Genomic DNA, 142,210 nt, shown 5'->3' on the forward strand with positions numbered 1-142,210 from the left:
GACACCTCTTGAACACAGTTTTATCTGTTGCTTAGAGCACTCTCATCTCCCTCCAGTGACTAATTCAACACTCATTAATTACCTTTTTTTTTTTTTTTTTTTTAAGTAAGGACAATGCTAATATAGTCAAACAATCCACCCTTTTTCAGCAGCACTTTTAAGAGGCACTATATGTGGAAAATGTTTGTTCCTTTCTTCCCTATCCAATCTAGGTTTACATGTAAACATTTCCCTGGAATAGCCTACAGCTGAGTAATTACACTGAAGAACAAGATTTTCCATCCAAGTTTCATTAAAAACGAGAGCAGTAGATAATACAGGTGTTTTTAATACATGTGAACAGTCTGTATAGGCTGAACACATCACTGTCTACAATCACAAATTTTAACAGAATAGCATTGCTTTGTGGCAAAACAAAAATAAGAGCAGAGTTGCCTTTCCTGCTGCAGGGTGTTAGTTCTGTCTGAGTGACTGAAGAGCCTTTTTTTCCTGAAAATTTGACAGCGTGGCACTGGAAGGCGTAATACATTTTCTGTCCACTTTTCCTTTAGGAAAAAGGGTTTCAGAAATTTGGTTTTGATGATACCTGCTTTGTTAGAAGCATGCCATGCACATTTGGAAAGTTTTCCTGCTTGCTGGACAGGTTATCCTCTGCTTGAAAGGAATTCTATCAGAGCAGAGGTTTTGGGTTTTGATATTTTGTCTTTCCAAAAAAATAATGCTAAAATCAACTTTTCTAGAAGAAAAAAATGTTCAAGTGAACAGTATATTCATCAACAGAAGTGTTGTATTTGCAAGCCTTTCTTTTTGGCTGACTTCATCCAGAACCAATACAAGCACGTGGGCTCCACAAGGCTGCTGTGGAAGAGACAGCTGGGACGAAGGTGGGAGCAGACTGCAGAAGGACATAAAATCTAAGTGCAACTTAGAAGTTATAAGGTAGGTTGTGGTGAAAACAACAGCAGAACCAGAGCTGCTGAATCTGTCTCTCCTGTGCATTAATGATTGATCCTCCCAGGCATGATTCATCACTGGCAAGTGCATCTATCTACATCTGTATCTTAATCTACATCCCTACTCACCATGTTAATTGTTGTACAGGAGAGAAAATGACTGAGTCTGACTCCTCTTTTAAGTTGTTTCCAACAGCTTGATCAGTTTCCAGTCTTTCACACAGCACTAGCTACTTTTTACACAGTTCTAAGTGCTGTCAGTCAGAGCAGTACTGCTATTTTAGTTTTTTTGTGAGACTCTAGGACAGAAGTAGGTTACCCTTTTATGGCTAGACAAACATTCCACAAAACCTTTGGTATCACATGCATCTCTTTCCAAATATCATTTTGATGAAACAATGTCTCTGATAGAATCATAGAATCATAGAACTGCTCAGGTTGGAAAAGACCTTCAAGATCATCAAGTCCAACCTCAACCAAACCATACTACCCTAATTCTGCCAACCCAGCACTAAATCATGTCCCTGAGCACCACATCAAAACAGTTTTTAAACATGTCCAGGGATGGTAACTCAACCACCTCCCTGGGGAGCCTATTCCAGTGCCTGATCACTCTCTGAGAGAAAAAGTTTTTCCTCATGTATAACCTAAACCTCCTCTGATACAACTTGCAGCCATTTCCCTGGGTCCTGCTCGTTGCCTGGGAGAAGAGGCCAAACCCCTCTTCACCACAACCTCCCTTCAGGCAGTTGTAGAGTGCAATTTGGTCTCCCCTGAGCCTCCTCTTCTAAACAATCCCAGCTCCCTCAGCCGCTCCTCATAGGACTTGTTCTCCAGACCCCTCACCAGTTTCGTTGCCCTTCTCTGGACACGCTCCAGGGCCTCAATGTCTTTCCTGTAGTGAGGGGCCCAAAACTGAACACAGTACTCGAGGTGCTGAGTATAGGGGGATGATCACCTCCCTGCTCCTGCTGGCCACACTATTTCTAATGCAGGCCAGGATGCCGTTGGCCCTCTTGGCCACCTGGGCACACTGTGAGCTCGTGCTCAGCTGAGCATCATCCAACACCCCCAGGTCTCCTTCCTCTTCACAATCATCCAGCTGCTCGTCCCCAGGCCTATAGCGCTGCATGGGGTTGAACATAGAACTGTGGCAATTACTCGGGCTGAAGAGGCTTTCCCCCAAAAATATGTTTCTGAAAGATATTTTTAAGTTAGTTTTTTTCTCTATTTGAAGAGAATGATAATTCTTGATAATTTATGTCAGAACATTTAAGATTTATTTTATTTTCTAAACTACTGCCATTCCCATGAGTCTCAAATCACATAATAAATATTTCTGTATTTCAGGGCTTTCTCTTTGAAAGAAAATAAAATACTTAAAATTTAATCCTTGATTCAGAGAGACATTCTGGAGAGAAAATCCTGAAGTTTTTGAAGAACAAGGAAACACTGTGAGTCTCATTGCCCAGGTCTAACCTACTGTCTTTTCTGTATCTTATTTAATAAATTCATGTTTTCTTCTTTCCTATTGTAGCCCCCACCTTAGTGAGCACAGATCTGCCTCTCATCAGTGCTCTACAAGTGGTGCTGGTGGTGGCTGCAATTGGAAAGGCAAGTCCTCTCCTTGCTTTCTCCTGTACTGCTTTTCTCAGCACTCTAATAAAACAATACACAGGGTTTCTTCTAAGCAGAGTATAGTTTTTTTTTCCCAGCTTTCTTGAATTTTGTCATCCTGAGATGAAGTGTTGAAGACGGAATACAGGAGAACTCGCTGGTGTCATGGTCCTTATGCAGTTATTCAGTTGTTTGCTTTTTCCCATGTCTTTTGTTTGCTTTTGCCTCATTTTCTGTCAGTGAGCACTGTGGTTTCAAAGAAGTCTTTTCCCTTACAGATTATCTGATGTCTTTGCATGAAAGAAAGAGTTTAGTATCACACATCCTTTATTTTACATTTAAGGTGTTTTTCTGTCGAACCAGAAAGACTAAAGGCTGCATTTCTAAGCAGCCAGTCAACCTAGAGACAGATGACAATGAGCTTAATCTTAAGTGTGCTTTATGGCAACTTTTACACTCATAGCAATTTGCCAATTAATGACACAAAAAAAGAGAAGCCTTAAAGAACCAGGGAAACTGATGTGAAGCTAATCTGAGTAGGATAGAGGGCAGGTGTTCAGCTTTAATTTTCTAAAGAACTAGGCAAAAATGTATACTTCTTTTCACAAAACAAGAAGCAGGTAGAGGGAGAGAAGGCAAAATCTTTAAAAAAAGAAGTCAACATCTAGTCAGTATAACAAGTAACTTTAACAGACCTCACACTACTTTTCTTTTAGTAGGCCTCAGTAAAGCTGTAGATGACTCATATGCATGCAGAAAACTTAGTTCAGTGCCTCACTTAAAGAACAATAAGAAAATAATATCAAATGGTGCAGCAAACTTCATTATTTGTCAGTTACCTAACAGGGAAGCAGCCCAGGGAAGGTGAGTGAAGGTATAAATATCTATGATATACAGCTTTTGCTGGTAGTAAAATGTATTCATCTCAGTACTGTTTGAACATCGTCTTGAAGTCGACAATTTAAAATATAGCTTAAATTCCATTTAAAGCCAGATTATCACTGAATTTTAATTGAGCCTTTTCTTAAAATTTACTGAATGTATTCTACAGTACTAGCATACTCAGATGTTCGTCAGTTTTCCTCACCATACATTGATGACTGTATAATGGAAGATAATGGAGTTGTAAATCAAAATATAGTAGCATTGCACATTATCACTTGTCTTGTGGCTCACACCTTTACACATGGTATAATTCTGCCAGCACCTATGAAGCACACAAAAGCTTCCCCTGATAAATGGCACCAACCTATGGAGCCACTGACTTTAGGCTGAATGTTTACTGGATGGCAATTCCAAAATATTAAGATGTAACAAACCAGCCAGATATTAGCTCTGTTTCTGTCTTTCAAAGTATATGTCGCAGTGAGCTACCATTTCTCCTTTTCTTTTGTTGCTTTGTTGTTTTGTTTTGTTCCCACAAATTGATTAGGAATATGCACAGGTAAGACTCAAGTTACATTCTCATCCATTCAGTTACTAAAATTACCTGAAACAGAATAGGTTCCTGTAGTTGCAAATTTGCTGGAATAAGAATGCAGAAGTAGTTTGTGTCAACACAGGAGACAAACGTTAAGAACAGGAACAATACATAGAAGCAATTGATGCAGCTGTGCTTCTGCAGGTATCTGTAGGTAAAACCCTCCATACAAGGACGTCTACTGGCTGAGGAAATGGTGTGTACCTTGAACACAGATGGGTGCAGCACCAATAACCAACTGCCCACTATGGCTCCAGAGGGTTTCTGTTCATAGCACTGCAACAAGAAATGAGCTGTGTTTCAGCCAGTGGGCCAAAGCTTTTAAGGCGAATTGGCCAGGACAATCTACCTTTGTACAAGTGCCTTGATGCACTTAGTTAGTACATTATCTGCCTGTGTTTTCTGTGGTCATAACCCAAATGTCTGAAGATGCATTCCCCTCGAGCACTCAGACTTCAGTGGTTTCTTAGTAATCTGGCACAAATATTTTTGAAGCTTGTGAAGTTGCCTGAGCACTAGGATGAAACTTGATAAAATAAATGTGATCCACAATTGTTTCTGAAAGTAAAATACTGATGAACTATTCCTCAAATTAATGGACTGTCTTGAAATGAGTAATAAATGGGCATTTAAAAATTTTCTTCTTTGGAATAAAATAATAATGAAATTTAATCTAGAAATTGAGAAAGGAAATAGTCTGCATTTATAACATCAGTAACTATACCAGTAAGGCAGAGAAAATTGATAAAGGGTACGTGCCTGCCCGAGATATCCCTAAAATAAATGTTTATCTTGTAAAAGAGCTCAAAATCCTTTCTGCAGTAGGTGATAATTACATATGGTGTTAAGCAAGACAAGATGAAACAAAAGAAATGGCAAACTATGCTGGTAGGGTTACGAAGACATGTACATACTCAGACTCCCCAAATGACTACTTTGCCTATATGATATCCTGCTTGTTTTGATCTGATTCTGAAATCCTATATATATACGTGCATCTCATACAACAGCATTCTCATAGCACATGAAATACTTCAACACAAATACAAATAAATGCTAATAAAATTTGGGTCCAAAACTCTTTCTAAAGATTGATTATCTCTTCTCCACTTGAGCAAATGTATCTTTTAAGATGGCGTATATTTTTTATCATTTGCACTAACTTTAGAGAATCATTCATGCAGGAGAGGGTGTACATGTGTATGTGTACATATTTACCAGTTATATATGGTGATACATAAGATATATAAAGATAAGGAACAGGTTTGGAACACTACATTAAATATCATACTTAAATACATCCAGAATGCATTGGGAGAGCACAGAGATATGGTTGGTATTACAGTGTCTACATATTCACATTTTCCAGAAATCTCACATACCTCTCATTTAAGTTAAGAAACAGATTGAGTGAATGTAATGGATTCTGCACATTTTATTCTATTATTTCTGGAACTTTGATTCATGCTAACATGAGTATGCATGTACAAATACATAAGAAAAGTTATAACAATATAACATAACAAGAAAATAACCTCCATAGTTTAATACAAAAGCATATTCATGTTGGAAGGGACTGGAGGAGGTCACTCACATCTATGTAGAGTTACAGATGCATTTGAATATATTCATTAAAATAGCTTTCTGTGGTACTTCTGAGCTTTACTATGTATAATACTACATATTACATATGTGAACCAACTGACTGGGGAGTAGAAGATAAACAAGAAGAAAAAATAATTTTTCTTAAGAGTCTTAAAATGAGCCAAGGTAGAGCTTTCGGTATATTAATTTGAATTTACAGTGAAGCTCAAAGCTCAAATTTGCATGTAACTATAAAAGTTGAGAAAACAAGTCTATGTTCAGTTGTGTGCAGGCAATTCACAGTCCTCATTCAGTCATTGTCTCTTTGATGATCTTTCTATCTGTATATTTATTTATGCAGCATCTTTTTACAAATGTCTTTCTCACTAGGATTACCTACAAAAACATGCTTTTTTTTGTGATGCAGATTGGCAGAAAAATGTGCAAATACTGAACTTCAGTAACCTGATACTCCCATTCCTCACTAACAAGATCAAATACATAGAAACATAAATGGAACACCTTGAAATACATATACATATATAAGTTAGACCAAATCTAAAAATGTTCAGTGCAACACTGTTGATGTAACACCCATCATCTGAAACCCTCCTTGGTTGATCCTCCCTAAAGCAGCAATGAACTTGCTGATAAAATATAAAAATAAATAAAAAGCAAAAACCCAATAAGCCCTACATATGTAATTTAATTACCTTCTACAGATGCATTAGGTGCAATGTAAGTGGGAAAATTACCCTGCATGCATTGACTTGAATTTCTAATGATGCATTGTATGTGCTCTACGTTCATTGCACTAAGCTGATATCATGCTGTGATCACATTTGCAGCTTCCAATATCCATCATGTTTTGACTCTTTGCAAGGTTTTAAGTCTTACACAGGTCATTTGTTTTTTAGCTATTCCTTTATTTGTGTGCTTATATACATCATTAAGCAAACTTTTTTTTCTCCAAGTGCATGCAAATTATGTATGTGAATTGCTAAATCAGCTTAGGGAGGGGCCAGGGACATTAATGCAAACTGCAGGTGGTTTCCTGCTGGGTTATCCTAATGTGAGCTAAAATCAGCTTAAAATATACATCTGGCATTTACACTAAGTGCAATTTCACAGGAGTCAATGTATTTACATAGTTTAAATCATGAAGAGTATAACCCTTTAAGTTTTCCTACTGATAATCACAAATGAAAACAATATTTCTTATAGCAGGGAAAAGCATTTATTCTTTTTTTTATGCAACAGGCTATTGAATCCTTTCTGAATCTTTTTCTGAATCTTTAAGTTCTGACTTCAAACACAATGGTGAATCTTTGGCTGGCAATGATAAAAAAATAAGTTTGGGAATCAGATCTGCAGTGTGTATTCAATGCAGAGTCCATGGCTAATGAAAGTGTCATAGAATCACAGAATGGTTTGGGATGGAAGGGACCTCAAAACCCACTCAATCCTAACCTCCTACCGCGGGTTGACTGCAGCCCACCAGATGAGGCTGCGCATGGCCCCATCCAACCTGGCCTGGAGAACCTCCAGGGATGGGGCACCCACATCTCACTGGGAAGCTGTGCAGGGCCTCACTGCTCTCTGAATAGAGAATTTCCTCCTAATATCTAATCAAAGTCTCCCCTCTATTAGGTTAAAACCATTCTGCCTTGTCCTATCAGTATAAATCATGTAAAAAGTCGGCCTTCCTCCTGTTAATAACCTCCCTTTAAGTACCAGAAGGCCATAATGCTGTCTCCTTGGAGCCTTCTCTTCAGGCTGAACAAGGCCAGCTCTCTCAATCTTTGTAGGCGAGGTGCACCAGACCTCGAGGCAATCAAATGCCTCTTCCAATCTACTGATGTCTGCCTGCCTCACACAATGAAGGTTTTCACACTGAGCTCTCACTGAGCTGCTCCAAAGAAAGTATTGCCTTACCCTTTCTTTTTTTTTCCATACTTACTTTTGAAGGTGTGAGCTCTGTCTGCTGTTCCAGATGAAAATCTTGGGTCTCACTGCACTGGGTGACAGAAAGAGGCCTCTGAATATGGTGGAGTTATAGCCATGCTACTGAGCGATGCTGCTGTCGCTGTCGTATCTATATGTTCTCTATTTCCCTTTCTACACTTCAAAATATCCAGCATTCACTATTCATCTTCAAATACAATAATATTGATTGCAAAATGAGATTTCTGAACAGCACCTAATGCCTACAGAGCTCACCCCACCCACTGCCAAGACCTAGCTTTTTCATGGGAAACAAAACCTCAGAAATGAGTAATGGGAGCAACATGAGAGCTGTGCCCTGGGATCAGGATGATGCAGCATGAGAACAGCATGAGGTGGGGAAAGGGATAATAGAGTTTATTGGCACATCAGAACCACAGAAATATAAGGCACTGGTGGACACCAGTGCCCAGTGCACTCTGATGCCCTCGAGTCATGAAGGGACAGAATCAGTCCATATTGCTGGAGTGACTGAGGGCTCTCAAGAATTGACTGTGTTGGAGGCCGAGATGGTAAAGCCTCAGTGGTAAAGACTGGCAAAAACATCCTATTGTGAATGGCCAAGGGGCTCCACGTACGCTTGGTATCAATTACCTCAGAAGGGATCCTGAAGGGTATTGATGGGCCTTTGGAATAGCTGCTGTAGACACAGACAACATTAAGCAGCTGTCTGTTTTGCCTGATTCGTCTGTTGTGGGGTTGCTACGAGTAGAAGAGCAGCAGGTACTAATTGCCCACAAAAACGGTGCACAGACGACAGTACCGCACGAATAGGGATTCCTTGCTCCCCATTCGTAAGTTAATTCGTCAACTAGAGAGTCAGGGAGTGATCAGCAAAACTCACTTGCCTTTTGACAACCCCAGTAGGGGGTTAAAAAATATGGCCAGTGCGTAAAGCCAGTGGAGAATGGAGGCTGACAGTGGACTACCGTGGCCTGAATGAAGTCACACCCCCACTGAATGCTGCTGTGCCGGACATGTGAGAACTCCAGTATGAACTGGAGTCAAAAGCAGCCAAATGGTATGCCATCACTGACATTGCTAGCACCTTCTTTTCCATTCCTTTGGCCACAGAATGTAGGCCACAGTTTGCTTTCACCTGGAGGGGCGTTCAGAATACTTGGAACCGTCTGTCCCAAGGGTGGAAACACAGCCCAACCATTTGCCATGGGCTGATCTCCACGCCTTCCCCTGACGTGGCCCAGCTTCGCTGCTGAGGGCAGCCTTGCAGGGTTGTCTTTGACACTTAAATTCCCTAGGGAAGGCACGTGAAAGCATGCAGGACAGCTCTGAGAATAGAATGGGCAGCAGAGCCTGGGGCCCTCGGGCGTGAACTGCCTCCACCGGGAGAGGTGGCCCGCAAGGCCTGGGGAGCAGCACTGGAGGTTGCAGGGCTCCTCCTCTCCTGTAAAGCACAGACTGAGACCATGCAGGGAGCAGAGCGGCCATCCTAGTGGGCAGCAGGTGGCAGCAATCTGTATTTGGCAGGTCTGTTACTGGACCTGGGTGGTATTAAGAAGCAGGTGTTCTTTCTTAACGGCACGAGACGCGTGGGGGATTGCTGCACCTCATGTGCATCTCCAGGAAGTAAAGGACACAGATTACGTGTATTCAACGTGTGTGAATGTCCACAGAATTTCCGGAAAGGGCCCACCTGCTTTGAGAACTGCTATACGTATTAAAATCTCATCCTTGCTTGAACGGAAAGAACCCAATATGGGGGTCTTGCAGGGGCTCTTTGGTGGCCGTGGGGTTCCACTGGGACCTGCTGTCCGGCCAAAAGTTTGTGTGCTAAGTAGGTCAGGTTCAGAACATTTGAACAAAACATTGTCAGCTGACTAGCTGAGACTCTGAAGTAACTGCTGAAGCAAGGCAATTTGCGCGCACAAAGCAATCATGGATGGCAGACACTACAGAAGATGGAAATTTCTGTTTATTTGCTTGAAGATGGTAAGTTATTTTTGGAAAAACAGCTCTCCCCCAACTCTCCCCTACAAAGATGGCAGTGTGCAGCGGTGGGAGGTTCTGCCTGAGCGCGCCTGGGTGCAGTTGCTGGCGCCAGAAGCAGCGTTTTGGTGTAGGCCGTGATGGCTACGGCCGCTGCAGCTGGAAGCCGCCTGGCGGCTTCCTGACAGGGTTGGCAGGCCCTGGGCCTTCCCACGGCGGTCCAAGAGCCTCGTCTTCTCTCCTTTCCTGTGGGAACCAAGAAGAAAGACACTCAGCTCTGGGCTGGGGAAGGAGGGACAGAAACGCTGCAGGGCTTCTCTCGGGCCTGCAGTCTGGGGATGTGCTGCCCAGGACACACCCCGCTCTGTGTGATGCCCAGGGGCCCTCGTGCCCAGGCCCATCTGCACCGAGAGTGCCCACCAGCCGGGGGAAAGGTGGGCAGGAGGAGGCCCAGCCCCGCAGCGCAGGGAAGCCCGCACAACAGGTGTGGGGCTCAGGGCCTGCTGACGCTGCTCCTCCCGGGCCTCTGCAGGAGCCGGCACACACTTACTGTTCCCGTGATGTCCCCGGGAGCTGTGGCTTGTTCTGCCACCCCTCTGGTGCTGTCTGCCCTGCAGGGCTTTGGCACCTGTCCTTCCCCTTCAGCCTCTCTCCCAGCTGCCGGTCGTACTCCCGTCTCACGATGTAGGCAGGACGAGGGTCACCCTCCAGCAGGCGGTGGAAGGGGTTCTGCAAAGGCAAAAGAGATTGTCCTAAACAACAGTTGCAAGGAGCTAGGGCTGCCCTTCAGGATGTGGTCGTGCAGGAAATGGCACTGAGGAGCAGAGGGCTCTCTCTGCAACACAGACTGTGCCCTCACTCCCTGAAGCCAAGGGCTGGCACCGGCTTCTCTACCCGGAGGTGTTTGCGCGGGCCCCAGTGCCTCAGCTGAGGCAGGTGCCTCACGCAGGCTTGGTTTAGTCTTCACATGCCCATGCCCAGCCAGCTGCTGCCTTTGCCCTGTGCTCTTTGCTGCAGCTCCACTCGCACGGCAATTTGCAGGGCAGTGGGCAGACAGAAGATGCTTCCTTGCCAGGTGGCCACAGCAACGCTGCCATGTCCAGGAGCCCTGAGCTGCTCCCCTCCCGAGGAGAGGAGCAGGGGGAACTGTCCTTTCCCTGAGGGCGGTCAGTGCACACTGTACCTGGCTCCTCTCTGTGCTCTGCCTCTGCGTGCACTGCTCGTACTCGCTGCGGAATTCAGCTTCCACCTCCTTGCGCTTGGAGGCCATCAGCACCTGAAGCCGTCTTGCCTCAGTCTGAGCGTGCTTCAAGCGTGCTGCCTGCAGGCCAGGGAAACACAACCATTGGCAGCGTCAGACTCCTGGGGCTTGGGCAGGGATCCCTGGGAGGCCAGCTGCTGCTGCCATGCCTGCCCTCCTCTGGAGCCCCAGGAGGATTCAAGGGTGGCGGATCAACGCCTCTGGCGTACCACTCTGGAGGTGTGCTGGGCATCGGCAGCGGGCTTTGCCTGAGTTGCAGCCTTCTTTAGCACTTCAGCATATGTCTGTTCAAGTTCTGCCAGGAACCTAAAGAGAGACAGCCGGCTGAGCTGGTGGGAGCACAGGCTGAAGCAGTTTCTCACCGCTGGGCTCGCAGCCCACAGCTCTGCTCCAGGAGCACAAGCGACTGTGGCTGTAGTCACCTTGCCATTTCCAGGGCCTTTTGGCAAGGGCACCACGGCTGAGGAAAACACCTCCCTGACACAACAAGCCAGAGCATGGTGTGTCCCCCACCGCCTGCCACTGCTCTTCTCCAGGAGGCTCACCTGAACTTAACCCTTCGCTGTTTCTCCTCCTGCTCCTTGCGTTTTTTCTCTGACATCACAACTTGTGATGCCCTGCGCCGAGCCAGCATCACCGGATCATACACGCTCACTGCACGTGGGAAGCAAGAGAACATCACATCATCGTCTTTGTGACCGTGCAGGAAAGCAGCAGTGGCAGAGCTGCTTGGCCCCGCTCATCCACACTCATTGCCATCCCAGGAACAGAGCCACTATTTCAGGGGCTCTTTGCCCCTGCTGGACACTGGACTCAGCCCAGATCTGCATTCCTCCTGAGCCCATCCTGCTCTCTCTCACCCCTCTCCCAGCAGCAGGGACACACAGGGAGGTGCTCAGAAACTCCAGGGCTTACTGGCTGGGGGTAAGTTCCCCAGCAGAGAAGAGGTTTCCTCATCCACTTCAGGCACATTCACATACCTGTTCGGGCACCCTTGCCCCATGGCTGCGACTGTCTCCGGGGCTTGACCAAAGTCGTATCTTGGCGTGTCTTCGAGCCCTCAACTTCAATTCTGGAAACAAGAAGACACCAGTGGGCTAAAAGGGCACCAAGCTTCCTCAGTGCCTGACACAGAGAACCTGCTGGCAGGGCTCTTTGGGAGCCAGTGCCGAGCCCTTGGAGGACTCTCTGTGGGAGCTGAGGGGCCCTCCAGTCTCCAGCAACTTCTGTCCCCGAGCTTCTGTCGCCTTCGGGCCAGCCCTGAACAGGGGGACCCTCCTCGCTGTCCCCACACCCTCCTCCCACCTCTCTCACTCAGGGCCCGCGGCCCACGCACTGGCCCATTGGACTGCTCTGTCCCGGTGGACCGAGCCACGGGCCGGACGGGAACTCTCCAGAGAAGGGCTGCTCCTGCCTAACAACCTGGCCAGGAGAGAGGCCTCAGCAAGAAGCTGCCCCAAAGCGTGAGCTGAGCAGCTGCTCCCCTGGCCGGCTGGCTGCTGCAGGAGTGCTTGCGCTCACCTAGGCAGTACGAAGCAGCCGTCCTCACTGCATCGAGTAAAGTTGTTTTTGCCTCTAAACGCAATCATATTCAGCATCTCAGAGTCCTGCGTCGGGATAGACACAAGTGAGCAGAGGCCACAGACACGTGTCTGTTGCTCCCAAGAGTGGCAAACCTCACTTGAGAGCGCTGCAGGGAGCCCCGGAGGCGTGCAAGCTCACCCCAAGAAGAGCAGGCAGCATGTTGCCTGTCGCATCCACCTGCAGTACGCAGTCATCAAAGAAATTCATGATGACCTCCTGCCCTCTCAGAGAGAGAATGCCAAGTCTGTTGAAGAAGAAGTCAACTTCCTTCTTTCCTCGGAGGGCCTCAGCAAAGAAGAGCAGGGTCTCATGGATGCACTGCTGTACGATTGGCACGCGGAAGTAAATGCTTTCAGCAATCTCCTGGAAGTCCAACGGATACTCGAATATCTCAGCTGCAAAACAAACACAGACCAACCACGTCACTCCCTGCAGGAAAGGCAGGTGAGCTTTGCCACCAGCTCCCAGCATGCAGCTATGAGCTGGGGAGAGCTGGGCAGATCGGGCTGATGCCCGGGGCAGGGGCAGGGTGCTGGGACTCTCCGTGTGCACCCTCCGCCTGCACTCTCCAGGTTGCAAGAGACTTTGCTCTTGCCAGGTCGTCACAGGGATTTCAGCACAGCAAAATGCTGAGGCTGTGCAAAGCAAAGCAAAATTCTTCTTACGAGGAATTTTGGTCTTTGGCTCCTTGAGATTGTAAAATTTCTGGATGTGGTGGTTCAGCTGGAAGACGGGTCTGTCCACATCCAGAACCCCATCCTCTCCGGCAGTGGCATGAGCTGGCACAACTGCAAAGCTCCCAATTCCAATATCCACCGCCTGAAAGGTCAAACAAGAAGAGGGAGACATGGCAGCGCTGGGCAGAGGTGGGAAAGGTGCTGGATGACCTGCTGGCCCTGCGCATGGTGTTGTGTGGCCTGCCCGCTGCTCAGGTGCAAAGGGCAAGCTGGGCTCCGAGCAGGAGGTAAGGCTCACCCTCTTCTCCAGCAGCTCTTCCCGAATGTACTTGGATGTGGCCCACCACACTTTGCAGATCTCTGGAAAGCAAAAGAAGGACCCATCACTCTCGGAGGTGGCAACGCCCAACCATTCTGAAACCCCTTCCCCCAGCAGAGGAGAGAGCGGGATGCGACCAAGCTCTCCCTTGCCCTCAACGAGCACTCGTGCTGCTGTAGCTTCCAGCACAGCTCTTGACCGTGCCCAGCGAGCGGGAAGCGCGCACTGCGCCTGGGGCCGGTCTGGAGAGGGAAGGGATGCGCTCTGGGGAAGGGGGTCCTGGCACCGGCAGCGGGCCTGGGCTGCCAAAGCAATCCCTGAGCCGGCGGGCACCACCCGGCAGGGCTCTCCTCGCAGACACCAGGCCTCCAGCTGCCCAGCCCTCAGCTTTCCACACCTCGTCTCCCCTCCGTCTTCGTGAGCACAGCGCTGCCTCAATGGCCCCCAAGCCTTACCCGAGGTGGTGAGGTCCTTCAGTAAGTTAAGCTCCTTGGGATCCAAGGGTTCGAAGAGCAGGTAAGAGAACACGTCAGCCGCCATGCTGTGCAGCAGTTGGAGAAGCGGCGCTCACTCCCTTGCTCCTGCTCCTTGCCCCCTGGCAAGCAGCGTCTCACTCTCTCTCACAGGTTCCCCTGGCCTTCTCCTGCCGGCAGAGCAGCTCCAGCGGAGCAGAGCAGCGCTGGCAAGAACAGCCCTGGCACCTCCCAGGCCTCGCTGGGAAATGTGGCCGGGGGACGCTGGGGACAGGGACTCAGAGCTGAGCCCCATTGTGACGCCGTGACGTGTCACAGAGGGCTGGGGGACCCGCCCACCTCACAGGCCCCCCGCCTCCTGGCCCAGCATGGACGGGGGAGCCCAGCGAGGCCCCCGAGGGTGCTGCGCTGGCGCTTCCGCCCTGCACAGTGTTCTCCTGCTCTTCGCATCTGCTGCGTGCGTGGAAATAAATAGGAGGTGTTACTTTTGGAGCAACCTACGTGATTTTTCTGTGTGTAACTTGCTAAACTTTGTTAGCAGCTGCTAGGGATTTTGTCTGTCAGGAAAACACTATCTGCTGGCCGTAAACAGAACAATCACTGCAGTCTATTACTGAGCTAGAAACAAGGAACTTCATTGCTACTGCACGTTCATGTGAAAGGGGAGAATGTGTCACAGATGCAGTCTCTTGCCATCTTTCTGTATGCCTTTCAGTTGAAGGATGTGAAGCCTTGTTATTGCACGCAGAAACGACTGCCATCTAGCCCAGAGTAGCTGGCTTCCTATGGTTTATCTCCTCTCACAGAATCACAGAATCACCAAGGTTGGAAAAGACCTACAAGATCATCCAGTCCAATCATCCACCTATCACCAATTGTTCTCACTAAACCGTATCCCTCAACACAAAATCCAAACGTTCCTTGAACACCTCCAGGGTCAGTGACTCCACCACCTCCCTAGGCAGCCCATTCCAATGCCTGACCACTCCTTCAGAAAAGTAGTATTTCCTAATGTCCAGCCTAAATCTCCCCTGGCTCAGCTTGAAGCCATTCCCTCTAGTTCTATCACCAGTTACATGAGAGAAGAGGCCGACCCCCAGCTCACCACAACCTCCTTTAGGTGGTTATGGAGAGCTGTAAGGTCTCCTCTGAGCCTCCTCTTCTCCAGACTGAACAATCCCAGCTCCTTCAGCCACACTTCGTAAGGCCTGTGCTCCAGACCTCTCACCAGCTTTGTTGCCCTTCCCTGAACCTGCTCCAGGGCCTCAGTATCTTTCTTGCAGTGAGGGCCTAAAACTGGACACAGTACTCCAGGTGCAGCATGCAGGGCACAAGGATATTCTGTGTCCTGGCACACTGTGTAACACCAAATTGAGTAAAATGCAAAGAGCATCTAGAAGTGGAGAGTGCTTCACTTTCTGCCAGTTGACCCCGATTTTATGTTCTTAAAAATATCCAATCCCAATCCGGTGGTGGTGACGAATTCAGAGCGTGTTCAGTATGACTTAAAACACAGAAAGCAGTTTCTGCTACGTCGGTGAACGAGCCCAGTATCTCCCCACCTCTAGTTGGAGTGAGGGTGGCTGTGAAGGTGTCATGGTTTTGTGATTTGTGGTTTTCAGTATTCCACATCATAACACCATGTAGTGCACTGGGAGTCAAAGTGTTAATGCTCCAGTTCCGGGTGCCTGTCACTGTACGGCATGGAAGTCACGGGATCTGGCCCTTCCTGGTTGGGCAGTCTCTTACTGCCTTGCAGTGGGTGCTGGAGGGTGCCTTCCCAGCTGTTCCAAGCTTTTCAAGTTTGACTCGGTCTCAGGAATCCTCTGTCTCTCCTATTTTATTTGATTTATTCGTCTCAGTTTCAATTAGGTTGTATTACATTGTGTTATCTTGCATTCCAATATCATAGTTAGTAAAATAAGTTTACCTCCATAGATTGTTGCTGCTGTTTTTTTTGCTTCCTTGAGCCCAGCTCCCATCTCCCATCTCCCTATCCCTTTTCCCTTTTCCCTTTTCCTTCCCATTGTGTGGAGCCAGGGCCGGGGGGGAGAGGGTGGGAGAGAGGGGGCAGAGCCCTGCTGCCCCCCTGTCATGGCCATAGATTGATCTAGTTAACTCTGTGACAGTTTTTGGTGGAGAACGAGGGCATTAGCTGCTTTTTAGCTTTTAGAACGAATCTGTCTCTCCGCTCTCGGAGAGCTTCGTTAGGGAACTTTTATCAGCAGTTCAGGTTTCTGTGCTGAAAAACTTGACCTTGAAAGCCCAGGTGGACTGCCAGTATTCTGGGATATTTGTCAACTTTGAGCACTGCTTAGTCTGGGCGGTGCTTTTTCATTTTTTTTTCCTCCTCTCATCAGCCTCCATTCATTAACCCCTTTCTAGTAGCTACCAGTGATGAACCCGCTCTTTATCGAGGGGGCGCTGTCTAAGGGATTAAAAACCAGTACGTTCCTCACAACTTATTGGCCAATTATCAATGTCATGATTTCTTGTTGTGGAATTGTGTTCATATATAACCAAATAAGGGCACTGATGGAGATACTTGCATGGTACTTGTATGCAATGTGGTATGATTTGGATTTTGACACTTACATTCCAAATGGAATACCTACAAACAACTACATCCCAGATGGAATAGCTAATTTTACAGACAACACAATGTTCAGACCGGTTTCCAGGCTTTCTTCTCCGTTTGTCACACGTTTTTCCAATGCTGAGTTAATGCTCATTTTTGTGGGCATACTCGTGTGCATGTTATCAATCTCCCTGAATATATTACTATCCATTCGTGTTATGTGGAAGGAGACTCCTCCAAAACCAGAGAATGCTGACTGGCAGGGAATATGGAGAGGTTTAGGAAAAATCTTAGAAGCATGGGGAGCCGCAATGTCATGGGATTTCACTCTTGAACACCTGTGGGATCCCAAGAAACCAAGCCCAGTGTTTGAGCCAGGGACGTGCGGCTTCTGTAGATCTAGGAAGGTACAACTTATCTGGGGCCTGGCTTGTGCTTACCATGCCCTATGTAATACTATTCTGGAGAGAGAGAGTTTCCGAGCTGAGGTTCAAGCCAAAGGGGAAGATGTCCAAGTCAAATCTGATCAATCACAGGAGACACCAGTAACAATGTCAGTTGCCCCTATGGAAGGCAAGAAATGGAAACGAGCGTCCTCGCATCTAGAGCGGAAAAAAGAAGAAGCGGAGGAGGAGGTAGAGGAAGATCCAGGCGAGGGGCCCTCCTCAGAACCACCATCACCACGGTAGGCAAAAGAAAAAATTAAGAGAGATGGAGAAGAGAATGATGAAGAGAAAGTCTCTATTACTACTCGTCGACCTTTGAAGATGACTGAAATCCAAGGCTCAGGAAAGGAGTTTACACAGTGCCCAAACAAAACTCTCCTGGCTTCCTGGTTGCTTTGCTATTGGGACAGCGGGGCCAGTAGCTTGTCTCTAGATGGTAATGAAGCTTGCCAAAACTAGGAAGCATTGCCAGAGATCCAACTACTGAGAGAGGGATCAGTAGATGTTTGGATGGGGATGCTGCCCTCTGGGAACGAGTGTTAGTAGCTTTGAAGGAAAGGCTTGAAGCGTGTGATGAAAAAGTGGGATACAGTTGAAAATCCAGGTATCCAGTATTTGAGGGAAACAGCCGTGGTGGAAATGTTGTATGACCCTAATTTTGTTCCTAACCATCCACGCCAAGACCACGACCCTGAGAGTGAGGATGACGCCTGATATATGGTGGAAACTCACAACAACAGCACCAGAAAGATACGCCGGTACACTAGCAGCAACGTTTGACAGAAACGAGGACAGCAGAAAAGACCCTTAGTTTTTGAGTGGATTCTTACGCTCCAAAACTATGAACAACAGCTACCCCCAACTCACGCTTCCATTTCCGTCATCTCACAAGTAACAGACCAACTGAATGAAGCACGAGAGCAAATGTCTCTATTGATTAATCATGGCAAACCTGTAGTAGCATCAGAAACTCTTGATGAAGATCAGGATAATCAAAAGAGGCTAGCGAAGGAGCTGATCAAACTCATGAGAATCCAACTAATTAAAGATGATGAATCCTCCTTCTCATGTGCACCATAAAAATCTCAGCGATTAAAGGCAAACGCTTTCCGGCTCCAGTAAGGAATTCTACATCACGAATGGCCTTGTGGTGTTACCTACGTGACCATGGAGAAGACATGAGGAAGTGGCATGACCAAGCTACTCCTGTACTACGAGCACGGGTGAGAGAATTACAGAACAGATCCATCACCAGTTGCTCCAGTTACCACGGGTAATGAATAGAGGGGCCCTGCCCTCAGTCAGAGGTGGGGAAAGGGATAATAGAGTTTATTGGCACATCAGAACCACAGAAATATAAGGCACTGGTGGACACCAGTGCCCAGTGCACTCTGATGCCCTCGAGTCATGAAGGGACAGAATCAGTCCATATTGCTGGAGTGACTGAGGGCTCTCAAGAATTGACTGTGTTGGAGGCCGAGATGGTAAAGCCTCAGTGGTAAAGACTGGCAAAAACATCCTATTGTGAATGGCCAAGGGGCTCCACGTACGCTTGGTATCAATTACCTCAGAAGGGATCCTGAAGGGTATTGATGGGCCTTTGGAATAGCTGCTGTAGACACAGACAACATTAAGCAGCTGTCTGTTTTGCCTGATTCGTCTGTTGTGGGGTTGCTACGAGTAGAAGAGCAGCAGGTACTAATTGCCCACAAAAACGGTGCACAGACAACAGTACCGCACGAATAGGGATTCCTTGCTCCCCATTCGTAAGTTAATTCGTCAACTAGAGAGTCAGGGAGTGATCAGCAAAACTCACTTGCCTTTTGACAACCCCAGTAGGGGGTTAAAAAATATGGCCAGTGCGTAAAGCCAGTGGAGAATGGAGGCTGACTACCGTGGCCTGAATGAAGTCACACCCCCACTGAATGCTGCTGTGCCGGACATGTGAGAACTCCAGTATGAACTGGAGTCAAAAGCAGCCAAATGGTATGCCATCACTGACATTGCTAGCACCTTCTTTTCCATTCCTTTGGCCACAGAATGTAGGCCACAGTTTGCTTTCACCTGGAGGGGCGTTCAGAATACTTGGAACCGTCTGTCCCAAGGGTGGAAACACAGCCCAACCATTTGCCATGGGCTGATCTCCACGCCTTCCCCTGACGTGGCCCAGCTTCGCTGCTGAGGGCAGCCTTGCAGGGTTGTCTTTGACACTTAAATTCCCTAGGGAAGGCACGTGAAAGCATGCAGGACAGCTCTGAGAATAGAATGGGCAGCAGAGCCTGGGGCCCTCGGGCGTGAACTGCCTCCGCCGGGAGAGGTGGCTCGCAAGGCCTGGGGAGCAGCACTGGAGGTTGCAGGGCTCCTCCTCTCCTGTAAAGCACAGACTGAGACCATGCAGGGAGCAGAGCGGCCATCCTAGTGGGCAGCAGGTGGCAGCAATCTGTATTTGGCAGGTCTGTTACTGGACCTGGGTGGTATTAAGAAGCAGGTGTTCTTTCTTAACGGCACGAGACGCGTGGGGGATTGCTGCACCTCATGTGCATCTCCAGGAAGTAAAGGACACAGATTACGTGTATTCAACGTGTGTGAATGTCCACAGAATTTCCGGAAAGGGCCCACCTGCTTTGAGAACTGCTATACGTATTAAAATCTCATCCTTGCTTGAACGGAAAGAACCCAATATGGGGGTCTTGCAGGGGCTCTTTGGTGGCCGTGGGGTTCCACTGGGACCTGCTGTCCGGCCAAAAGTTTGTGTGCTAAGTAGGTCAGGTTCAGAACATTTGAACAAAACATTGTCAGCTGACTAGTTCCTAGTGATCACTTGTTACAGGGCCTCCATTATCAAGCCTAGCAGGGTTCAGTGTAAGTCCCACAGCCTGTGCAATGTTGAGGCTCTGCTTTTAGGCTTCAGATGTCCCGCTTATCTGGGAATAGCAACCTTCCCCGGGCAGAATGCCGCTCTGCTGAGACTCTGAAGTAACTGCTGAAGCAAGGCAATTTGCGCGCACAAAGCAATCATGGATGGCAGACACTACAGAAGATGGAAATTTCTGTTTATTTGCTTGAAGATGGTAAGTTATTTTTGGAAAAACAGCTCTCCCCCAACTCTCCCCTACAAAGATGGCAGTGTGCAGCGGTGGGAGGTTCTGCCTGAGCGCGCCTGGGTGCAGTTGCTGGCGCCAGAAGCAGCGTTTTGGTGTAGGCCGTGATGGCTACGGCCGCTGCAGCTGGAAGCCGCCTGGCGGCTTCCTGACAGGGTTGGCAGGCCCTGGGCCTTCCCACGGCGGTCCAAGAGCCTCGTCTTCTCTCCTTTCCTGTGGGAACCAAGAAGAAAGACGTTCAGCTCTGGGCTGGGGAAGGAGGGACAGAAACGCTGCAGGGCTTCTCTCGGGCCTGCAGTCTGGGGATGTGCTGCCCAGGACACACCCCGCTCTGTGTGATGCCCAGGGGCCCTCGTGCCCAGGCCCATCTGCACCGAGAGTGCCCACCAGCCCGGGGAAAGGTGGGCAGGAGGAGGCCCAGCCCCGCAGCGCAGGGAAGCCCGCACAACAGGTGTGGGGCTCAGGGCCTGCTGACGCTGCTCCTCCCGGGCCTCTGCAGGAGCCGGCACACACTTACTGTTCCCGTGATGTCCCCGGGAGCTGTGGCTTGTTCTGCCACCCCTCTGGTGCTGTCTGCCCTGCAGGGCTTTGGCACCTGTCCTTCCCCTTCAGCCTCTCTCCCAGCTGCCGGTCGTACTCCCGTCTCACGATGTAGGCAGGACGAGGGTCACCCTCCAGCAGGCGGTGGAAGGGGTTCTGCAAAGGCAAAAGAGATTGTCCTAAACAACAGTTGCAAGGAGCTAGGGCTGCCCTTCAGGATGTGGTCGTGCAGGAAATGGCACTGAGGAGCAGAGGGCTCTCTCTGCAACACAGACTGTGCCCTCACTCCCTGAAGCCAAGGGCTGGCACCGGCTTCTCTACCCGGAGGTGTTTGCGCGGGCCCCAGTGCCTCAGCTGAGGCAGGTGCCTCACGCAGGCTTGGTTTAGTCTTCACATGCCCATGCCCAGCCAGCTGCTGCCTTTGCCCTGTGCTCTTTGCTGCAGCTCCACTCGCACGGCAATTTGCAGGGCAGTGGGCAGACAGAAGATGCTTCCTTGCCAGGTGGCCACAGCAACGCTGCCATGTCCAGGAGCCCTGAGCTGCTCCCCTCCCGAGGAGAGGAGCAGGGGGAACTGTCCTTTCCCTGAGGGCGGTCAGTGCACACTGTACCTGGCTCCTCTCTGTGCTCTGCCTCTGCGTGCACTGCTCGTACTCGCTGCGGAATTCAGCTTCCACCTCCTTGCGCTTGGAGGCCATCAGCACCTGAAGCCGTCTTGCCTCAGTCTGAGCGTGCTTCAAGCGTGCTGCCTGCAGGCCAGGGAAACACAACCATTGGCAGCGTCAGACTCCTGGGGCTTGGGCAGGGATCCCTGGGAGGCCAGCTGCTGCTGCCATGCCTGCCCTCCTCTGGAGCCCCAGGAGGATTCAAGGGTGGCGGATCAACGCCTCTGGCGTACCACTCTGGAGGTGTGCTGGGCATCGGCAGCGGGCTTTGCCTGAGTTGCAGCCTTCTTTAGCACTTCAGCATATGTCTGTTCAAGTTCTGCCAGGAACCTAAAGAGAGACAGCCGGCTGAGCTGGTGGGAGCACAGGCTGAAGCAGTTTCTCACCGCTGGGCTCGCAGCCCACAGCTCTGCTCCAGGAGCACAAGCGACTGTGGCTGTAGTCACCTTGCCATTTCCAGGGCCTTTTGGCAAGGGCACCACGGCTGAGGAAAACACCTCCCTGACACAACAAGCCAGAGCATGGTGTGTCCCCCACCGCCTGCCACTGCTCTTCTCCAGGAGGCTCACCTGAACTTAACCCTTCGCTGTTTCTCCTCCTGCTCCTTGCGTTTTTTCTCTGACATCACAACTTGTGATGCCCTGCGCCGAGCCAGCATCACCGGATCATACACGCTCACTGCACGTGGGAAGCAAGAGAACATCACATCATCGTCTTTGTGACCGTGCAGGAAAGCAGCAGTGGCAGAGCTGCTTGGCCCCGCTCATCCACACTCATTGCCATCCCAGGAACAGAGCCACTATTTCAGGGGCTCTTTGCCCCTGCTGGACACTGGACTCAGCCCAGATCTGCATTCCTCCTGAGCCCATCCTGCTCTCTCTCACCCCTCTCCCAGCAGCAGGGACACACAGGGAGGTGCTCAGAAACTCCAGGGCTTACTGGCTGGGGGCAAGTTCCCCAGCAGAGAAGAGGTTTCCTCATCCACTTCAGGCACATTCACATACCTGTTCGGGCACCCTTGCCCCATGGCTGCGACTGTCTCCGGGGCTTGACCAAAGTCGTATCTTGGCGTGTCTTCGAGCCCTCAACTTCAATTCTGGAAACAAGAAGACACCAGTGGGCTAAAAGGGCACCAAGCTTCCTCAGTGCCTGACACAGAGAACCTGCTGGCAGGGCTCTTTGGGAGCCAGTGCCGAGCCCTTGGAGGACTCTCTGTGGGAGCTGAGGGGCCCTCCAGTCTCCAGCAACTTCTGTCCCCGAGCTTCTGTCGCCTTCGGGCCAGCCCTGAACAGGGGGACCCTCCTCGCTGTCCCCACACCCTCCTCCCACCTCTCTCACTCAGGGCCCGCGGCCCACGCACTGGCCCATTGGACTGCCCTGTCCCGGTGGACCGAGCCACGGGCCGGACGGGAACTCTCCAGAGAAGGGCTGCTCCTGCCTAACAACCTGGCCAGGAGAGAGGCCTCAGCAAGAAGCTGCCCCAAAGCGTGAGCTGAGCAGCTGCTCCCTTGGCCGGCTGGCTGCTGCAGGAGTGCTTGCGCTCACCTAGGCAGTACGAAGCAGCCGTCCTCACTGCATCGAGTAAAGTTGTTTTTGCCTCTAAACGCAATCATATTCAGCATCTCAGAGTCCTGCGTCGGGATAGACACAAGTGAGCAGAGGCCACAGACACGTGTCTGTTGCTCCCAAGAGTGGCAAACCTCACTTGAGAGCGCTGCAGGGAGCCCCGGAGGCGTGCAAGCTCACCCCAAGAAGAGCAGGCAGCATGTTGCCCGTCGCATCCACCTGCAGTACGCAGTCATCAAAGAAATTCATGATGACCTCCTGCCCTCTCAGAGAGAGAATGCCAAGTCTGTTGAAGAAGAAGTCAACTTCCTTCTTTCCTCGGAGGGCCTCAGCAAAGAAGAGCAGGGTCTCATGGATGCACTGCTGTACGATTGGCACGCGGAAGTAAATGCTTTCAGCAATCTCCTGGAAGTCCAACGGATACTCGAATATCTCAGCTGCAAAACAAACACAGACCAACCACGTCACTCCCTGCAGGAAAGGCAGGTGAGCTTTGCCACCAGCTCCCAGCATGCAGCTATGAGCTGGGGAGAGCTGGGCAGATCAGGCTGATGCCCGGGGCAGGGGCAGGGTGCTGGGACTCTCCGTGTGCACCCTCCGCCTGCACTCTCCAGGTTGCAAGAGACTTTGCTCTTGCCAGGTCGTCACAGGGATTTCAGCACAGCAAAATGCTGAGGCTGTGCAAAGCAAAGCAAAATTCTTCTTACGAGGAATTTTGGTCTTTGGCTCCTTGAGATTGTAAAATTTCTGGATGTGGTGGTTCAGCTGGAAGACGGGTCTGTCCACATCCAGAACCCCATCCTCTCCGGCAGTGGCATGAGCTGGCACAACTGCAAAGCTCCCAATTCCAATATCCACCGCCTGAAAGGTCAAACAAGAAGAGGGAGACATGGCAGCGCTGGGCAGAGGTGGGAAAGGTGCTGGATGACCTGCTGGCCCTGCGCATGGTGTTGTGTGGCCTGCCCGCTGCTCAGGTGCAAAGGGCAAGGTGGGCTCCGAGCAGGAGGTAAGGCTCACCCTCTTCTCCAGCAGCTCTTCCCGAATGTACTTGGATGTGGCCCACCACACTTTGCAGATCTCTGGAAAGCAAAAGAAGGACCCATCACTCTCGGAGGTGGCAACGCCCAACCATTCTGAAACCCCTTCCCCCAGCAGAGGAGAGAGCGGGATGCGACCAAGCTCTCCCTTGCCCTCAACGAGCACTCGTGCTGCTGTAGCTTCCAGCACAGCTCTTGACCGTGCCCAGCGAGCGGGAAGCGCGCACTGCGCCTGGGGCCGGTCTGGAGAGGGAAGGGATGCGCTCTGGGGAAGGGGGTCCTGGCACCGGCAGCGGGCCTGGGCTGCCAAAGCAATCCCTGAGCCGGCGGGCACCACCCGGCAGGGCTCTCCTCGCAGACACCAGGCCTCCAGCTGCCCAGCCCTCAGCTTTCCACACCTCGTCTCCCCTCCGTCTTCGTGAGCACAGCGCTGCCTCAATGGCCCCCAAGCCTTACCCGAGGTGGTGAGGTCCTTCAGTAAGTTAAGCTCCTTGGGATCCAAGGGTTCGAAGAGCAGGTAAGAGAACACGTCAGCCGCCATGCTGTGCAGCAGTTGGAGAAGCGGCGCTCACTCCCTTGCTCCTGCTCCTTGCCCCCTGGCAAGCAGCGTCTCACTCTCTCTCACAGGTTCCCCTGGCCTTCTCCTGCCGGCAGAGCAGCTCCAGCGGAGCAGAGCAGCGCTGGCAAGAACAGCCCTGGCACCTCCCAGGCCTCGCTGGGAAATGTGGCCGGGGGACGCTGGGGACAGGGACTCAGAGCTGAGCCCCATTGTGACGCCGTGACGTGTCACAGAGGGCTGGGGGACCCGCCCACCTCACAGGCCCCCCGCCTCTTGGCCCAGCATGGACGGGGGAGCCCAGCGAGGCCCCCGAGGGTGCTGCGCTGGCGCTTCCGCCCTGCACAGTGTTCTCCTGCTCTTCGCATCTGCTGCGTGCGTGGAAATAAATAGGAGGTGTTACTTTTGGAGCAACCTACGTGATTTTTCTGTGTGTAACTTGCTAAACTTTGTTAGCAGCTGCTAGGGATTTTGTCTGTCAGGAAAACACTATCTGCTGGCCGTAAACAGAACAATCACTGCAGTCTATTACTGAGCTAGAAACAAGGAACTTCATTGCTACTGCACGTTCATGTGAAAGGGGAGAATGTGTCACAGATGCAGTCTCTTGCCATCTTTCTGTATGCCTTTCAGTTGAAGGATGTGAAGCCTTGTTATTGCACGCAGAAACGACTGCCATCTAGCCCAGAGTAGCTGGCTTCCTATGGTTTATCTCCTCTCACAGAATCACAGAATCACCAAGGTTGGAAAAGACCTACAAGATCATCCAGTCCAATCATCCACCTATCACCAATTGTTCTCACTAAACCGTATCCCTCAACACAAAATCCAAACGTTCCTTGAACACCTCCAGGGTCAGTGACTCCACCACCTCCCTAGGCAGCCCATTCCAATGCCTGACCACTCCTTCAGAAAAGTAGTATTTCCTAATGTCCAGCCTAAATCTCCCCTGGCTCAGCTTGAAGCCATTCCCTCTAGTTCTATCACCAGTTACATGAGAGAAGAGGCCGACCCGCAGCTCACCACAACCTCCTTTAGGTGGTTATGGAGAGCTGTAAGGTCTCCTCTGAGCCTCCTCTTCTCCAGACTGAACAATCCCAGCTCCTTCAGCCACACTTCGTAAGGCCTGTGCTCCAGACCTCTCACCAGCTTTGTTGCCCTTCCCTGAACCTGCTCCAGGGCCTCAGTATCTTTCTTGCAGTGAGGGCCTAAAACTGGACACAGTACTCCAGGTGCAGCATGCAGGGCACAAGGATATTCTGTGTCCTGGCACACTGTGTAACACCAAATTGAGTAAAATGCAAAGAGCATCTAGAAGTGGAGAGTGCTTCACTTTCTGCCAGTTGACCCCGATTTTATGTTCTTAAAAATATCCAATCCCAATCCGGTGGTGGTGACGAATTCAGAGCGTGTTCAGTATGACTTAAAACACAGAAAGCAGTTTCTGCTACGTCGGTGAACGAGCCCAGTATCTCCCCACCTCTAGTTGGAGTGAGGGTGGCTGTGAAGGTGTCATGGTTTTGTGATTTGTGGTTTTCAGTATTCCACATCATAACACCATGTAGTGCACTGGGAGTCAAAGTGTTAATGCTCCAGTTCCGGGTGCCTGTCACTGTACGGCATGGAAGTCACGGGATCTGGCCCTTCCTGGTTGGGCAGTCTCTTACTGCCTTGCAGTGGGTGCTGGAGGGTGCCTTCCCAGCTGTTCCAAGCTTTTCAAGTTTGACTCGGTCTCAGGAATCCTCTGTCTCTCCTATTTTATTTGATTTATTCGTCTCAGTTTCAATTAGGTTTTATTACATTGTGTTATCTTGCATTCCAATATCATAGTTAGTAAAATAAGTTTACCTCCATAGATTGTTGCTGCTGTTTTTTTTGCTTCCTTGAGCCCAGCTCCCATCTCCCATCTCCCTATCCCTTTTCCCTTTTCCCTTTTCCTTCCCATTGTGTGGAGCCAGGGCCGGGGGGGAGAGGGTGGGAGAGAGGGGGCAGAGCCCTGCTGCCCCCCTGTCATGGCCATAGATTGATCTAGTTAACTCTGTGACAGTTTTTGGTGGAGAACGAGGGCATTAGCTGCTTTTTAGCTTTTAGAACGAATCTGTCTCTCCGCTCTCGGAGAGCTTCGTTAGGGAACTTTTATCAGCAGTTCAGGTTTCTGTGCTGAAAAACTTGACCTTGAAAGCCCAGGTGGACTGCCAGTATTCTGGGATATTTGTCAACTTTGAGCACTGCTTAGTCTGGGCGGTGCTTTTTCATTTTTTTTTCCTCCTCTCATCAGCCTCCATTCATTAACCCCTTTCTAGTAGCTACCAGTGATGAACCCGCTCTTTATCGAGGGGGCGCTGTCTAAGGGATTAAAAACCAGTACGTTCCTCACAACTTATTGGCCAATTATCAATGTCATGATTTCTTGTTGTGGAATTGTGTTCATATATAACCAAATAAGGGCACTGATGGAGATACTTGCATGGTACTTGTATGCAATGTGGTATGATTTGGATTTTGACACTTACATTCCAAATGGAATACCTACAAACAACTACATCCCAGATGGAATAGCTAATTTTACAGACAACACAATGTTCAGACCGGTTTCCAGGCTTTCTTCTCCGTTTGTCACACGTTTTTCAAATGCTGAGTTAATGCTCATTTTTGTGGGCATACTCGTGTGCATGTTATCAATCTCCCTGAATATATTACTATCCATTCGTGTTATGTGGAAGGAGACTCCTCCAAAACCAGAGAATGCTGACTGGCAGGGAATATGGAGAGGTTTAGGAAAAATCTTAGAAGCATGGGGAGCCGCAATGTCATGGGATTTCACTCTTGAACACCTGTGGGATCCCAAGAAACCAAGCCCAGTGTTTGAGCCAGGGACGTGCGGCTTCTGTAGATCTAGGAAGGTACAACTTATCTGGGGCCTGGCTTGTGCTTACCATGCCCTATGTAATACTATTCTGGAGAGAGAGAGTTTCCGAGCTGAGGTTCAAGCCAAAGGGGAAGATGTCCAAGTCAAATCTGATCAATCACAGGAGACACCAGTAACAATGTCAGTTGCCCCTATGGAAGGCAAGAAATGGAAACGAGCGTCCTCGCATCTAGAGCGGAAAAAAGAAGAAGCGGAGGAGGAGGTAGAGGAAGATCCAGGCGAGGGGCCCTCCTCAGAACCACCATCACCACGGTAGGCAAAAGAAAAAATTAAGAGAGATGGAGAAGAGAATGATGAAGAGAAAGTCTCTATTACTACTCGTCGACCTTTGAAGATGACTGAAATCCAAGGCTCAGGAAAGGAGTTTACACAGTGCCCAAACAAAACTCTCCTGGCTTCCTGGTTGCTTTGCTATTGGGACAGCGGGGCCAGTAGCTTGTCTCTAGATGGTAATGAAGCTTGCCAAAACTAGGAAGCATTGCCAGAGATCCAACTACTGAGAGAGGGATCAGTAGATGTTTGGATGGGGATGCTGCCCTCTGGGAACGAGTGTTAGTAGCTTTGAAGGAAAGGCTTGAAGCGTGTGATGAAAAAGTGGGATACAGTTGAAAATCCAGGTATCCAGTATTTGAGGGAAACAGCCGTGGTGGAAATGTTGTATGACCCTCATTTTGTTCCTAACCATCCATGCCAAGACCACGACCCTGAGAGTGAGGATGACGCCTGATATATGGTGGAAACTCACAACAACAGCACCAGAAAGATACGCCGGTACACTAGCAGCAACGTTTGACAGAAACGAGGACAGCAGAAAAGACCCTTAGTTTTTGAGTGGATTCTTACGCTCCAAAACTATGAACAACAGCTACCCCCAACTCACGCTTCCATTTCCGTCATCTCACAAGTAACAGACCAACTGAATGAAGCACGAGAGCAAATGTCTCTATTGATTAATCATGGCAAACCTGTAGTAGCATCAGAAACTCTTGATGAAGATCAGGATAATCAAAAGAGGCTAGCGAAGGAGCTGATCAAACTCATGAGAATCCAACTAATTAAAGATGATGAATCCTCCTTCTCATGTGCACCATAAAAATCTCAGCGATTAAAGGCAAACGCTTTCCGGCTCCAGTAAGGAATTCTACATCACGAATGGCCTTGTGGTGTTACCTACGTGACCATGGAGAAGACATGAGGAAGTGGCATGACCAAGCTACTCCTGTACTACGAGCACGGGTGAGAGAATTACAGAACAGATCCATCACCAGTTGCTCCAGTTACCACGGGTAATGAATAGAGGGGCCCTGCCCTCAGTCAGAGGTGGGGAAAGGGATAATAGAGTTTATTGGCACATCAGAACCACAGAAATATAAGGCACTGGTGGACACCAGTGCCCAGTGCACTCTGATGCCCTCGAGTCATGAAGGGACAGAATCAGTCCATATTGCTGGAGTGACTGAGGGCTCTCAAGAATTGACTGTGTTGGAGGCCGAGATGGTAAAGCCTCAGTGGTAAAGACTGGCAAAAACATCCTATTGTGAATGGCCAAGGGGCTCCACGTACGCTTGGTATCAATTACCTCAGAAGGGATCCTGAAGGGTATTGATGGGCCTTTGGAATAGCTGCTGTAGACACAGACAACATTAAGCAGCTGTCTGTTTTGCCTGATTCGTCTGTTGTGGGGTTGCTACGAGTAGAAGAGCAGCAGGTACTAATTGCCCACAAAAACGGTGCACAGACGACAGTACCGCACGAATAGGGATTCCTTGCTCCCCATTCGTAAGTTAATTCGTCAACTAGAGAGTCAGGGAGTGATCAGCAAAACTCACTTGCCTTTTGACAACCCCAGTAGGGGGTTAAAAAATATGGCCAGTGCGTAAAGCCAGTGGAGAATGGAGGCTGACAGTGGACTACCGTGGCCTGAATGAAGTCACACCCCCACTGAATGCTGCTGTGCCGGACATGTGAGAACTCCAGTATGAACTGGAGTCAAAAGCAGCCAAATGGTATGCCATCACTGACATTGCTAGCACCTTCTTTTCCATTCCTTTGGCCACAGAATGTAGGCCACAGTTTGCTTTCACCTGGAGGGGCGTTCAGAATACTTGGAACCGTCTGTCCCAAGGGTGGAAACACAGCCCAACCATTTGCCATGGGCTGATCTCCACGCCTTCCCCTGACGTGGCCCAGCTTCGCTGCTGAGGGCAGCCTTGCAGGGTTGTCTTTGACACTTAAATTCCCTAGGGAAGGCACGTGAAAGCATGCAGGACAGCTCTGAGAATAGAATGGGCAGCAGAGCCTGGGGCCCTCGGGCGTGAACTGCCTCCACCGGGAGAGGTGGCCCGCAAGGCCTGGGGAGCAGCACTGGAGGTTGCAGGGCTCCTCCTCTCCTGTAAAGCACAGACTGAGACCATGCAGGGAGCAGAGCGGCCATCCTAGTGGGCAGCAGGTGGCAGCAATCTGTATTTGGCAGGTCTGTTACTGGACCTGGGTGGTATTAAGAAGCAGGTGTTCTTTCTTAACGGCACGAGACGCGTGGGGGATTGCTGCACCTCATGTGCATCTCCAGGAAGTAAAGGACACAGATTACGTGTATTCAACGTGTGTGAATGTCCACAGAATTTCCGGAAAGGGCCCACCTGCTTTGAGAACTGCTATACGTATTAAAATCTCATCCTTGCTTGAACGGAAAGAACCCAATATGGGGGTCTTGCAGGGGCTCTTTGGTGGCCGTGGGGTTCCACTGGGACCTGCTGTCCGGCCAAAAGTTTGTGTGCTAAGTAGGTCAGGTTCAGAACATTTGAACAAAACATTGTCAGCTGACTAGTTCCTAGTGATCACTTGTTACAGGGCCTCCATTATCAAGCCTAGCAGGGTTCAGTGTAAGTCCCACAGCCTGTGCAATGTTGAGGCTCTGCTTTTAGGCTTCAGATGTCCCGCTTATCTGGGAATAGCAACCTTCCCCGGGCAGAATGCCGCTCTGCTGAGACTCTGAAGTAACTGCTGAAGCAAGGCAATTTGCGCGCACAAAGCAATCATGGATGGCAGACACTACAGAAGATGGAAATTTCTGTTTATTTGCTTGAAGATGGTAAGTTATTTTTGGAAAAACAGCTCTCCCCCAACTCTCCCCTACAAAGATGGCAGTGTGCAGCGGTGGGAGGTTCTGCCTGAGCGCGCCTGGGTGCAGTTGCTGGCGCCAGAAGCAGCGTTTTGGTGTAGGCCGTGATGGCTACGGCCGCTGCAGCTGGAAGCCGCCTGTCGGCTTCCTGACAGGGTTGGCAGGCCCTGGGCCTTCCCACGGCGGTCCAAGAGCCTCGTCTTCTCTCCTTTCCTGTGGGAACCAAGAAGAAAGACACTCAGCTCTGGGCTGGGGAAGGAGGGACAGAAACGCTGCAGGGCTTCTCTCGGGCCTGCAGTCTGGGGATGTGCTGCCCAGGACACACCCCGCTCTGTGTGATGCCCAGGGGCCCTCGTGCCCAGGCCCATCTGCACCGAGAGTGCCCACCAGCCCGGGGAAAGGTGGGCAGGAGGAGGCCCAGCCCCGCAGCGCAGGGAAGCCCGCACAACAGGTGTGGGGCTCAGGGCCTGCTGACGCTGCTCCTCCCGGGCCTCTGCAGGAGCCGGCACACACTTACTGTTCCCGTGATGTCCCCGGGAGCTGTGGCTTGTTCTGCCACCCCTCTGGTGCTGTCTGCCCTGCAGGGCTTTGGCACCTGTCCTTCCCCTTCAGCCTCTCTCCCAGCTGCCGGTCGTACTCCCGTCTCACGATGTAGGCAGGACGAGGGTCACCCTCCAGCAGGCGGTGGAAGGGGTTCTGCAAAGGCAAAAGAGATTGTCCTAAACAACAGTTGCAAGGAGCTAGGGCTGCCCTTCAGGATGTGGTCGTGCAGGAAATGGCACTGAGGAGCAGAGGGCTCTCTCTGCAACACAGACTGTGCCCTCACTCCCTGAAGCCAAGGGCTGGCACCGGCTTCTCTACCCGGAGGTGTTTGCGCGGGCCCCAGTGCCTCAGCTGAGGCAGGTGCCTCACGCAGGCTTGGTTTAGTCTTCACATGCCCATGCCCAGCCAGCTGCTGCCTTTGCCCTGTGCTCTTTGCTGCAGCTCCACTCGCACGGCAATTTGCAGGGCAGTGGGCAGACAGAAGATGCTTCCTTGCCAGGTGGCCACAGCAACGCTGCCATGTCCAGGAGCCCTGAGCTGCTCCCCTCCCGAGGAGAGGAGCAGGGGGAACTGTCCTTTCCCTGAGGGCGGTCAGTGCACACTGTACCTGGCTCCTCTCTGTGCTCTGCCTCTGCGTGCACTGCTCGTACTCGCTGCGGAATTCAGCTTCCACCTCCTTGCGCTTGGAGGCCATCAGCACCTGGAGCCGTCTTGCCTCAGTCTGAGCGTGCTTCAAGCGTGCTGCCTGCAGGCCAGGGAAACACAACCATTGGCAGCGTCAGACTCCTGGGGCTTGGGCAGGGATCCCTGGGAGGCCAGCTGCTGCTGCCATGCCTGCCCTCCTCTGGAGCCCCAGGAGGATTCAAGGGTGGCGGACCAACGCCTCTGGCGTACCACTCTGGAGGTGTGCTGGGCATCGGCAGCGGGCTTTGCCTGAGTTGCAGCCTTCTTTAGCACTTCAGCATATGTCCGTTCAAGTTCTGCCAGGAACCTAAAGAGAGACAGCCGGCTGAGCTGGTGGGAGCACAGGCTGAAGCAGTTTCTCACCGCTGGGCTCGCAGCCCACAGCTCTGCTCCAGGAGCACAAGCGACTGTGGCTGTAGTCACCTTGCCATTTCCAGGGCCTTTTGGCAAGGGCACCACGGCTGAGGAAAACACCTCCCTGACACAACAAGCCAGAGCATGGTGTGTCCCCCACCGCCTGCCACTGCTCTTCTCCAGGAGGCTCACCTGAACTTAACCCTTCGCTGTTTCTCCTCCTGCTCCTTGCGTTTTTTCTCTGACATCACAACTTGTGATGCCCTGCGCCGAGCCAGCATCACCGGATCATACACGCTCACTGCACGTGGGAAGCAAGAGAACATCACATCATCGTCTTTGTGACCGTGCAGGAAAGCAGCAGTGGCAGAGCTGCTTGGCCCCGCTCATCCACACTCATTGCCATCCCAGGAACAGAGCCACTGTTTCAGGGGCTCTTTGCCCCTGCTGGACACTGGACTCAGCCCAGATCTGCATTCCTCCTGAGCCCATCCTGCTCTCTCTCACCCCTCTCCCAGCAGCAGGGACACACAGGGAGGTGCTCAGAAACTCCAGGGCTTACTGGCTGGGGGTAAGTTCCCCAGCAGAGAAGAGGTTTCCTCATCCACTTCAGGCACATTCACATACCTTTTCGGGCACCCTCGCCCCATGGCTGCGACTGTCTCCGGGGCTTGACGAAAGTCGTATCTTGGCGTGTCTTCGAGCCCTCAACTTCAATTCTGGAAACAAGAAGACACCAGTGGGCTAAAAGGGCACCAAGCTTCCTCAGTGCCTGACACAGAGAACCTGCTGGCAGGGCTCTTTGGGAGCCAGTGCCGAGCCCTTGGAGGACTCTCTGTGGGAGCTGAGGGGCCCTCCAGTCTCCAGCAACTTCTGTCCCCGAGCTTCTGTCGCCTTCGGGCCAGCCCTGAACAGGGGGACCCTCCTCGCTGTCCCCACACCCTCCTCCCACCTCTCTCACTCAGGGCCCGCGGCCCACGCACTGGCCCATTGGACTGCCCTGTCCCGGTGGACCGAGCCACGGGCCGGACGGGAACTCTCCAGAGAAGGGCTGCTCCTGCCTAACAACCTGGCCAGGAGAGAGGCCTCAGCAAGAAGCTGCCCCAAAGCGTGAGCTGAGCAGCTGCTCCCTTGGCCGGCTGGCTGCTGCAGGAGTGCTTGCGCTCACCTAGGCAGTACGAAGCAGCCGTCCTCACTGCATCGAGTAAAGTTGTTTTTGCCTCTAAACGCAATCATATTCAGCATCTCAGAGTCCTGCGTCGGGATAGACACAAGTGAGCAGAGGCCACAGACACGTGTCTGTTGCTCCCAAGAGTGGCAAACCTCACTTGAGAGCGCTGCAGGGAGCCCCGGAGGCGTGCAAGCTCACCCCAAGAAGAGCAGGCAGCATGTTGCCCGTCGCATCCACCTGCAGTACGCAGTCATCAAAGAAATTCATGATGACCTCCTGCCCTCTCAGAGAGAGAATGCCAAGTCTGTTGAAGAAGAAGTCAACTTCCTTCTTTCCTCGGAGGGCCTCAGCAAAGAAGAGCAGGGTCTCATGGATGCACTGCTGTACGATTGGCACGCGGAAGTAAATGCTTTCAGCAATCTCCTGGAAGTCCAACGGATACTCGAATATCTCAGCTGCAAAACAAACACAGACCAACCACGTCACTCCCTGCAGGAAAGGCAGGTGAGCTTTGCCACCAGCTCCCAGCATGCAGCTATGAGCTGGGGAGAGCTGGGCAGATCAGGCTGATGCCCGGGGCAGGGGCAGGGTGCTGGGACTCTCCGTGTGCACCCTCCGCCTGCACTCTCCAGGTTGCAAGAGACTTTGCTCTTGCCAGGTCGTCACAGGGATTTCAGCACAGCAAAATGCTGAGGCTGTGCAAAGCAAAGCAAAATTCTTCTTACGAGGAATTTTGGTCTTTGGCTCCTTGAGATTGTAAAATTTCTGGATGTGGTGGTTCAGCTGGAAGACGGGTCTGTCCACATCCAGAACCCCATCCTGTCCGGCAGTGGCATGAGCTGGCACAACTGCAAAGCTCCCAATTCCAATATCCACCGCCTGAAAGGTCAAACAAGAAGAGGGAGACATGGCAGCGCTGGGCAGAGGTGGGAAAGGTGCTGGATGACCTGCTGGCCCTGCGCATGGTGTTGTGTGGCCTGCCCGCTGCTCAGGTGCAAAGGGCAAGCTGGGCTCCGAGCAGGAGGTAAGGCTCACCCTCTTCTCCAGCAGCTCTTCCCGAATGTACTTGGATGTGGCCCACCACACTTGGCAGATCTCTGGAAAGCAAAAGAAGGACCCATCACTCTCGGAGTTGGCAACGCCCAACCATTCTGAAACCCCTTCCCCCAGCAGAGGAGAGAGCGGGATGCGACCAAGCTCTCCCTTGCCCTCAACGAGCACTCGTGCTGCTGTAGCTTCCAGCACAGCTCTTGACCGTGCCCAGCGAGCGGGAAGCGCGCACTGCGCCTGGGGCCGGTCTGGAGAGGGAAGGGATGCGCTCTGGGGAAGGGGGTCCTGGCACCGGCAGCGGGCCTGGGCTGCCAAAGCAATCCCTGAGCCGGCGGGCACCACCCGGCAGGGCTCTCCTCGCAGACACCAGGCCTCCAGCTGCCCAGCCCTCAGCTTTCCACACCTCGTCTCCCCTCCGTCTTCGTGAGCACAGCGCTGCCTCAATGGCCCCCAAGCCTTACCCGAGGTGGTGAGGTCCTTCAGTAAGTTAAGCTCCTTGGGATCCAAGGGTTCGAAGAGCAGGTAAGAGAACACGTCAGCCGCCATGCTGTGCAGCAGTTGGAGAAGCGGCGCTCACTCCCTTGCTCCTGCTCCTTGCCCCCTGGCAAGCAGCGTCTCACTCTCTCTCACAGGTTCCCCTGGCCTTCTCCTGCCGGCAGAGCAGCTCCAGCGGAGCAGAGCAGCGCTGGCAAGAACAGCCCTGGCACCTCCCAGGCCTCGCTGGGAAATGTGGCCGGGGGACGCTGGGGACAGGGACTCAGAGCTGAGCCCCATTGTGACGCCGTGACGTGTCACAGAGGGCTGGGGGACCCGCCCACCTCACAGGCCCCCCGCCTCCTGGCCCAGCATGGACGGGGGAGCCCAGCGAGGCCCCCGAGGGTGCTGCGCTGGTGCTTCCGCCCTGCACAGTGTTCTCCTGCTCTTCGCATCTGCTGCGTGCGTGGAAATAAATAGGAGGTGTTACTTTTGGAGCAACCTACGTGATTTTTCTGTGTGTAACTTGCTAAACTTTGTTAGCAGCTGCTAGGGATTTTGTCTGTCAGGAAAACACTATCTGCTGGCCGTAAACAGAACAATCACTGCAGTCTATTACTGAGCTAGAAACAAGGAACTTCATTGCTACTGCACGTTCATGTGAAAGGGGAGAATGTGTCACAGATGCAGTCTCTTGCCATCTTTCTGTATGCCTTTCAGTTGAAGGATGTGAAGCCTTGTTATTGCACGCAGAAACGACTGCCATCTAGCCCAGAGTAGCTGGCTTCCTATGGTTTATCTCCTCTCACAGAATCACAGAATCACCAAGGTTGGAAAAGACCTACAAGATCATCCAGTCCAATCATCCACCTATCACCAATTGTTCTCACTAAACCGTATCCCTCAACACAAAATCCAAACGTTCCTTGAACACCTCCAGGGTCAGTGACTCCACCACCTCCCTAGGCAGCCCATTCCAATGCCTGACCACTCCTTCAGAAAAGTAGTATTTCCTAATGTCCAGCCTAAATCTCCCCTGGCTCAGCTTGAAGCCATTCCCTCTAGTTCTATCACCAGTTACACAAGAGAAGAGGCCGACCCGCAGCTCACCACAACCTCCTTTAGGTGGTTATGGAGAGCTGTAAGGTCTCCTCTGAGCCTCCTCTTCTCCAGACTGAACAATCCCAGCTCCTTCAGCCACACTTCGTAAGGCCTGTGCTCCAGACCTCTCACCAGCTTTGTTGCCCTTCCCTGAACCTGCTCCTGGGCCTCAGTATCTTTCTTGCAGTGAGGGCCTAAAACTGGACACAGTACTCCAGGTGCAGCATGCAGGGCATAAGAATATTCTGTGTCCTGGCACACTGTGTAACACCAAATTGAGTAAAATGCAAAGAGCATCTAGAAGTGGAGAGTGCTTCACTTTCTGCCAGTTGACCCCGATTTTATGTTCTTAAAAATATCCAATCCCAATCCGGTGGTGGTGACGAATTCAGAGCGTGTTCAGTATGACTTAAAACACAGAAAGCAGTTTCTGCTACGTCGGTGAACGAGCCCAGTATCTCCCCACCTCTAGTTGGAGTGAGGGTGGCTGTGAAGGTGTCATGGTTTTGTGATTTGTGGTTTTCAGTATTCCACATCATAACACCATGTAGTGCACTGGGAGTCAAAGTGTTAATGCTCCAGTTCCGGGTGCCTGTCACTGTACGGCATGGAAGTCATGGGATCTGGCCCTTCCTGGTTGGGCAGTCTCTTACTGCCTTGCAGTGGGTGCTGGAGGGTGCCTTCCCAGCTGTTCCAAGCTTTTCAAGTTTGACTCGGTCTCAGGAATCCTCTGTCTCTCCTATTTTATTTGATTTATTCGTCTCAGTTTCAATTAGGTTGTATTACATTGTGTTATCTTGCATTCCAATATCATAGTTAGTAAAATAAGTTTACCTCCATAGATTGTTGCTGCTGGTTTTTTTGCTTCCTTGAGCCCAGCTCCCATCTCCCATCTCCCTATCCCTTTTCCCTTTTCCCTTTTCCTTCCCATTGTGTGGAGCCAGGGCCGGGGGGGAGAGGGTGGGAGAGAGGGGGCAGAGGCCTGCTGCCCCCCTGTCATGGCCATAGATTGATCTAGTTAACTCTGTGACAGTTTTTGGTGGAGAACGAGGGCATTAGCTGCTTTTTAGCTTTTAGAACGAATCTGTCTCTCCGCTCTCGGAGAGCTTCGTTAGGGAACTTTTATCAGCAGTTCAGGTTTCTGTGCTGAAAAACTTGACCTTGAAAGCCCAGGTGGACTGCCAGTATTCTGGGATATTTGTCAACTTTGAGCACTGCTTAGTCTGGGCGGTGCTTTTTCATTTTTTTTCCTCCTCTCATCAGCCTCCATTCATTAACCCCTTTCTAGTAGCTACCAGTGATGAACCCGCTCTTTATCGAGGGGGCGCTGTCTAAGGGATTAAAAACCAGTACGTTCCTCACAACTTATTGGCCAATTATCAATGTCATGATTTCTTGTTGTGGAATTGTGTTCATATATAACCAAATAAGGGCACTGATGGAGATACTTGCATGGTACTTGTATGCAATGTGGTATGATTTGGATTTTGACACTTACATTCCAAATGGAATACCTACAAACAACTACATCCCAGATGGAATAGCTAATTTTACAGACAACACAATGTTCAGACCGGTTTCCAGGCTTTCTTCTCCGTTTGTCACACGTTTTTCAAATGCTGAGTTAATGCTCATTTTTGTGGGCATACTCGTGTGCATGTTATCAATCTCCCTGAATATATTACTATCCATTCGTGTTATGTGGAAGGAGACTCCTCCAAAACCAGAGAATGCTGACTGGCAGGGAATATGGAGAGGTTTAGGAAAAATCTTAGAAGCATGGGGAGCCGCAATGTCATGGGATTTCACTCTTGAACACCTGTGGGATCCCAAGAAACCAAGCCCAGTGTTTGAGCCAGGGACGTGCGGCTTCTGTAGATCTAGGAAGGTACAACTTATCTGGGGCCTGGCTTGTGCTTACCATGCCCTATGTAATACTATTCTGGAGAGAGAGAGTTTCCGAGCTGAGGTTCAAGCCAAAGGGGAAGATGTCCAAGTCAAATCTGATCAATCACAGGAGACACCAGTAACAATGTCAGTTGCCTCTATGGAAGGCAAGAAATGGAAACGAGCGTCCTCGCATCTAGAGCGGAAAAAAGAAGAAGCGGAGGAGGAGGTAGAGGAAGATCCAGGCGAGGGGCCCTCCTCAGAACCACCATCACCACGGTAGGCAAAAGAAAAAATTAAGAGAGATGGAGAAGAGAATGATGAAGAGAAAGTCTCTATTACTACTCGTCGACCTTTGAAGATGACTGAAATCCAAGGCTCAGGAAAGGAGTTTACACAGTGCCCAAACAAAACTCTCCTGGCTTCCTGGTTGCTTTGCTATTGGGACAGCGGGGCCAGTAGCTTGTCTCTAGATGGTAATGAAGCTTGCCAAAACTAGGAAGCATTGCCAGAGATCCAACTACTGAGAGAGGGATCAGTAGATGTTTGGATGGGGATGCTGCCCTCTGGGAACGAGTGTTAGTAGCTTTGAAGGAAAGGCTTGAAACGTGTGATGAAAAAGTGGGATACAGTTGAAAATCCAGGTATCCAGTATTTGAGGGAAACAGCCGTGGTGGAAATGTTGTATGACCCTAATTTTGTTCCTAACCATCCATGCCAAGACCACGACCCTGAGAGTGAGGATGACGCCTGATATATGGTGGAAACTCACAACAACAGCACCAGAAAGATACGCCGGTACACTAGCAGCAACGTTTGACAGAAACGAGGACAGCAGAAAAGACCCTTAGTTTTTGAGTGGATTCTTACGCTCCAAAACTATGAACAACAGCTACCCCCAACTCACGCTTCCATTTCCGTCATCTCACAAGTAACAGACCAACTGAATGAAGCACGAGAGCAAATGTCTCTATTGATTAATCATGGCAAACCTGTAGTAGCATCAGAAACTCTTGATGAAGATCAGGATAATCAAAAGAGGCTAGCGAAGGAGCTGATCAAACTCATGAGAATCCAACTAATTAAAGATGATGAATCCTCCTTCTCATGTGCACCATAAAAATCTCAGCGATTAAAGGCAAACGCTTTCCGGCTCCAGTAAGGAATTCTACATCACGAATGGCCTTGTGGTGTTACCTACGTGACCATGGAGAAGACATGAGGAAGTGGCATGACCAAGCTACTCCTGTACTACGAGCACGGGTGAGAGAATTACAGAACAGATCCATCACCAGTTGCTCCAGTTACCACGGGTAATGAATAGAGGGGCCCTGCCCTCAGTCAGAGGTGGGGAAAGGGATAATAGAGTTTATTGGCACATCAGAACCACAGAAATATAAGGCACTGGTGGACACCAGTGCCCAGTGCACTCTGATGCCCTCGAGTCATGAAGGGACAGAATCAGTCCATATTGCTGGAGTGACTGAGGGCTCTCAAGAATTGACTGTGTTGGAGGCCGAGATGGTAAAGCCTCAGTGGTAAAGACTGGCAAAAACATCCTATTGTGAATGGCCAAGGGGCTCCACGTACGCTTGGTATCAATTACCTCAGAAGGGATCCTGAAGGGTATTGATGGGCCTTTGGAATAGCTGCTGTAGACACAGACAACATTAAGCAGCTGTCTGTTTTGCCTGATTCGTCTGTTGTGGGGTTGCTACGAGTAGAAGAGCAGCAGGTACTAATTGCCCACAAAAACGGTGCACAGACGACAGTACCGCACGAATAGGGATTCCTTGCTCCCCATTCGTAAGTTAATTCGTCAACTAGAGAGTCAGGGAGTGATCAGCAAAACTCACTTGCCTTTTGACAACCCCAGTAGGGGGTTAAAAAATATGGCCAGTGCGTAAAGCCAGTGGAGAATGGAGGCTGACAGTGGACTACCGTGGCCTGAATGAAGTCACACCCCCACTGAATGCTGCTGTGCCGGACATGTGAGAACTCCAGTATGAACTGGAGTCAAAAGCAGCCAAATGGTATGCCATCACTGACATTGCTAGCACCTTCTTTTCCATTCCTTTGGCCACAGAATGTAGGCCACAGTTTGCTTTCACCTGGAGGGGCGTTCAGAATACTTGGAACCGTCTGTCCCAAGGGTGGAAACACAGCCCAACCATTTGCCATGGGCTGATCTCCACGCCTTCCCCTGACGTGGCCCAGCTTCGCTGCTGAGGGCAGCCTTGCAGGGTTGTCTTTGACACTTAAATTCCCTAGGGAAGGCACGTGAAAGCATGCAGGACAGCTCTGAGAATAGAATGGGCAGCAGAGCCTGGGGCCCTCGGGCGTGAACTGCCTCCGCCGGGAGAGGTGGCTCGCAAGGCCTGGGGAGCAGCACTGGAGGTTGCAGGGCTCCTCCTCTCCTGTAAAGCACAGACTGAGACCATGCAGGGAGCAGAGCGGCCCTCCTAGTGGGCAGCAGGTGGCAGCAATCTGTATTTGGCAGGTCTGTTACTGGACCTGGGTGGTATTAAGAAGCAGGTGTTCTTTCTTAACGGCACGAGACGCGTGGGGGATTGCTGCACCTCATGTGCATCTCCAGGAAGTAAAGGACACAGATTACGTGTATTCAACGTGTGTGAATGTCCACAGAATTTCCGGAAAGGGCCCACCTGCTTTGAGAACTGCTATACGTATTAAAATCTCATCCTTGCTTGAACGGAAAGAACCCAATATGGGGGTCTTGCAGGGGCTCTTTGGTGGCCGTGGGGTTCCACTGGGACCTGCTGTCCGGCCAAAAGTTTGTGTGCTAAGTAGGTCAGGTTCAGAACATTTGAACAAAACATTGTCAGCTGACTAGTTCCTAGTGATCACTTGTTACAGGGCCTCCATTATCAAGCCTAGCAGGGTTCAGTGTAAGTCCCACAGCCTGTGCAATGTTGAGGCTCTGCTTTTAGGCTTCAGATGTCCCGCTTATCTGGGAATAGCAACCTTCCCCGGGCAGAATGCCGCTCTGCTGAGACTCTGAAGTAACTGCTGAAGCAAGGCAATTTGCGCGCACAAAGCAATCATGGATGGCAGACACTACAGAAGATGGAAATTTCTGTTTATTTGCTTGAAGATGGTAAGTTATTTTTGGAAAAACAGCTCTCCCCCAACTCTCCCCTACAAAGATGGCAGTGTGCAGCGGTGGGAGGTTCTGCCTGAGCGCGCCTGGGTGCAGTTGCTGGCGCCAGAAGCAGCGTTTTGGTGTAGGCCGTGATGGCTACGGCCGCTGCAGCTGGAAGCCGCCTGGCGGCTTCCTGACAGGGTTGGCAGGCCCTGGGCCTTCCCACGGCGGTCCAAGAGCCTCGTCTTCTCTCCTTTCCTGTGGGAACCAAGAAGAAAGACACTCAGCTCTGGGCTGGGGAAGGAGGGACAGAAACGCTGCAGGGCTTCTCTCGGGCCTGCAGTCTGGGGATGTGCTGCCCAGGACACACCCCGCTCTGTGTGATGCCCAGGGGCCCTCGTGCCCAGGCCCATCTGCACCGAGAGTGCCCACCAGCCGGGGGAAAGGTGGGCAGGAGGAGGCCCAGCCCCGCAGCGCAGGGAAGCCCGCACAACAGGTGTGGGGCTCAGGGCCTGCTGACGCTGCTCCTCCCGGGCCTCTGCAGGAGCCGGCACACACTTACTGTTCCCGTGATGTCCCCGGGAGCTGTGGCTTGTTCTGCCACCCCTCTGGTGCTGTCTGCCCTGCAGGGCTTTGGCACCTGTCCTTCCCCTTCAGCCTCTCTCCCAGCTGCCGGTCGTACTCCCGTCTCACGATGTAGGCAGGACGAGGGTCACCCTCCAGCAGGCGGTGGAAGGGGTTCTGCAAAGGCAAAAGAGATTGTCCTAAACAACAGTTGCAAGGAGCTAGGGCTGCCCTTCAGGATGTGGTCGTGCAGGAAATGGCACTGAGGAGCAGAGGGCTCTCTCTGCAACACAGACTGTGCCCTCACTCCCTGAAGCCAAGGGCTGGCACCGGCTTCTCTACCCGGAGGTGTTTGCGCGGGCCCCAGTGCCTCAGCTGAGGCAGGTGCCTCACGCAGGCTTGGTTTAGTCTTCACATGCCCATGCCCAGCCAGCTGCTGCCTTTGCCCTGTGCTCTTTGCTGCAGCTCCACTCGCACGGCAATTTGCAGGGCAGTGGGCAGACAGAAGATGCTTCCTTGCCAGGTGGCCACAGCAACGCTGCCATGTCCAGGAGCCCTGAGCTGCTCCCCTCCCGAGGAGAGGAGCAGGGGGAACTGTCCTTTCCCTGAGGGCGGTCAGTGCACACTGTACCTGGCTCCTCTCTGTGCTCTGCCTCTGCGTGCACTGCTCGTACTCGCTGCGGAATTCAGCTTCCACCTCCTTGCGCTTGGAGGCCATCAGCACCTGGAGCCGTCTTGCCTCAGTCTGAGCGTGCTTCAAGCGTGCTGCCTGCAGGCCAGGGAAACACAACCATTGGCAGCGTCAGACTCCTGGGGCTTGGGCAGGGATCCCTGGGAGGCCAGCTGCTGCTGCCATGCCTGCCCTCCTCTGGAGCCCCAGGAGGATTCAAGGGTGGCGGACCAACGCCTCTGGCGTACCACTCTGGAGGTGTGCTGGGCATCGGCAGCGGGCTTTGCCTGAGTTGCAGCCTTCTTTAGCACTTCAGCATATGTCCGTTCAAGTTCTGCCAGGAACCTAAAGAGAGACAGCCGGCTGAGCTGGTGGGAGCACAGGCTGAAGCAGTTTCTCACCGCTGGGCTCGCAGCCCACAGCTCTGCTCCAGGAGCACAAGCGACTGTGGCTGTAGTCACCTTGCCATTTCCAGGGCCTTTTGGCAAGGGCACCACAGCTGAGGAAAACACCTCCCTGACACAACAAGCCAGAGCATGGTGTGTCCCCCACCGCCTGCCACTGCTCTTCTCCAGGAGGCTCACCTGAACTTAACCCTTCGCTGTTTCTCCTCCTGCTCCTTGCGTTTTTTCTCTGACATCACAACTTGTGATGCCCTGCGCCGAGCCAGCATCACCGGATCATACACGCTCACTGCACGTGGGAAGCAAGAGAACATCACATCATCGTCTTTGTGACCGTGCAGGAAAGCAGCAGTGGCAGAGCTGCTTGGCCCCGCTCATCCACACTCATTGCCATCCCAGGAACAGAGCCACTATTTCAGGGGCTCTTTGCCCCTGCTGGACACTGGACTCAGCCCAGATCTGCATTCCTCCTGAGCCCATCCTGCTCTCTCTCACCCCTCTCCCAGCAGCAGGGACACACAGGGAGGTGCTCAGAAACTCCAGGGCTTACTGGCTGGGGGTAAGTTCCCCAGCAGAGAAGAGGTTTCCTCATCCACTTCAGGCACATTCACATACCTTTTCGGGCACCCTCGCCCCATGGCTGCGACTGTCTCCGGGGCTTGACGAAAGTCGTATCTTGGCGTGTCTTCGAGCCCTCAACTTCAATTCTGGAAACAAGAAGACACCAGTGGGCTAAAAGGGCACCAAGCTTCCTCAGTGCCTGACACAGAGAACCTGCTGGCAGGGCTCTTTGGGAGCCAGTGCCGAGCCCTTGGAGGACTCTCTGTGGGAGCTGAGGGGCCCTCCAGTCTCCAGCAACTTCTGTCCCCGAGCTTCTGTCGCCTTCGGGCCAGCCCTGAACAGGGGGACCCTCCTCGCTGTCCCCACACCCTCCTCCCACCTCTCTCACTCAGGGCCCGCGGCCCACGCACTGGCCCATTGGACTGCCCTGTCCCGGTGGACCGAGCCACGGGCCGGACGGGAACTCTCCAGAGAAGGGCTGCTCCTGCCTAACAACCTGGCCAGGAGAGAGGCCTCAGCAAGAAGCTGCCCCAAAGCGTGAGCTGAGCAGCTGCTCCCTTGGCCGGCTGGCTGCTGCAGGAGTGCTTGCGCTCACCTAGGCAGTACGAAGCAGCCGTCCTCACTGCATCGAGTAAAGTTGTTTTTGCCTCTAAACGCAATCATATTCAGCATCTCAGAGTCCTGCGTCGGGATAGACACAAGTGAGCAGAGGCCACAGACACGTGTCTGTTGCTCCCAAGAGTGGCAAACCTCACTTGAGAGCGCTGCAGGGAGCCCCGGAGGCGTGCAAGCTCACCCCAAGAAGAGCAGGCAGCATGTTGCCCGTCGCATCCACCTGCAGTACGCAGTCATCAAAGAAATTCATGATGACCTCCTGCCCTCTCAGAGAGAGAATGCCAAGTCTGTTGAAGAAGAAGTCAACTTCCTTCTTTCCTCGGAGGGCCTCAGCAAAGAAGAGCAGGGTCTCATGGATGCACTGCTGTACGATTGGCACGCGGAAGTAAATGCTTTCAGCAATCTCCTGGAAGTCCAACGGATACTCGAATATCTCAGCTGCAAAACAAACACAGACCAACCACGTCACTCCCTGCAGGAAAGGCAGGTGAGCTTTGCCACCAGCTCCCAGCATGCAGCTATGAGCTGGGGAGAGCTGGGCAGATCAGGCTGATGCCCGGGGCAGGGGCAGGGTGCTGGGACTCTCCGTGTGCACCCTCCGCCTGCACTCTCCAGGTTGCAAGAGACTTTGCTCTTGCCAGGTCGTCACAGGGATTTCAGCACAGCAAAATGCTGAGGCTGTGCAAAGCAAAGCAAAATTCTTCTTACGAGGAATTTTGGTCTTTGGCTCCTTGAGATTGTAAAATTTCTGGATGTGGTGGTTCAGCTGGAAGACGGGTCTGTCCACATCCAGAACCCCATCCTGTCCGGCAGTGGCATGAGCTGGCACAACTGCAAAGCTCCCAATTCCAATATCCACCGCCTGAAAGGTCAAACAAGAAGAGGGAGACATGGCAGCGCTGGGCAGAGGTGGGAAAGGTGCTGGATGACCTGCTGGCCCTGGGCATGGTGTTGTGTGGCCTGCCCGCTGCTCAGGTGCAAAGGGCAAGCTGGGCTCCGAGCAGGAGGTAAGGCTCACCCTCTTCTCCAGCAGCTCTTCCCGAATGTACTTGGATGTGGCCCACCACACTTGGCAGATCTCTGGAAAGCAAAAGAAGGACCCATCACTCTCGGAGTTGGCAACGCCCAACCATTCTGAAACCCCTTCCCCCAGCAGAGGAGAGAGCGGGATGCGACCAAGCTCTCCCTTGCCCTCAACGAGCACTCGTGCTGCTGTAGCTTCCAGCACAGCTCTTGACCGTGCCCAGCGAGCGGGAAGCGCGCACTGCGCCTGGGGCCGGTCTGGAGAGGGAAGGGATGCGCTCTGGGGAAGGGGGTCCTGGCACCGGCAGCGGGCCTGGGCTGCCAAAGCAATCCCTGAGCCGGCGGGCACCACCCGGCAGGGCTCTCCTCGCAGACACCAGGCCTCCAGCTGCCCAGCCCTCAGCTTTCCACACCTCGTCTCCCCTCCGTCTTCGTGAGCACAGCGCTGCCTCAATGGCCCCCAAGCCTTACCCGAGGTGGTGAGGTCCTTCAGTAAGTTAAGCTCCTTGGGATCCAAGGGTTCGAAGAGCAGGTAAGAGAACACGTCAGCCGCCATGCTGTGCAGCAGTTGGAGAAGCGGCGCTCACTCCCTTGCTCCTGCTCCTTGCCCCCTGGCAAGCAGCGTCTCACTCTCTCTCACAGGTTCCCCTGGCCTTCTCCTGCCGGCAGAGCAGCTCCAGCGGAGCAGAGCAGCGCTGGCAAGAACAGCCCTGGCACCTCCCAGGCCTCGCTGGGAAATGTGGCCGGGGGACGCTGGGGACAGGGACTCAGAGCTGAGCCCCATTGTGACGCCGTGACGTGTCACAGAGGGCTGGGGGACCCGCCCACCTCACAGGCCCCCCGCCTCTTGGCCCAGCATGGACGGGGGAGCCCAGCGAGGCCCCCGAGGGTGCTGCGCTGGCGCTTCCGCCCTGCACAGTGTTCTTCTGCTCTTCGCATCTGCTGCGTGCGTGGAAATAAATAGGAGGTGTTACTTTTGGAGCAACCTACGTGATTTTTCTGTGTGTAACTTGCTAAACTTTGTTAGCAGCTGCTAGGGATTTTGTCTGTCAGGAAAACACTATCTGCTGGCCGTAAACAGAACAATCACTGCAGTCTATTACTGAGCTAGAAACAAGGAACTTCATTGCTACTGCACGTTCATGTGAAAGGGGAGAATGTGTCACAGATGCAGTCTCTTGCCATCTTTCTGTATGCCTTTCAGTTGAAGGATGTGAAGCCTTGTTATTGCACGCAGAAACGACTGCCATCTAGCCCAGAGTAGCTGGCTTCCTATGGTTTATCTCCTCTCACAGAATCACAGAATCACCAAGGTTGGAAAAGACCTACAAGATCATCCAGTCCAATCATCCACCTATCACCAATTGTTCTCACTAAACCGTATCCCTCAACACAAAATCCAAACGTTCCTTGAACACCTCCAGGGTCAGTGACTCCACCACCTCCCTAGGCAGCCCATTCCAATGCCTGACCACTCCTTCAGAAAAGTAGTATTTCCTAATGTCCAGCCTAAATCTCCCCTGGCTCAGCTTGAAGCCATTCCCTCTAGTTCTATCACCAGTTACATGAGAGAAGAGGCCGACCCCCAGCTCACCACAACCTCCTTTAGGTGGTTATGGAGAGCTGTAAGGTCTCCTCTGAGCCTCCTCTTCTCCAGACTGAACAATCCCAGCTCCTTCAGCCACACTTCGTAAGGCCTGTGCTCCAGACCTCTCACCAGCTTTGTTGCCCTTCCCTGAACCTGCTCCAGGGCCTCAGTATCTTTCTTGCAGTGAGGGCCTAAAACTGGACACAGTACTCCAGGTGCAGCATGCAGGGCACAAGGATATTCTGTGTCCTGGCACACTGTGTAACACCAAATTGAGTAAAATGCAAAGAGCATCTAGAAGTGGAGAGTGCTTCACTTTCTGCCAGTTGACCCCGATTTTATGTTCTTAAAAATATCCAATCCCAATCCGGTGGTGGTGACGAATTCAGAGCGTGTTCAGTATGACTTAAAACACAGAAAGCAGTTTCTGCTACGTCGGTGAACGAGCCCAGTATCTCCCCACCTCTAGTTGGAGTGAGGGTGGCTGTGAAGGTGTCATGGTTTTGTGATTTGTGGTTTTCAGTATTCCACATCATAACACCATGTAGTGCACTGGGAGTCAAAGTGTTAATGCTCCAGTTCCGGGTGCCTGTCACTGTACGGCATGGAAGTCATGGGATCTGGCCCTTCCTGGTTGGGCAGTCTCTTACTGCCTTGCAGTGGGTGCTGGAGGGTGCCTTCCCAGCTGTTCCAAGCTTTTCAAGTTTGACTCGGTCTCAGGAATCCTCTGTCTCTCCTATTTTATTTGATTTATTCGTCTCAGTTTCAATTAGGTTGTATTACATTGTGTTATCTTGCATTCCAATATCATAGTTAGTAAAATAAGTTTACCTCCATAGATTGTTGCTGCTGTTTTTTTTTTGCTTCCTTGAGCCCAGCTCCCATCTCCCATCTCCCTATCCCTTTTCCCTTTTCCCTTTTCCTTCCCATTGTGTGGAGCCAGGGCCGGGGGGGAGAGGGTGGGAGAGAGGGGGCAGAGCCCTGCTGCCCCCCTGTCATGGCCATAGATTGATCTAGTTAACTCTGTGACAGTTTTTGGTGGAGAACGAGGGCATTAGCTGCTTTTTAGCTTTTAGAACGAATCTGTCTCTCCGCTCTCGGAGAGCTTCGTTAGGGAACTTTTATCAGCAGTTCAGGTTTCTGTGCTGAAAAACTTGACCTTGAAAGCCCAGGTGGACTGCCAGTATTCTGGGATATTTGTCAACTTTGAGCACTGCTTAGTCTGGGCGGTGCTTTTTCATTTTTTTTCCTCCTCTCATCAGCCTCCATTCATTAACCCCTTTCTAGTAGCTACCAGTGATGAACCCGCTCTTTATCGAGGGGGCGCTGTCTAAGGGATTAAAAACCAGTACGTTCCTCACAACTTATTGGCCAATTATCAATGTCATGATTTCTTGTTGTGGAATTGTGTTCATATATAACCAAATAAGGGCACTGATGGAGATACTTGCATGGTACTTGTATGCAATGTGGTATGATTTGGATTTTGACACTTACATTCCAAATGGAATACCTACAAACAACTACATCCCAGATGGAATAGCTAATTTTACAGACAACACAATGTTCAGACCGGTTTCCAGGCTTTCTTCTCCGTTTGTCACACGTTTTTCAAATGCTGAGTTAATGCTCATTTTTGTGGGCATACTCGTGTGCATGTTATCAATCTCCCTGAATATATTACTATCCATTCGTGTTATGTGGAAGGAGACTCCTCCAAAACCAGAGAATGCTGACTGGCAGGGAATATGGAGAGGTTTAGGAAAAATCTTAGAAGCATGGGGAGCCGCAATGTCATGGGATTTCACTCTTGAACACCTGTGGGATCCCAAGAAACCAAGCCCAGTGTTTGAGCCAGGGACGTGCGGCTTCTGTAGATCTAGGAAGGTACAACTTATCTGGGGCCTGGCTTGTGCTTACCATGCCCTATGTAATACTATTCTGGAGAGAGAGAGTTTCCGAGCTGAGGTTCAAGCCAAAGGGGAAGATGTCCAAGTCAAATCTGATCAATCACAGGAGACACCAGTAACAATGTCAGTTGCCCCTATGGAAGGCAAGAAATGGAAACGAGCGTCCTCGCATCTAGAGCGGAAAAAAGAAGAAGCGGAGGAGGAGGTAGAGGAAGATCCAGGCGAGGGGCCCTCCTCAGAACCACCATCACCACGGTAGGCAAAAGAAAAAATTAAGAGAGATGGAGAAGAGAATGATGAAGAGAAAGTCTCTATTACTACTCGTCGACCTTTGAAGATGACTGAAATCCAAGGCTCAGGAAAGGAGTTTACACAGTGCCCAAACAAAACTCTCCTGGCTTCCTGGTTGCTTTGCTATTGGGACAGCGGGGCCAGTAGCTTGTCTCTAGATGGTAATGAAGCTTGCCAAAACTAGGAAGCATTGCCAGAGATCCAACTACTGAGAGAGGGATCAGTAGATGTTTGGATGGGGATGCTGCCCTCTGGGAACGAGTGTTAGTAGCTTTGAAGGAAAGGCTTGAAGCGTGTGATGAAAAAGTGGGATACAGTTGAAAATCCAGGTATCCAGTATTTGAGGGAAACAGCCGTGGTGGAAATGTTGTATGACCCTAATTTTGTTCCTAACCATCCATGCCAAGACCACGACCCTGAGAGTGAGGATGACGCCTGATATATGGTGGAAACTCACAACAACAGCACCAGAAAGATACGCCGGTACACTAGCAGCAACGTTTGACAGAAACGAGGACAGCAGAAAAGACCCTTAGTTTTTGAGTGGATTCTTACGCTCCAAAACTATGAACAACAGCTACCCCCAACTCACGCTTCCATTTCCGTCATCTCACAAGTAACAGACCAACTGAATGAAGCACGAGAGCAAATGTCTCTATTGATTAATCATGGCAAACCTGTAGTAGCATCAGAAACTCTTGATGAAGATCAGGATAATCAAAAGAGGCTAGCGAAGGAGCTGATCAAACTCATGAGAATCCAACTAATTAAAGATGATGAATCCTCCTTCTCATGTGCACCATAAAAATCTCAGCGATTAAAGGCAAACGCTTTCCGGCTCCAGTAAGGAATTCTACATCACGAATGGCCTTGTGGTGTTACCTACGTGACCATGGAGAAGACATGAGGAAGTGGCATGACCAAGCTACTCCTGTACTACGAGCACGGGTGAGAGAATTACAGAACAGATCCATCACCAGTTGCTCCAGTTACCACGGGTAATGAATAGAGGGGCCCTGCCCTCAGTCAGAGGTGGGGAAAGGGATAATAGAGTTTATTGGCACATCAGAACCACAGAAATATAAGGCACTGGTGGACACCAGTGCCCAGTGCACTCTGATGCCCTCGAGTCATGAAGGGACAGAATCAGTCCATATTGCTGGAGTGACTGAGGGCTCTCAAGAATTGACTGTGTTGGAGGCCGAGATGGTAAAGCCTCAGTGGTAAAGACTGGCAAAAACATCCTATTGTGAATGGCCAAGGGGCTCCACGTACGCTTGGTATCAATTACCTCAGAAGGGATCCTGAAGGGTATTGATGGGCCTTTGGAATAGCTGCTGTAGACACAGACAACATTAAGCAGCTGTCTGTTTTGCCTGATTCGTCTGTTGTGGGGTTGCTACGAGTAGAAGAGCAGCAGGTACTAATTGCCCACAAAAACGGTGCACAGACGACAGTACCGCACGAATAGGGATTCCTTGCTCCCCATTCGTAAGTTAATTCGTCAACTAGAGAGTCAGGGAGTGATCAGCAAAACTCACTTGCCTTTTGACAACCCCAGTAGGGGGTTAAAAAATATGGCCAGTGCGTAAAGCCAGTGGAGAATGGAGGCTGACGGTGGACTACCGTGGCCTGAATGAAGTCACACCCCCACTGAATGCTGCTGTGCCGGACATGTGAGAACTCCAGTATGAACTGGAGTCAAAAGCAGCCAAATGGTATGCCATCACTGACATTGCTAGCACCTTCTTTTCCATTCCTTTGGCCACAGAATGTAGGCCACAGTTTGCTTTCACCTGGAGGGGCGTTCAGAATACTTGGAACCGTCTGTCCCAAGGGTGGAAACACAGCCCAACCATTTGCCATGGGCTGATCTCCACGCCTTCCCCTGACGTGGCCCAGCTTCGCTGCTGAGGGCAGCCTTGCAGGGTTGTCTTTGACACTTAAATTCCCTAGGGAAGGCACGTGAAAGCATGCAGGACAGCTCTGAGAATAGAATGGGCAGCAGAGCCTGGGGCTCTCGGGCGTGAACTGCCTCCGCCGGGAGAGGTGGCTCGCAAGGCCTGGGGAGCAGCACTGGAGGTTGCAGGGCTCCTCCTCTCCTGTAAAGCACAGACTGAGACCATGCAGGGAGCAGAGCGGCCCTCCTAGTGGGCAGCAGGTGGCAGCAATCTGTATTTGGCAGGTCTGTTACTGGACCTGGGTGGTATTAAGAAGCAGGTGTTCTTTCTTAACGGCACGAGACGCGTGGGGGATTGCTGCACCTCATGTGCATCTCCAGGAAGTAAAGGACACAGATTACGTGTATTCAACGTGTGTGAATGTCCACAGAATTTCCGGAAAGGGCCCACCTGCTTTGAGAACTGCTATACGTATTAAAATCTCATCCTTGCTTGAACGGAAAGAACCCAATATGGGGGTCTTGCAGGGGCTCTTTGGTGGCCGTGGGGTTCCACTGGGACCTGCTGTCCGGCCAAAAGTTTGTGTGCTAAGTAGGTCAGGTTCAGAACATTTGAACAAAACATTGTCAGCTGACTAGTTCCTAGTGATCACTTGTTACAGGGCCTCCATTATCAAGCCTAGCAGGGTTCAGTGTAAGTCCCACAGCCTGTGCAATGTTGAGGCTCTGCTTTTAGGCTTCAGATGTCCCGCTTATCTGGGAATAGCAACCTTCCCCGGGCAGAATGCCGCTCTGCTGAGACTCTGAAGTAACTGCTGAAGCAAGGCAATTTGCGCGCACAAAGCAATCATGGATGGCAGACACTACAGAAGATGGAAATTTCTGTTTATTTGCTTGAAGATGGTAAGTTATTTTTGGAAAAACAGCTCTCCCCCAACTCTCCCCTACAAAGATGGCAGTGTGCAGCGGTGGGAGGTTCTGCCTGAGCGCGCCTGGGTGCAGTTGCTGGCGCCAGAAGCAGCGTTTTGGTGTAGGCCGTGATGGCTACGGCCGCTGCAGCTGGAAGCCGCCTGGCGGCTTCCTGACAGGGTTGGCAGGCCCTGGGCCTTCCCACGGCGGTCCAAGAGCCTCGTCTTCTCTCCTTTCCTGTGGGAACCAAGAAGAAAGACACTCAGCTCTGGGCTGGGGAAGGAGGGACAGAAACGCTGCAGGGCTTCTCTCGGGCCTGCAGTCTGGGGATGTGCTGCCCAGGACACACCCCGCTCTGTGTGATGCCCAGGGGCCCTCGTGCCCAGGCCCATCTGCACCGAGAGTGCCCACCAGCCCGGGGAAAGGTGGGCAGGAGGAGGCCCAGCCCCGCAGCGCAGGGAAGCCCGCACAACAGGTGTGGGGCTCAGGGCCTGCTGACGCTGCTCCTCCCGGGCCTCTGCAGGAGCCGGCACACACTTACTGTTCCCGTGATGTCCCCGGGAGCTGTGGCTTGTTCTGCCACCCCTCTGGTGCTGTCTGCCCTGCAGGGCTTTGGCACCTGTCCTTCCCCTTCAGCCTCTCTCCCAGCTGCCGGTCGTACTCCCGTCTCACGATGTAGGCAGGACGAGGGTCACCCTCCAGCAGGCGGTGGAAGGGGTTCTGCAAAGGCAAAAGAGATTGTCCTAAACAACAGTTGCAAGGAGCTAGGGCTGCCCTTCAGGATGTGGTCGTGCAGGAAATGGCACTGAGGAGCAGAGGGCTCTCTCTGCAACACAGACTGTGCCCTCACTCCCTGAAGCCAAGGGCTGGCACCGGCTTCTCTACCCGGAGGTGTTTGCGCGGGCCCCAGTGCCTCAGCTGAGGCAGGTGCCTCACGCAGGCTTGGTTTAGTCTTCACATGCCCATGCCCAGCCAGCTGCTGCCTTTGCCCTGTGCTCTTTGCTGCAGCTCCACTCGCACGGCAATTTGCAGGGCAGTGGGCAGACAGAAGATGCTTCCTTGCCAGGTGGCCACAGCAACGCTGCCATGTCCAGGAGCCCTGAGCTGCTCCCCTCCCGAGGAGAGGAGCAGGGGGAACTGTCCTTTCCCTGAGGGCGGTCAGTGCACACTGTACCTGGCTCCTCTCTGTGCTCTGCCTCTGCGTGCACTGCTCGTACTCGCTGCGGAATTCAGCTTCCACCTCCTTGCGCTTGGAGGCCATCAGCACCTGGAGCCGTCTTGCCTCAGTCTGAGCGTGCTTCAAGCGTGCTGCCTGCAGGCCAGGGAAACACAACCATTGGCAGCGTCAGACTCCTGGGGCTTGGGCAGGGATCCCTGGGAGGCCAGCTGCTGCTGCCATGCCTGCCCTCCTCTGGAGCCCCAGGAGGATTCAAGGGTGGCGGATCAACGCCTCTGGCGTACCACTCTGGAGGTGTGCTGGGCATCGGCAGCGGGCTTTGCCTGAGTTGCAGCCTTCTTTAGCACTTCAGCATATGTCCGTTCAAGTTCTGCCAGGAACCTAAAGAGAGACAGCCGGCTGAGCTGGTGGGAGCACAGGCTGAAGCAGTTTCTCACCGCTGGGCTCGCAGCCCACAGCTCTGCTCCAGGAGCACAAGCGACTGTGGCTGTAGTCACCTTGCCATTTCCAGGGCCTTTTGGCAAGGGCACCACGGCTGAGGAAAACACCTCCCTGACACAACAAGCCAGAGCATGGTGTGTCCCCCACCGCCTGCCACTGCTCTTCTCCAGGAGGCTCACCTGAACTTAACCCTTCGCTGTTTCTCCTCCTGCTCCTTGCGTTTTTTCTCTGACATCACAACTTGTGATGCCCTGCGCCGAGCCAGCATCACCGGATCATACACGCTCACTGCACGTGGGAAGCAAGAGAACATCACATCATCGTCTTTGTGACCGTGCAGGAAAGCAGCAGTGGCAGAGCTGCTTGGCCCCGCTCATCCACACTCATTGCCATCCCAGGAACAGAGCCACTATTTCAGGGGCTCTTTGCCCCTGCTGGACACTGGACTCAGCCCAGATCTGCATTCCTCCTGAGCCCATCCTGCTCTCTCTCACCCCTCTCCCAGCAGCAGGGACACACAGGGAGGTGCTCAGAAACTCCAGGGCTTACTGGCTGGGGGTAAGTTCCCCAGCAGAGAAGAGGTTTCCTCATCCACTTCAGGCACATTCACATACCTTTTCGGGCACCCTCGCCCCATGGCTGCGACTGTCTCCGGGGCTTGACGAAAGTCGTATCTTGGCGTGTCTTCGAGCCCTCAACTTCAATTCTGGAAACAAGAAGACACCAGTGGGCTAAAAGGGCACCAAGCTTCCTCAGTGCCTGACACAGAGAACCTGCTGGCAGGGCTCTTTGGGAGCCAGTGCCGAGCCCTTGGAGGACTCTCTGTGGGAGCTGAGGGGCCCTCCAGTCTCCAGCAACTTCTGTCCCCGAGCTTCTGTCGCCTTCGGGCCAGCCCTGAACAGGGGGACCCTCCTCGCTGTCCCCACACCCTCCTCCCACCTCTCTCACTCAGGGCCCGCGGCCCACGCACTGGCCCATTGGACTGCTCTGTCCCGGTGGACCGAGCCACGGGCCGGACGGGAACTCTCCAGAGAAGGGCTGCTCCTGCCTAACAACCTGGCCAGGAGAGAGGCCTCAGCAAGAAGCTGCCCCAAAGCGTGAGCTGAGCAGCTGCTCCCTTGGCCGGCTGGCTGCTGCAGGAGTGCTTGCGCTCACCTAGGCAGTACGAAGCAGCCGTCCTCACTGCATCGAGTAAAGTTGTTTTTGCCTCTAAACGCAATCATATTCAGCATCTCAGAGTCCTGCGTCGGGATAGACACAAGTGAGCAGAGGCCACAGACACGTGTCTGTTGCTCCCAAGAGTGGCAAACCTCACTTGAGAGCGCTGCAGGGAGCCCCGGAGGCGTGCAAGCTCACCCCAAGAAGAGCAGGCAGCATGTTGCCCGTCGCATCCACCTGCAGTACGCAGTCATCAAAGAAATTCATGATGACCTCCTGCCCTCTCAGAGAGAGAATGCCAAGTCTGTTGAAGAAGAAGTCAACTTCCTTCTTTCCTCGGAGGGCCTCAGCAAAGAAGAGCAGGGTCTCATGGATGCACTGCTGTACGATTGGCACGCGGAAGTAAATGCTTTCAGCAATCTCCTGGAAGTCCAACGGATACTCGAATATCTCAGCTGCAAAACAAACACAGACCAACCACGTCACTCCCTGCAGGAAAGGCAGGTGAGCTTTGCCACCAGCTCCCAGCATGCAGCTATGAGCTGGGGAGAGCTGGGCAGATCAGGCTGATGCCCGGGGCAGGGGCAGGGTGCTGGGACTCTCTGTGTGCACCCTCCGCCTGCACTCTCCAGGTTGCAAGAGACTTTGCTCTTGCCAGGTCGTCACAGGGATTTCAGCACAGCAAAATGCTGAGGCTGTGCAAAGCAAAGCAAAATTCTTCTTACGAGGAATTTTGGTCTTTGGCTCCTTGAGATTGTAAAATTTCTGGATGTGGTGGTTCAGCTGGAAGACGGGTCTGTCCACATCCAGAACCCCATCCTGTCCGGCAGTGGCATGAGCTGGCACAACTGCAAAGCTCCCAATTCCAATATCCACCGCCTGAAAGGTCAAACAAGAAGAGGGAGACATGGCAGCGCTGGGCAGAGGTGGGAAAGGTGCTGGATGACCTGCTGGCCCTGCGCATGGTGTTGTGTGGCCTGCCCGCTGCTCAGGTGCAAAGGGCAAGCTGGGCTCCGAGCAGGAGGTAAGGCTCACCCTCTTCTCCAGCAGCTCTTCCCGAATGTACTTGGATGTGGCCCACCACACTTGGCAGATCTCTGGAAAGCAAAAGAAGGACCCATCACTCTCGGAGTTGGCAACGCCCAACCATTCTGAAACCCCTTCCCCCAGCAGAGGAGAGAGCGGGATGCGACCAAGCTCTCCCTTGCCCTCAACGAGCACTCGTGCTGCTGTAGCTTCCAGCACAGCTCTTGACCGTGCCCAGCGAGCGGGAAGCGCGCACTGCGCCTGGGGCCGGTCTGGAGAGGGAAGGGATGCGCTCTGGGGAAGGGGGTCCTGGCACCGGCAGCGGGCCTGGGCTGCCAAAGCAATCCCTGAGCCGGTGGGCACCACCCGGCAGGGCTCTCCTCGCAGACACCAGGCCTCCAGCTGCCCAGCCCTCAGCTTTCCACACCTCGTCTCCCCTCCGTCTTCGTGAGCACAGCGCTGCCTCAATGGCCCCCAAGCCTTACCCGAGGTGGTGAGGTCCTTCAGTAAGTTAAGCTCCTTGGGATCCAAGGGTTCGAAGAGCAGGTAAGAGAACACGTCAGCCGCCATGCTGTGCAGCAGTTGGAGAAGCGGCGCTCACTCCCTTGCTCCTGCTCCTTGCCCCCTGGCAAGCAGCGTCTCACTCTCTCTCACAGGTTCCCCTGGCCTTCTCCTGCCGGCAGAGCAGCTCCAGCGGAGCAGAGCAGCGCTGGCAAGAACAGCCCTGGCACCTCCCAGGCCTCGCTGGGAAATGTGGCCGGGGGACGCTGGGGACAGGGACTCAGAGCTGAGCCCCATTGTGACGCCGTGACGTGTCACAGAGGGCTGGGGGACCCGCCCACCTCACAGGCCCCCCGCCTCCTGGCCCAGCATGGACGGGGGAGCCCAGCGAGGCCCCCGAGGGTGCTGCGCTGGCGCTTCCGCCCTGCACAGTGTTCTCCTGCTCTTCGCATCTGCTGCGTGCGTGGAAATAAATAGGAGGTGTTACTTTTGGAGCAACCTACGTGATTTTTCTGTGTGTAACTTGCTAAACTTTGTTAGCAGCTGCTAGGGATTTTGTCTGTCAGGAAAACACTATCTGCTGGCCGTAAACAGAACAATCACTGCAGTCTATTACTGAGCTAGAAACAAGGAACTTCATTGCTACTGCACGTTCATGTGAAAGGGGAGAATGTGTCACAGATGCAGTCTCTTGCCATCTTTCTGTATGCCTTTCAGTTGAAGGATGTGAAGCCTTGTTATTGCACGCAGAAACGACTGCCATCTAGCCCAGAGTAGCTGGCTTCCTATGGTTTATCTCCTCTCACAGAATCACAGAATCACCAAGGTTGGAAAAGACCTACAAGATCATCCAGTCCAATCATCCACCTATCACCAATTGTTCTCACTAAACCGTATCCCTCAACACAAAATCCAAACGTTCCTTGAACACCTCCAGGGTCAGTGACTCCACCACCTCCCTAGGCAGCCCATTCCAATGCCTGACCACTCCTTCAGAAAAGTAGTATTTCCTAATGTCCAGCCTAAATCTCCCCTGGCTCAGCTTGAAGCCATTCCCTCTAGTTCTATCACCAGTTACACAAGAGAAGAGGCCGAACCCCAGCTCACCACAACCTCCTTTAGGTGGTTATGGAGAGCTGTAAGGTCTCCTCTGAGCCTCCTCTTCTCCAGACTGAACAATCCCAGCTCCTTCAGCCACACTTCGTAAGGCCTGTGCTCCAGACCTCTCACCAGCTTTGTTGCCCTTCCCTGAACCTGCTCCAGGGCCTCAGTATCTTTCTTGCAGTGAGGGCCTAAAACTGGACACAGTACTCCAGGTGCAGCATGCAGGGCACAAGGATATTCTGTGTCCTGGCACACTGTGTAACACCAAATTGAGTAAAATGCAAAGAGCATCTAGAAGTGGAGAGTGCTTCACTTTCTGCCAGTTGACCCCGATTTTATGTTCTTAAAAATATCCAATCCCAATCCGGTGGTGGTGACAAATTCAGAGCGTGTTCAGTATGACTTAAAACACAGAAAGCAGTTTCTGCTACGTCGGTGAACGAGCCCAGTATCTCCCCACCTCTAGTTGGAGTGAGGGTGGCTGTGAAGGTGTCATGGTTTTGTGATTTGTGGTTTTCAGTATTCCACATCATAACACCATGTAGTGCACTGGGAGTCAAAGTGTTAATGCTCCAGTTCCGGGTGCCTGTCACTGTACGGCATGGAAGTCATGGGATCTGGCCCTTCCTGGTTGGGCAGTCTCTTACTGCCTTGCAGTGGGTGCTGGAGGGTGCCTTCCCAGCTGTTCCAAGCTTTTCAAGTTTGACTCGGTCTCAGGAATCCTCTGTCTCTCCTATTTTATTTGATTTATTCGTCTCAGTTTCAATTAGGTTGTATTACATTGTGTTATCTTGCATTCCAATATCATAGTTAGTAAAATAAGTTTACCTCCATAGATTGTTGCTGCTGTTTTTTTTTTGCTTCCTTGAGCCCAGCTCCCATCTCCCATCTCCCTATCCCTTTTCCCTTTTCCCTTTTCCTTCCCATTGTGTGGAGCCAGGGCCGGGGGGGAGAGGGTGGGAGAGAGGGGGCAGAGCCCTGCTGCCCCCCTGTCATGGCCATAGATTGATCTAGTTAACTCTGTGACAGTTTTTGGTGGAGAACGAGGGCATTAGCTGCTTTTTAGCTTTTAGAACGAATCTGTCTCTCCGCTCTCGGAGAGCTTCGTTAGGGAACTTTTATCAGCAGTTCAGGTTTCTGTGCTGAAAAACTTGACCTTGAAAGCCCAGGTGGACTGCCAGTATTCTGGGATATTTGTCAACTTTGAGCACTGCTTAGTCTGGGCGGTGCTTTTTCATTTTTTTTCCTCCTCTCATCAGCCTCCATTCATTAACCCCTTTCTAGTAGCTACCAGTGATGAACCCGCTCTTTATCGAGGGGGCGCTGTCTAAGGGATTAAAAACCAGTACGTTCCTCACAACTTATTGGCCAATTATCAATGTCATGATTTCTTGTTGTGGAATTGTGTTCATATATAACCAAATAAGGGCACTGATGGAGATACTTGCATGGTACTTGTATGCAATGTGGTATGATTTGGATTTTGACACTTACATTCCAAATGGAATACCTACAAACAACTACATCCCAGATGGAATAGCTAATTTTACAGACAACACAATGTTCAGACCGGTTTCCAGGCTTTCTTCTCCGTTTGTCACACGTTTTTCAAATGCTGAGTTAATGCTCATTTTTGTGGGCATACTCGTGTGCATGTTATCAATCTCCCTGAATATATTACTATCCATTCGTGTTATGTGGAAGGAGACTCCTCCAAAACCAGAGAATGCTGACTGGCAGGGAATATGGAGAGGTTTAGGAAAAATCTTAGAAGCATGGGGAGCCGCAATGTCATGGGATTTCACTCTTGAACACCTGTGGGATCCCAAGAAACCAAGCCCAGTGTTTGAGCCAGGGACGTGCGGCTTCTGTAGATCTAGGAAGGTACAACTTATCTGGGGCCTGGCTTGTGCTTACCATGCCCTATGTAATACTATTCTGGAGAGAGAGAGTTTCCGAGCTGAGGTTCAAGCCAAAGGGGAAGATGTCCAAGTCAAATCTGATCAATCACAGGAGACACCAGTAACAATGTCAGTTGCCCCTATGGAAGGCAAGAAATGGAAACGAGCGTCCTCGCATCTAGAGCGGAAAAAAGAAGAAGCGGAGGAGGAGGTAGAGGAAGATCCAGGCGAGGGGCCCTCCTCAGAACCACCATCACCACGGTAGGCAAAAGAAAAAATTAAGAGAGATGGAGAAGAGAATGATGAAGAGAAAGTCTCTATTACTACTCGTCGACCTTTGAAGATGACTGAAATCCAAGGCTCAGGAAAGGAGTTTACACAGTGCCCAAACAAAACTCTCCTGGCTTCCTGGTTGCTTTGCTATTGGGACAGCGGGGCCAGTAGCTTGTCTCTAGATGGTAATGAAGCTTGCCAAAACTAGGAAGCATTGCCAGAGATCCAACTACTGAGAGAGGGATCAGTAGATGTTTGGATGGGGATGCTGCCCTCTGGGAACGAGTGTTAGTAGCTTTGAAGGAAAGGCTTGAAGCGTGTGATGAAAAAGTGGGATACAGTTGAAAATCCAGGTATCCAGTATTTGAGGGAAACAGCCGTGGTGGAAATGTTGTATGACCCTAATTTTGTTCCTAACCATCCATGCCAAGACCACGACCCTGAGAGTGAGGATGACGCCTGATATATGGTGGAAACTCACAACAACAGCACCAGAAAGATACGCCGGTACACTAGCAGCAACGTTTGACAGAAACGAGGACAGCAGAAAAGACCCTTAGTTTTTGAGTGGATTCTTACGCTCCAAAACTATGAACAACAGCTACCCCCAACTCACGCTTCCATTTCCGTCATCTCACAAGTAACAGACCAACTGAATGAAGCACGAGAGCAAATGTCTCTATTGATTAATCATGGCAAACCTGTAGTAGCATCAGAAACTCTTGATGAAGATCAGGATAATCAAAAGAGGCTAGCGAAGGAGCTGATCAAACTCATGAGAATCCAACTAATTAAAGATGATGAATCCTCCTTCTCATGTGCACCATAAAAATCTCAGCGATTAAAGGCAAACGCTTTCCGGCTCCAGTAAGGAATTCTACATCACGAATGGCCTTGTGGTGTTACCTACGTGACCATGGAGAAGACATGAGGAAGTGGCATGACCAAGCTACTCCTGTACTACGAGCACGGGTGAGAGAATTACAGAACAGATCCATCACCAGTTGCTCCAGTTACCACGGGTAATGAATAGAGGGGCCCTGCCCTCAGTCAGAGGTGGGGAAAGGGATAATAGAGTTTATTGGCACATCAGAACCACAGAAATATAAGGCACTGGTGGACACCAGTGCCCAGTGCACTCTGATGCCCTCGAGTCATGAAGGGACAGAATCAGTCCATATTGCTGGAGTGACTGAGGGCTCTCAAGAATTGACTGTGTTGGAGGCCGAGATGGTAAAGCCTCAGTGGTAAAGACTGGCAAAAACATCCTATTGTGAATGGCCAAGGGGCTCCACGTACGCTTGGTATCAATTACCTCAGAAGGGATCCTGAAGGGTATTGATGGGCCTTTGGAATAGCTGCTGTAGACACAGACAACATTAAGCAGCTGTCTGTTTTGCCTGATTCGTCTGTTGTGGGGTTGCTACGAGTAGAAGAGCAGCAGGTACTAATTGCCCACAAAAACGGTGCACAGACGACAGTACCGCACGAATAGGGATTCCTTGCTCCCCATTCGTAAGTTAATTCGTCAACTAGAGAGTCAGGGAGTGATCAGCAAAACTCACTTGCCTTTTGACAACCCCAGTAGGGGGTTAAAAAATATGGCCAGTGCGTAAAGCCAGTGGAGAATGGAGGCTGACAGTGGACTACCGTGGCCTGAATGAAGTCACACCCCCACTGAATGCTGCTGTGCCGGACATGTGAGAACTCCAGTATGAACTGGAGTCAAAAGCAGCCAAATGGTATGCCATCACTGACATTGCTAGCACCTTCTTTTCCATTCCTTTGGCCACAGAATGTAGGCCACAGTTTGCTTTCACCTGGAGGGGCGTTCAGAATACTTGGAACCGTCTGTCCCAAGGGTGGAAACACAGCCCAACCATTTGCCATGGGCTGATCTCCACGCCTTCCCCTGACGTGGCCCAGCTTCGCTGCTGAGGGCAGCCTTGCAGGGTTGTCTTTGACACTTAAATTCCCTAGGGAAGGCACGTGAAAGCATGCAGGACAGCTCTGAGAATAGAATGGGCAGCAGAGCCTGGGGCCCTCGGGCGTGAACTGCCTCCGCCGGGAGAGGTGGCTCGCAAGGCCTGGGGAGCAGCACTGGAGGTTGCAGGGCTCCTCCTCTCCTGTAAAGCACAGACTGAGACCATGCAGGGAGCAGAGCGGCCATCCTAGTGGGCAGCAGGTGGCAGCAATCTGTATTTGGCAGGTCTGTTACTGGACCTGGGTGGTATTAAGAAGCAGGTGTTCTTTCTTAACGGCACGAGACGCGTGGGGGATTGCTGCACCTCATGTGCATCTCCAGGAAGTAAAGGACACAGATTACGTGTATTCAACGTGTGTGAATGTCCACAGAATTTCCGGAAAGGGCCCACCTGCTTTGAGAACTGCTATACGTATTAAAATCTCATCCTTGCTTGAACGGAAAGAACCCAATATGGGGGTCTTGCAGGGGCTCTTTGGTGGCCGTGGGGTTCCACTGGGACCTGCTGTCTGGCCAAAAGTTTGTGTGCTAAGTAGGTCGGGTTCAGAACATTTGAACAAAACATTGTCAGCTGACTAGTTCCTAGTGATCACTTGTTACAGGGCCTCCATTATCAAGCCTAGCAGGGTTCAGTGTAAGTCCCACAGCCTGTGCAATGTTGAGGCTCTGCTTTTAGGCTTCAGATGTCCCGCTTATCTGGGAATAGCAACCTTCCCCGGGCAGAATGCCGCTCTGCTGAGACTCTGAAGTAACTGCTGAAGCAAGGCAATTTGCGCGCACAAAGCAATCATGGATGGCAGACACTACAGAAGATGGAAATTTCTGTTTATTTGCTTGAAGATGGTAAGTTATTTTTGGAAAAACAGCTCTCCCCCAACTCTCCCCTACAAAGATGGCAGTGTGCAGCGGTGGGAGGTTCTGCCTGAGCGCGCCTGGGTGCAGTTGCTGGCGCCAGAAGCAGCGTTTTGGTGTAGGCCGTGATGGCTACGGCCGCTGCAGCTGGAAGCCGCCTGGCGGCTTCCTGACAGGGTTGGCAGGCCCTGGGCCTTCCCACGGCGGTCCAAGAGCCTCGTCTTCTCTCCTTTCCTGTGGGAACCAAGAAGAAAGACGTTCAGCTCTGGGCTGGGGAAGGAGGGACAGAAACGCTGCAGGGCTTCTCTCGGGCCTGCAGTCTGGGGATGTGCTGCCCAGGACACACCCCGCTCTGTGTGATGCCCAGGGGCCCTCGTGCCCAGGCCCATCTGCACCGAGAGTGCCCACCAGCCGGGGGAAAGGTGGGCAGGAGGAGGCCCAGCCCCGCAGCGCAGGGAAGCCCGCACAACAGGTGTGGGGCTCAGGGCCTGCTGACGCTGCTCCTCCCGGGCCTCTGCAGGAGCCGGCACACACTTACTGTTCCCGTGATGTCCCCGGGAGCTGTGGCTTGTTCTGCCACCCCTCTGGTGCTGTCTGCCCTGCAGGGCTTTGGCACCTGTCCTTCCCCTTCAGCCTCTCTCCCAGCTGCCGGTCGTACTCCCGTCTCACGATGTAGGCAGGACGAGGGTCACCCTCCAGCAGGCGGTGGAAGGGGTTCTGCAAAGGCAAAAGAGATTGTCCTAAACAACAGTTGCAAGGAGCTAGGGCTGCCCTTCAGGATGTGGTCGTGCAGGAAATGGCACTGAGGAGCAGAGGGCTCTCTCTGCAACACAGACTGTGCCCTCACTCCCTGAAGCCAAGGGCTGGCACCGGCTTCTCTACCCGGAGGTGTTTGCGCGGGCCCCAGTGCCTCAGCTGAGGCAGGTGCCTCACGCAGGCTTGGTTTAGTCTTCACATGCCCATGCCCAGCCAGCTGCTGCCTTTGCCCTGTGCTCTTTGCTGCAGCTCCACTCGCACGGCAATTTGCAGGGCAGTGGGCAGACAGAAGATGCTTCCTTGCCAGGTGGCCACAGCAACGCTGCCATGTCCAGGAGCCCTGAGCTGCTCCCCTCCCGAGGAGAGGAGCAGGGGGAACTGTCCTTTCCCTGAGGGCGGTCAGTGCACACTGTACCTGGCTCCTCTCTGTGCTCTGCCTCTGCGTGCACTGCTCGTACTCGCTGCGGAATTCAGCTTCCACCTCCTTGCGCTTGGAGGCCATCAGCACCTGGAGCCGTCTTGCCTCAGTCTGAGCGTGCTTCAAGCGTGCTGCCTGCAGGCCAGGGAAACACAACCATTGGCAGCGTCAGACTCCTGGGGCTTGGGCAGGGATCCCTGGGAGGCCAGCTGCTGCTGCCATGCCTGCCCTCCTCTGGAGCCCCAGGAGGATTCAAGGGTGGCGGATCAACGCCTCTGGCGTACCACTCTGGAGGTGTGCTGGGCATCGGCAGCGGGCTTTGCCTGAGTTGCAGCCTTCTTTAGCACTTCAGCATATGTCCGTTCAAGTTCTGCCAGGAACCTAAAGAGAGACAGCCGGCTGAGCTGGTGGGAGGACAGGCTGAAGCAGTTTCTCACCGCTGGGCTCGCAGCCCACAGCTCTGCTCCAGGAGCACAAGCGACTGTGGCTGTAGTCACCTTGCCATTTCCAGGGCCTTTTGGCAAGGGCACCACGGCTGAGGAAAACACCTCCCTGACACAACAAGCCAGAGCATGGTGTGTCCCCCACCGCCTGCCACTGCTCTTCTCCAGGAGGCTCACCTGAACTTAACCCTTCGCTGTTTCTCCTCCTGCTCCTTGCGTTTTTTCTCTGACATCACAACTTGTGATGCCCTGCGCCGAGCCAGCATCACCGGATCATACACGCTCACTGCACGTGGGAAGCAAGAGAACATCACATCATCGTCTTTGTGACCGTGCAGGAAAGCAGCAGTGGCAGAGCTGCTTGGCCCCGCTCACCCACACTCATTGCCATCCCAGGAACAGAGCCACTATTTCAGGGGCTCTTTGCCCCTGCTGGACACTGGACTCAGCCCAGATCTGCATTCCTCCTGAGCCCATCCTGCTCTCTCTCACCCCTCTCCCAGCAGCAGGGACACACAGGGAGGTGCTCAGAAACTCCAGGGCTTACTGGCTGGGGGTAAGTTCCCCAGCAGAGAAGAGGTTTCCTCATCCACTTCAGGCACATTCACATACCTTTTCGGGCACCCTCGCCCCATGGCTGCGACTGTCTCCGGGGCTTGACGAAAGTCGTATCTTGGCGTGTCTTCGAGCCCTCAACTTCAATTCTGGAAACAAGAAGACACCAGTGGGCTAAAAGGGCACCAAGCTTCCTCAGTGCCTGACACAGAGAACCTGCTGGCAGGGCTCTTTGGGAGCCAGTGCCGAGCCCTTGGAGGACTCTCTGTGGGAGCTGAGGGGCCCTCCAGTCTCCAGCAACTTCTGTCCCCGAGCTTCTGTCGCCTTCGGGCCAGCCCTGAACAGGGGGACCCTCCTCGCTGTCCCCACACCCTCCTCCCACCTCTCTCACTCAGGGCCCGCGGCCCACGCACTGGCCCATTGGACTGCTCTGTCCCGGTGGACCGAGCCACGGGCCAGACGGGAACTCTCCAGAGAAGGGCTGCTCCTGCCTAACAACCTGGCCAGGAGAGAGGCCTCAGCAAGAAGCTGCCCCAAAGCGTGAGCTGAGCAGCTGCTCCCTTGGCCGGCTGGCTGCTGCAGGAGTGCTTGCGCTCACCTAGGCAGTACGAAGCAGCCGTCCTCACTGCATCGAGTAAAGTTGTTTTTGCCTCTAAACGCAATCATATTCAGCATCTCAGAGTCCTGCGTCGGGATAGACACAAGTGAGCAGAGGCCACAGACACGTGTCTGTTGCTCCCAAGAGTGGCAAACCTCACTTGAGAGCGCTGCAGGGAGCCCCGGAGGCGTGCAAGCTCACCCCAAGAAGAGCAGGCAGCATGTTGCCCGTCGCATCCACCTGCAGTACGCAGTCATCAAAGAAATTCATGATGACCTCCTGCCCTCTCAGAGAGAGAATGCCAAGTCTGTTGAAGAAGAAGTCAACTTCCTTCTTTCCTCGGAGGGCCTCAGCAAAGAAGAGCAGGGTCTCATGGATGCACTGCTGTACGATTGGCACGCGGAAGTAAATGCTTTCAGCAATCTCCTGGAAGTCCAACGGATACTCGAATATCTCAGCTGCAAAACAAACACAGACCAACCACGTCACTCCCTGCAGGAAAGGCAGGTGAGCTTTGCCACCAGCTCCCAGCATGCAGCTATGAGCTGGGGAGAGCTGGGCAGATCAGGCTGATGCCCGGGGCAGGGGCAGGGTGCTGGGACTCTCCGTGTGCACCCTCCGCCTGCACTCTCCAGGTTGCAAGAGACTTTGCTCTTGCCAGGTCGTCACAGGGATTTCAGCACAGCAAAATGCTGAGGCTGTGCAAAGCAAAGCAAAATTCTTCTTACGAGGAATTTTGGTCTTCGGCTCCTTGAGCTTGTAAAATTTCTGGATGTGGTGGTTCAGCTGGAAGACGGGTCTGTCCACATCCAGAACCCCATCCTCTCCGGCAGTGGCATGAGCTGGCACAACTGCAAAGCTCCCAATTCCAATATCCACCGCCTGAAAGGTCAAACAAGAAGAGGGAGACATGGCAGCGCTGGGCAGAGGTGGGAAAGGTGCTGGATGACCTGCTGGCCCTGCGCATGGTGTTGTGTGGCCTGCCCGCTGCTCAGGTGCAAAGGGCAAGCTGGGCTCCGAGCAGGAGGTAAGGCTCACCCTCTTCTCCAGCAGCTCTTCCCGAATGTACTTGGATGTGGCCCACCACACTTGGCAGATCTCTGGAAAGCAAAAGAAGGACCCATCACTCTCGGAGGTGGCAACGCCCAACCATTCTGAAACCCCTTCCCCCAGCAGAGGAGAGAGCGGGATGCGACCAAGCTCTCCCTTGCCCTCAACGAGCACTCGTGCTGCTGTAGCTTCCAGCACAGCTCTTGACCGTGCCCAGCGAGCGGGAAGCGCGCACTGCGCCTGGGGCCGGTCTGGAGAGGGAAGGGATGCGCTCTGGGGAAGGGGGTCCTGGCACCGGCAGCGGGCCTGGGCTGCCAAAGCAATCCCTGAGCCGGCGGGCACCACCCGGCAGGGCTCTCCTCGCAGACACCAGGCCTCCAGCTGCCCAGCCCTCAGCTTTCCACACCTCGTCTCCCCTCCGTCTTCGTGAGCACAGCGCTGCCTCAATGGCCCCCAAGCCTTACCCGAGGTGGTGAGGTCCTTCAGTAAGTTAAGCTCCTTGGGATCCAAGGGTTCGAAGAGCAGGTAAGAGAACACGTCAGCCGCCATGCTGTGCAGCAGTTGGAGAAGCGGCGCTCACTCCCTTGCTCCTGCTCCTTGCCCCCTGGCAAGCAGCGTCTCACTCTCTCTCACAGGTTCCCCTGGCCTTCTCCTGCCGGCAGAGCAGCTCCAGCGGAGCAGAGCAGCGCTGGCAAGAACAGCCCTGGCACCTCCCAGGCCTCGCTGGGAAATGTGGCCGGGGGACGCTGGGGACAGGGACTCAGAGCTGAGCCCCATTGTGACGCCGTGACGTGTCACAGAGGGCTGGGGGACCCGCCCACCTCACAGGCCCCCCGCCTCTTGGCCCAGCATGGACGGGGGAGCCCAGCGAGGCCCCCGAGGGTGCTGCGCTGGCGCTTCCGCCCTGCACAGTGTTCTCCTGCTCTTCGCATCTGCTGCGTGCGTGGAAATAAATAGGAGGTGTTACTTTTGGAGCAACCTACGTGATTTTTCTGTGTGTAACTTGCTAAACTTTGTTAGCAGCTGCTAGGGATTTTGTCTGTCAGGAAAACACTATCTGCTGGCCGTAAACAGAACAATCACTGCAGTCTATTACTGAGCTAGAAACAAGGAACTTCATTGCTACTGCACGTTCATGTGAAAGGGGAGAATGTGTCACAGATGCAGTCTCTTGCCATCTTTCTGTATGCCTTTCAGTTGAAGGATGTGAAGCCTTGTTATTGCACGCAGAAACGACTGCCATCTAGCCCAGAGTAGCTGGCTTCCTATGGTTTATCTCCTCTCACAGAATCACAGAATCACCAAGGTTGGAAAAGACCTACAAGATCATCCAGTCCAATCATCCACCTATCACCAATTGTTCTCACTAAACCGTATCCCTCAACACAAAATCCAAACGTTCCTTGAACACCTCCAGGGTCAGTGACTCCACCACCTCCCTAGGCAGCCCATTCCAATGCCTGACCACTCCTTCAGAAAAGTAGTATTTCCTAATGTCCAGCCTAAATCTCCCCTGGCTCAGCTTGAAGCCATTCCCTCTAGTTCTATCACCAGTTACATGAGAGAAGAGGCCGACCCCCAGCTCACCACAACCTCCTTTAGGTGGTTATGGAGAGCTGTAAGGTCTCCTCTGAGCCTCCTCTTCTCCAGACTGAATAATCCCAGCTCCTTCAGCCACACTTCGTAAGGCCTGTGCTCCAGACCTCTCACCAGCTTTGTTGCCCTTCCCTGAACCTGCTCCAGGGCCTCAGTATCTTTCTTGCAGTGAGGGCCTAAAACTGGACACAGTACTCCAGGTGCAGCATGCAGGGCACAAGGATATTCTGTGTCCTGGCACACTGTGTAACACCAAATTGAGTAAAATGCAAAGAGCATCTAGAAGTGGAGAGTGCTTCACTTTCTGCCAGTTGACCCCGATTTTATGTTCTTAAAAATATCCAATCCCAATCCGGTGGTGGTGACGAATTCAGAGCGTGTTCAGTATGACTTAAAACACAGAAAGCAGTTTCTGCTACGTCGGTGAACGAGCCCAGTATCTCCCCACCTCTAGTTGGAGTGAGGGTGGCTGTGAAGGTGTCATGGTTTTGTGATTTGTGGTTTTCAGTATTCCACATCATAACACCATGTAGTGCACTGGGAGTCAAAGTGTTAATGCTCCAGTTCCGGGTGCCTGTCACTGTACGGCATGGAAGTCATGGGATCTGGCCCTTCCTGGTTGGGCAGTCTCTTACTGCCTTGCAGTGGGTGCTGGAGGGTGCCTTCCCAGCTGTTCCAAGCTTTTCAAGTTTGACTCGGTCTCAGGAATCCTCTGTCTCTCCTATTTTATTTGATTTATTCGTCTCAGTTTCAATTAGGTTGTATTACATTGTGTTATCTTGCATTCCAATATCATAGTTAGTAAAATAAGTTTACCTCCATAGATTGTTGCTGCTGTTTTTTTTTTGCTTCCTTGAGCCCAGCTCCCATCTCCCATCTCCCTATCCCTTTTCAATCACTGCAGTCTATGAGAATCATAGAATTTCTCTGGTTGGAAAAGACCTTCAAGATCAACAAGTCCAACCACAACCTAACCATACTACCCTAATTCTGCCTAACATGCACTTAATCATGTCCCTGAGCCGCACATACAAACGTCATTCAGGGAGGACTACTTGTCCGCTGAAGTTAGCTGCTTCGGAGCTTTCCTGGCCAGTTCCGCAGGAGGTTCATGTGGTATAGATCGGTTCCTCCATCCGTGGAACCTGAGCTAACAGAGCTGCGTGGCAGCTCTCGCGAGAGCGGTGAACATGAAGTGAGCGTTGCCAGGGCAACCGTTCTGCATTCACGCGGTCTTCCTAGAAAAAGCCGTAGGGGCGGAGAGGCAGAGTCAGGCTGTGTGAATCACATTGGCTGTTCAGATAAGGAGAAACGCTAAGACACTGATTGGCGCGACTACACAGGGAGGAGGGTTTTCATCTCTCTGATGCGAGTGATTTTCAGGGCAAACTCCGAGCGGATCAGCGAGCAGGCAGGGATCGTTGCCATATGAGGGAGGACTTAACACCTAGTGCTTAACAAGTCACTTAACAGGTTGTTGCTCTCTGGACACACCGAGGTGCAACCATGGTCGCCACAAGGCGGCGAGCTGCTGTTAAAAGGGACGTGGAGACTCAGCCTGAAAGCAGGTCTCAGACTGCAGAGAATGCCTGGCCCTGTCACTGCTACAGGAGGGCAGCCGGGATACCATCTGTGTGCGCTGTGAGCGGGTGGGTGATCTGTTCAGCGTGGTGCTAGAGCTAAAGGAGGAAGTAGAAAGGCTGAGGAGCATCCAAGATTGTGGGAAGTGGGTCGATTGGTGGAGTCGCACTCTGCCATCCCTACAGGAAGGGCGTGGGGGAGATGCTCCTCAAGCAGCGGGGGATCGTCTGCTTCTCAAGTCAGGTGGGAAGGGGCCACCTCAAAGACAGTGAGGGATGGAAACAAGTCCCTGCTGGGGGCAGCAAGCAAACTGCCCCTCAGCCTGTCTGCCTTCCCAGGTGCCCTTACGTGATGGATATAAGGCTCTGGAGCTGGATGTTGGTGAAAGTCCATCTGTGCAGGAGAGGTTGCCCAAGGCTAGTCAGTCTGCTTCTGAGGTATGGATTTCAAGGATGAACTGTTTGGTGGGTTTAGAATTGTTTGGCTGGCTGCAGCCAGTTGTGATCAGTGGTTCTGTGTCAGGGTGGAGGCTGGTCACAAGTAGTGTCCCTCAGGGGTCAGTCTTGGGTCCAGTGCTCTTCAGCATCTTCATCAGTGACATTTCTGAATATGTTGCTGTCAGAAAAAAAGAACTATATGCCCTATGGGACTTTGTATTCAATGAGGAAGATAATGCTTCTGGCAAATCATGAGACTTTCTTCTTTTCTCTCTGCCTGGCAGTTTGTGGGTGTGCTCCCCAGCTGATTTGCCTTCAATTTTAGACTATGGCCTTTAGTTTCAGACACTTTCTCCCTCTCTCTCATTTTATTTGATTTATTAGCCTCAATTCCAATTCTGTATTGGATTATAATGTGTTATCTTGTTATAATGTGTTATAATGCTGACGACACCAAGCTGAGTGGTGCGGTCGACATGGTTGAAGAAAGGGATGCCATTCAGAGGGACCTCGAGAGTCTAGAAAGGTGAGCCCGGGTGAACCTAATGAAGTTCAACACAGCAAAGTGCAAGGTTTTGCACTTGGGCCGGAGGAATCCCAGGCATTTATACAGACTGGAATGAGCAGTCCTTGAGAGCAGTCCTGTGGAAAAGGACCTGGGGGTCTTGATAGAGGAAAAACTTAATATGAGCCAGCAGTGTGCGCTTGAGGCTCGGAAGGCAAATGGTATCCTGGGCTCCATCAAAAGAGGGTGGCCAGCAGGGACAGGGAGGTGATTGTTCCCCTTTACTCTGTTCTCATGAGAGGGTCCAGAGGAGGGCCACAAAAATGATCAGGGGACTGGAGCACCTCCCCTATGAAGATAGGCTGAGGGAGCTGTGCTTGTTCAGCCTGGAAAAAAGAAGACTGCTGGGTTACCTCATTGCAGCCTTTCACTACCTAAAGGGAGCCTACAGAAGGGAGGGGAATCAACTCTTTCAAAGGGTAGATAACATCAGGATGAGGGGAAATGGTTTTAAGTTGAGGGAGGGGAGATTTAGGTTGGACGTCAGGGGGAAATTCTTTACAGAGAGAGTGGTGAGGTGCTGGAACAGGCTGCCCAGAGAGGTTGTGGATGCCCCGTCCCTGGGGCCAGATTGGATGGGGCCCTGGGCAGCCTGGTCTAGCATTAAATAAGGAGGTTGGTGGCCCTGCATGTGGCAGGGGGGTTGGAGATTCATGATCCTTGAGGTCCCTTCCAACCATTCTGTGATTCTGTGATCTTGCATTCTGATATCATATTTAGTAAATTAACATTCCTCCTCAGGTCATCGCTGCTGTTCTGTTCTTAGGCCATTTTCCCTACCTTTTTCCCTTTTTCCCTTTCCCTTTTCATGGGGCGTGAGTCCATGGGTCCCCTTCCCCATTAGTTGCAGAACTGGGCTGAATTGCCCATTGAATGTTGACACCCTTCCCTACCTTCTCCTACACTGTTCCATGCTGGTAGGCCTGTGGGCTTGCTGTCCCCCTTTCATGGACACAGATCTAGAGGTAACTCCATGACAGAGCTGTGGTTTCTTTCCAGAAATCTTCCTGTCCTGCTTCTCTCCAGGACATGATTACTAAACTCTCCTTCCCTTTTGCTCTTTGTCATCTATTCATATACTATATAAACCTTGTTTCATGGACATTTCTTCCCAAGACTATTCGTAGAATCATAGAATATCCTGATTTGGAAGGGACCCATAAGGATGACTAAGTCTAACTCCTACTCACTTAAGAGGATATCCCTGTGCATTAGTTTTAGATTTTAAAGCATGAACTTGTAGATCTCCACATTAGCACATGATGCTAAATGAAGTACAGGTATAAGGAATTAAGAAAATGCCACCTGTAGGAAGAGATAATGTAGAACATCAAGAAATCTGTGCAAAGAAATGGTTAATTTGAATCTGTGTTCTAGCATTTGTGCCTGGGAAGATCATGGAACAGATCCTCCTGGATGACATTCTTGACCACAATGCATGAGCTTGGGATTTGAGACAGCCAGCACAGCTTCACCAGAGTAAGGTCGTGCCTAACCAATCTGGTGGCCTTCTATGATGGAGTGACCACATTGGTGGTCAAAGGAAAGGCAGTCAGTGTCATTTACCTGGACTTGTGCAAGGGCTTTGACATGGGCTCCCACCACATCCTTATCTCCAAACTGGAGGGATGTAGATTTGATATGTAGACCACCCAATGGATAAGGAATTGGTTGAAAGGCTGCAGACAGAGGGTGGTAATAAATGGTTCTGTGTCCAGGAGGCCGGTAACGAGCGGTGTCCCCCATGGGTCTATCTTGGGACCAGTGCTCTTTAACATCTTTATCAGTGGCATTGATGATGGAATGGAGTGCACCCTCAGCAAGTTTGCTGATGACACCAAGCTGAGTGGTACAGTTGACACAATGGAAGGGGGACCTCATTCAGAGAGACATCAATAGACTCGAAGGGTGGGCTCAGGTGAATCTAATGAAGTTCAACACAGCAAAGTGCAAGGTTTTGCACTTGAGCAAAATCCCAGGCATCTATACAGACTGGGAGGAGCAATCCTTGAGAGCAGCCTTACACAGAAGGTCCTGGGGATCCTGGTGGATGAAAACTCAACATGAGCCTGCAGTGTGCTCTTGCAGGTTGGAAGGCCAATGGTATCCTGGGCTTCATCAGAAGAGGCAGCAGGGACAGGAAGGTGATTGTCCCTCTATACTCCGGCCTCACGAGGCTCCATCTGGAGTACTGAAACCAGGTTTGGGGTCCCCAATACGAGGAAGACAAGGAGCTGTTGGAGAGGGTCCACAGGAGAGCCATGAAGATGATCAGGGGACTGGAGCACCTCCCCTGTGAAGACAGGCTGAGGGAGCTGTGCTTGTTCAGCCTGAAGAAAAGAAGGCTGCGGGGTGGCCTCATTGCAGCCTTTCAGTACCTAAGGAGGGGAGTCAACTCTTTACCAGGGTAGATAACATCAGGACGAGGGGAAATGGTTTTAGATTGAAGAAGGGAAGGTTTAGGTTGGATATTAGGGGGAAGTTCTTTACCAAGAGTGCGGTGAAGTGCTGGAACAGGCTGCCCAGAGATGGTTATGGATGCCTCATCCCTGGAGACCAGGTTGGATGGGGGCCCTGGTCTAGTATTAGATATGGAGGTTCAAGACCCTGCATATGGCAGATGGGGTTGGGGCTTGATGATCCTTGAGGTCCCTTCCCACCCAAGCCATTCTACAATTCTGTGATTCTATGATTTGAGTTGGTGATGGTTTTTCTTTATTTCAGAAATAAAAGATTTACTTCATTTTGGTTGAGGCTGGAGAATTTATTGTATTCTGTACTTTAAAAGAATTGCTTTTGAATAACTTTTATTTTTATATCCAATTTTCCAAAGATGTGTAAGAAAAAAGTTTGCTGCCTGTGCTAACAGCATGCACTCACATTGTTATTCTGTCACACACGCACTTAATCTCTGTTTATATTACAAACACACCTTCAACTCTGATTCATTTGCTGATTTTTCTGCTTTTCTTCATATATCACCTCTCAGATTCCCTGCTGAGACTAACCTTTACCTTGCTGCGCTGTAACTGCTTTGTAATTTGATTTGTGTCTGACCCATGGGTTGCTTTGGTGCTGATACTATTGAGTTAACAGTAGGATATAACTTAAAACAAGTAAAGAGGAAACTTCCTTGAAATTAATGGATTTTTTTTTTTTCTATTGTAGAATCAAGAACAGACAGATCACTACTATCTTCCAAGACCCCTACACCTGTGTGCTTTGGCTGTGTAAAATATTTTCTTCTGTGATTTTATATCTGTTCATTCAGATTACATCTGTTGGTAGTTTCAGGTGACATTTCAAGTGACAGCTTTGTGAAATAATTGACCAAAAAATTTCCTAAGTGTGATGCCTAAGCAGTCTCCTGGGAACAATGCCAGAATCTACCTATGTGGAGATACCTTGTTGTTTAAGACCTCACTTCAAGCAGGGAAACTAAAGCACCCTGCTGTTAAAATAAGACAAATAAATTACTTGTGTGAAACCACTGTAATCTGCAGCCAAATTATTACTTTCACAAGGCAGATATCTTTTACTAACGTTCTCTGTGAAAACCTCACAAAAGTCTATTTCTAAATACATTTGAAAACAGAGTTTAGGGTACATTGGCAAATGAAGGAAATGAACAACAGATAGTAAGAACTGATCCCTAGTCTTTGATATATTATTTCTTCCATTACTATATTTCAATTTCTGTGTCTTATGCTTTGATTTTCTTCACTGCATCAGCAAAATTGTGGGAGCTTTCATGTACTACATGCCTTCCATTTGCGACTGAACAGCCTCTAGTCTAGCAGTTTACACTGTCACTGAATTAAGCCTTCCAGCTTTTTGTTTCTGTAAGTAAGCAAATCTCAGTTTGGGAGAAAAATATAAGGCCTGGTATTTTTTGTCTTTGAGCTGCAGAACATTTTGGAAAAGGTGTATTTATATTGCCCATGAAGAACCAATACTAAAGTTAGTATTAGAGGGATGATAATAGACACCTGAAGACCTGACTCCATCTGGGAAGTACCTTGTCCTGTGAAGCTTGTGAGAAAGTATATTTCTTATTATGGTCTCTATTGTTATTTATCACTCTCATAATTTGCTTGTCCAGCTCTGTTTTAAAGCCAAAAACAAGAAAGTGAGTTAAAGCAACATTAGTAAATCCACTGCTAATATAAAGTAGATTCTACCTAGAGTCCTTCTGTACCACTACACTGAGATAATTCTGCAATTAAATCTTCAAGCGTTCTGACGACATAAGCTGAGCTCCCCTAATTATTTCATAAAATTTTACACTGCTGTTAAACTGGGAGTCTTTGTATGAAGAAGGTAAAGTAGAAGCAAGATAAGAAAGGATTAAGATAGAAAATATTGACACAAAAAAAAACTGTAAAAGCAGCTAGCTATTTTAATCAGATAAATAATTTATTTCCATTGTTATTTTGTTCTCTTAATAGTTATTAGCTTCATTAAAACTAATTAATTAATATCTAGAAGAAAAGATTTTTTTACTTTGCTGATATTGTAAGGATTTAATTCTCAAGGTTAAAGATGTGAGGTTGTCATTACCTTGAGAACACAAAATACTCTGGATATACAAGAAAGAGGTTGGAGGGAGCAAGTTGTGGAATAGAGAAAAGTGGGGAGAAAGGAAGGGAAAGAGAAGGAAAGGGTAAAGGGTAGAAGAGAAGGCAGGACAGTGGGGAAAGAGGAAAGGGAAGGGATGGGAAAGGAATATTTGAATAGTAATAAAAATTCTGTCCAGAACTGAGTATGTTACCTCAGTGCTGACAGAGGTGAGGTATCATTACTCAGCAATAGTATAAAAATGAAGGAGGATTCTAAGCATGACCTGAAGACTGGCTACTGAAAATACTTGCTTGTTGTTGCAAGGTTTCTACGTACATTTTCTTTTAATTTTATTCTCTCTAAATGAAAATCCTGTTATAATCTGAACATTTCACATAAAGACTAGATGGAATTTCAGTTAACGTAACAATAACCAATGCCTGAACTGGAAATCCATTAAGTGAGGTTTTGTTTATTCTAGGATAAAGTCACTTCCTCTGAGAAACTAAATTCAAATTATTCCTTAGAATCACTGAAAAGGATAAAATAATATTAATGAAAATTAGGATCTTACAGGTTAACAAGCACTTAGCCAAATAGGCTATTGCTGCATGACGCTACTTTATTTCAGTTAATCTCTGTGAGCTGTCTCTGTTTTTTGGAACCAATCAGCAACACTCATCAAATTGAAGGAAAATGGTCTCAGAACTAATTCAACACAATAGAGTTCTATATGTAAATGCTGTACAATCCCCCCCCATGTCCTTTATTCTAATAGGTTAATTGTATAGTTTTATGCAACACTGCCTAATTTTGACTTAAACTGCAGCTGTTAAAAGATAAAGCAGAACAGGAACAGATAAATAATTTGTAGCTCCAGGATATTCTTTTCCATTGATAGATGCCAATGTTCTCTCATAATCCTCAGTGTTCTATGAGTTTCAGGTAGCATGGTTTGAATAAAATGAAAAAGACATTAATATTTTTAATGATTCTTCTTAAAACAATTATCCTTGAATGCTTCAGCTTACACAAACAATTCCAGGAAATTCTTAAAGCATGTTGATGATAACTTTTTGGTATGGTTATTCAGGGAGCCAATTAAGAAAGATGTCCTTCTAGATTTATTGTTTGTATACAGAGAGGGTCCTGTAGGGCAACTGGCGATTAGCAACCATCTTGGCTATAGGAGCTGTGAAGCAGCTCAGTTTAAAATCTTTGGTGATAGGAAGAAAAATGTCAGCAAAACTTTAACTCTGGGTATCGAGAAGGCAGACCAGATTGTTCAAAAAAATAGCGAGGTCTTTTGAGAAACTTTCTGAAGGCATTGGAGTCCATCGGTGCTGGTCACTTTTTAAGCGCCGCCTCTTAAGGGCACAGGAAAAGGCAATTCCAAAATGTAGGAAGGCATGCAGGCAAGACAGAAAGCTGATGTGATTAAGGAGGGATCTTCTAGAGCTTAGGTGGAAGAACAAAGTGTATGACCATTGGAAGTGAGGTATGGTAACATGGGAGGACTACAGAGATGCCATTTACCATTATAGGGAGAAGAATTATGTGGTTGAAGCTCAATTAGAGTTGAAGCTGGCCAATGCTGTGGGAGACAACAAAAAGTGCTTTTCAAATACGTTAACAATGAACAGAGGACCAAAACTAATATCGGTCCATTACTCTATGAGATTGGCCATCTCAAAAACAGGGATGCAAAGAGACATTCAGTGCCTTCTTCATCTCTGTCTTCAACACTGATGATGGATCTTGGGACCCCAGAAACTGAGAACCACAGAACTGGGGCTATGGTAATAATAACCTCTTACCCCAGACGCAATGTGTGTGGGATTTGCTGCTCCAGCTGGGTATCCATAAATCTGTAGAGCCTGATGGGATTCTTCCCAGGATGCTGAAAGAGCTGGCTGATGTCATTACAAGACATGTCTTAGTTATTTTTTAGTAGTCTTGAGAATCTGGATAAGTCTCAGTTGACTGAAAGCTGGCAAACGCCATCCCTAAGATATAATCTTAGTGAAGCTTTCAAAGCTTAACAAATGATTAGTCTCATACTGAGGATCTGTACCAGCAAGGAATCTCTTGACATTAAGGTCTCTGCAGCAGGCATAACTCAAGAGACATCCCTACTGAAGGGGAGATCCTGTTATGCAGCAAGCTGCTGTGCAGAATTGTTTCAAGGACTCATGTGCTACTCACTATTTATGGAGTAAGATGATTGACTCAGTCATATTTTCTGGTGCATGCTCAGTTGGCCCTCAGCTGTTGAATAAGACATCTGTCAGTTCTTCCAGTGCTCAGTTTGAGTCAGTATTGTGATTGCTGTCTGCCTGAGCAAGGCTTTGGGTGCAACAGACAGTGCTTTAGCAAGGAAGGCCAGACCGAAGGAGGTGGCAGAGGAGCACACCATCACATGCTGCAAATTTTATATTGATGTATATGAAAGAAAATCATGACTAACATATTCAGTTATATGCAATGCATTATTTAAAATATTGTTTTAAATATTTGCTTGCAGTTTTTAATTCACCTCTCTCCCTCTACAAATTGTCAGTCTCTTTTGGTGTGGCATGATTTCATGGCAGTTTTTCCCTTCAGATTATTCTTATGTAACCAACAGGAAACCACAGGTTTTCTTTGCTGGGCCATGTAATTAAAGGGGAAAAAATGCCTGCAGCACATTATTTAAACAGGGAGATTTTTTTTTTTTCTGAAGTCTTAAAGATGATTTTCCATAATTTTAGTCTTCATTTTAGCAGCTCATCTGCTCAGCTGAGAAACTACAATAACTGTGCACGCAGTTCAAGATTTTGTTATTCCACAAAACTTAGCAAAGGGTAAATATCCTGCTATAAATAATAAAAAAAGTTTAGGTATGAGGAAATGTTTGTTTGGATCTAAATCTGCTGTCATCTGCAGATAGCATTTAAGATTGAGTTATCATGAAAGGCAGGAAGATCTCAACACTGTGCAGGAGTATGCACTAAATTCATTAAAGTTGCCCCATAGATAATGAAAATGAAAGATCAACATCTGAAAGATAGTGTTTCCATGCCTATGTCAACCTCTCATTTTTTTTTTGCCAGAAGACCCTTTACAGATGGAGTTCCATCCCCATTACCACTTTCATTGGATGTTTGCTCAGGTTTCAAGCCTTTCAAGCCTTCTTAATGTAGTCTGCTCTCAATAGGTTTGCTTTCTACCCTCCTATGTATTTTTTTTTTTTCATTTTTAAATGACCTTGAATGCTTAAAATTTAATTTTTTTCTTAGTAATCCCAGTTTACAGTAGAAACCATTCTGCTGTCAGTGTAACTTTTATTATTGAATTACAGATCAAATAAAAAAGAAATTGATAGACATTGCTGCTGTCAGGAAAACAAACTGTGGCAGTTTTTAAATTTTATTAAAAGTAGGAGTTGCAAAAAAAATCCCAAATGCTCCTAAAACTGCATTAAAAGCCTTGCATAGTACTGAAAAGAAACAGGAATATAACCAGTGCTGGTTTAATGCTTTGTGCTAATAACTCTTTCACTTACATTATAATCATACAAAGAGTTAGACTATAACAGCAAATTTTATAGTTCAGTGTGCATTAATTGGTTTATGTCATTTCAAGACTGTTAGTCACCAAGGATTTTGCCTACAGTGGGGAAGCTGCAAATATAGTGAGTAAGGATTGTTAGATTATTATACTATTATACCTTCCAATCAAGAGACTGAGTAGTGGAACAAATTTCACACAGTTTGCACTGAAACAGGAGAACAGGTACAGAATAAAAAATTCCAGTTATCATGCCTTTTCCTTCTCTACTTAACAGTGAAGGGAATTTCATCAATCATCATTATAGCTTCAGAAGTGCTTACTCAAAACAAAGATAACCATTTTTTCCACTATAACTTAATACAGAAAAAAGTGCAATAGTATGATGAGGTTGCCTCTGTATAAAAAGAACAACACAGAGAAGCTTCCAAGATACTGAAACAACATGTCTTTGTATGTTCATGAAGTCTTCCCTGGTATTGTTTTGTTCAGTTAGAAGTCTTCCAAGTAATTTCTAGACATGGTTCAAATATGAATATGCTTGAGGGACCATTTGGCAAAAGTGATTTTTGTGTGGCTACTCTGTTTTGAAGGTTAAAAGAATTTTTGAGTGTAGAAACAATATGTTATCAGACAAGCAAGCTAAATGTCCAGAAACTTTCCCAAATATGTCCAGCGTAGAAATAAAAACATAACCTTAGTGTCCTTAGAAAAATATTATTGTCCTTCAAGAGAGGAAATTACATTGCTTTCCAAGGCATTTAAAGAATTTCTTTTGGGAAACCGCAACATTTCTGTACACATTATATAATAAGAACATTGTTTACTTGTAGTACAGTGTAAGTGAAACCCTGCATTTAGGATTGCAGCACTGAATTTGCAAATTTATGTAAACTGTGTACAGTATTTCCCATCCTTGTGTACAAGACCTCCCATCCATGGTCACCTTCTAGTGAACCACAATAAATTAACATTTTTTTTCCCAACCTTCTGTAAGAGTAGGATGGTCTTTGTATAGCTATGTTCTTAGTTTTTTATTGCTCAGTCTGTATCCATGAATGATGCATTTCTGACTTGCCAACACTGAGACTGGAGAATTCGGTGGCAGGACACCATCTGAGGTGCTCACTCAACAAAATGTCTCCTTCACAGAACCAGAAAAAAGAGCACTTACAAATGCAATTACTCCCACTTGTGATACAGAAAAGTTCAAGCAATTCTTGCATAAAGAAAGCCAGATGCACTTGAATGTCACATTTTCTATAAAGCTTCTGCTGCTTCATGGTGCTTGGCTGTCTGATCTTTGGTGTAGCCAGCCCTTATGCATTATGATTGTTTGCGGTGTGCCTGGGAAATCATCCCACTATTCTGAAATAGTGACTTGCTTATCTGCACATCTGCCTACAGGTATCTTGGCAGGATCTGTGCTCCTGCCACTTATTTCCATGCTTTTGTCAAATACGCATTTATCATCTTTCAGAGAGAATAAACTAGAATAATTGAGAGGCAGTGGCTAAAGAGAATTGCCCTTACTAATGCTGTAATTGCTTCATTTCTTCTGCGTGGCTGCTCATGGACAATTCTAATGGTCTGCATCATTTGTAAGACTATTACATCATCTTTTGAAGCACAGCAAGAAATACTGTTTTATCCATAGCCCAATATACTTTGAATATTCCTGTGGAGTGTACAGAGGAGTCAGGTTGAAAAACCCGATCCCTGACCACTGACTGCTGTGATACAACTGCAGATGATGAATGATACAACACTTGTCCTGAAAGAGTTTCCAAGTAAATATAGTTAGGGCTATTTTCCCAAAGAACCTTTAATTTGTATGTAAAATTCCCCCGTTATTCTCTTTTCTGTTTACTAAAACTGAAAATCCCAAAGGTTCTGATTCTTTAAAAGTTAACTAAGAAGATGAGTGCACAGTGTCTTCAGGTCAGAGGTGTCAGGACATGTCTGTGCTAGGTTGTAACATACATTTTTTTAGGGGCAAATTTGGAGCAATGCAAATTCTAATTTTCTAAAGCCTGATGGCATCTTTGTTTCTTTACTGATTTGTTTTGCTTTACAGTTGTCCTTGTGGAATGGAGAATGTTTATATCACTACAAGTTTAATATATATGGAATAGTGAAATAGCAGTTTCTACCGAATTCTCTTTTCGATACTCATTTTTCCCCTTCTGTACACATTTCTCATCACAGGTTATCTCACCAGGCTTTCTCTGGTTAACTTATAGTAAATTCTCAGGGAAGAATGGTTTTAAACTAAAAAGAGGACACTTAGGTGAGATATGAGGAGGAAATTTTTTACTCAGAGGCTGTTGTGACACTGCTACAGGCTGCCCAGAAAAGCTGTGGATGCCACATACTTGAAAGTGTTCAAAGTTGGATGCGACCCTGGGCAGCCTGATCTGACAGGTGGCAATCTGTCCATGGCAGGAGGTTGGAACTGGATGATCTTTAGGGTCCCTTCCAACCTAAACCACTCTGTGAATCTATGATTCTATGATAGATGCATGCACATTTGGTTCAGTTTAGGGTGTTGGGGTTTTTTGTTGTTTGTTTTTGTTTTTGTTTTTGTTTTATAAAGACAAATAAAATCAGAAATTCATATACTCCAGAACCAACACCTAAACATTGTGACCTTTCTTGGAAAGCTTTTCTGCTTCAGTTCCTCACCAGCTGCTACTGCCTTGCCATGGAAGGCTAGATGTGATACAGAACTGAAATTGGAAGGAAAGGCTTGTACGAAAGCATTAAAAAAAAAAATGTGTAATGCAGTATTTCTTGATAAATCTGTTTCAGCTCTTTTAAAAGCATGACAATTTTGAGATTCTCTTCATCCAGGCCTTATCATGTGCAGAAATGGGCTGTGCCTTGGAAGGAAGAAGTGACTAGAATTTGCCCCCTCACTATCATTTGCTCAGTAGTTTCAAAGCAGCTGCTGGCATCCATGACTTATCTGCATTCAGCCTCAGCAGGACTGATATCTGATACTGTAAATCACTTTATCAAGCTTATTGCCATTAGCGAACTCGGATGAACTTTTGTCATTGCAAAGGATTTAAGGGTTCACACTTCAGCTCAATACCATCTAATGGCTGCTGTGGATTGTTTTTTTTTTTTTTCTGGCCTTATTTTGGTCCTTTATTTCATTACAAGTAGTCAGATGCTTACAAAAAGATATATTCAGCAACATCTTCTTTGATTCCTGTTCTCTCATTTTTTTACCCCTGTATCTACAGGTATCCTTAGGCAATATTTCAGAAAGAAAATGTTTTTGTTTTTCTGGGGCAAAGATATAGAAAATGATAGTAATTGTTGTTCAGTTTTGCATTTCTTAGTTGAAAATTATTACATCTATTAAAATCATATATTTTGACTCAGAATGTTTGAAGAAGAAATGCAGAAGTACTACACAATGTTAGGTTAATTGGTCCCTCTGAGTCTTCTGGCTTATGACTTTGCTATGCTCAGAACCACTCAACTATTCAGCCAGAAATTTAAGTGTCAGCAATGGATGAAGTAGAGGTCTTGGTCCAGCAGCGTTTTGCAGCAAATGAACAAGTCTAATTTAGAAGCAGCTTTCCTTCTTTAAAAAAGATAGGCAAAATAACTCAAATATTGGTTGGCTTAGTTCTGATAGGCTGCCACAAACTGCCTGTCTTATAAGAACTGGAACCATTTAAGCATAGTCACAAATCAATTCAGGCTATCAGAAAGTGAAACACATTCACTGTAGCAATCTTATTTAGCTTCGTAGTAATCTAGCAAACAAAAATTGAATCATCCAAGTTGGAAAAGACCTTCAAGATGATCAGGTCCAGCCATGGCCTGGAATGTGGCTTAGTCATGACCATCTCAGTGACACATCTACACATCTTTTAAATACTTCCAGAAATGGGGACTTCACTGTTTGCCTGGACAGCCCATTCCAATGCTAAACTTAATCTTAAAGAAAAATAAGTCTTATATTGACTACTTCAGCTGCTCCTCAGGACACAAGAAGTGTTTGGAGTGCTTAAGATCTGTTCCTTTGTTACAAGTGTCACATCTGTGTATTCTCACATGGGATCAACCTCTTTCCTTGATTCTGGTTGAAAGCACACCTCTGAAATTAAGGAGGAATGTCTTTAAGTAGTCTTTGTCATACCTGTTTAAAATTTTTTTAAGTTCTGCCACCATCTGAGCTGTATCATCTATGAGATAGAAAAGAAAACCAACACTTATTTTTTTCCTGACATCAGAAAATCAGCAAAGATCTGAGACAGATGCAAGAAGATACAGCTTCTACTGAAATGCTGAAGCCCAAATGAGAAGTAGTGTTTCTTGCCTTTTTTTCAAGTCTGAGAAAAAAGTGAAAAACCTTTCAAGATCAAAAGGCAAAAAACTTCTTGAATGTCTTTCTTGTTGCTATGATTAGTTCTGTTATATGCATCTTTTCCTAAATGCTCCCCTCGCTGGCAAAGAGATATCTGAAAAACTGCTTCTGTGTAGTTGTGCGTCAGTCACACAATGTTAACAGGCAAATTTTGGAAAAGTGTGAGAAGCAGCACTGTTCTACCGTAACTTTATTTACTAGACTGTAATGTTTGACAATGCTGTCAGCCAAGGTCTGATCCCTCTCAGGCTGATCCGTCCCATTAACTCTGCAGGCTCATCATCTTTTTATATAATGGCATGGAAAAATAAGTAATAAACAGTGCACAAGTGGCTGAGGAATTTGTTGTTAAGAATGGAGTCATTGCAGCTGTTGACTTTCACCTTCACAAACATGTAGCCTTTGGGCTTATAAGTCTGAAGTAAAAATGCCTGCAGCCCATTATCCGAGTGATGTTAGATGTAACAAGTTGACATCCCAATTGAAACCATCACCTATGAGCTCCCACCAGATTTGCTTTTGTAGATGATTGGAAATTATTGTATGTTCTGTAAAAGAGCTCAGAATGTCTCTAATGAAGTATCCAGAGGTTACTGTCTTTTTTTTAGAGTGATTAGAAAATTGAAGTCTTTTTTTGCCTGTTCCCAGTTTTCCAGCCCTTTCTATTAGTGGAATTGGTACCAAAGTGGTATTTAAGGTCTAATTGACAAAGAAAATCCTTCTATATTGTTTTTTCATTATCATCAAAATCATGTCTGAAAAAAAATACAAAACTGGAAATTCATCCTGCTGAGGTATGGCACTGTGTTTTGTGATCCCAGCACCAATTTATAGATTCAAGCACTGAGTCCTGAGGCATGAAGATCAGCAGGTGGAGCTGATACCAGCTCTGGTGCTGGAACCTCTACATCCCTTAACACAACGGCCTAACAAATGCTGAGCAGTGATGAGCACTGACATCTCTCCTGTCAAGGTCTGCTTGTGCTGATATGAGCTTATATCCTGGAGGAAAAACTCCGGGATCCACAACTAGGTTTTCAAAGTCTCTGTGTGGCAAAAGAGCATCTAGGTGTAATTAAAGTCCTGAAACCCTCCCTAAAGTCTGTCAGACCAACATCAATAACAAGAAAAAGGCTCTCAATCAGGCATCTGGAGATGAACCTGCTACAGTGCTGCCACAGATTTTGTAATAAATCACCTATCCAGATGGAGGTTAGGAGGAAGTAAACAAAACATAAAAAAAATAGGCTACCATCTTTCAGGCACTAGACCTGCAGCTGTGGTCTTTTTTTTTTTTTTTTCATCATGAAGAGTGGACCTTGTGGTATGGAGCCATGCTGGGGCAGTGCTTTGGGAGCTGCAGCCTGTGGGAAGCCAGTATAGGATCAGTTCAGGAAAGACGGCATCTGTGAGAGGGGCCCATGTGGAGCAGGGCAGTGAGTGACGATGGAGGATTGGAAGAGAGAAAGCACTCTGGGATTACCACAGACCCTGTACTCCATTTCTGTGCACTGCTCAGGGGTAGGAAGTAGAAGACTGCAGATGGGAGAAGGTGTTTTTAGTTTGTTTTTAGTTTCTGACTGCCCTAGTCTGTTATTGGTGGATGATAAATTATATTAAATTCCCTACACTGAGTGTTTTGCCATGATAGTAACTGACATATGATCTCCCAATACTCATCTCAACCTGTTAGCTGACTTCTTCATTTTTTCCTCCCTTGTTCATTTGAGGAGGAGGAGTGGGAAAGCAGTCTGATGGAGTTTAGCTGCTCCATCAGTGCAAAACCACCACACCTACTCTGAATTTCTTACCCACTGAGCAGTTTTGACCCCAACTGTCCATCATTTAACCAGGCTCCAGAAGAGCAAGGAGAAAGAAAAAGAAGGGAACTACTGTATCTTGTCTCCACAGCACTGCAAGACAGCCAGCACTGCTGAAGCACAGTGCAGCATCTGCACATAAGCACAGCAATGGCAGCAACAGTTTATTAAACTGAATTAAAGTCATGTTGCCAGATGGTCTTATGGAACAATATTGAAATAATTGCTGGAATGAAGTTATTGTGGGGAGACTCTTTTCGGTGGCAAAAAACAACAGGACAAGGGCAGAAACTGGAACACAGGAAGTTCGACATATAGCAAAGCTTCTTTACTGTGAGGGTGACAAAGCATGGCAATAATTTCCCTACAGTGCCCAAACACAGGCTGAATCACCAACAGCTAATCTCTAAATATTCATATAGAAGTCTGTACAAGGACCTTTTTGCTGGTATGCCAAAACCAAGATTATGTATCATGCTTCAGAGAGAAATGAACTGTAACTACTTGTAATGAATACAGTGCTTCAGGAAATGTGGATAATTCTTCACCCAAGCACAAAAATAAGAGATCAGCCTTTTTGTTTTAATAACGTATTGACTTTGTATACAGTGTTCATTTCTAACATTTTTATTGTTTGTGTGCGCTAGCACTAGTCTTTGTTTTGGCAGAGAAATAGAGCAGTAAGGACAAATGAAAATACAACTTTAAGGAACTATTCAAGTGATGTCCAGCTGTTTCCTAGATGACAGAAAAACCAAATAGTTGACACAAAAAGACAAGAAAATTAGTCCTAATTCAATTAATGACTGTCTTCCTTATATCCTACTATATATTATGTGAAATAATATCTTCAGTTCAACACAATTTAGTGCCATGTAAGGCACAGCATGTACCTCAAACCACAGAGTCTATGACTCAACTGTTTAATTAAGACCACATTATTAGGAACAGCTTTAACACATTTTTTTTTTCCCTAAAATACTAACAAAAATTGTGATTACATAGAATGAAGTGTCTTTTTATTCCTCATCTAATTTATACAATTGTTTTAAGCATTTGTGGATAGGAAGTTATACATTTGAATTTATATACAGCTTTTATTTGTTAATGATCAAAACAATATTTTTGTTTTGCTTCTGATAAGACTGAAATCTGAGATTTATATTAAATATTTGTAAATACTTTCTGGCAGATTTTTGTTCAGAGTAGTCTTATGAAAAATATTTGCATTTGTTTAAACTCCATTCCACACTTTTTGAAAAGTTGCATCTCCACATCTCTTCAGTAAATGATTGAATACATTTTCAGGAAACACTTTTTATCTCATATCTTCAGCTCTGAGTAGTGGAATGCTTCTTCCTAAGTTCCATCATACAGTTAACATTATGAATCACTTGGATTTATATTAAAGCGTATAAGATGAAGATGGACTCAAAGGCTTTTTGGTCTTTATGCATATATTCTTTCACACCTCTAACAAACATTGCTATGCTCCAGAATTTATTGTTCAAGTTTAACATATAGGTACTGCATTATTATAATAAATGTAATTTTATTCCAGAAACTTTAGCTCCATTAAAAAAAACAACTTAATTTTATGCTGTTCTACTCCTAAAATTCATTTTCTATGAAGCAAATTCATATTCTAAGACTATGAAAAAGTCATGTTTGTGCTTAAAGTTACTGGAAATCAGTCTCTGTAATAGCAACTTCCTGCTGAGCTGTTCAGTATCTTGGGAGTTGGGTTTGAGAAAACTCTAGCTGTTGTGTGTAAAATATGATTTCAGAGTGCTGTAAATATGTTAATTTCAAATTAAAGCATTTCAGCATGTTGTAACAATATTTTTAGAGCAATGATGACCCATCAGCATTTACTTAAGAGGTTTCTTTATCAATGTGAACAAAAACACAAACCTGCTGTGTTAGAGTTGCCAAAGTTTCAGCCTGACAGCTTAGTAGATACATTTTTTTTCCCATTGTATCTCATCTATCAAATGGTCCTCTAAGATTTACAGAAATAGGTATTAATAGCTTTTAATTCCTGTTTTCTGCTTTGCACTCCAGACATTCAGATGGCATCAAAAAGATCCAAAAAGAAAATCTGGCCCATTCTGAATTGCAGGAATGACTTTAAGGTAGTTGTAGTTGTAACAAACTTAAACTTAGCCTCAATCAAACTAGATATATACTTAGAAAATGGCAGACAGAAGGCACATCAAATGTAGACAAAACCAGGTTGAATGGGGCTCTGGGCAGCTTGATCCTGTGGGGTAATCACCCCATAGCAGGGAGTGGGGACTGAGAGGGCTTGGAGGTCCCTTCTGACCAAACCATTCTGTGATTGAATGATTCTATGTGAGCCCCAAATGAGAATTAGATACAAGGAAACAGCAAGACACATTAATATCCTTAGCAAAGCACCATCTTGCCAGGTATCTTCTCTCTGAATATTCATACACAGAATGCCCAAGATAGGGGAAAAGGCATCATCATAATTGTGCAAAACAAGCTCATGGCCACTTTTGAATTGTTGCTGGTGTACTTCTACAGCCATCAATGGAATTTGCTTCCACAAACTTGTATGGCTAATTAAGTTTTTAACGTGTACAACCCATACAACATGCAGAACTACACACAGTGGGTGAAAAAAAAAATGATTTCCATTTGTTCATGGAATCATAGAATGATTTGGGTTAGAAGGGAACTTTAAGATCATCTTGTTTCAATCCTCCTGTTATAGGCAGGGACACCTCCCTGTAGACCAGGTTGCTTAAAGCCCCATCTAGTCTGGCCTTGAACATCTCCAGGGAGCCATCTACAGCATTGCTGGGCAAGCTGTTACAGTGTCTCACTACCCTCACCTGAAGAATTTCTTCCTAGTATCTAGTCTAGATCTTCCCTCTTCCAGTTTAAAACCATTTCCCTTTGTCCAGTCCCTCCATGCCCTTATAAAAAGTCCCTCCTCAGCTTTCCTGTAGGTCCCCTTCAGGTATTGAAAGGCAGTGTTAAGGTCTCCTCAGAGCCTTCTCTTGTCGAGGCTGAAGACCTGGACCCTCCCCTGCACCAGCTCCAACAGCTCCATGTCCTTCTTGACAGAACTGGAACCAGATGGGGTCTCGTGACAGCAGAGCAGATGGGCAGAATCACCTCCCTCGACCTGCTGGTATGATTCTCTTGATGCAACCCAGGACACAGTCGGCCTTCTGGGCTGCATGTGCACGTTGCCTGCACATGTTGAGTCTTTCCATTGACAAACACTTCCAAGTCCTTCTTTTCAGGGCTGCTCTCAAGCCATTCTCCACCCAACCTGTATCTGTACTTGGGATTGCTCCAACCCAGATGCAGGACCTTGCACTTGGCCTTGTAGAGCTTCATGAGGTTGGCATGGGCCTACCTCTCAAGCCTGTCCAGGTCCTTCTGGATAGCATCCCAGCATGGATAGCATCTAGGATGTCAGCTGCACCACTCAACTTGGTGTCATCTGCACTCAATTGCACTGTCCATGTCAGCTACAAAGCTGACGTCAAATAACACCAGTCCTAAAACAGATCCCTGAGGAATGCCACTTGTCACTGGTCTCCACTTGGACATTTAGTTGACCACAACTCTGAGTGCAACCATCCAGCCAATTTATGTTGAACACCATGCCCACTTTTTCAGCTTAATGTCTGACACTTCCACTAGGACTATTATTGGAATGTGGCCATGCCTGATGGCATCTTTAGGCTCAGAAAAGCAGTGTGATCCCTCATCTCACCGATCCTTTTTGCACAGTCCTGTGAATATCTGCAAGGGTTGGGAAGATGTGAGTGCTGTCTTTTTGCACAACACTTGTGTGTCAGAGTAAGTACCATCTGAGAGAGACAATGTGCAAGTGTTCTGGTGGTGTCCATCTGCAATCTGTGGTAATTCTAGGTCATGCATTAGTTCCTCTGTAGGCATGATCATTATTTAAAAGCTTCAGAGAAGAAAAAATAAAAAGTAAGTAAAATTAAGATAAATATTTTTTTTCATATATTTTCATTAATTGCTACTCTTAGCATGATGTCCAGTGAAAATCTTTTACTTCTCAACCTTTCATCTCAACTGCTCTTGTCAGTTTGTTGTATGAAAAATAGAAAATTGCTAGGAAAAGAGGCAAGTTTTCAGGGTTTGAGGCAGCAGCTTGAGATCAAGTTGAATGTAACCTTTTTTTTTTTTACAATGCACTTCAGACTAGATCCCCAGCAGTTGTAATTGCGTGTTTCCTCTGAACCCAGTAGGCAGAGTTAATTCTACTGCAGTTAAGAATCCACCCAGGACTCATAAAATTCCTAATCTACATTCTCATTCATAATGACATAGATATTAAGAAAACCTCCGAGTGACTCTCAAGTGCTGATGTATAAATCATCTCTGTGCTACCACATCAAAGCTTTAGAAAAAAATATTAGTCACTTTCTTTAAATTTGCACGTTAGAGCCTTACCAAAACAATGTCACCCACTTGGAGGAACCACAAAGATTCGTTTCTTATCTGCATGTGTGCTTTAAGGACTGTCACAGCAATTTCACTTTTTTAAAAAATCTTTTTTAAAAAAATATATTATTTTTGGTTGCATATTGTCTTTCGATTTAAAATGAATGTCATTGTGTATGACGCATTAAGAATTTACGGTTCTAAAAATCCCTATGTTGATTCACTTGTTTTTTTCTGCTCTGGTTAATACTAATGAGCCTTAGAAATGACTTTACTGCTATATTTATGTCCAGAGGTTTGTGAAAATACGCACACCACGGAAACCTGCTGCTTTCAGGAAATGAGAAATACTGAAGAGCTTCTACTAAGAAAAGCACTTTATGTTGGTATTGATATTGGTCCCATATTAATATGCAGAAAAAGGAAGCCATGTCAAATACCTCTTTACATAAATACTATTTTTTCCCCCTTTTTATCGCTTATAATCAGATCCTGAGTTCAGATTGTTCTTTCACTGGTTGTGTGTGCTAAATTCATAAAATAAAGCAATGTATTCTACTAATTCAGACAGGCTGAGGGAGCTGGGCTTGTTCAGCCTGGAAAAAAAGAAGGCTGCGGGGTGACCTCACTGCAGCATTTCAATACCTAAAGGGAGCCTACAGAAGGGAGGGGAATCAACTCTTTGAAAGGGTAGATAACTGCAGGACGTGGGGAAATGGTTTTAAGTTGAGGGAGGGGAGATTTAGGTTGGACGTCAGGGGAAAATTCTTTAGAGAGAGAGTGGTGAGGTACTGAAACAGGCTGCCCAGAGAGGTTGTGGATGCCCTGTCCCTGGAAGTGTTCAAGGCCAGATTGGATGAGGCCCTGAGCAGCCTGGTCTAGCATTAAATGAGGAGGTTGGTGGCCCTGCATGTGGCAGAGGGGTTGGAGATTCATGATGCTTGAGGTCCCTTCCAACCCTGGCCATTCTGTGATTCTGTGATTCTGTGTAATTCAGAATGTATCATCCTTCATCCTATGTGTTGCCAACTCTCTATGAGGTACACTTAGGTACTTGGTACTAACTAGTATTGCAGTATAACAATTTGGATATTTTTAAGTAGCAGGGCTGTTTTTTTTTGTTGTTTTCTTTTTTTTGTTTGTTTGTTTTTTTTCAGTGTCTGAAAATCTAGAGGGGGGAAAAAAAATCTAATGATCATCAAAGTATCACATCTGACTTTTGTAGTATTCACAACTGGGAAAAAAAAAGGAATATGCAAGTGGCAGTTCAGTAGAGCTCCAACACGAAACATGCAGCAGATTAATTTCAGAAGCAAGAGTTCAGTTGAATTCAGCTCATTGTGAGAACAGACTGGTTGTCCTGTAAATTACAATTAGCAATAAAGTACCTCTAGGTCACTTGAGCAGTTCACTGATCCTTGAAATAAAACCTATTTTCTGCCTTACAGTTTGTTTACATTTTTCAGCAACACAGGCTGGACTTTGCAGGAAACTTTTCACTGCTGTTTAAGTCTCCTATTCTGAAATCCCAGAAAACACTTTAAACTCTTTTTTTTTTTTTTTTTTAATAGACTGAGCAAGACTGGAGACTTTTTTGTTAACTCTAACATTTATACAGGCGAGCAAATCTTTTCATACCTGTCTGCTATGGAAGGGAGACAGAGGATGTGATTCTTAGGAAAACCAAGCTCTACCTCAGCTTGTCTGAGGAACTGCACTCATCAAGAATGCTCACAGACTGTGGAATAGATGAGGAACTGAAGACATCTCGATAATCTTGTCCTTGTGATTCCTCCTGGGATAGAAGCGTCTGTAGGTCTGCTCCTCATGTAATATCCCTTTTCAGCGCTATGGAGTCTCTCCACTTCAGGTGTACTCTGGAGGCTGAGTCTGAACCTTTTCTCAGCATATGACTCTGATTTTTTTTTTTCTTTTTCTTTATATTTGAATTATATTGCAGCATTTTACAACTAAATTACAGTTTCTCAAAAATACAATGACCCACTGAATACTGATTTTTACTTTTTCCTACATACAAAAATCAGGAAAAAAGTACTGTCAGCATAAAATACATTCAACTTTCTGCAGCTAGATCTGTTCAAATGGGGTTTATTAAAATATCATAATCATGCTTTGTATTCCAATGAACTTGTGAGATCTGATATAAATTATTACTACAACAGTTGTTGTTTTTCCTAGAGTCTTTAAATACTGTAATAATTTACTAACTGTATTACTAGTTTAAAGGCTAGGAACATCCACTAATTCCTCAACAGTATCTAATGATGAACATAGGAAGTGAAGACATACAGAGGCATTGCTTAGTTTTTGCTTCCTTTCCCTTATATGCAGACTCGTCAGGTGTGTAACTGCACAGATGTGAGCTATATTTTCTGCAATTGCACTATCAGAGACAAATCAAAGGGCCCCTCAGCTTCAGATCTATGCTGAGTTGGTAGGCTGTCCAACACAGATTGCTTTATGGCAGTGAACCAGAGAATCTTCCAGGGTGAAGAGACCTCATTCTTGTGACTCCATCCAGAGAGGATGTGCAATTCTACACAATGACTGTATAGAGAACCTGCAGGTTGGTGGTACCACTGTGAATCTGTTTAGACACACATCACACTCCTGTCAAGACATTCTTCCTTTGAACACTAACAGAATTATTTATAATAGCTTTTGAGATACATAGTCCATTTCTAACCAGGTAGTGGAAACTACGAACTCTCTTCTAAGTCTCACTAACTTGAAGTAACAGAAATTGCAGTCCATTTATTAACAGCCCTTTTTTGACCATATGAATACTATAATGATATTCTGCTCTTATTTAGCAGCAATAATTTTTCTCATTTTGTACAACAAATCAAACTTCAAACGCGAATAAAAGGTGGCATTTTTCCCACTAACATGAATCCATCCTTTCTGTTTGGTTGCTCTCTGGCCTCTCATCTCCTCCATTTCGAAGTCAGAGTAAAGTTTTCAAGCATCTGAACAGATGTTTACTAAATAAACTCACATCAAATAATATGATTCGTTAACAGCTACAACTGAATTTTAAGAAAATTACAAAAACCAGGAATGGAGACAGGTGTGTGTAAATTAGAAAAGAGTAACTCTCAGAAGAGAGCTGTTAACTAAGAATGCCTAGAGACAACAGGAGAAAAAATGATGTGTTACTCATGTCAACAAGTTAAAACTTGTTTTAACAAGATATCAAACTGGGACAACAGTCAGGAATCATTACAAGGTGAGAAATATCTTACAGTAAAAAAGGTAACATGAAAGTTTGAAAAGGCTGTGAAATGCCTGAAGTAGAGAAGTAAAAAATTGATTATTTTTTTGCCATTCATTTGAACATTTGTGAGTGAGCCAGGAGTGTTGCAGTGCTGACATTTTACAAAATATTTGTATGAAATTAAATTTCTTCTTTCAAAAATCCACTAATAAATAACTAAAGATGAAAGCTTTGGTTAAAAAAAAATGTGTAAGAGAAATAAGAGAGATGTGAGTCAAAGGAACAGATCATTGTTTCTTGTGATTCAAGTAAACAGATGAAAAATCTCTCATGTCTCTACAGATATGCACCAGATTTTCACCAGGTATAGCACCCTTGAAATTAGTGGAACTGTGCCAGTAGAGCATCAGAAAATAGAAACTTCTATTGAAACAAACAGCCAGGAACATTCCACATCTTTTTATTTGGAATTTCTGTTCCTTTGAAGACTGATCAACTGATGACAAACCTTGTGCAACCTCATACAAAAAGTAAATGAATATTTGGACATTATTATCCAAGACATCATATTAGAACTTTTATGTGCTTAATTACTATTAAGCCTACACAAGATCTTCTAAATATTAATTAAGACTTTCCAAATATGAGTAAAATTTCATGGCTTTCATCACAGGAAAGGCTCTGTAAAGTATTTGTGCCTGTTGATCAAGTCTTATCAGAATTTTAAGTATCTTGTAAAGATGGCAAGAAGCCAGGGAGCCTTCATTTGTGACTCTCATCTATGTTCCCATCTGCCACTACTTGTTACTGCACAACTGCACTAAGATTAGATCTCATAATTGGAGTCCAGTTTACTCTGTCTGAAAATATAAAGTTTGTTCATGTGACATAATTCATCATTTACTGACTTCTGTTCATCACAATTCCTTATTTTCAATTATTAAATAAGCCATCACCCCATTTTCTATTGCTGTCACCTCCTTTTATTTTACAATCATATATTTTTATTGCATAAAATTGCAATTGACATCTCTTGGAGTAGTTAACTGAGTAAAAGTATTTTGCCCCATTTCTGATTTTGGTAAGGCCGTAAGTGTATTTACTCATCATTAACACTGTGATACTTTACAGTGTGAATAGTCAGAGCATGACTGCAATCAGTGGATGATCTGTGAATGCTAAAATGTAATAACAGCGAAGAACAAGCCACTGGATGAAGAGAAATGGATGAACAGAAGGCTGATGAGCTGGATTAAAAGGATTCACTCTGCCAGCTCACACTTCCAAGCAGTATCTCAGAATTAGCTTCATAAGCAGCCTTGGAGGAGCTGCAGGATCACAATGCACAGTATGAAAGGGGAAATGTGGTTACAACATTTGGAAAGACAATCCAAAGCAAAGAAAAGCTTTTATGATTATTTCCTGCTGCCAAGATCATAGGCTTTCAGGGACACTGCAGTGAGAAATATCACATGCTCTGTAACCCAGCTGTGTGACACCAACGTCCTGCTAAATTAGTAGCTTCAGCTCTACTGAATCATCAGCAGGGGGCATGGACACAAAACAGGTGCAGTGTCTGCCTGCACTGCTCTGCTGGATCCATGCATACAATTCTGAACTTGCAGTAGGCCATCACAACACTCACCTGTGCTACTCTTGCTAAATCTTCATCTTCTCTAATGCAGAAGAGCCCCAGGAGCCAAAAAGCTCTGGTCTAAGCTACATGAGCTACAGAGCAATGCTGTGCCAGCTTGGAGGTCACTCTTTTACTGTACCAGCAAGAAACTTTACACATTAAGAAAAGGATGTTTCCCCTGTCACTTTTATGACAGCAGCTTCAGGAAAACATCACAGAAAGGATTTGACAGAGCAAACTCCTGTTGCACTTACTTCTTGGTCCTCCAGAATTGAGGCACCTCCAGGCACAGTAGGTTGGAAGGATGTGATGGTATTCCCATCAGCAAAGGAATAGCAATAAAGAGTGGTTAATACATGCCAAGGAAATTTGCTTGAGAGCTCAGTAACAGCTTACTTCCACCACTGAATTTTTATCTGGATTTGTCTTCTCTGAACAGTTAGAGATCTCATAATCTTTTCACATACAAAAGAAAATATCCTACGGAATGGCAAAATAACAAAGCTTGTTGTTTGACAAAAACTACTTTGAGCTACATTAAGTTGCTGAAATACCATTGCAGAGGTTTCAGTTTACAGATCAGCGAGTTTCAAACAAACTTTTTCACACATTTCTGTGGCTCTGTCCACTTGCCGTCAGCCTAAATAATGTTCTACTAGAATAAAGCCATTGAAGCAGATAGAGAGTTCATCTTATAATGAGAAAAAAAAAAGCTTTTTTTTTTTTTTGTTCCCCAGAAGATTATTGAATATACAATCTTAAAAAACAACACCCTTAGTTCATATTTTCTCATTGGTGGGATTATATGTAAAAATATATATCTGGTTTGTGTAGAAAGGTAGCAGAGTGAAGGGGACAACTGTCTGGATGAACAGAAAACCCTCTAACCCTTTTTAAGTTTAATATAAGGACCTATAATATGTTTGACCCATTATCAACCAGAACATTTCATCTATGCTCATTTCTTCCCCAAATTTCTGCCCTATCCTAAAAATCTCTGTGTTAAGCAGTTACTTCTGCAATAAAGAGAAATGAATAATACCCTTAATCAGCAATTTCTGATCAGCCTCTCATGAGCCAAAACGTAAACTGAACTCTCACTTTTAACCAAGATCTTTCAGTAGCAGTATCAATGCATACTTAATCCAGCCATTAGAACGATCTATTTCAAAGGAAAATACAGAGACAATTCCAATTCAGTGGATAGGAAGACTGAGTATGTCACTGTTGAAAAGAGATTTTTAAGAAAAACCTCTCTCTGAAAGTAACTTGTGCTAAACATTACAAACATATTTTTCTAGATATGAACAACATTTGTAAAATGGGTTTGTCTCTTACGTGGCCTGGATGTCACCTACCTCTTTTTATGAGGCAGATAGGCCAACTTTTAAGTTATTTCTCTAAAAAATGCTTCCATTTGAATTTGTACAACTGAAGGAAGCCTCAAGTACTACCTTAGAAAGAACATACATAAGATTCTGACTGGAATGAATACATCAGAAAAGTTTTGAGTAGATTTTTTTTTTCTTATTGACTTTTTAATTTAATGTGAAAGGGATGTAGACTATTAAAAACAACAAAAACAAAGCAGAAAACAACATTAAACAATGTTTTTGTCCACCAAGACTGGATGTATACAAACAGTGTGAGATATGAGAGCAACTTACCATGCTTGGTAGAAAAATTGCAAAATTTGAGTCTTAACAAAATCAGTGTTAAGTCCAGGATTTATCTGTTCTGATGACAGATTCTGTGGTCTGAAAAAAGCTGCTTGAACATTCAGCCCCTGTAAGTAAAAGTTACAATTGCTTGTAAAGGAGCTTTGTAGATAAAGAGGAGAAATTACTTCTTTACATTGGCATCTCTCTTTTGCTCTCTAAGTTTTAGCAATACGCAACTAAAATATCCTTGTCTCAAGAGCTTTTAATATGGAAATTAAATCCCAGGAAAAAAATACAGAAGTGATTTGAGGCACGATAACATAGAACCAGAACAGCTTTGAAAAAGCAGTGGTAAACAACAACCCACATGCAGTGGAATCCACTCAGAATAAAGACATACAGCTAAGAACTGAAAGCAGATCTTTCAGAAGAAAACTTCCCCTGCACTGCAAGGCAGCTTTCACCCCCTGCTTGATGAATGCATCCTGCCCTTGTGAATATCCTCAGCTTGTACCAACTTGATTGATCCTTGTAGAATTAATAAACAGATATAGCAGCAAAACATACAGTTAAGTTATTCTATTTCTAGAACTGTATAAAATCAGTTTAAGTTCTGTTCCACTCAGGTTACTAGTGTGATTTTCCACCTAAAATGTTTTATCTAGCTTGGGTTTTTCTTGTTTATTTGTTGCTCTCAGACTACATTTCTGATCTCTAGCTTTCTTTCAGCAGAACTTTTCTAACAGTGTATTATGAGTTCACTAAAAATAGGCAGATAGTATTTACAATAGAAATCACAGTGTTAAATTAGCACTTCTGAGATTTTTAAAGCTTCCTGTAAAGACTTTAGGTCACCAACAGCTCTATTTCACAGTCTTATCCTGTAGCTAATTTCTGTTCTAATTTGGAAGTGATGGTGGTTTTTTAAGTAAAGCCCAAAACAAACAAACAAAAAGTATTAAATGCACACTTTCCTGATGCTTTGCCAGCATTTCATAAGGTGAACAGCTTCTGGTAGGGGTGAAGTGGTAAAACTGGAAGTGTTTCATTGTTCTTGGCAGGCTGAGAAAATTTCTCATTGCGAAGAGAAAAATTCTGCTATGCAACTTGAATGAAGAAAACTGGACTCAGACAAATTGGTGAGTAGTTACAGGGTGTGATGAGGTAAAATATTTAGGCTTTTAATTAGCCCTGAATACACATTTATTAACTTGGAGATGAGATCGACCACTCTGAAAGAAGCCGATCCAAAATCATGTCATGAAAACTTGCATTCCTTCATACCTCTTCCTGTACTACTGAAGTAGAAATTATTTTTTCCACTTGAAAGAGTCTTTTGTGATTTTCTTTAAGAATAATAAAGAATCTTCCTTAGTTTAAAAATAGTGCATTTGTGATTTGGCTACAGTAACGTGAGTTGCGTGGGAAGCTGATTGTATATTCCAGTCCTGCTCCTTTCAACACATTTTGAAAAACAGAATTGAAATTAGAAGCAAATAATAACAGGCTAAAATTCCCTTGTTAAAACCTATTTTGCAAGAGTACATAAATCATTTACAATGCATTTGAGAACTGCACGTTAGTAAACATTACACTCTTTAAAACTGCCAGATAGAAAATGTGAGGCATGGGTTACAACCAAAAAGTGACTTCATGTGCATATTTTGGTGTATTAGTCAGCATCATATAAACCACAACAGTTACAAGTGACACAGATTTCTTGTATGGAGCAGACATTATGCTAGTTTCAATGTCTTGAATGTTTCAGTGTTATATAATATGCTATATCCATAAAAGATGCTTGCACCAGGTGCATGAGATCAGAAAGTGATATTTGTAGTTGTCTAACTACATATCTTCACAGATAGCTTCCTGTGGGACAGTTAGAATATAATTCTTTCTGTGAGTGGAACTAACGTGGGACTCGGGAGACAGGAGTTAAATTCCTTGATCAGTCTGTCTTCCCAAATTACTGTCATTAACTTTCTTATATCCTCATTTGCAAATTGGAAAAAAAAATGATAACTTAATTTACATGTTTAGATTGCTTCTTAATGGCACAGACTCGGAGTATTTTAAATTATCTCATGCTGAAAGGTAAGAAGTAAATATATAAGCTCATCACTCTGCCTCTCTTATCTCATTGTCCTTATCCAGACCAACTGTTAGCAGCTTCTACTTGTACAGCACGCAGCACAAAGTGATTCTGGGGAGTGACTACAGCATTAAGTGCTGTGTTGGTAATGATAATAAATGAACTTATGAACCCACACTTGCCATGGTTGTCTATATTGAATTATACAGTGTGCATATATGTATATACACAACTCTAAAATACTTTTTTTCTTGAAACTAATGGAGACCTACTTTAGATCACTCTATGCCCAACCTATCCCCAGCCCCCCTTTTCTCCTTCTCTAAAAGACCAGTAAAAAGACTATCATTAATACCATCACATTCCATTTAGATTCTTGAAATTCTTGACTAACCTGAATGCAGAAGCTGAGAAACAAGATCTAGTTATTTCATATCTGCTATAGGTACACATTGTTTTTTTGCTACCTACTGAAATTGGTCCTACAGTACCATAAACATTTTGGCAATATGCTTTTATTCATCTAATTCAGCAGAATCAGGCAAAAGAAAATGGCAGCATTAGCTACATCTCATTTACATTTGTAAGGAACAATTTTGAGGTTTAGAAATGCTATGTTCATAGAAACAATTTTCTAGACCCTGAGAAGTGATCCCCTGAGATTCATTTAGTGCTCCAGTAAATGACACAAGTATCAGAACCTGATGATGCACTTATTTTGCTGTGCAATTCACCTGTGTTATCATCACGAAAACAACAATGAACACGCTATTTCTATTAGAGCATGCTAGTAAAAATGTGATGAAATAAACATTAACAGCATGAAAATCAACATTCCAGGTTTTAAAAGTCTGTCCTGAGGTCTTGGTGTTTTCTGATAAATATTCATCCCAACAAGCTGAATGAAGGCATTCAACAAATTCACTGACTTCAAGAAAAAAAAGAAAGTTTCATTCAACAAAAATTAAAAAGCCCAACAAATATGTGAAAACGTCAAACTACCATTCCTCCAAACAGAGCAAATAAAAAAATTGATTCTTGCAGCTGTTCTGTGTTAGGTAAGACTGGAACAACTGCTTCTTCAAATCCATTCATGCTATTGTATTTGAGAAGACTCTTCAAGCCACAGCCTTCAACACAGTATGTTAACTGTTAATCAAACGTAAACAATTAATGAAATTGAATTTACCTGCTTTAGGCTGCTTATCTACCCATATTATTTAAGGTAGTTCATTATAATAGGATGGGAACTTTACAAATAGAGCAATACAGGTCAGAATGGAATATCCTCAAACACCAGCAGGTAGAACTGTGTTGCTCTACATCTGTCTGGGCTCAGCACATCACCAGCCTGTAAGAAACTTGATCTGTGCTATGCTAATTCTGTTCTGTATAGCCAAGATGTTTTCCAGCAGCAGCAGATCAGAAGCTGTATTTCACTAGTATCATGTGACATATCCTCTCTCTTTCAAAGGATTGTGCCATTTGGTGGAGTTTTCCAAATGCCCATACTGGGGGATCAACTATAGAGATGATAAAAAATGAAGAATATGAGTCTAATTTTTACCTTCTTTTTAGCGACTTGCCCTGCATTTATGTTGCATGCCTGGAATTTGTCCTTTCCTTTGATCTTCAACACTTATCTCTGTCTTCATCTCTCCTCATGCTAAAAATTCAGTGTGATAATTTTACCAGCATAAAATTTGCACAAGTGGAACCAGCTGTAGGCAGACAAGCCAAGGTTTTTCTCTTCACTACAGTCAGAAGTAAGGAATAAATTTCTGTCTCGTGTCCCAGGTGTATTCTTTGAGTAGGACATGTACCACTGTGTTAGTCTATCTTTCGGTAGTTTCCTACTTTGAATTTTCAGCCTGAAATCTCTTGTACGCGGAAAGCAGACTGCAGCATTTTCTAACAGTCAGTGAACTGTGAAAACAAGGAAGAATACAATAAGTCTGTCTTGTGGCCCGAAATTATCCCAAGTGTCCATAGCAGCTCTTTATGAGGGAGGGGAAGAAGGAAAAATATGGAGAGGGAAAATAAGGAGAAGCAAACCCTTCTCCTTGAATCTTCTCCCCAGGATCAGCATTGCAGTGAGCACACACAGCCTTCATTCCAAGGCAGAACACCAGGCAAAATTCTTAAAAAGTCTGTTTATCTTCTCTTCAGGACAACTAGCAAATCCCCCCTGATGATATCAAATCATACTGCTGTCACCACTGTCATTTCAAATCATGCTGTCCCAGGTGATGGGAAAAAAACATGTCATATTTTGGGAGTGGTTTGCTGCTTAGCAAGCAGCAGTAACATGTTACAGATGGACTAAATACCATCTGGATTTCAACAGAGTGTTACCAGTTTTCTTGATTCTTAAGGGATGTTCAGTGACAAAAGTACTCTGGAGAAATAAACCCTTAAATGAGGGCAGAAAAGAGGAAATATTCATTCATAAGGAAAATGGTAACTAATACATGAGATTCATCATTATCACTCTTAGAGAAAGCATTTCAGATACTGTTATTTAATCTGAATATAACAATTTCCCTATAAATTTCCACCTATAAAGTGGGAGTGATGATCTGAGCTTGATACAGTGATTTTGTTCCTGCAGAACCATTTTGGCTAGACATGAATTTCTCATTAACAAAAGAAAAGGACTCTACTTAAAATGGGCACCGATGTGTTAACATACAAGACACTTTAAGTTGTACGAGTTTTTTTTTCTATTCTTGTTTACTTGCTTATTTTAATTTTCCCACAGGAAAACCACTATCACCAAAAACATCTACATAAATGGTATTTGAAACTTAATTTCTTGCCTTCGTTTGGTAGGTCTTCTTCCTTCCTCAGAAAAATTTTTTCTTGCGTATCTTTATATATGATCAGAGACAAGGGGACATGCATGCTTTGTTCTCTCTCCATTGTGCAGCCACAGATCATTTTTGATAGCAACTGTTACTTTCTGCTTCATCTAAACCAGCAGTGTGCACTTTGGGTAGGAGCACTGCACTGGACCGGACTAGGGCTGAAGAGGTTAACTTTCCTCTGCTGTTCTCAAACCTGCCTTTGGGGTCCTGTGTCTGGTTTTTGAACTCCTCAGGACAAGGAATCAAGCCTTTTTGTGCTTCAGTGCACTGCAATTTTGTGATTAAAGCAGCAGACAAGAAAATGGTGACACTGGTAGGACCGTGTCCAAGGACATTTCATTAGTGAACAAAGTGAAGTGGGCTGTTGAAGATGCCATTGGCAAGCGTTCATATACAGTTTCTTTAGCTTTCTTATTGTGCAGAGTTTTCATTCATTTTCTATTGCCATACTGTATAACAGGCCTTTTTAAAAAAACAAATGACAAGATGGAAGGGCTTCATGTATTCCATAACATTCATTATTCTTTCTGATCCAGAGAGCTCTTTGATTAAACACATGGGTTTGGAACCAGTACACCATATTAAATCAAACAACTCTGACATTTTAATTAACTCATATTTCACGAGCTAACGTAAAATAAATATGGAAGATGCTGAAATATGCATCATATTCTAATTACCATACGGAACAAATGCTTTTCAATTAACTGAGCAGAAACACTGTATCTCTCTTTAGGAATCTTTTTTTAAAATTTGAAATAATTCAGTCATTTATGTGGATATGAGATGTTTTTAGACTAGGAAACAATAAAAACTCTGTTGTGGAGTGTAGAAGGCTGTCTATAACACAAGTTTACAGAACAGTGACTTTTCTAGTTCTGTTGCAGGAAACTTTTCTATCGAGGATATTCTTGATCTTCCAGCTTAAAAAATACATCAAGCCAGAATGGTTTGAATTTGCGACTTATTGTACTTTAATGTTGATACTGCAGACCTTCTGACTTCTTTATCTAAATTTTTGATGAAGAAAAAGTGTAGCTGAATGAGAAAATCTCGTGGGTGTGAACCCCTGCAGCTTCACCATTTTGTTGTGATAATTCATTTGTATGAAACAGCATGCCTAGGCCAATTGTCTCTTTGGAGTGTAGGTACGGTGCGATGCAGCAATGATTTTGATCTGTTTGCACATTAAGTGCCTATTAGGTATTAGGTAATTAAAAAATCAAGTGAAGGAAAAACACCACAAACAATAATCTCAGCTTTAAATCACAGCTTGTAATGCTGCAGGAAGGAAAAAAAAAAAAGAAAACAAAGAAAAAAAAGATCATTTCACTTCTTCAGTCTCATAGCTTAAAAAATTCCCGTGATTTTTTCCTTAAATGTAATGTTCAGAAATATTGCAGAGAAAGGTGAGCTGGCACAGGCTGTGTAATCACTACAGTCCAAAGGATGAAAAACCTTAAACAGAGGCATATCCATTAGTCATGAGGGCATTATTTACCTACTGCCTGGAACGGAGCATCTAGGTCAGCTCCTACAGGACAGATCTCTTTGCAGGTCTTCTGAGCAGCTGCAGGATCTTTCAAAATAGTGAAATTTCTAAGCAAATTCAAATTAGAAACACTAAAGCCCATTTTTTAATTTTTATTTTAGTAGGGGAAAAACAAGAAATAATTAAGAAAGGATGTATCTAAAGTGATGTGTTGGAATCCTGTTTTTTGTTTTATTTTTGGAAAGGATTTTACAATGGGAAAATTCAGGCCAAAGAGGAAGCTCCTGAAGTCCTGCCATGAATCTATCAGAGAGTAACTCATCAACCACATACTCGTTCCCCTTATAAATAACAAAACCACAGTTAACATAACAATTGGAAATGGGAAATTGCAGACAAAATGACTTTAATTATAATCTTCCTCAAAAAACATTTTTTTAATCAATTATTTAAAGAGGGGGAAAACTCAGTTAACAGATCACAAGAAAAACATCCTTTTTCAGCATTATTCCAAAAGTATTAGATCTCTTATCTCAATGAAGACAGCTTAAAAAAAATGATTAAAATTCAGATTTTTTACTCTTGCTTTAATCATGCAATTACTGTGATAAATGTAATGAGATGACAGTGAAAATCTGCTTAATTGCTTTTGAACTGCTATGCATTTTTTCCCTGTTCCCCTGTTTGTATCTGAACTTATCTGTGATGCACTGTGGGGCTTGTGTGACAGCAGCAGTTTGAGTCACAGGGAATGGATGGGATCTCCCAACATTGGAGAGAGATAAAAAGGATTCCAAGCTCTTACTGAGTGAAAAATCTGTCACCATTTCCAGACAATTGTTTTCTGTTTCCTGGGAGATCTGGGGTGTCATTTTCAGTTCAGGATCTCCCTCTCCCCCTCCCTTGTTCTCTCCCTCTCCTTTGCCCTTGCCCTTGCCTTTGCCCTTTTCCTTGCCCTTGCCCTTGCCCTATTTCCCCTTCCCCTTCTCCCTCCACTTTGCCTTCAACCATCAGTCAGACTGCTGGGGAGGGGGACTGAAAATGGTATTTAGGGCCTCAACAAATCTCTCACTTGGTGTATGGTTGTCTTATCAAGATGTTACCCTTCCTCCTTTTCTGGACTGAAGATTTTCTGTAGAGTGGGGGTAGAAATGAATTCTATTAAAGTGAGTAGGTCACTCTAAAAACAATGCCTCCTATTTATTTCCATGAAAACTACAACTCATTTGAAGAGCACAAAAACACTATTTGATAGAGCAATTTCTCAGCACATAATACCATTTTTCAACAGTCATTACCATCAGCTTTGCCTTTTGAACAGCGATGAACAAGAGCATGCATGCCTCACTCATAACAACCTGCAACAATGGAGGTGACCCTTCTAACACTGTTGCCACTGCTGAAATGCACCACAGATGGCCTCAGTGCACTCACATCCATTGATTGGACTCCATAACAGTTCAGCAAGTGTTGATGAATGTCAATGGGTGCCATTTTTTCCACATGGAAGAATTCAGTGACACACTTTTGCTTTATCTGCACTTCCGTGTCAGATGCTATTCTGTCAGACTGCCTCTCTGGTGCCATCTGTCACACAGCAACAAAACGTAATGGCGTACAGGCAAAGTGATTCAGTCTCTACTGCCAGAGCACCAACATCTGTGTTGTGGGTCAACATCATAAAAAAGGAAACCTTACTTTTGGAGCAGCCCACATAGATAAGAAGGACGCTGTCGTGTTTGAAAGGCACTTAAAACATTGATAAAATTGTGCCCTCAGTCTAACAACAGGCATGTCTGGAAGCAAAAAATTCCATGGATCTAAGCAATTATAGAATCATTAAATATTGAGGAAAAGTGTACTAAGTAAAGGATTTGACATCCTTGAAAGAACCCTGCTTTTTCAAATATACTTTGAAGAAGCTGACTCATCGAGTTCAGCAGTCTCAAACTTTTATCACGTCAGCCTGAACCAATGTCTAATTTTTTGAACTTCTGTTTGCTAAAGGGAAGGGATGCTTCCCATTTTCTGATATTTCTGGTGGCCCCTGGACTGTCTTGCAAGTCTTGGCAGCCATGGCCTAACCAAAACTCACTGAAATGAAGGCATATAGGCTTAGTCCCTTGAATGGGTATGAGGAACCCACACAGGGACCAAATCTCAGGGCAGGATCCTGCCCAGTTATCATCATCATCTGAGCAGAACAAATGTGCCCCTTCAGGAAATCCAAATGTTCTCTTAGCTCCCAAGACAGGCCCTCACTGATATTTCTTATTGAGACTGGCACCTGCTTCCAAGCAGATGGAGGGATAACAGCACTGAATTCTTGCTGTGAAGAGTTTACTATTTAGGATCACTTGTCAAAGTAAAGAGTTAATTGAACAGTAATGAATAAATGAAAAGTCAAGCCTGGTTCACTGAAACTCTTCCATCAGCAGCTAGATTTTTAAATGGACTAATTTTCAAGCAGCATTTAGGTGAATGCAGATGAACACAACACTGACAAACAGTATCTAAACACACCACTGGAAGTCTTGTTTTCATTCTTTTCAGTTGCGAAAACTGGCATTTTGTATTTCTTTAATATTTAAGTGTTTTAGTTAATTTCTATAGGATTATAAAAATAAAACATAAAATAAGTGTATTTAAATACAGTAAGTATAGAGGTAAAAAAGAAGTGGAAATTTCCACTTACATAAAAATTAAATTGTGTACTTGATATACTGAATAAAATGTTAAATATATAGATTTATTTTTAAAACTATTTCTTTTATTTCAAAATTCTTAATAGCAAAAGATCAGGTACATAGACAAACATGGTCTACACAAGTAGAAGAAATTGATTTTATTCAGGTTCTGTGAACAACGTTTACCTTTTTAAATGCCAGCCTTGAATGTTTGCCTTTCATGTTGTCAGATTGTTTTCTGTAGCAGCATCTGGAGTATTAACGTTCTCCTCCTTGTAAGCTGTTTAATGACTGCCATTTCTGGACGTGCCAATGCATATTTTATATGTGTAATGCCAGAGGACTTTGGAAAAGTTTGGTGAGATTTTTTTTTTTTTAATTACAGCCCTCTTTTTTTCCTTTAAATAGTGATCAGGGTATAGCAATGACAACACACAATGAAAACACACAAACTATTGCTGTTTCCGTATTGTTGTGTAAGGAAATTGGATTCATCATCAGCTGGAGGCGCTGTATTAAGTCCCTATAACCTACTGTAGTTCACATTTTGCAGACCATGCATATTCTAACTCTGCAAAAGCACTTATTTGAACACAGGAAGATGACACAGGATTCATATCAGCTACTCTTAAACTATCCTGTAAGAAAAAAAGCCAACAACACAGTTGTGAAAGTGTCTCTGTAAAGATGAACTGATTAGTAATGATGAGCTATTGCAGCCTATGGGTGAGGAAGAATGCTACTTATGGTACAGGGACAAAAATAGCACAGGTCATGAGGATCAAGGTTTCTTATCCAGTCCTTTAAACCTGATCTTCTAGGATAAGGAACCACAGGGGTAGCACATACACATCTTATGTTATATGAATCCAGCAGTGAGCAAACTGATTGATTCTTTCTCCAACACCTTCGTATTTAAATTAATTCTGGTTTTATTTATTTGTTGGATTACGGTGTGGCTGGGAAACCCTTCAAGTACTTTCAGACTGTTTTTCTGATGAATGTATCATTGTTCTTGCAGTTACGTCTTCTCAGTTATTCCCTTAAAGAGAGAGCTTCTCCCTGGGGAGATGAGATTAAAATTATACAGATATGACATGAATCAAAATGAATTTAGCATTCTAAAAAAGTTTGTTGCAAAAACCTGTCAAGAGGCACAGTGAGTGAAATCCCATTATATTATTAGAATTTTGTAAAATGTGATATATTTTGAGAGCAGAAAATCTGGATAATTCATCATGTCTCAGAGCACTGAAGCAGGGAAATGAGCTTCCCCTCACCCCACCACATATTCTCACCTGTCTGCCTGATCAAGGCTCAAGTACTGCACAGAAGCACTGCTCTTGTGCATGTGTTCTGGATTCACAGAGGTGCAAGGTACAGAGGAAGTCCTACTGTGGAACTTGGAAAGACAATATACTCTCAGATATTAGGAAATACATGAACAAAGATTTTACATAAGTAAACTCTTAAAGTACATTTCATTTATTAGCACAGATTAATAGTTGAGAGTGAGCAGGGAAAATGTGGGATACTGTTTGTGTTGCCACAGGGACTGGGAAAGCATATAGAGTGCTCTGCCTCTCTTCCTCTATCCTCCAAGCAACACACATGCAGAACTATGTCCCCTTCCCTCCCTTCCCCTCTCCTCCCTTGCAGGCTGGTTTCCCATCTCCCCCAAAACAGCATGCTTTGATTGAGTGGTCTCATAAGCCATGCAAGACAAAAAAAATTGAATGGTCAACTACTGTGGACAGAGAGATTCAGAGGAGGCTATACACAGCTGGGAAATCTCTAGTCATTTTTTATTCTTCCCTCTGTCCTCCAGGATTATCAGTACTTTTAGTTTGAGTTTAAAATTCTGTCCTCTTTTACAACATTTTTCATAAATGTCCCATTTTGCTCCAAAGACTTTTCCAGCTGACTGCTTACACAGCCTTACAATAGGGTCAGACTTATTCATGATATTCCAGCCACTCAGTGTATCAGAGAAAGAGACTTTCTACTTCCCAGCATAAGGCCCATAATATCTGAGGGATTTAAGTAAAAAGAATTGGGTTATACTAAGGTTGAAAAGGCAAAGGCGATATCAGATATCTCACAGCAAGATTAGGTCTGTTATTTCTAGGATATCAGCAGGAAAGATGTGCTTGAGCTGGCTTTAAAAGCAGCTGTCGCTATCCCTGAGTGTTTAACTTTTTTTTTTCTGTAAGAAAATGAACCAACCTAAATAAAGATTTTCAGTAAAGCAAGGTTTGAAAATTTAAATACAGACTCATTTTTCTCAGCATAATTCTGTTGAGGAGGTCTAACTTTTGCTATAAACTAGATAGTGACCTTTTTTCATTATCTCCAAGAAAAAATAATTTCCCTTATTTTTGCTATCAGTCATTAGTTCCTATTATGACTGTACATTCTATAAGAATGCTACTAATATCTGCACTTCATTTTCAGTGGGGCTCTTTAACAGATCAAAGAGGAACTGATACAGAGTATTTCAACACTAAAGATAGTGATCTGGTAATAGCTAGTTTTATCCTCCCTCACTAATCAGGACCACCCCAGGACATTCTTCACTTTCTAAGGAAAAGAAAGGATAGACAGCCAGCTACTTCAAATAATACTGATGTGGATTTGGATGTGTGCCCATATACATTTGCTCCTATACAACTCACCCAGTATATATATATTTGTGTGTACAGGCATATAATTATGAAATTTAAATGAGTGATATAATTTCAGAATGCAGCATTCTTTAAAATTTTTTGAGACTTTCCCTTTGATCTGAGTGAACTTTAGAGAAGATCTGGTGTGGATTTAAGATCATTTAATGTGACTGTGTCAGCTGTAACGGCAAAGATGTGAATGGAGAGACAGCATCTCCATCAGCCTTATAGTTCTTACTTCATCTCATCTTTAGTTCAAGCAATGGTGCATAGACCATACACTTCCACCTCGTCACTCTTGTGAATATTTACATACACTTCCTTAGATATCTCAACACTTACTGTAAAATACACTCCAACAGAACTCTGTAACTAAGCACCAGTATTCAAAGACAAATGCATGCTGAAAGAATGACCTTATGAAACTTAGGGGGTGAAAAGGCTGCAATTCTTTAATCTAAAAGCCTTCCCCTGCTTGCTATGTAAGTGTGAAAGTGTATGATGTCTTTAATGTTTTCAGTCAAATACAAGCATAATAAGTACAAGTTAAAGCATAAAGTTCATCCGAGGCTCTTGTTGTGGTGATGATATTTTTATGAGTACACTAATCAGTGCTTGGGACCATTGCTAGGTATTGAGAAACAACTGGCAGCACAGGTGATTCACTAGGTTATTCCCTGACACAGCTTCAGCCCCATATAGCCACCAGTTTCTCCGTACTCCCTGACCATGGTATGGCCCCAAGGAAACCTCAGGGTTCATTGCTGATAGACAGCTTCCATGCAGCCACAGTCTGTTGAACGTCATCTCATATCAATCCACAAGGTTTCCAGTTATCTTCTAATTTGGACACAGCTTTTGATTTCTAGCTCCTAGTTAAAAACTGCGAATGTTGAGAGAAACTTCTCTGTATCTGTTTTTATGTTTGTGTCTTTACCAAACCCTTGCAAATTTTGTTTATTTACAAAAAACATCTAGAAGAACCCTTTGCTAGTCAGCCTCTCTAATAGCCCACAAAGCCATTTTTTTTCCTGCTACAATGAATGAGGATAGAGCACAAGCTACAGTAAGCTATGATTCTGTGATTCTATGATTCTATATTCAGTCACACCAACATGGGCTTTGCTTATTCTTTCCTATATCGATTGTGTTGGTCAGAGGACTTTTGACATTTTCCCCCATTAGAGATGCCAGTGGCACATGATGTAGTCAGCAGTTTTTCTATGATGCTGTAGGATCTACAGCAGAGTAGAAAGTGTCCCAGTAGGGTTATTCTGAGCAGTAGTGTTATTTTTGATAAGTTTGCAAGCCAGACAGCAGAGGAGATTTACATATGTCACTACAATGGAGGCCGGAAGATGCTTTTGCAGTCACTGAAGCAGACACTTTGCTCTCCTGAAAAGGCTGTGCTAATGTAAAAATAATTCTCTAAATGTTTGCTCCATATTATGAATGCAGAATCTTTATTCCAGGACTGTGGCAATTTCTCTTAACACTCTGGGGTAACAAATGGTTGATCAATTGAGTCTTATTTTGTTTGTTAATGCTTGAAAGGATCTGAGAGGTTAGCAGGGAAAACCTAAAATATTTATTGGCTTACAAGCAGACAGGTAAAGCTTCCCACTGCACAGCTGGCAGAGATCTGAAAATACTGAGTGGATTGTGTGGAAACCATGGCTTCTGCCACCTACTCCCAGAATTTAGATAGTTTGTCTTGCTTGCCTGTTTCCTGGTTCTCCAGAATATATAGGGCCACCTATACAAAATCATGTTTCAGATTTTGTGGATGTCTTGGATCCTCCTCAATATCTGAAAATGCTTTATGTCTGCTTGGAGATATCCAGAAAGAAATAACTTCTTCATTACAAAAATCTTGCCAGAGTGATAAGTCTTAGTTTAGTTTCAGTAGCTGCCTATGTGATACTAAGGATTCTCCTAAGGCCATATGCTCAAGGATGGATTACACAGAGCTGACAAATCCAGAGACTCAGCAGAAGCCTGAGAGATGTGTCAGAATACACGTGAGTGGAAAGAGTAAGTATTGCAGTGGGATAAAATTTTGCTTAGATTCCTTCTGCTACTACCTGGTAATATAGAACAGGATTAAGTGCAGTGGAAGAGCTGGGGGAATGTCTCATATGCCGTGAAAAATGCACATCTGAGTTAAAGCTAAGTCTCATTTCACACAAGATGAAAATATTTTCCTCATAAAAATGAAACATTAGGCTCTTGTATACATTATATCATCGGTTGTATGTTTGTGTTATGCCCTGGGAAAAGCATGTTGTTCAAGAAATTAAAGGAGAAAAAAGATATGAGCAAGATTGTAGAAGAAAAGAAAATATATAGAGAGATACACACTAATTCATTTATAGAAATTCTTCCCTTCCCTCCCCTGCCCTCCCCTCTCCTCTTCTTTTCTCTCCCCTCAACTTCCCTTCCCTCTGCCTCCCCTCTGCTCTCCCTCCCCCTCCCCCTCCCCCTCCGTCTTCCTTCTCCTTCCCCTCCACTTCCCTCTCTTTTCTCTCTTTTCCAAACCCAAACCCTGGGTATGAGAGCAGTGCCCAAATACTCCCTGAGCTCTGGCAGCTCAGGGCTGTGCACACTGCCCTGGGGAGATGCTGTCCTCTGTTTATGTGTGATATTAGGCAAAAAATAACTACAAATTAAAACTTCCACAAAGATTCTAATAATGAAAATTTGAGATTGATTTCTGCATGAAATAGCTGTGACTGGACTGACCAGATTAGAGATAGGCTGTGGATTTATCCATGAAAATACTATTTTCTGAAAAAAACTGTGTATACATGTGACAGATTATTCACGTATTTATTTACATATTTAAATAAACCATTCTTTATGCCCCATTAAAGGCTCCAGTGAAGTAAATGCTGTCCAAAAAAAAAAAAAAAAAAAAGTGGGACAGAGATATCATCATCATCACCACTGCAAAGACAACATGGTTTAACAAGAAGATAAAAAATGATTGATCTGCTGATGGTTAAGGGTGGGCGCGTAGATGGAGTGATCTGGCTTCAAAAAATGTTATGCTTCAGATGCCTTTCCAAAACCTTTATATGCATTTTTTCTGTTATTGCAAATATATGATTTTAATAAGAGATCGGAGAAAATGATGGTATCTATATAGATCTTTTCTCTTGGGTGAGAATCAAGAATATTGTGACTAGTGGTATGGAAGGGCTTCTTTGATGTCAAAGGAGATCACAGTTATATGTTGACTGAGTAAATACATCAGTGACACCAGGCAACAGGCAAGACAGGAGCATGCCATGCAGGGTCTCTAGAAGCTCCAGCATTAAGAATTATTTTAGCAGATAGAACATAGAATCCACAAAGAATCAACAGAAAGTCAAAAAAGAGACAAAACAACTGAAGCAATGGACAAGGAAAGCTTCTTTACAGCAGTAACGTTACTATGCCTGAGTTCTACATTTCTCATGGCTATGAAATATATCAGAGTTTTCAGCCCTAGTTCTGAAGACATAGCCTGAGATAAGTGAACCTTTATAGATGGATGGGAGAGAATATGTTTTTAGAGGGCAGAATATGAAAGGCTTATGTTCCTTTTGAAGGGAGTACTTAAAATACCCCAGGACTGAACTCATGACATTTCTGAAGGAAAAACTACATGGCAGCATGGTAAACATTTTGTTTGTTTGCTTTAGTCTTCATTGCTGCTTCTGTAAGATTCCGTCAAAGTGAAAGACAAGGCTGATCTTTGGTGATCATAACAAACCCTGAGTAAAGATTAAATGATCTTTGAAGTAATTAGTTGTAATGAAGTAGAGATTAATGATTAGTGAAAGATAAAATGGGCAATAAAATATATTGAAGCAGCAGACTAGGACTAACACTGTCTCTGTATTGAAGGAGGCACATATGCAGTGCAGCTGGTAAAAAAAAATATCATTTTTCAAACAGATTAAAAAATGCAAATAAACAAAAACAAATTTAAGTGTTTCACTTCCTGTTATCACTTTTCTCCAACAGATGAGGCACTTAACTCAATGAAAAACATGGTAAGGCATGAGTACTAATATAAAAACTGTATTCAAAATGTAGTGGTACTCTTTAAATGATCAGACTTTTCCAAGTACTGGAGTTGTCATTACTTTTGATTTTTCCACCCAGGCTGCCCCCTGCCTGCATCCTTCTCCCTTATCTTTATCAGTCACAGAGAGGTGTGATAATCTCTGCACCCTGTTGATCTTGCTTTTGTGTTTCAGATGCTAATTTCTTGTCCTTGCTAGATGGAAAAGAGGGGATTGTAGTAACTACCATGGATTTTTTGGCCCACTGACACTATGGCCTCCAGTCCGTGTTAAACATCAATGCCATAATAACAGCAAAGTAGGCAAATGTGTAGCAGCGGTGAGTCTGAATAGCTCATCACCTCAGTCAAGGGAAACCTAAAACACATAGGTGAAACAGAGCTCTTCTCTCATTTGATGGATATGGTCTCACCGTGCTAGAGAAGGGATCGAATATGAGAACTGAAAATGTGAAATCTATAGTGTTATTAATATCAGATAATAAGCGGGCAATACTACAAACTGTGTCATCATTATTTATAGCTCCAGGATATATATTACAGGGGAAAGGGACTCCTGGGCTTGTCACAGACTGTGTAGGTATGTGCCATTCTGAATTCATCTCCTGACAAAATTTAAATAGATGCTGTGTGTCACCTTGAAAGATCTGGTTATTGGGCTGCAGTTCTCTGCTTTGCTCTGCTTATTTCCCTTTGCCACATGACACCTTTCAATAAATTATGATTAATGGTAGTGGAGACAGAAATAATCTTAAAAAAATAATATCTGGATTTAATCTTTTGGGCAGAATTGATACTCGCACAGAAGATGGAGCTCAAAGCTTTCAGTAATTGTGTAAGACTCATGACAATAAGACTGACTAATACTGATGATTTTCCATATCATAGTAGACAAGAGTTTAGAGTCAACCTTAGGGAAAAATCTCTTCTGCGTTACCCTCTGACACTTGCTCAGCTCCGTAAATTTCAGTATTTGTGTTAGCTGCACTCACTTTGAAAGAAAATGAAAAGCCTGAGGGGCAGTGTGGCTCCTGGGATTCATAAAGGAGTTACAGGTGTCTTTTGCTACTCAGTCACTAACTCATATCAACACCTGAGAAAAATAATATGCATAGAATAACTAATTTTACGAATTTCTTTGGACTTTGTATGTCTAATCTAACTAAAGTTTGTTCTCATTATGCATATGTCATGGCTGGTAACACTGAGTAAATCCTGCACTTCATTCTCATTCTGTAATCAGGAAGGTGTCTGTGAATATCCAGCAAAAAAGTGTTAGCTAATCCTTACTGCATACATTTCCCAGCTTTGTTCTGTTCTACAGATCTGTTTTAGAATAAGACTTAGTTGGTTTTTTATTTTATTTTCCACACATATTTTTTAAAAAGTGCTTCTAAAACTTTGTTTCTAGAAGATCAGCAGATATCTTTGCTCTTTCACTGCCATTAAAAGAGATGTGAATACACTGGGAGCAAATTCATTTTTTTGTATTTCATTCTTAGTGGCAGTTTTGTTAAGAAGGTCACTCATTTCTGTCTTACAATGGCAATGTGAGAATTATGAACCAATTATCACTGTGAACCATTGAATTTTTTTCATAGTGAATAGCATAAAACAGTGGTGATAATGATTCTGCTGGGAAGAGTTACCAGTAGCCACATACAATGCTAAACCACTCCTGCAATTCACAGTTATCCCCAAAACATCCTTGTTGCTGTTATTGTTTTTAGCTTAGATTATTTTTTCACTGCTTTCCAGTTCTTTGGCTTTTTGTTGCTGTGCCATTGTACACCATTAAATGATTTTCATGCTCAGTGGCCAGGAAGCTGCCACTCTTTAATGCTTGTTGTTTTGTCCTTTTTATTTATTTCATATCAATAATTGCTAACATCCACCTGCTCCTCTCTTGATAGTGTTTTGTTTTGTTTTTTTTTTTTTTTAATTTGTTTTATTTTGTTCTGATAAACTGACAACAAGGGTTTGTGGTTTCTTTGGAACAGATTTTGCTTCAGGTGACATAGCAATTTTGGGTGCAGAACAATCAGAATTGCTCTTTTCTTTTCTTTTCTTTTCTTTTCTTTTCTTTTCTTTTCTTTTCTTTTCTTTTCTTTTCTTTTCTTTTCTTTTCTTTTCTTTTCTTTTCTTTTCTTTTCTTTCTTTTCTTTTCTTTTCTTTTCATGTGGCCACTTTGTCTCTTGGACAGAGAAGAATGGATCTGCCCTGCCACCCCCTCCTTGATTAGCAGTGTAGCTGGGTAGGAGCCAGACCTTGCTGCTGCCTATTCTGATCTACCTGTTGTGGTAAGCTTGGAAGCTTTCCTCATACAGACTGCTATCAGTCCCTTGCACAGAAATCTACCCCACTCAGATCTGGGGCAGCAGAACTGCAGGCAGTTGTTTTTCTGCACCGCAGAGAATGTGTGACCAAGTTGTGCTTGTCTGTGAATGGCTGAGCTTAAACTTTTAGAAAGCAGCATAGAAAAGGAACGATGCAAAAGAATACAGAGATAACATGGGTGAGTAACTAAGAGTAAATTAGGTGGGAACAGCGGAGGTAGGGATCTTTTTCCATGTACTCTTGTTAAACCTCTAAATACCTTAAGTTTGCTTAACTGATGAAGATCTGGATTTATTCATTTTTAAATACTGCTTTCATTTCTTTCACTCCCTCAACATTTCAGTAATTCATTTTCGCACCTACTTGCTTTGCTAATGCTCCTTGGTGACTGTTTCCCCTCAGTGGATGTTTTATAAAAGGTTTCAGTGTAAATTCCAGCACCACACGGTGATGATTCTTTTCCCCTAAGTTGTTTTTCTCTCATCTGTCATCAGAATGGCACTTCAGTTTCTCTGTTCAACCATTATCAAACTTCAGCTTAATTCTATATTGCCTAAGAGAGTAATGATAGTGGAGAGAAAAGTTGTCCAAGTCATTAAAGAAGGGAAAAGCCAACATTTCCATGAAAAAAGAGTGATATAAAAAACGCGTAACTAAGTCATTTCAATGTCTTTTCTCCCTCAGTCCCTTAGAACATATGTATGCAAATACAGCATCTGTTATCTTGATGGCCTGGAATGTGGTATCAACATCAGCTATGTGATTTTGCAAACTTCATAGTGTTTAATAATAGGGACTCAAAGGACACTATTAAAATTAAGCATAAATGAAAACTCTTCTCAAATTGCTAAATAATAGGCAAGGGAAAACACACTGAATTTCTTTTTGTTTTATTAACCATTGGGCAGGCTGCTTTGGTTTGAACAACAGCAAAATGTCCTGAATTTTTTTCATCCTTAGGAGCACCTAAAGCAGAAGTTTAAACTATTTCAAATTAAAGACCTTGAGTAAATATGTAATTTCTTCTCTTAGCTCCTTCCACTCTATTGGACTCACAAGACTATAAAACATCCCTTTTTCTCCATGATACTAGCATATGCAATTCTTTTCCTTCAGAGTTTTCATTCAGCTTATAACTTAAAACAGTCTTCAAAGTTTTACTTTTTAGAATTAGCCGCTAGAAATGATAAGTGGGAGAAACATTTTTCTTGGTGCAGATGTAAAATACTGGAATAGAACTTTTGGGACCGACTGATAATTAGGGTTTTATTACTTCTCAAGCTATTCTGCTGTAACCTTTTCTGCACAGTTTTTGTTCAAAGAGCCTGACTTCATACATTCCTTGGTATTTAACAGCCATATTGTATGAAATCTGCCATCCTAGGTAACTGCAAAAACATTTCATAAAATGCCAAATCTGTAGGAGGGAGTACAAAAAAAATAAATTCTTATAGGGTATGAAAATCTTTTTTTTTTTTTTTTCAAATAACATGTGATCACAGTCATATAATCATTTAGGCTAGAAAGGCCCTTAGAATCATCCAGTCCAACTATTCAGCTTAATCCAACAGAGCTCACCACTGAACAGTCTCCCTAAGGGTCACTGTTTTAAATATGTCCAGGGATAGCAATTCCATTACTTCCCTGGGCAGTCTTGTTTGTATCAATACCATGGAGAATAATTTTAATAAACCTTTTTGATAATACTGGTATCTGAAGCCTGCTTACTCCTGTGATGGCATGCTTTCAATTATAAATGAAATGTCCACAAAATCTGTTGCACTGGCAATTGTTTATGTCAGTGATGCAACCAACTTATGTTTCATATGAAAACACATCCTTATGTATCTCAGAAGAATGTATACACATCCTTTCATACATTGGCATAAATTTGACATAGACTGAAGTCTATTTCTCAGTACGTATAATAATAATACCTGTCACAGGAAAGACAGGGAGTGATTGTAATAGTCTATCTCCCTCTCACATCTCCTCACACCCCTCCTGCGGCCTCCTCTTCCTGTCATGCTGTATGTAAGTGGAGAAGTTCCTCCATCTGGGTGCACCTCCCGTAGGTGTGTTCACCTCTGCTGTGCTCGTATAAGACTAGGGCACAATCCGCAGCCTGAAACATGGGTAGTAGTGTGTCCCCTCCTAAGCTCTGTCTGAGAAGCTATGTCAGCTGTTGTGGGTGCAGGGCTGAGAGAAGCCTGGACTTCTGCTGGTTGGATACCATCACTCCCTGGATCAGCTGGCAAAGCTTTGGTGCCTGCCTTGTGCAACTTCCCAAATGAATGTGATACTATATGTCCTATAACATCTTAATAAAATATATATTGATATATCATTGTACCTGTCTTCTTTCCTAGTTGAATTAAACAGTCTTGTCCCAAATGTGGAGGCTTTAATCTTCATTGCATTTCCTCTACAATCAATTACAGTCACCGTTATTTATGATGAGAGTACACTAAAGAGAGAGCAGAAGCAAAGGACAGAACGTGGGAGGAAAGTCTCTAGAGTGTGAAGGAAGACTTGCAGCTGGCTGAGTTACTACTCAGTCTTTCCAGTTGCATTGTACATTTCTAGTTGAAAGTCTCTGGAAACAAAATAGTCCTCAAAAATCTCAGTAGAAAGTATGTGGACACTTCATCAAACCAGTTCCATTTTCCCACTGGGTCATGGCTGCTTTACTACAAACTGTAAGGAGATGAATGGTTTATTGTAGCTAAGTATACAGTAATAATTCCACTAACAGACTTAATCTTTACTCGATTATTTTTTTCAATTTTAAATTCCTAGTCAGTACTCTAAAGCATATACTGAAATGTCTCAAGATAAATTTTGTCCCATTTTCTTTCCACAAGGTGGGCACTGAGATCCTCCTCTAACACTGTTTTTTTAAACATTCATATCAAACACTTAAAAAACATCTTCATGCACTAATACTCAGTGGGATAAGATGAAAAAGAAAATGTACTCTTTAAGTTGCACCAGGGGAGATTTGGATTGGATATTAGGAAAAATTTATTCTCAGAAAGAGTGGTGATGCATTGGAACAGGTTCCCCAGGGAGGTGGTGGAGTCACCGTCCCTGAGGTGTTCAAGACCAGGGTAGACATGACACTGAAGGATGTGGTTGGTGGGCATGATGGGCACGGGTTGATGGTTGGACTTGATGATCTTAGTGTTGTTTTTTTTTCCAACATTAATGATTCAGTGATCCTATGATGTAAAATCCTGGTGTGCAACAAAAAAAGGTGAATGAAGATGTAAAAAGGAAGTGAAGATGTAGCATTAATACTTTACAGATGGTAACAGACTAAAATATGAATTAATGTTCCTTAATAATCTTGAAGAGTAGGAAAGTTTCCAAAAAGCAACATACAAATAACACACATCAGTAGCATCTTATCCTGTAGCTTTCCGCTAATGCTGACTTTTGGGAAAATCTCCAGTTGCCAGGTCTTTAACTAACTATACAGAGCATATTCAAATAGCTATGATAATACAGCAAACCCTGCATATTCTTTGGCAGGAGACACATTTAACAAAAGCAGTGATTGCCCCAGTCTGTCAAGCTATAGAAGGAATGGAATGAGAAATGATGCACAAATTCAGGAAGGTGTTTGCAATCTGGGAAAATAGGTTGAGCAGAAGCTGTGAGCAAATGTTTATTTTGTGTCCAAAAAAAATTTAACTAAGAAATATTTGCCAGGCTTTATCTAGGGTTGAAATTTCTTTTTCTAGGGTTGAAAAAGAAAGAAAGAAAGAAAGAAAAAAAAAAAAAAAAATGCCAGTATCTAGAATTGGATTCTGCTTAGCTGCAAAGCTTGATAGAAGTTTGAATCCTGCCAATTCCCCAGAAAGATAGCATATGGCAAGTTTATAAATGTTTTATTTCCTATGAATTTCACTTTTACATTTTAATACATTACAGAGAAATCATACACGTTAGACTCTAATTCACCATGGTATGTGGTCCATTTCATTAACAAATGCCAACAAAAAGTATCATGTCTTTGGAGGAAAGTACCAGCCAAAACTTGCACTTTACCCTTCCACTCTTCCTGATAATTGTTTTATTAGAAAGCCTCATTTACATGCAGTTAACTAGAACGGAATGAGATGGTTAGGAAGTCACTTATAATGAGAACAGAGATTTACCACTAAAAATGAACGAGATCTTTAAAAGGAAAAAATTGACCCATGTCAAGGAAGTATCACAAACTTTTATTGAAGGATTTTCTATAGAGTTTTTGCAAAAGACATTAAAAAGCAGTATCACCAACAGTGGCAGAAGCAGAAATGAAGTGATGTTTCTGAAGCATCTAATCAACAGTGAAATAAATATTCAGATCTGTGTAACAAGGCATGGACCACTTTTGTGGGAGCAAAAGTTCTATTTTCCAAACTCATAACACAGATGAATTTAATGCTTTCAGCAAACTTTCATAAATACTTCAACAAATTACTGTCAAACTCACATTTATTACTCAATAATAATAATAATTATCAGTTATGTGTAAAAATAAGCACCAAATGGAGGAAAGTGCTGCTGAAATAATCCCTAGTATGAAAGGTTAATTTACACTTCATGTCTCTTGTCTTTTCATTTTAGATAGTTTAAAAAATGATATAGTTTATATCAAGTGCATAACAAGTGCAGTCTTGATTAAACAGCACTGAGTGTTTCTTTGTCTTCTCTATCAGTAAAATTACTGGGGATTGAAGACCAGCATTTAGACAATATGCAGTCTGTTTTTGAAACCCATGCTATCTTGCTTCAAGAGAAATCTATTTTGAAATTGTTTCAATTGATCACACAGATAAAGATCATCAGAGATCTTATCAGTTTTCAAGGTTGAGTATGCTGCCATGAATCTTCAGTAAAGACTGAATTTTGTTAATGATACTGTCATTTACATATTCCTTGCTAAGCTTTTAACACTGCCTTGCCTTGAAGTGAAAATTACCAGGGCAAATGCAGTTTAGCTGCTGATAATCTACTGCAAAGATCCAGGACATCTGTGTATTTGCATTCCAAAGGATAGTTGGTTTCTTTTAAGTTAAAAATGAGGGGCTGCAGGAAATATATGTGAAAATGAGTTAAGGATGAGCTTCCAACTATGTTGGGGAACTGCGGTATCGCATGATTTATTTGAATTTTGCTGTTTCTCAGTAAAAATAAAGTAATGCTTATAATCAGCTGCTTAATAGAGACATAAATTGTGAAAAAATGTACTTCCAAACATATAATTAAATCAAGTCTGTATTTTCCTTCTGATGGCATTTTGTCTGACATAAAACTGGAAGAGGAATCGTAGTGTAATTTGTCATGTTTGTGAGAGCATGGGAAAGTGATATCTGCAAATAGACTATAGAACTCATAAAAGAGTCACCGTAATTAATAAAGGAGATAACTGAGAGCAAGGTAGATCTAAATACTCATCTGGGAAAAAAAAATCTTAGATAAAAGGAATACAAAAGATAAAATAACAGATACTGATTATATGAAAACAGCAATGTTCTTTCTACCGGAATCGCAGTGGGGATTCATTAATGGTTCCAACTGGAATTTTTATTCATATTCTCTTATTTTCCAATCACACCTGTAAATTAGAACGTCTTCACCTGAAGCCTGTTGATTTTTTAATTATTTCTTTTTTTGGCAGAGACCATGGTCTCTCACTGTCAGGTAGCCAAACTTCGCAGGAAGCAATAGCAAGATTTTGAGCACAGTTGCCCTGAGTTCTATATGTAGTTCTATATGTATCTTTAACTTGCTCAGTAGCAAGTGCTCACTAGCCAACCACTGAACACTGGTAGCAAGTGACTTATTATTGACTCCAAATGAAGAAAAGGGGTTCACTTAACTCATAAGAGTCACATGGAGGATCACAGCAGTATGTTGTCATTGCCTTCTGCATTCTTATTAGCTTGCTTCAGGAAGAGAAGACATTATGAAAAATGAAAATTAAAATCATAATCTTCTGCAGCTTGACAAGCAGAACTGCATAAAGTTATGACAATAAAAGTTAAACACAGAGCAAATCACTGTTGATGAGGAAAGACACCATTGTAGAGTGATGCTCCTATTTACTGTAGAATCAAGGCCACCATTCATAATATTCATGGCAACAGATTTTTTTCTTGTTCTGTTGATATCTTGGAAGAAGCTAATTTACATTTCCGTGAAGCTGGATGTAATATTTTCTTTTCTTCCTATAAGAGTAAGTCTGATGGTTATCCAGACTGTTACTACAGTCAGTCAGAACAGAGGCTCTGCAATCAGTGAGATATTTAGCACAGACAGAACTTTCAGTCTGCTCTTTCATCTTCTTGCAAAACAGATTCAGTAAGTATGTTACTGTGTAGTGTAATATTCAACAGAAAAAAATGGATTTTCAGCTAAGAATTCTAATGCGAATTTATATCACACTTTCACTGAAATCCAGACTGTTGTGTTGTTACTGTTGCTGAATTCATTAGACTGCATAGACTGTGTTGAGTTTCTTTGTTTTACAATAGGCATCTGAAGTTAACAGTCAAAAGAAACTCTCTGATAATAGATTTTTGATTTTCAGCAGGATCCAAGGTCCAGAATGGCCTTTCTTATAAAAGTAAAGATTTCAAGAAAACTCGAAGATTGCTATGCCAATGTCGCACTGATTATTTTTAAATCTGTTCTTTTTTCACCTAAAGAACACCTTAAGTATGCTTAATTTTTGTAAATTAGATAAATAAAGAACAGAAGAGAATACTTGCACGAAACAAAATCCACTTTAAGGTCTTCTCTGCGTAAATGGATAGAAGAGATATCACAGAAATCTTCCCAATTTTTTTCCCTTTTGAAATCCTTGTCCTGTCTTATAACCCTCATGGGTTGATCAGGTTTGTGTAATTGCTGCGTTAGGATCCAGAAAGGCTGGAGTTCAGTGGTTGTGCATGAATGCCTTTGTGCCCAGGTAAAACTTGCAGTCTCAATGCTGGAGTTCATGGGGAATTTTGGATGAAAGCAGTTGAAGAATTAAGGGCACTGGTATTGAAGAATGGAAATTTGATTGGGATTCCTGCTCTGTTGCAGAATTCCTGTAGGACAAAAGAGTTTTTCTCAGGTATTTAGTATACCAGTTCCTTAACTAAAGTACAAGGAAAAGGTAATAGCTTTGTTTTATACTGCAGTGCAATTCAAGTGCACAATTTCTATAGAATTGCAGGCAATATGAAGCACTTAGATAAACATAAAGTCCTAAACATACCATTTAAATGTGGAGCTATTGCCACTATGCTATTTAAATGAAAATATGAAAGTCAGCTTGATAGAAATCCAAGAGTGCTTAAAAGAAGTATTTTCAAATGACTTTTTCTTCATTAAGATACAATTTTCAAGTTTCAGAGGGAAATGGTTCTTTCTGGATCCTGAAGCTCCAGCTTTTGCACCTAGTCATATTCCCTAAGGGCTGGTGAGTAGTGCTTTTCACAGATATTGCTGACTGGGGACTTCCTTGTCTCTGTTAAAGGCTGAAGGTGCTGAATTACAGGATTAGGGCACTGAGTGCCAGATAGTGATGCTGTTTAATTAACATCTCCAGATACAAGTTCTCTCCTGTCATAATTGTATATAGTGCATATACTGCATTTAAACTGCTTAGCTATGAGCCCCTCGTAACAAAACCCTTCTACTGGGTTCCTTGCACAGGAACTTAAGGAGCTCATCAAGTTCTGGGAGTCATAGCACCTAGGCAAACATTGGCTGATTTCCTTCAATGAATTTGCATTTGAGTCAGACATAATCTGGCAGATGTAGGCAAGGAAGTGACAAGTACTGTTAATTTCATCCCAAAATAGGTATACTCATCCACTCTTATGAATTGTCCCACATGCACTTTACTGACCAGATAATATAAATTTTAATGAATCTAAAATGGTTAGCTGAACTATGCCCACCTGTACTGTAGGTATGAATAGACAACTTAGAAGAAACCCACTCTTGGTTCCTGACAAGTGTGGGTTTGTTTTTTTTTGAAGAAAGTAATCTCACCTTGAGTTTTCAGATCTTGGTTTTCTTCTACATAGCAGAAGCAGATGCACATTTTTCTTAGAAAAGTAAAAATTAGAGCAGAGACTAGAACAAGTATGCTTGCACTCTAAAGGAGTCCTTCAACAGTAATTATCTTGAGTGGTCCTATTTCTTACTCCCATTTCACATCTCGCAAAGTCATTGCAGGGGAATTTGGACAAGAAAAAAAAAGAAGAAGAAGAAGAAAAAGAAAAAAATTAGGACTGTGATATTTATTTTGCTTAATCATTATTTTGCATAAATACACTTTGTTTGAAAATGTTTTGATTTATTCATTTTTTATTAACTATTTCTTAAAAAGATTTCTGTTATCAGTCTTCAACAATAATACCTAGGCTGTGCATTTCTATGACACACTTTTCCTGCCACAGAGCTCCACAAACAAAATTTTCTGCCTCATTCCTATGTTACATGCAGAAAATGGTGACTAAATGACAGATTAATTTAGGCAAGCTCCCTATTTATTGGATTTCTCTTACTATAGTTTTCTACAGCCAATCAATAAGTGGTGGCTTGCAGTGGAGATTTATGTGAAGTAGGAAATAAAAAGAATTATTATTTTCACTATTTGGTACAACCTTATTTTCTCTTCAAAACCAATTTTAAATATTATTGCAATTATTTTGGTATGATTTTCACTCATTCAAGTCTTTTAACATTAATACTATGATAGAAACAATAAGATACAATATAAATGTATGATCAAAGAGGAATTTCTTGTTTAATGGTTGCCAAATCTTCAAAAGGTGCTTAGCTTCTCGTTTCCAAGATGTAAAAGATGTTGACATTGTTCTTAAAAATAATAGACGTGGAGAATCTTCCTTGTCCTCTGATCTTCAAGAGAAAGGAAAATGGTATTTTCACTGATCTTCAGGAAGATCTGTCACAAGCCCATACACCATAAAGCTGCTATAGAAACGCCATTATTCTGACCACTGGTAGCCATTTGTTCTGGGGAAATGTAAAACAAATCCAGAGTGGCTGATCAGCCAGGAGCTGATCACTGCCCTTACATCTCTTATCTAATACATATTAACACTATCAGGATTGGCATATAAAGATAAGCTTGTATTAATTAATTAATTAATTAATTAAGTAAGTAAATAAATAAATAAATAAATGTTGGAATTTAGAATGTTTTTCTGTCTTTCTGGTTTTCATGATATGAACAGAGGAACTTAAGGTAGAGGAGAGGTGAAAGCCAATCAGTTGATACCAGGGAGAAATCTGGAGCAGCAGATACTGCATGAAAGGATGAGAGTATGAGGTGTAAGAATTTTGTGAAATATTGTTCTAGCAGCAAAAGTAGGCCTAAAATAGAAAAATATGGTAACCTGAATATGAAGAAGACAAAGCAGGATTTTTTTTAACACTCTACCTTTCAGTATTTACAGAAGTACTTACACATATGGACATATTTTTTGTCTATTTTTAATTTTTACTATATGTACTCAGATTGTTGCAGCCAAATACTAGGTTATCTAGTTTTTAGTTCAAAGAAAGTATGTCTGAGAAAATCAGCATTATAGTGTTCCAAAATCTTATGACTTAATAAATGCATAAATTTGACAATTTTTCCCTCAGGTCCCTGCTCTATTGTTGCTTTGACAGCTATAATTCTTCATACAGCTTCATCAAACTTTTAGTGCAAACATGGGGTGAAGAATTTACTGTCTTCTCTTGAAGCTACCTGTTGTTGTTACTGTGGGAATCTTAAAAATCAGTTTCTATGTTAGCATCAAACTGTGTTTTCCATAATAGAAAATAGTACAAGAATTGAGAATAATCTAATTATCTTAGATCTGACACCACAACAGAAGGAGTAGAAAATCTGAACACAAGTTAAGTTAAAATCAGTTATGGTTAGTAATCGAAGCAAAAGAGACTTAAAATTATAGTCTTTGTTTTCTCTTACACAACAAAGTGGAAAAGTTTTACTGAACATTTCAGAGGTCAGTCTCAACAGTGAAAATGTTCAGCTGAAGTAAATTCTCACTCTTTGTCAAGAAGTCAAGGTATGACAGCTTATATGGGATGTGGATCTGATCTGAACTGCTAAACTTCATCTGAATTTAAATCTTGATAGCATGTAATTCAGTGTCCTTCTTGGTACTTCCTTATGAGACACACAGTACTTTTCTTCTGTGTGTTCATTCACACAGTTAAAAGTTTTAAATTATTAACCCCAAGACTTTGCTTTTCTAAAAGCCAAAACTCAGGAAGTTTATTGAATGGTATGGTTTTTCAACTAAAGATATCTTCATTTCTGGGTGCCAAAATAATGATTCTCAAGTCCCTTGGAGACAAATTTTCCTTTTCCTTTTCCTTTTCCTTTTCCTTTTCCTTTTCCTTTTCCTTTTCCTTTTCCTTTTCCTTTTCCTTTTCCTTTTCCTTTTCCTTTTCCTTTTCCTTTTCCTTTTCCTTTTCCTTTTCCTTCTCCTTTTCCTTCTCCTTTTCCTTCTCCTTCTCCTTCTCCTTTTCCTTCTCCTTTTCCTTCTCCTTTTCCTTTTCCTTTTCTTTTTCCTTTTCCCTTTTCTTTTTCCTTTTCCCTTTCCCTTTTCCTTTTCCTTTTCCTTTTCCTTTTCCTTTTCCTTTTCCTTTTCCTTTTCCTTTTCCTTTTCCTTTTCCTTTTCCTTTTCCTTTTCCTTTTCCTTTTCCTGTTCTTTTCCTTTTCCTTTTCTTTTCCTTTTCCTTCCCCCTTTCCCTTTCCCTTTTTCTTTTTCATTTTCCCTCTTCCTTTTTATTTCCCCGCATGATGATCTGACTTTTTAAGAAACTCAGTGCTCTCTAAATTATAATAAGAACTTCTATGGGTGTATATACAAGGATAGACTCTTTAGCGAGATCTGATGTGACGGAACAAGAGGAAATGGTTTCAAACTAAAAGAGGGGAGATTTAGCTTGGATGTACAGAAGTTTTTCCAGTAAAGGTGATGAGGCACTGGCATGGGTAGTACACAGGGCTGGTAGATGCCCCATCCTGGATACATTCAAGGCCATGCTGGACAGAGCTCTGAGTGACCTGATGTGTCTGTATATGTCCCTGTTCATTGTAGAGGAGTTGGACTAGATGGCCTTTAACAGTCTCTTCCAACCCAAACAATTCTGTGATTCTAAATCAGCCTGCACTGTTTTCTATTATCACATTTATAACTCCAAATAAAAGATTTCTGAACCTCCAGCTAAACAAATGATCTACTGAACCACAGTTTGCAACCCCTGTGTATAACATTGAAGTCTCCAATTTTGGTTAATATGAAAGAGCTACACTGCTGTGTTTGGCTTAAATATATAGTTTCCAAATCAATTCAGTGTGGAACCTTTACGCACAAACAGAAGCTTGCACTGCAGGTATTTTCAAAGAAAACATATTCCTTTTGTCTAACAGAATTAGCTTAATTTGTTCTCCTAGCTCACTGGAAGAAGCCATTTAGAGAATGTGTTTACTCCATAACTGTTAGGAGGCTGAGGAAACACCTTGGAAGCAATTGAATTACCAGGTTTGCTGCTGTGAGCTTTGTTCTCCCAGTTTGACAGCAGAGCACTTTTAATTACACAATACAGATTACAGAGCCTCAGCAATGAGCAGGAAATGTCTGCTGATCTTCAGCAGAGCATTAAAAGCACTTTAGTCCAATTTTCTTAAAGCATACAAATAGACTCCATCTGAATTCTTTGTTTTGGTTAAAATCTTTTCAATTGTCAAACTTGGAGAATAATCTTTTCTTACAGGTTACTGAGATTGATAGGCATTAGTGGAAGGGTATGGTCTGATTGTCCACCTGCCCCTCTGAGAGCCCCCTAATCAGAGGAATTTCTCCTGGCTTTTAGAGTGTGGTATTTTGTGACATCCAAATGACCTTACACAGTCTAATAGTGACAGTAGAAGGGGAAACTAATAGAGTGGAAATTAAAATTATATGTTAGGAGAAAATTTCTCACTCTGATTGCACATCTGTCCAGAGAAGCTGTGGGTGCTCCACCCCTGGAGGTGTTCAAGGCCAGGTTAGATGGGGCCCAGGGCAGCCTCATCTGGTGGGGGGCAACCTGCCCATGGTAGGGGGGTTTGAACTGAATGGCCTTTGAGATCCCTTCCAATCCAACTCTGCAATTACATGATTCTAAACAGACAGGAAAAAAGAGTAATGTAGTTAAAAAATCTGAATTGCAGTTTTCAGTTATCTCACAGCCTTCCTTAAAATGTCTTTTTAATGAAGTATAAAGTAGTTTCCTTCAAGATATGGCTGAAGTACAGGACAAACTTATCAATGCATGAGAACCAACCTTGAATCAGTAACTACATGCTGTGTAATTGAGTTAATCAAGGTACTTAACTGAACTCATCCTCCAGCATTTTTCTACACTTCTCAAAAACAATGAGTAGTTTTAATGAACATCCTCTGTCAGAATGTCTCAACAAATATTTGTTGTAGGCAACAACAACAAAAACCTGTACAAAAGACTTTGCCCAAATCAAGGCTCATTGACTTCCTAGCAATATTTATGTAGCATGTAATTAGTTCCTTCAACTGTCAGCTACACAGCTATGAGGCATTAATTAATTATGTAGATACTCCTTTTAAATAAAATCATTTCAAAGAAATACAGTCTCCTTTTGTGCAAAGAACATTGTAAAACACAAGCTTAAGAAAATAATTCCACAGACCTACCAACCTTATAAGATTATGAGAAATAATAGCCTCCTAAAAATTTATTAGTTCAGAGCTGTTTGGAAGAATTCTTAATTAAAATGTTTTATCATTGGTTTGTTAGAACAAGTTCTTCAATGAAAAGGGTTATTGCGACCAATGTTCAACATACTTCAGGAAAAGACTGGTCATTTCTTTAAAAAAATATATATTAAATTGACACGAATTCTGGGGAACAAAAAATGTTTGACATAAAAGAATTTGAAATACAAGAAGGGAGAGAAGTTTGGATTCTTTATATACCATTCCTACATAGCAAACACTGAGGTTCTTGGAGTTAATGATGCAACTCCCCTCTCTTGAAAACATAGAGATTGCCCAAGCTCACCTCCACCAGCTCTGGTAGACCAGGTCTGGAAGGGCAATCTGACAGCAGTGGAATTTTTTTTCTTTTACTATGATGATCTACAAAGTCAAAAAGAAAGCAATAACAACATCCCCTTATATACAATTTAGTGTCACTCAGAGGAACAATTACACAGCGTTAGCCCCGGTTCTCCCTTAAACATTATGCCTGTAGCTAAGGCAGGTTCACATCCTCCTGAAAACAGATTGAATATCTCATTATTGACGAATCTATGCTGAGACATATTGCACTTACACCTCAGATTAATCTCTCCACATGCATTGAGTGAAATCACACAGGGCTTGTATGCTGCTAAATATTTAACAAGTGACTCTGAAATAATGGCTCTGCATATGTCCCCTTCACAGCTAACTTCCAACTGTTTCCTGACAGTTAAATGAATGTAAGCTAATAAAGTGAAACTTCAGTGTGTTAGAACTGGCACATACATGTTACTTTTTCCTGAGTTTTGGTCTTCTGAATTGTTCATTGCCTCAGATGAGTGATGAAAGAGTTTGCAATTTTTGGCATGCAGAATGGGAATTTTTCACCCACCTGGCCACAAAACTAGTGAGTAATGACAGTAAGAAAAGTTTTTTTCCTGATAGTTTTTACTCCTGTTTTATTACTCCTGTTGGCTGATAAGCACAGGAAAACTACCCCTGTGGTAAGCAAGGGCAGTTTATCACAAATCTGTATCTGATATGAAGAGGGAGAATGATGTGCTTTCCCAGACATACACACAATATTTTTGGGGTCTATAGCATACTGACTTCCTAAACTGAAAATTATGTGATATAATCATCCTCAGAAACTTGTCTGTTTGCTTTTGAACCTATCACATTGGGAATGTTCTGTGGCAGTACATTTCAGAACTGAACTTACACAACGTAAGGGAATTGTTTCTGGTTTTTTCTTTTCTTTTTTTTCCCCATTGCTTAATAATTTAATTTCCTGATCTTTTATTTCTGTTTGCAAAGCAAGACGTAGGTTGTAAAATTTATCTGTTGTAAATGTCACGATCATTGGGATATTGATACCAGAATTACTACATTAGTACCCATAATAACAGCATTGACTTAAAGAGGTTTCTAATAGGATTTTCTGTTGTGTTCTCTTTTCCTTTCTATACTTAACTATTTTTGATTGTTGCCAGCAGAGAACTGTTTCACTGACTCCGATACCTCTGATGACTTCATTAGGAATCCATATTCTTAACTCATGCATTGCTAAGGCAGTTTTTTTCAATATATATGTTATCTTTTCTTTACTGAAAATGAAATATATCTGTTATCTGGCCTTTAACAATGCAGTATCGTGATCTTTTGCAATTTTCTAAAGTAACAATATTAATCTGATAACTAATATTAATCTAATGTTTGATATTAAACTTTTTATTGTCCTACAAAATTTGACATCAGAAGCTAATTTCATCTTTGGTTTTATTCATTTGTAATGAAACAACTTTTAAGTAGAAAAATCTCTGCAAAATTGTTTCAGTACACTTCCTTGATTATACTTAACAATTCTGGCTACAGTGGTACAGAGGACTATAAATGGTGACATTTCTTCTTATCCTCTTGAAGCCTGGGGACATAATTTCCAAAGCCGGACACTCTTACAGAAGTGTCTTTTCAAAGTGCTATGAAGAGCCTGCTACATCAAGCAGTTGCCAAAACAGAAAGAATTTCTCATGTGTTTTTCCATGAGCCATTCCAAAATTCAAGCTGCCTTATACTTGTGGGAGCTATAAGTTAACAATCTAGTGGCATCACTGTGCCCCACTGGCCATGCAGCTGTCAGGAAACAAATTGTATGCCTAATGAGAAAGTAGTTTTCTCCCCAAGACTCCAGAAGATTTTATTTTCTGGAAAGAACAAACTAGATAGGCCCCATGAAGCAACGTGTCATATTAGAGAAGAGGCATCTACTCAAATGACTCACATAAAACAACTGAAAATTGATTAAGAAAATGAAATAATTTTGATTTCTTTTCCAATTTTCCCCCGAAAATGAGAATGAAGATTTCAATTTTGGAAAAGAGTTATGCTTTCTACTGAAAAGTGCTGTAATTGGTAATATTGGATCAACCCATAATGAATTACATACCACATACAATGGCTTAATAAGCATTTTATTCAAGGCAGCCATAAAATTATAAACATCTACAAAAACTAAGGGAGCTTGCAGGTTGCAAAGACTGGTGCTGATATAGAAGAGGATGAAGATCTCCTACACTTCTACATCTAAACTTGCTTCAGACTTCAATTTGTGGTCACTCAGTGAAATTTTTTTCATGTAAAATATTGTTACATATTTCATGAATAAGATATAGTAGATATTATTAAATGTCTGGGAAAATACAAAAACAAAAACAGAAGAAAATTTAAAAACTTCCTCTAAAATACACTGAGAAGGCAATAATGAAAACAGTAATACCTATTCAGTTCCACAGATACACAGTGACACTGGAATCATATAAAGCAAGGAAAAAAATATGTCTGGATTTGTTATTTAGAACTGCATTTGTGTAAATGACTTCACTTAAATGTTATTTATCACCATGATTCAATGTTGTTATGCAACTACACTCAGTGAATTAAATTGAGAATTAAATTGGGTAGGACTCACCTTGGCATCTGTAGTGCTTAGAATGCAACCATTCTGATTTGCATTTTGGAAATTAAGTATGTCACATCATTTAAATGAGAGTAAAATCCAAGCTACCTTCTCCAGACTTGTATCCATTCTGTTACCACATTCCTGCACCCAAATTACGACATGGGAAATTTGTTAATCTACAGTTTACACCATTCATGTGGATCAAAGGAACACACCTTAGTGAGAAAAATACATCAGTCAATCCATGCTTAGAATCATTATTAGTTCAACTACGGTGATGCTAATAATTATAATTCAAACTGCATATACTCAATTCTAACTGTATATAGAAACCATTTTTATTTTTATTTTTCTGATGTCATGGCTTCCCTTCCTATGCTCCTTTGAGTTCTAGGACTTCTAATTGGATGGGGATAAGGAAAGAGATGGAATTTGTAAGCAGTCATCAGTATCCAAATCCCCTCATTGTAAGCAATTAAAGTGAATGAGTGTGTCTTTCTCCTCCTTCTTGAGTTATTTTAAGGTAATTTTGCTTCCTAACACTCTCTTATTTTTCTCTCACTGGTCTGTAAGTTCATCAGAATTTATTACATACGGTATATTTCTAATGTATACTTGTACTAGCTTCCCTTTGTTATACCCAGTAAAAATGGTATACCCAATAAAAATGGGTATAAAAAAATACAAATGTGGGAATGCTGAATTCAGCTACTGAAGATCAGAGAGTCATCTACCACCTCTAACTCTCTAGTATCTTGTGGCCATGCCTACTAGGCCCTGGCTGACATCCAGTAACTCTAACTCCTCTGTACTTCATTTTGATTCTAGAAACATAGGCAATCCATCGTACACTTATAGGAAAGCCATTTGTTATTACTAGCTGCAGGGCACAGAATTATGTTGTACAGTGACTACTCTTTGGACAATTGTACAGAGCTAAGTGAAAACTAAAAAGAATAGACAATAGCCAAAAGAAAAGATAAAGTAAGTTCCTCCCCGTCGCCGGACTCCCTTTCCCCATGTCACGGAGCTTTATTGGCTACATTCTACTGCAATATTTTTAGAAACAATAAAGTGAAAAATAGCATCAAACAGAAGGAAATGCAGTATTTTTCCCTACAGAGTCTAACAGGAGAAATTTAACCATGACAAAGACAGGATTTGCAAGGGGCTACTTTTCATATCTTGAGTCTGTCCCTTTATATTCCCCATAAAAACTGCAGAAGAGAATTAGAAGTTAGTTTGGGAGACCTCAAATACACAAGTAACATGAAGACTCTGCAGGTGTTCTTATCAAAAGGAATTTGGTTTTTTTGTTGTTGTTGTCAAGAACCAGAACCAAGTCCTCGTCTCAAATAGGTTGCAAAGGAAACTAACTGAAAGCCTCTCATTCACTGGTGTGACTTACGTGGCCTTACTGACTTTTCTGTGCTCCCAGTATTTGCTCTGCTAATCCAAGATCAGAAAATTGTTGTTACGATCGAACATGGCTCAAGTCACATAGTGGAAGTGTTGGTGTTGTTATGCTAACCTTCATTTAGCTGTGCTGACTCAAACCTATAGATAGACCCAGTCAGATTATCAAACTGAACTTTCAGAATCTAACTTTTTTGTATTAATTTATTATTATTTTCTTTTAATTGATAGAATTTGTAGAAACGTTACTCCTTCAGTTCTTCTTTTCTCCTTTCCTTCCTTCTAAATAGATATCAAATCATTAATACTGGAATAAGAGAATGAGCACTACCTTGTGTTATTTGAACTACAGTAAATACTGAAGTATTCTCATGGCCTAAAAATTCATATCATATAATAATAATTATTACTTTGGGCTTAATTAGGCCAAAATGCAAACAAACAATTTTGTTTTTATCCATTTACATTTAGCTGACAAGATCTTATTTTCTGCCTTACATTAAACTTTTCTCTCACTGCCAAAATTGAACAGCATGATATATTTAAATTTAACAAAAGACTTTATAGCACAGAAATACATGGTAACTCTGTCATGTGTCTTAGAATATTATTAATATTAAGGAATTTAAGTTCTTCATTATTATGATTTATTCACTTATTAATATATAATTCCTATTTTTCACTTTATATTACTTCTCAATTTGTCTGACAGCACTAGATCAAAAAGTTCTCAACTTACTGTTCACTTAGATTGCTTTGAAGTTTTAACCCATGATTATAAATTGAAATCCAGTTCCATATATTTACAAAGAAGGAAAAGAAAATATATTTCCATTTGGACATACAGGAGCTGATGTTTTCTTACTTTCTGTCCAAATAATCAGGCTTTTTCATCCTGGACATAATTTCATCACAAGAAAAAAAAAACCCACATTATAACCTCCCTCTTTTTGATACTCATAGGCTGTTTTTATTGCCTTCACAAAGAATCCTGTTTAGCCAACTATTACCAGATAATTTCATAAATACATAGGCAATGATTCACTGACATATGAACATTAGCCCACTTTTACTTGGTAGTCTGTGGATTTTATAGTCTCAATTTATTACATTGAAAAACTTTACCTTGAGACTGAATGTTGGCAGGTATTGGTAAAGGAGATGCTTATAAAGTGAGCAATAAAGTTACACATCCTATCTTAAAAGTATAGCTATTAAAGTAAATAATGTACTGTCTAGCCATCTTTCAGTTTTATGAGATGGCCTTTTCCGTGGAACACTCTCTTTTGGTTTCAGTAATGCTTGTTACTGAATTCCTCATTTAGCAAAACAATTCAGTCAATATCTGAAAGTATTAGTTGTTGAACTAAACCAAATGCAAAATGGCCTGGAGCTCCTGTAAATAAAGGTAGCATGTTTGGATCTCCATACCTTTTAAGTCTAAATAACAGTGGGGAACCCCTACTGACTTGGAAACAGCAACTCTACTTCTCATCACTTATCTTCATGGGACCTTACATTCCTATGCTTTCTGTGTTCCTCCCTAAAGTCATCTGCTTGCACAAGCCTAGTTTAAACAAGGTTATACTCTGTCTCCTTGATTCAAACTGGTTATTGGCTCTTTGTATTCTGGCATAACTAAGGCAGGTTCAGGGTTCGAGACTCTCTTCTTCTATTCTGGGTAAAATAAAAACTTAGGTGTGATCATTTATGTGAAGGAGAGGTCATGAGCCATTATGCTCTTGAACAAGGAAGGTTCCTATCTACAGTAATTTACAAGTTCTATAATTTCAAGGAAATTAAGCTATAATTGGGATTTTTTTGTTGTTCTTCAAGGTCAAAAGGCCATAATTTTAGCTTGACTCTGAGTAGAATTTCCTATAACTAGGAGTCATTGTAGAACTTGGAGCAGATGGCAGACATGTTGCAGACCATGTGATTGAAGTCAGAAAGTCAACATTTTTTTCTACAGATGTGTATCATTTTTACCCCTGAAGCACAGAAATCTTTTACAGTGAAATAAACAGCTCTGATAACATGCTCTATTTAGGATTTAATCAACTTAATTTAGTAGATGGCTTTATTTCCCAAGGCCTTGTTATTCAGTAGGTTAATTATCAAGGTAGTAGTTGAACTTTTCACCTTCAGAGAAGAAGATGAAGGATTAGAGAGCAAGGAAGTAAGGTTTTTTTTTAGCTTGGATGTTTTGATATAAAATAGTAGACACAGTAGTTTTGTTTAGAAGAAAAAGAAGTATCTAATTCAGCTGGGGAAAAATACTGCCTCCCAGATATTATAATAACTACTGGTAAAAGCATGATTTTACAATTGATGCCCATTGTCCCAAAGGGCTCTGAGAAAAAGCTTCACCCCATTATGCTGGAAGGCTAATCTTACTGTCTGTGTGAGGAAATAAGGTACATCATGCTTGTAATTTGTGAGTTGCTAGATATAGTTAATTACAGCCTGTCCTCGAAGCAGTGTCCCCAGCCCTCAGGGCAGGGCACTTTCTATAGGGACAATGAAGAGTTTGCAAATTGCCTAGCTGGAGCAGAGGCACCACCCAGGTAAAGTGTCAATCCTTGTTTAAAGGAGGAATTACAGGGAGAATGCTGTCCGTTCAAAAACCTACGATGCAAATTAGATGTGTCAGGTCATACCACCTAACTTTAAGAGGTGTGGGAAGAAGATGTGAATGTTCTTCAATCTAGAAGGTTCCCTCTACCAGTGAACTGGGTGAATGCTGCTGAAGATCTTTCAGTAGTGATAATCTAGCCTTGAAATATTTTTTCACCCTAAGCAAAGTCTTTTCCCATTTCAATCCGAATGTGTAAATCTTGGATAACCAAAGAGACATTTCAGCAAATGAAAGAATTCACTCAAAATAGAACAGCTCAGAGCTGCACAAGTAGCTTGGGATTTAAATGTTTTTTACTTCCAACTTGCTGGTTCTTTCAGGCAGTTGTTTCTATTGCCTGTTTCACAGCTCTTCCTATTCTCTGCTTTTCTGCTTTAGAATAGCAGCACTCGTTGTCTGGTAGCAGGCACAAGAGGTCAAACCAGCAGGTTCATAGATGCCCACAGGTGACAGCAGATGAAGAGGGAAATGGCAGTCATGAATTTTCAGACAGTGCCCTCATATTTAGTACCCTTTAGTGGTTTTCTCTTTCATGAACTGGTTCAGTGACTTTAGAATTCACTATGGATCATCAGATTGCAGTGATGCTTCCAAATGTTGTAAGCACCAGCACAGGCAGTACACACTGCAGTGACTGATTACTGATGAACAGTAGATACCAAGCGTATGATATTCTGCTCTATCTGAGAGAATGAGATATTTTAACCTCAGTAAATACTTTAACTGCTGTGACAAAATGAGTCAAAATACTGAATGTGCAGTTCTATGCCACCTGATCATTTAATCTTCTTAACTATAAACAAGTGCAAAGATAAAGAAATTTATAAACTGTAAAAACATTCCATAAACATTACAAGCACTTTGAGAACCAGCTATACGTGTGTCACATTTTGGAGCTGTTTTTCAAATAAATGATTATATTAATGGGAAAATGGACCAGCCAGTCATTCTGGTAACATACATAAAAACAACACATTAAAAAATCAAATGTTCTTGCATAATATAAATGTATCTAGGATCTGCAATCACAAGAGCTCTAATTAAAACTCTGCAATCTTCCTCCACTGCAGACTATCAAACTCAGTACTTTTATGCATATTAATATCCTGGGGCTATAAACCTTTAAAAATGTTTTTAGCTTCTGTGAAATTAGATGTATTTTTTTTTCCCTTGAGTGACCAGTCTCAATTTCTCTTTTCTGTAATAGAAACAGACTTTCCTGTTGTTTATTTTTTCTATTAGTTGTATTAAAACACAGTATTATAATTGGATCAATTTATTGCAAATATATTATATTGCATTTTTTTTTTACTGCATGTCTTAATCACTTTGCAAATTGTTTCCATTCATCTGACACTAGTACTTGAATCTACCTTATTTATTTAACTTCAGTTGTTGATGTCAAACAAAATTAAGAGCTTGAAGTATGAATGAATGAATGATTTGAAGAGAGGAAAGTTTTGGATATCAGGGGGAAGTTCTTCACATAGAGATCAGTGAGGTGCTGGAACAGGCTTCCCAGAGAGTTTGTAGATGCTCCATCCCTGGAGGTGTTCAAGGCTAGATTGGATGAGGTACTGGACAACCTGGTCTTCTACCAAGTCTGGAGGTTGGTGGCCCTGCTTGTGGCAAGGGGGTTGGAAGTCAATGATCCTTGGGGTCTCTTCCCCCACAAGCCATTCTATGATTCTATGAAAGTTGTCATATTTTCTAATTCATCTTAGTTCTGGGGATAAAAGAGAGAGGAATGTGAACAGAAACATGAAGTAAACGAAACTGAGAAACAAAATAAAACTGTTCTCATTTATTACTACATGCATGAAGTATATTCTAGAGAGAAAGAAATGCATAATAAATAAAGGAATAAGCAATATAAATTGGTCATAAAATTAGTTTGATAATCTGGAATTTTGAGTGGTATAATCTTGCAGAGCATCCTTCTCCTAGAAACAGCTGGGGAGATTAGGGTGGAAAATAATAAAGTCTGAAATATCCTTAAGGTGAAAACTATGTAAGACTGCTATCTCCTTTAAGTACTGACTGTGCTGATGTACGAATAACTTGATGAAATATCCAGGAACATAGCAAAGTGTAGGAAAGCAATAGGTCTGTCTGTTGCTTTACTTACTGCAGGTACAAATCCTACCATCTGGCTGGACTTGGTGTTGACCTAAGCATATGAGATCCACTCAGCCCTACAGAAGCAAGTGCCTGGGTAGTGCTCATGGTGTGGGCAGAATTACTTTCAGACCCACAAAGAGGAGGCTCTGTCAAATCACCATCAACAACTTTGCACTTCTAAGAAGTGTTAGCATGAACCATGTCAGCTTCACTCTGGAACTACAAGGACTGAACAGAAATATTTCCCTTCCTTCCATCCCATTTCAGAAGGCATCCTGGATACATGCAGAAATATCACTAATGGTGCTGAGAAGATGTAATTTTCAAGTTAAATTCAAGTTCCAACTTACACAATACAGACCAAGACAGCAGCAGTTGTCTCTCTTAGTGAGGCTTCCAGAGGAAAGATTCTGGGTACCAGGAGATTATAGGAAGCTCACTCACAGTGTTGTTTAGCATTTGTTATCAACCTTCCACTTCTGGAACTGTAACATTTGAAAGAAGGCATCTGTCTCTACTATAAAGCTGTTTTGACATATTCAAAAATTGTCACTGCTCTTTGAATGTTGTAGTGATGAGTCTTCACTCACATGGGATAGAGAGTAAAACATTTCTTATTTGTACATGAAAAGAAAAGTCAAAAGCAGAATTCTTAGTGTGAGATGCTATTGAAAACCTGTTCATGTTATTTATGTAATAACATGTTATTGAACTTAATACTTCATTAAAAGTGCTTGTGATTTTCTCCCACCTAAGAAGTCTGGTTTTATGTTTTCATGTTTTTGAGGTTAATTGCCCTAAGTTGAAGAGCCAAATTTTGTTTTTAGGGAAGACTTCTTTCTATTCACAAATTAATTAGCAATTTGAGATGGAAGCAGGGACGGAAAAAATTGTTACCTAATCTTGACAACAAGAAGAAAAATGAGTTTAGGATTAAGAAATAATTCAAAATCAACTCTATGAATAAATTCCTTGGTGAATGATACCCATAAAAATCATAGAAGCGTTTGTAATGAAGTCTACTGCAGAGTCAGTAGCAGGCAAGAAACCTGAATTAGCATCCACTGTGTTTCTGAGAAGCTGCAAAAAAAATTCAGTAGTGATGCAAATATACAATATGTACAAATATGGCAATATCATAGATGTTTCAAATGACATTAGTCACTTGTCTATTTTTAATGCAAAAAAATCACTTTTCAAATCACTCCACCTAAAGAAAGTATTTAAGTGCTCATTCAGAAAGAAGTCCAAAAGGATTACTTTGCAGAATATAAACACCAACAAAATACAATGGATTAGACTTATCTAACGCAACGTGTCAGCAGCTGAGCAGGTAATAAGCCCTGACAAAAAGGAGGATCATCAGGAATAAGTCAACCAAAAAACCCCAACCAACCAACCATCAACAAGAAAAGCCAAGAAAAGCAACACAATCAAGCAGTCCAAATGAGCAAGCTGAAGGCACTGAGATTGGCCACAGCATGTATGTGAGCACACTGCATACATGTGAATTGAGGAATTTAACTGAAGTATTATAGCAGAGAAGAAGAAGAAGGTGGTATTTTAGTTTGCAAGAAATAAAGCAAGGCTTGTTTTCCTTCTCCACTAGAAAATGAGGGGCTCCCCAGGCTGAACTTGTAGCCACATGCTACTCATGAGTTTCACTCTTATCGAAACTTGATAAAGTGCACTTCACCTTACCTTGCTGGGTTTTCTTTGGTGAGGAAAATCTCATGCCACAAATGTTTCTATCTTTTCCACTAAGGTTGTCTATTGCAGTAAAATATGGAAGTGTTGTTTCCCAGCTGGACGACCACAACTGAAAATACTCAGAAGCAGCAGTCTGCTGATTGAGCATCACCCTGTAAACATCATGGAAAGATAAAGCACTGCCCAAAGCTTAGTGGAATATGTTCTTGCATAAGGTTTTTTGTTTGTTTTTTTTTGTTGTTGTTCTCTCCTTTTTTTATGTCTGCAATTATGAAGGTTTTGCCATTTACGTTTTAAATTAAGATGTGGACAGTTTTTTTAAGTTCTCTAGCACTTTCACTATGTGTTTGTTGAAAACAGAAGACAATATGTGATCAGTGTCTATAAACATCTAAGGTGGAGGAGGCACAGGGATGAGGCAGTGGTGTGAGGTGATAGGACAGGGGGAAATGGCCACAAACTGGAGCACAGGAAGTTCCACACAAATGTGTGTAAGAACTTCTTCACAGTAAGGGTGAACACTGGGACAGGCTGCCCAGGCAGGTGGTGGGGTATCCTCTGGAGACACTGAAAACCCACCTGGATGCCTACATGTGCAGCCTGCTCTAGTGAGCCTGCTTTGCAGGGGGTTGGACTAGATGATCTCTAGAGATCCCTTCCCGCCCCTACAATTCTGTGATGCTGTAATTCTGTATAAATGGCAAACAGAAAAGGATTACAACTGAATAGGAGATGGAATTTCAAGATATCTTTCAGGAATAATGTCTTCCAGCAACCAAGTTAAATAATTTCTTTGAGTTCATGAGAATTAGATACTTATCCTTTTAAAGGGCATTCAATCACATAATATAGTATTTTATTTATATTTCTGGTACAATAATGCCTATGTTTCAGTGACTTTCTAAAAAAAAATGCATATAATTAACTGTATAATTAGATTTAAAAACACTTATGAAGTTCAAGATCCTTTGGATCTTCTGTTAGCTTAGAAAGTTGCTAATTACTTCACTATGTCCTACTTCATATACTTCTAGTCTTTCTCCCATGCCAGGAAGACTGTTTTCCTCCTCAATGAGAAAGATGTATGTCAGAAAGATACCTTTTTAGTGCATCCATGTGATCTGATGCTAGAGAACTGAAGCTCATTAAAATCAATAAGAGCTATTTTTGCAGAAGAGTGTAAGAGTGAATATTGCCTGTAGTTTACTTTTACAATAGCTGCAATCAAAGCAGTTTTCATTAGCTCAAGATATGCTTCAAAACCTCAGTCACTCTAAATGGGAATGCACGCCACCTCATCGAGTTTGGAAATTTAATTGCTGTGCTATTAAAGTGATTGGAAATTTTCAAAGGAATGAACATGTCATTTTTAAATGTGGACTGTGAAAATTCAGCTGATTCATAATATATAGATTTGCAAGCCACAACTGAGTTAATTTCACAGTTCTGAATATATAGATAAAGCAGTTGGTATCTCAGCTACAGAGAATAGTTTTTTTTCATAAATGGATACCTGTCAGTAACACATGTCAGTTACGCAACTAGTGTCACATTAAATGAAATAATATGGGTGGTTCGAAATGTATTTTTGGTGGTTTTTGCCACCACTCAGGTGTTGTGATGACAGCTGGCTGATACATCTGTATTTCTTTTAACTGGAAGCAGATTAATATCAGGGTTCTGCTGCTTTAACAGTCAGAATATACAATTTACCTAAACTGGTATTTTGAGTTTGCAAGTCACTCATTATAGTAGAATTCAGTAGCATTCAAAGATTCCACCTTTAATTGCAAGAAGAGGCAGCTAAAAAATTATTTCCCACAGTAGCTTAGAAATATGTTTTTTTCTTCTTGGCACGACAGGCAAAAAGGCCAGCACCACTGCCCCAGGTGAAAGAGCCACAAAACAAGCCTTAACTGATCCGTGAATGTGGTAACTTGAGAGTCACACCCAGCGAAACTAAAAGAATCCTGTAAGGAAACAGTAAAGACACGGTAAGGTTACAACACTGCACAGACTGCAGTAGAACTCTAAGAACTGCAGTTTATTGCCAGCATTGTGTTACAAAGATGTTTACTAGGTATCTAAATGGGTTAGCAGTCAATTATTATACATCAAGCATACAGGATTATGCAAATCAAACAAGGAGTCTCAGTTTACATTCATTTTCATTGTGAAAGTGAGTCGGGACCATCAATTGCAGCCCCAAACTGAAATCTTCTGCCATGTTTAACCGACGTGAAAATGCAGCGGTTAGGATTCAAGAGAACTATAATCTGTCAAGCTAAAATCATTCAGCTGTGTTTAGTGAATTACACCTTCAGTAACATCCTTTAGTATCCATATCGCAGTGAATGCTTGCATTAGTTACACTCATCTGAATGCTTATGATTCTTATGTGTTAAGTGATGTAGTGCATTTCAGCATTGTATATATTATTGCAGCTAAAATATTTTTAGAAATACATCAGTGGCAAAAGGAGGATTAAGGAAAATCTGTATCTTTTAATAGATGTGAAGGGAAACATAGTGACAAAAGATGAGGATAAGGATGAGGTATTTAATTCCTTTTTTATTTCAGTCTGTATCAGTAAGGCCAATTTTTCTCAAGGTACCCAGTTCCCTGAGTTATAAGATGGTGCTGAGGAGTAAAATCAAGCCTCTGAACTTGAATGGAAAACTGTGACATCCTCCATGTTCTGAATGTTCTTAAGTTGATGCAAGAGTACTGCAGGAGCAGGTGAAAGTGATCACCAAGCCACTTTTAATAATTTACCACCAGTGTTGGGTAACCAGATGACTGAACATTAATGAATGTGACAGCAATCTACAAAAAGGGCAATAATAAGGATCCAGAGAACTACAGGCCTGTAGTTTGCCTGGCAGAAAGGGACCAGGGGGTTCTGACTGAACATGAGCCAACAGTGTGCCCTAGTGACCAGGATGCCATTGGCCACCCAATGAAATAGAAATATTTCAATCTCAATGAAATAGAGAAATAGCAGGGCCAGGGGAATGTACTAGTATTGTTGAGTCCACACCTGGAGTACTTTGTTCAGTTTTGGGCCACTCACTTAAAGGAGAATACTGAGTTGCTAAAGCATGTGCAGAGAAAAGCAACAGCGCTGATGAAAGGACTAGAAAATGGGATCTGAGAAGTTGCTGAGGGAAGTGGAGCTCTTTCTTCTGGAGAATGGGAGGCTGAGGGGAGAATCACAGAATCATAGAATCACAAGATTGGAAAGGACCTACACAAGATTGGAAAAGATCATCTAGTCCAACCGTCCTCCCATTACCTTGCTGCCACAAGCACTAAACCATATCTCTCAGCTCCTCACCCAGACACCTCTTGAACACTGCCAGGACAGTGACTCCACCACCTCCCTTGGCAGGCCATTCCAGTGCCTGACCACTCTCTGAGAGAAAAAGTTTTTTCCTCACGTCCAACCTACACCGTCTCTGGTACAGCTTGCAGCCATTTCCTCGGCTCCTGTTCATTGCCTGGGAGAAGAGGCCGAACCCCTCCTCACCACAGCCTCCCTTCAGGAAGTTATAGAGTGCAATGAGGTCTCCCCTGAGCCTCCTCTTCTCCAGACTAAACAATCCCAGCTCCCTCAGCTGCTTCTCATAAGACTTGTGCTCCAGACCCCTCACAAGTTTGGTTGCCCTTCTCTGGACGTGTTTCAGGGAGACCTTATTGCTTGTTACAACAACTTGAAAGGAGGGTGTAGCGAGGAGATTGGCTTCTTTTCTCAAGTGTGATAGAATGTGAGGAAATGGTCTCAGGTTACATCAAGAGGTGTTTAGATTGGAAATTAAAAAGAAATTTTTCACGAAGAGGATGGTCAAGAGTTGGAATGGGCTGACAGAGGAAACGGTGGAGTCCCTTCATTGCTGGTATTTAAGAGATATGGAGATGGAACTAAGTGACATGGTTTGCTGATGGGATTTGGTAAATCAGGTTGGTCATCTTGATTTTTTTTTTTTTCAGTAAATGCAATAATTCTTATAGGTAAGACTGAATTCTTCAGATATATTATCAATTATTTTTTTTTCTAATTGAGAATTAATATTTTTGAGCAAGACAAAACAAAACTGAATTACTTCTGTGCACAGACAGTGCACAGAAAGTTGCAGTGATATAAAAGATAGATGATATTAGTAGATTTGTATGGTAAAGTTCCATAGTGCCTGCAGCATTTGTATTAAGGTGGCCATGGGAAGGGAGAAAATGATTTCCTGCTCTCCTATGACAAATTGCTCTGATTACTGAAGGTGTCAGTGTTAGTGAAGGTTTTAAGCAGAACAGTGCCTGAGGAAGCTGAAATAAACTCACGTGGTGGTTTTTTCTTTTTTTTTTTTCCTCTTCCAGTGATAAACAATCTGTTGGTGCAAAGACATTTCTCTCAGAGAGAACAATAGTGTGAGAAAATACCTCCTGCTTCTCTGTTTTTCCTTGAGACAAATAAGATAGCAAGTCACATCAGCACTCTCAATCACTTGTTTTATTTGCAAGTATGATTTACTGATGCATCTCAAACATTCCCTTTACCTGCAGTACGTTCCAAAGCAGGTTTTAGCCTGTACTTGACTATCAAATAAAGATGTAAAATAATTTCTTATTCCTAATATTCCATTTTGCATATAGTTAACCATTTGTGTTTTATTTAAAGAGTAAAATTGTTGCACTCATCTCTAGGTATTCACAGGATGTTGAGCAGAGGAGGTAACTGACCTCACTGAATTGAGAGGAAGGGCCTCACCCATTCCTGAGCAGTACATCACATCACAAGACTGCTGGAATATGTCTTGCTTCATGAGGCTTCCCTCTATGCACTGTAGCTATTGAAAGCATACAAAATGCATGTCCATTTTCTCTCAAAAAACAGTGACATGCAAGTGCTCAGAAACTTCAGGTTTTCCATTGTGTGGATGAAGGAATGATGTTTCCAGGCTTAAATACAATTCTCTACAATTAACTACAATTTGGCTCTACAATTAACTACAACAAATACTAAGTTTGCCTTTGTATGTCTTGGAGCTACAGAATAAATGTCAGTACATCTGAGAAATTTCTAACTTCAGTTAGATTTGTGAAAGTAATTTCAGCACCAAAGAATAATATTCACTTTAACCAGGATAAAATGAAATAATAGTGAAGAAGAATAAGAAAGCAAAAATAAGATCCATATTCAGTAATGAACAGAAGTACTGTGATCTAAAATATATCTTCTGTACTAATTGGTGAGGAGACTAATGATAATAGTGAGAATCAGTAACATTAACTGCCAAAAATCGGCCTGTGGCCAACACTGAAGTGTAAACCAGAAATAGCAAGTGCAACCAGGAATTTTCAGTTCTGGAAAACTTAAGTTTGTTAAGTGAAAGAG

General features: G+C 44.6%; 4 protein-coding genes across 5 annotated transcripts; all 4 read right to left on the reverse strand.

The window, feature by feature from the left end:
* Positions 1–9,553: 9,553 nt before the first annotated feature.
* Positions 9,554–35,065, reverse strand: LOC149912841 (uncharacterized). The gene is made up of 36 exons (XM_090131882.1): positions 34,701–35,065; positions 34,225–34,286; positions 33,915–34,068; positions 33,388–33,644; positions 33,187–33,272; positions 32,646–32,737; positions 32,211–32,319; positions 31,875–31,971; positions 31,588–31,725; positions 30,955–31,133; positions 30,453–30,650; positions 28,880–28,941; positions 24,288–24,398; positions 23,812–23,873; positions 23,502–23,655; positions 22,975–23,231; positions 22,774–22,859; positions 22,233–22,324; positions 21,798–21,906; positions 21,462–21,558; positions 21,175–21,312; positions 20,542–20,720; positions 20,040–20,237; positions 14,239–14,352; positions 14,051–14,163; positions 13,882–13,992; positions 13,406–13,467; positions 13,096–13,249; positions 12,569–12,825; positions 12,368–12,453; positions 11,827–11,918; positions 11,392–11,500; positions 11,056–11,152; positions 10,769–10,906; positions 10,136–10,314; positions 9,554–9,831 (listed from the first exon to the last, which is right to left on the reverse strand). The coding sequence occupies exons 1-36, from the start codon at positions 34,783–34,785 to the stop codon at positions 9,630–9,632; spliced, it is 4,716 nt and encodes a 1,571-aa protein (XP_089988008.1). The 5' UTR covers positions 34,786–35,065; the 3' UTR covers positions 9,554–9,629.
* A 5,719-nt stretch (positions 35,066–40,784) lies between these two features.
* LOC149912842 (uncharacterized) lies at positions 40,785–47,105 on the reverse strand. Of its 2 annotated transcripts, XM_090131171.1 has the most exons (11): positions 45,113–47,103; positions 44,637–44,698; positions 44,327–44,480; positions 43,800–44,056; positions 43,599–43,684; positions 43,058–43,149; positions 42,623–42,731; positions 42,287–42,383; positions 42,000–42,137; positions 41,367–41,545; positions 40,785–41,062 (listed from the first exon to the last, which is right to left on the reverse strand). In XM_090131171.1, exons 1-11 carry the CDS (start codon positions 45,195–45,197, stop codon positions 40,861–40,863), a joined length of 1,461 nt encoding a protein of 486 aa, XP_089987297.1. In that variant the 5' UTR covers positions 45,198–47,103; the 3' UTR covers positions 40,785–40,860. The 2 variants fall into 2 exon arrangements, with proteins under 2 accessions (XP_089987297.1, XP_089987296.1); XM_090131170.1 differs by having other exon boundaries at positions 44,327–44,698; positions 45,113–47,105.
* Positions 47,106–51,198: 4,093 nt separating this feature from the next.
* Positions 51,199–57,000, reverse strand: LOC149912843 (uncharacterized). The gene is made up of 11 exons (XM_090131173.1): positions 55,527–57,000; positions 55,051–55,112; positions 54,741–54,894; positions 54,214–54,470; positions 54,013–54,098; positions 53,472–53,563; positions 53,037–53,145; positions 52,701–52,797; positions 52,414–52,551; positions 51,781–51,959; positions 51,199–51,476 (listed from the first exon to the last, which is right to left on the reverse strand). The coding sequence occupies exons 1-11, from the start codon at positions 55,609–55,611 to the stop codon at positions 51,275–51,277; spliced, it is 1,461 nt and encodes a 486-aa protein (XP_089987299.1). The 5' UTR covers positions 55,612–57,000; the 3' UTR covers positions 51,199–51,274.
* Positions 57,001–61,612: 4,612 nt separating this feature from the next.
* LOC149912844 (uncharacterized) lies at positions 61,613–67,098 on the reverse strand. The gene is made up of 11 exons (XM_090131172.1): positions 65,941–67,098; positions 65,465–65,526; positions 65,155–65,308; positions 64,628–64,884; positions 64,427–64,512; positions 63,886–63,977; positions 63,451–63,559; positions 63,115–63,211; positions 62,828–62,965; positions 62,195–62,373; positions 61,613–61,890 (listed from the first exon to the last, which is right to left on the reverse strand). Exons 1-11 carry the CDS (start codon positions 66,023–66,025, stop codon positions 61,689–61,691), a joined length of 1,461 nt encoding a protein of 486 aa, XP_089987298.1. The 5' UTR covers positions 66,026–67,098; the 3' UTR covers positions 61,613–61,688.
* Between the last annotated feature and the right edge of the window lie 75,112 nt (positions 67,099–142,210).

The sequence above is a fragment of the Phasianus colchicus genome, chromosome Z (genome assembly GCF_987193195.1).
Source record: "Phasianus colchicus chromosome Z, bPhaCol1.hap1.1, whole genome shotgun sequence".
Classification (NCBI taxonomy): domain Eukaryota; kingdom Metazoa; phylum Chordata; class Aves; order Galliformes; family Phasianidae; genus Phasianus; species Phasianus colchicus.

What these genes read in the sequence shown, in the direction of transcription:
- LOC149912841 (XM_090131882.1), bottom strand. Translation starts at nt 34,785, where the DNA reads ATGGCGGCTGACGTGTTCTCTTACCTGCTCTTCGAACCCTTGGATCCC. An exon ending in AAGAGCTGCTGGAGAAGAGG is followed by an intron (nt 23,656 to 23,811) that starts GTGAGCCTTACC and finishes TTGACCTTTCAG; the next exon opens with GCGGTGGATATTGGAATTGG. An exon ending in GGGCAAGGGTGCCCGAACAG is followed by an intron (nt 21,907 to 22,232) that starts GTATGTGAATGT and finishes TCCCACGTGCAG; the next exon opens with TGAGCGTGTATGATCCGGTG.
- LOC149912842 (XM_090131170.1), bottom strand. Translation starts at nt 45,197, where the DNA reads ATGGCGGCTGACGTGTTCTCTTACCTGCTCTTCGAACCCTTGGATCCC. An exon ending in GGGCGAGGGTGCCCGAAAAG is followed by an intron (nt 42,732 to 43,057) that starts GTATGTGAATGT and finishes TCCCACGTGCAG; the next exon opens with TGAGCGTGTATGATCCGGTG. An exon ending in CCCAGCACACCTCCAGAGTG is followed by an intron (nt 42,138 to 42,286) that starts GTACGCCAGAGG and finishes CCTGGCCTGCAG; the next exon opens with GCAGCACGCTTGAAGCACGC.
- LOC149912843 (XM_090131173.1), bottom strand. Translation starts at nt 55,611, where the DNA reads ATGGCGGCTGACGTGTTCTCTTACCTGCTCTTCGAACCCTTGGATCCC. An exon ending in GAAGGACCTCACCACCTCGG is followed by an intron (nt 55,113 to 55,526) that starts GTAAGGCTTGGG and finishes TTTGCTTTCCAG; the next exon opens with AGATCTGCCAAGTGTGGTGG. An exon ending in CCGGGGACATCACGGGAACA is followed by an intron (nt 51,477 to 51,780) that starts GTAAGTGTGTGC and finishes TGGTTCCCACAG; the next exon opens with GAAAGGAGAGAAGACGAGGC.
- LOC149912844 (XM_090131172.1), bottom strand. Translation starts at nt 66,025, where the DNA reads ATGGCGGCTGACGTGTTCTCTTACCTGCTCTTCGAACCCTTGGATCCC. An exon ending in AAGAGCTGCTGGAGAAGAGG is followed by an intron (nt 65,309 to 65,464) that starts GTGAGCCTTACC and finishes TTGACCTTTCAG; the next exon opens with GCGGTGGATATTGGAATTGG. An exon ending in TGCTGCCTGCTCTTCTTGGG is followed by an intron (nt 64,513 to 64,627) that starts GTGAGCTTGCAC and finishes ATCCCGACGCAG; the next exon opens with GACTCTGAGATGCTGAATAT.